Below are 144,179 nucleotides of genomic sequence, written 5' to 3'. Positions count from 1 at the left end.
AAACTGACACTTCTTACTGTTTATGCCTTGAACCGTTTCTGTGACATTAGTTATAGATTCCGATGCTTCACTTCAGGTTTACTGTATCCCTCTGAACTTCTTATTGACGATGAAACACAGGAATTGCATCGGAATTAAATACAAAAATCACAATGACGACTCAAGTACAAGGAGACTGGCTCTTGTTACTGTCTATGTTTTGAACCTTTCCTGTGGCACTAGTTATAGATTCCGATACTTCACTTCAGGTTTACTGTATCCCTTGGACAATCTTATTGACGATGAATCACAGAAATTGCATCGGAATTAAATACAAAAGGTACAATGCCGACTTAAGTACAAGAAGACTGACTCTTCTACTGTCTAAGTTTGAACCATTCCTGTGCCACTAGTTGTAGATTCCGATGCTTCACCTCATGTTTATTGTATCCCTTGGACCTTCTTATTGACGATGAAACACAGAAATTGCACGGAATTAAATACAAAAGGCACAATGCCGACTTAAGTACAAGAAGACCGACTCTTCTTACTATCTTAGTTTTGAAAAATTCCTGTGACACTAGTTATAGGTTGCGATGCTTTACTTCAGGTTTTCTGTATCCCTTGGACCTTCTTATTGACGATGAAACTCAGAAATTGCGTGGGAATTAAATACAAAAAGCACAATGCCGACTTAAGTACATGAAGAACGACACTTCTTACTGACTAGGTTTTGAACCATTCCTGTGACACTACTTATAGATTCCTATGCTTCACTTCAAGTTTTCTGCATCCTTGGACCTTCTTCTTAACGATGAAACACAGAAATTGCATTGGAATGAAATACAAAAGGCACAATGCCGACTTAAGTAAATGAAGACCGACACTCGTTACTGACTTTGTTTTGAACCATTCCTGCAACACTAGTTATAGATTCCGATGCTTCACTTCAGGTTTACTGTATCCCTTGGACCTTCTTATTGACGATGAAACACAGAAATTGCATCGGAATTATAAATAAAAAGCACAATGCGGACTTAAGGACATGATGACTGACTCATCCTACTGACCATTCCTGCGACACTAGTTATAGATTCCGATTCTTTCCACCAGGTTTTTTTGCATCTCTTGGACCTTCTTATTGACGATGAAACACAGAAATTGCATCGGAATTAAATACAAAAGGCACAATGCCGACTTAAGTACAAGATGACTGACTCTTCCTACTGTCTAAGATTTGAACCATTCCTCTGACACTAGTTATAGACTCCGATGATTCACTTCAGGTTTACTGTATCCCTTGGACCTTCTTATTGACGATGAAACACAGAAATTGCATCGGAATTAAATACAAAAGGCACAATGCCGACTTAAGTACGTGAAGACCGACACTTCTTACTGACCATGTTTTGACCCATTCCTGTGACACTAGTTATAGATTTCCATGCTTTACTCCAGGTTTACTGTGTCCCTTGGACCTTCTTATTGACGATGAAACACAGAAATTGCATCGGAATTAAATACAAAAGGCACAATGCAGACTTAAGGACAAGAAGACTGACTCTTCATACTGACCATTCCTGCGATACTAGTTATAGATTCCGATTCTTCAAACCAGGTTTACTGCATCTCTTGGACCTTCTTATTGACGATGAAACACAGAAATTGCATCGGAATTAAATACAAATGGCACAATGCCAACTTAAGTACAAGAAGACTGACTCTTCCTACTGACCATTCCTGTGACACTAGGTATAGATTCTGCTGCTTCACTTCAGGTTTACTGTATCCCTTGGACCTTCTTATTGACGATGGAACACAGAAATTGCATCGGAATTAAATACAAAAGGCACAATGACGACTTAAGTGCATGAAGAAGGACACTTCTTACTGACTATGTCTTGAACCATTCCTGTAACACTAGTTATGGATTCCGATGCTTCTCTTCAGGTTTACTGTATCCCTTGGACCTTCTTATTGACGATGAAACACAGAAATTGCATCCTAATTAAATACAAAAGGCATAATGCCGACTTAAGGACAAGAAGACTGACTCTTCCTACTGACCATTCCTGTGACACTAGTTATAGATTCCGATGCTTCACTTCAGGTTCACTGTATCCCTTGGACCTTCATAATTACGATGAAACACAGAAATTGCATCGGAATTAAATACAAAAGGCACAATGCCGACGTAAGTACATGAAGACCGACACTTCTTACTGACTATGTTTTGAACCATTCCTGTGACACTTGTTATAGATTCCGATGCTTCACTCCAGGTTTACTGTATCCCTTGGACCTTCTTATTGACGATGACACACAGAAATTGCATCGGAATTAAATACAAAAGGCACAATGCCGACTGAAGTACATGAAGACCGACACTTCTAACTGACTATGTTCTGAACCATTCCTGCAACACTAGTTATAGATTCCGATGCATCACTTCAGGTTTACTGTATCCCTTGGACCTTCTTATTGACGATGAAACACAGAAATTGCATCGGAATTAAATACAAAAGGCACAATGCCGTTTTAAGGACAAGAAGACTGACTCTTCCTACTGACCATTCCTGTGACACTAGTTATAGATTCCAATGCTTCACTTCAGGTTTACTGTATCCCTTGGACCTTCTTATTGACGATGAAACACAGAAATTGCATCGTAATTAAATACAAAAGGCACAATGCCGACTTAAGTACATGAAGTTAGACACTTCTTACTGACTATGTCTTGAACCATTCCTGTGACACTAGCTATAGATTCCGATGCTTCACTTCAGGGTTACTGTATAACTTGGACCTACTCATTGACGATGAAGCACAGAAAATGCATCAGAATTAAATACAAAAGGCACAATGCCGACTTAAGGACAAGAAGACTGACTCTTCCTACTGACCATTCCTGTGACACTAGTTGTAGATTCCGATGCTTCACTTCAGGTTTACTGTATCCCTTGGAACTTCTTATTGACAATGAAACACATAAATAGCATGGGAATTAAAAACAAATGTCACAATGCCGACTTATGTACATGAAGACCGACACTTCTTACTGACTATGTTTTGAACCATTCCTGTGACACTAGTTATAGATTCCGATGCTTCACTCTAGGTTTACTGTATCCCTTGGACCTTCTTATTGACGATGAAGCACAGAAATTACATCGGAATTAAATACAAAAGGTACAATGCCGACTTAAGTACATGAAGACCGACACTTCTCACTGACTATGTTTTGAACAATTCCTGCAACACTTGTTATAGATTCCGATACTTCACTTCAGGTTTACTGTATCCCTTGGACCTTCGTATTGACGATGAAACACAGAAATTGCATCGGAATTAAAAACAAAAGGCACAATGCCGTTTTAAGGACAAGAAGACTGACTCTTCCCACTGACCATTCCTGTGACACTAGTTATAGATTCCGATGCTTCACTTCAGGTTTACCGTATCCCTTGGACCTTCTTATTGACGATGAAACACAGAAATTGCATCGGAATTGAATATAAAAGGCACAATGCCGACTTAAGTACATGAAGACTGACACTTCTTACTGACTATGTTTTGAACCATTCCTGTGACACTAGTTATAGATTCCGAAGCTTCACTTCACGTTTACTGTATCCCTTGGACCTTCTTATTGACAATGAAACATAGAAATTGCATCGGAATTAAATACAAAAGGCACAATGCCGAATTAAGGACAAGAAGACTGACTCTTCCTACTGACCATTCCTGTGACAGTAGTTATAGATTCCGATGCTTCACTCCAGGTTTACTGTATCCCTTGGACCTTCTTATTGACGATGAAACACAGAAATTGCTTCGGAATTAAATATAAAAGGCACAATGCCGACTTAAGTACATGAAGACCGACACTTCTTACTGACTATGTTTTGAACCATTCCTGTGACACTAGTTATAGATTCCGAAGCTTCACTTCACGTTTACTGTATCCCTTGGACCTTCTTATTGACAATGATACACAGAAATTGCATCAGAATTAAATACAAAAGGCAAAATGCCGACTTAAGGACAAGAAGACTGACTCTTCCTACTGACCATTCCTGTGACAGTAGTTATAGATTCCGATGCTTCACTTCAGGTTTACTGTATCACTCGGACCTTCTTATTGACGATGAAACACAGAAATTGCATCGGTATTAAATACAAAGAGCACAATGCCGACTTAAGTACAAGAGGACTGACTCTTCTTACTGTCTATGTTTTGAACCATTCCTGTGACAGTAGTTATAGATTACGATGCTTCACTTCTGGTCTACTGTATCCCTCTGACTTTCTCATTGACGATGAAACACAGAAATTGCATCGGTATTAAATATGAAAGGCACAATGCCGACGTAAGTACAAGAAAACTGGCTCTCCTTACTGTCTATGATTTGAACCATTCCTGTGACACTAGTTATAGATTCCGATGCTTCTTTTCAGGTTTACTGTATCCCTCTGACTTTCTTATTGACGATGAAACACAGAAATTGCATCGGAATTAAATACAAAAGGCACAATACCGACTTAATTATAAGAAAACTGACACTTCTTACTGTTTATGCATTGAACCATTCCTGTGACATTAGTTATAGAAACCGATGCTTCACTTCAGGTTTACTGTATCCCTCTGACCTTCTTATTGACGATGAAACACTGGAATTGCATCGGAATTAAATACAAAAGGCACAATGACGACTCAAGTACAAGGAGACTGGCTCTTCTTACTGTCTATGTTTTGCACCTTTCCTGTGGCACTAGTTATAGATTCCGATACTTCACTCCAGGTTTACTGTGTCCCTTGGACCTTCTTATTGACGATGAAACACAGAAATTGCATCGGAATTAAATACAAAAGACACAATGCCAACTTAAGTACAAGAAGACTGACTCTTCCTACTGACCATTCCTGTGACACTAGTTATAGATTCCGCTGCTTCACTTCAGGTTTACTGTATCCCTTGGACCTTCTTATTGCCGATGAAACACAGAAATTGCATCGGAATTAAATGCAAAAGGCACAATGCCAACTTAAGTACATGAAGAAGGACACTTCTTACTGACTATGTCTTGAACCATTCCTGTAACACTAGTTATAGATTCCGATGCTTCACTTCAGGTTTACTGTATCCCTTAGACCTTCTTATTGACGATGAAACACAGAAATTGCGTCGGAATTAAATACAAAAGGCACAATGCCGACTTCAGGACAAGAAGACTGACTCTTCCTACTGACCATTCCTGTGACACTAGTTATAGATTCCGATGCTTCACTTCAGGTTTACTGTATCCCTTGGACCATCTTATTGACGATGAAACACAGAAATTGCATCGTAATTAAATACAAAATGCACAATGCCGACTTAAGTACATGAAGACCGACACTTCTTACTGACTATGTTTTGAACCATTCCTGTGACACTAGTTATAGATTCCGATGCTTCACTTCAGGTTTACTATATCCCTTGGACCTTCTCATTGACGATGAAACACAGAAGTTGCATCGGAATTAAATACAAAAGGCACCATGCCGACTTAAGTACATGAAGACCGACACTTCTTACTGACTATGTTTTGAACCATTCCTGTAACACTAGTTATAGGTTCCGATGCTTCACTTCAGGATCACTGTATCCCTTGGACCTTCTTATTGACGATGAAACACAGAAATTGCATTGGAATTAAATACAAAACTCACAATGCCGACTCAGGGACAAGAATACTGATTGTTCCTACTGACCATTCCTGTGACACTAGTTATAGATTGCGATGCTTCACTTCAGGTTCACTGTATCCCTTGGACCTTCATATTGACGATGAAACACAGAAATTGCATCCGAATTAAATACAAAAGGCACAATGCCGACTTAAGTACATGAAGACCGACACTTCTTACTGACTATGTTTTGAACCATTCCTGTGACACTAGTTATAGATTCCGATGCTCTACTCCAGGTTTACTGTATGCATGGACCTTCTTATTGACGATGAAACACAGAAATTGCATCGGAATTAAATACAAAAGGCACAATGCCGACTGAAGTACATGAAGACCGACACTTCTAACTGACTATGTTCAGAACCATTCCTGCAACACTAGTTATAGATTCCGATGCTTCACTTCAGGTTTACTGTATCTCTTGGACCTTCTTATTGACGATGAAACACAGAAATTGCATCGGAATTAAATACAAAAGGCACAATGCCGTTTTAAGGACAAGAAGACTGACTCTTCCTACTGACCTTTCCTGTGACACTAGTTATAGATTCCGATGCTTCACTTCAGGTTCACTGTATCCCTTGGACCTTCTTATTGACGATGAAACACAGAAATTGCATCGCAATTAAATACAAAAGGCACAATGCGGACTTAAGTACATGAAGTTAGACACTTCTTACTGACTATGTCTTGAACCATTCCTGTGACACTAGTCATAGATTCCGATGCTTCACTTCAGGGTTACTGTATAACTTGGACCTACTTATTGACGATGAAGCACAGAAAATGCATCGGAATTAAATACAAAAGGCACAATGCCGACTTAAGGACAAGAAGACTGACTCTTCCTACTGACCATTCCTGTGACACTAGTTATAGATTCCGATGCTTCACTTCAGGTTTACTGTATCCCTTGGAACTTCTTATTGACGATGAAACACATAAATTGCATCGGAATTAAAAACAAAAGTCACAATGCCGACTTATGTACATGAAGACCGACACTTCTTACTGACTATGTTTTGAACCATTCCTGTGACACTAGTTATAGATTCCGATGCCTCACTCCAGGTTTACTGTATCCCTTGGACCTTCTTATTGACGATGAAACACAGATATTACATCGGAATTAAATACTAAAGGCACAATCCCGACTTAAGTACATGAAGACCGACACTTCTCAGTGACTATGTTTTGAACCATTCCTGCAACACTAGTTATAGATTCCGATGCTTCACTTCAGGCTTACTGTATCCCTTGGACCTTCTTATTGACGATGAAACACAGAAATTGCATCGGAATTAAAAACAAAAGGCACAATGCCGTTTTAAGGACAAGAAGACTGACTCTTCCTACTGACCATTCCTGTGACACTAGTTATAGATTCCGATGCTTCACTTCAGGTTTACCGTATCCCTTGGACCTTCTTATTGACGATGAAACACAGAAATTGCATCGGAATTGAATACAAAAGGCACAATGCCGACTTAAGTACATGAAGACAGACACTTCTTACTGACTATGTTTTGAACCATTCCTGTGCCACTAGTTATAGATTCCGAAGCTTCACTTCACGTTTACTGTATCCCTTGGACCTTCTTATTGACAATGAAACACAGAAATTGCATCGGAATTAAATACAAAAAGCACAATGCCGACTTAAGGACAAGAAGACTGACTCTTCCTACTGACCATTCCTGTGACAGTAGTTATATATTCCGATGCTTCACTTCAGGTTTACTGTATCCCTCGGACCTTCTTATTGACGATGAAACACAGAAATTGCATCGCTATTAAATACAAAGAGCGCAATGCCGACTTAAGTAAAAGAGAACTGAGTCTTCTTACTGTCTATGTTTTGAACCGTTCCTGTGACAGTAGTTATAGATTACGATGCTTCACTTCTGGTCTACTGTATCCCTCTGACTTTCTCATTAACGATGAAACACAGAAATTGCATCGGTATTAAATATGAAAGGCACAATGCCGACGTAAGTACAAGAAAACTGGCTCTCCTTACTGTCTATGATTTGAACCATTCCTGTAACACTAGTTATAGATTCCGATGCTTCTTTTCAGGTTTACTGTATCCCTCTGACTTTCTTATTGACGATGAAACACAGAAATTGCATCGGAATTAAATACAAAAGGCACAATGCCGACTTAATTATAAGAAAACTGACACTTCTTACTGTTTATGCTTTGAACCGTTTCTGTGACATTAGTTATAGATTCCGATGCTTCACTTCAGGTTTACTGTATCCCTCTGAACTTCTTATTGACGATGAAACACAGGAATTGCATCGGAATTAAATACAAAAATCACAATGACGACTCAAGTACAAGGAGACTGGCTCTTGTTACTGTCTATGTTTTGAACCTTTCCTGTGGCACTAGTTATAGATTCCGATACTTCACTTCAGGTTTACTGTATCCCTTGGACAATCTTATTGACGATGAATCACAGAAATTGCATCGGAATTAAATACAAAAGGTACAATGCCGACTTTAGTACAAGAAGACTGACTCTTCTACTGTCTAAGTTTGAACCATTCCTGTGACACTAGTTGTAGATTCCGATGCTTCACCTCATGTTTATTGTATCCCTTGGACCTTCTTATTGAAGATGAAACTCAGAAATTGCGTCGGAATTAAATACAAAAAGCACAATGCCGACTTAAGTACATGAAGAACGACACTTCTTACTGACTAGGTTTTGAACCATTCCTGTGACACTACTTATAGATTCCTATGCTTCACTTCAAGTTTTCTGCATCCTTGGACCTTCTTCTTAACGATGAAACACAGAAATTGCATTGGAATGAAATACAAAAGGCACAATGCCGACTTAAGTAAATGAAGACCGACACTCCTTACTGACTTTGTTTTGAACCATTCCTGCAACACTAGTTATAGATTCCGATGCATCACTTCAGGTTTACTGTATCCCTTGGACCTTCTTATTGACGATGAAACACAGAAATTGCATCGGAATTATAAATAAAAAGCACAATGCGGACTTAAGGACATGATGACTGACTCATCCTACTGACCATTCCTGCGACACTAGTAATAGATTCCGATTCTTCACACCAGGTTTACTGCATCTCTTGGACCTTCTTATTGACGATGAAACACAGAAATTGCATCGGAATTAAATACAAAAGGCACAATGCCGACTTAAGTACAAGATGACTGACTCTTCCTACTGTCTAAGATTTGAACCATTCCTCTGACACTAGTTATAGATTCCGATGATTCACTTCAGGTTTACTGTATCCCTTGGACCTTCTTATTGACGATTAAACACAGAAATTGCATCGGAATTAAATACAAAAGGCACAATGCCGACTTAAGTACGTGAAGACCGACACTTCTTACTGACCATGTTTTGACCCATTCCTGTGACACTAGTTATAGATTTCCATGCTTCACTCCAGGTTTACTGTGTCCCTTGGACCTTCTTATTGACGATGAAACACAGAAATTGCATCGGAATTAAATACAAAAGGCACAATGCAGACTTAAGGACAAGAAGACTGACTCTTCATACTGACCATTCCTGCGATACTAGTTATAGATTCCGATTCTTCAAACCAGGTTTACTGCATCTCTTGGACCTTCTTATTGACGATGAAACACAGAAATTGCATCGGAATTAAATACAAATGGCACAATGCCAACTTAAGTACAAGAAGACTGACTCTTCCTACTGACCATTCCTGTGACACTAGGTATAGATTCTGCTGCTTCACTTCAGGTTTACTGTATCCCTTGGACCTTCTTATTGACGATGAAACACAGAAATTGCATCGGAATTAAATACAAAAGGCACAATGCCGACTTAGGTACTTGAAGAAGGACACTTCTTACTGACTATGTCTTGAACCATTCCTGTAACACTAGTTATGGATTCCGATGCTTCTCTTCAGGTTTGCTGTATCCCTTGGACCTTCTTATTGACGATGAAACACAGAAATTGCATCCTAATTAAATACAAAAGGCATAATGCCGACTTAAGGACAAGAAGACTGACTCTTCCTACTGACCATTCCTGTGACACTAGTTATAGATTCCGATGCTTCACTTCAGGTTCACTGTATCCCTTGGACCTTCATAATTACGATGAAACACAGAAATTGCATCGGAATTAAATACAAAAGGCACAATGCCGACGTAAGTACATGAAGACCGACACTTCTTACTGACTATGTTTTGAACCATTCCTGTGACACTAGTTATAGATTCCGATGCTTCACTCCAGGTTTACTGTATCCCTTGGACCTTCTTATTGACGATGACACACAGAAATTGCATCGGAATTAAATACAAAAGGCACAATGCCGACTGAAGTACATGAAGACCGACACTTCTAACTGACTATGTTCTGAACCATTCCTGCAACACTAGTTATAGATTCCGATGCATCACTTCAGCTTTACTGTATCCCTTGGACCTTCTTATTGACGATGAAACACAGAAATTGCATCGGAATTAAATACAAAAGGCACAATGTCGTTTTAAGGACAAGAAGACTGACTCTTCCTACTGACCATTCCTGTGACACTAGTTATAGATTCCAATGCTTCACTTCAGGTTTACTGTATCCCTTGGACCTTCTTATTGACGATGAAACACAGAAATTGCATCGTAATTAAATACAAAAGGCACAATGCCGACTTAATTACATGAAGTTAGACACTTCTTACTGACTATGTCTTGAACCATTCCTGTGACACTAGCTATAGATTCCGATGCTTCACTTCAGGGTTACTGTATAACTTGGACCTACTTATTGACGATGAAGCACAGAAAATGCATCAGAATTAAATACAAAAGGCACAATGCCGACTTAAGGACAAGAAGACTGACTCTTCCTACTGACCATTCCTGTGACACTAGTTGTAGATTCCGATGCTTCACTTCAGGTTTACTGTATCCCTTGGAACTTCTTATTGACAATGAAACACATAAATAGCATCGGAATTAAAAACAAAAGTCACAATGCCGACTTATGTACATGAAGACCGACACTTCTTACTGACTATGTTTTGAACCATTCCTGTGACACTAGTTATAGATTCCGATGCTTCACTCTAGGTTTACTGTATCCCTTGGACCTTCTTATTGACGATGAAACACAGAAATTACATCGGAATTAAATACAAAAGGTACAATGCCGACTTAAGTACATGAAGACCGACACTTCTCACTGACTATGTTTTGAACCATTCCTGCAACACTTGTTATAGATTCCGATGCTTCACTTCAGGTTTACTGTATCCCTTGGACCTTCGTATTGACGATGAAACACAGAAATTGCATCAGAATTAAATACAAAAGGCACAATGCCGAATTAAGGACAAGAAGACTGACTCTTCCTACTGACCATTCCTGTGACAGTAGTTATAGATTCCGATGCTTCACTCCAGGTTTACTGTATCCCTTGGACCTTCTTATTGACGATGAAACACAGAAATTGCTTCGGAATTAAATATAAAAGGCACAATGCCGACTTAAGTACATGAAGACCGACACTTCTTACTGACTATGTTTTGAACCATTCCTGTGACACTAGTTATAGATTCCGAAGCTTCACTTCACGTTTACTGTATCCCTTGGACCTTCTTATTGACAATGATACACAGAAATTGCATCAGAATTAAATACAAAAGGCAAAATGCCGACTTAAGGACAAGACGACTGACTCTTCCTACTGACCATTCCTGTGACAGTAGTTATAGATTCCGATGCTTCACTTCAGGTTTACTGTATCACTCGGACCTTCTTATTGACGATGAAACACAGAAATTGCATCGGTATTAAATACAAAGAGCACAATGCCGACTTAAGTACAAGAGGACTGACCCTTCTTACTGTCTATGTTTTGAACCATTCCTGTGACAGTAGTTGTAGATTACGATGCTTCGCTTCTGGTCTACTGTATCCCTCTGACTTTCTCATTGACGATGAAACACAGAAATTGCATCGGTATTAAATATGAAAGGCACAATGCCGACGTAAGTACAAGAAAACTGGCTCTCCTTACTGTCTATGATTTGAACCATTCCTGTGACACTAGTTATAGATTCCGATGCTTCTTTTCAGGTTTACTGTATCCCTCTGACTTTCTTATTGACGATGAAACACAGAAATTGCATCGGAATTAAATACAAAAGGCACAATACCGACTTAATTATAAGAAAACTGACACTTCTTACTGTTTATGCATTGAACCATTCCTGTGACATTAGTTATAGAAACCGATGCTTCACTTCAGGTTTACTGTATCCCTCTGACCTTCTTATTGACGATGAAACACTGGCATTGCATCGGAATTAAATACAAAAGGCACAATGACGACTCAAGTACAAGGAGACTGGCTCTTCTTACTGTCTATGTTTTGCACCTTTCCTGTGGCACTAGTTATAGATTCCGATACTTCACTCCAGGTTTACTGTGTCCCTTGGACCTTCTTATTGACGATGAAACACAGAAATTGCATCGGAATTAAATACAAAAGACACAATGCCAACTTAAGTACAAGAAGACTGACTCTTCCTACTGACCATTCCTGTGACACTAGTTATAGATTCCGCTGCTTGACTTCAGGTTTACTGTATCCCTTGGACCTTCTTATTGACGATGAAACACAGAAATTGCATCGGAATTAAATACAAAAGGCACAATGCCAACTTAAGTACATGAAGAAGGACACTTCTTACTGACTATGTCTTGAACCATTCCTGTAACACTAGTTATAGATTCCGATGCTTCACTTCAGGTTTACTGTATCCCTTGGACCTTCTTATTGACGATGAAACACAGAAATTGCATCCTAATTAAATACAAAAGGCATAATGCCGACTTAAGGACAAGAACACTGAAACTTCCTACTGACCATTCCTGTGACACTAGTTATAGATTCCGATGCTTCACTTCAGGTTCACTGTATCCCTTGGACCTTCATATTGACGATGAAACACAGAAATTGCATCGGAATTAAATACAAAAGGCACAATGCCGACTTAAGTACATGAAGACCGACACTTCTTACTGACTATGTTTTGAACCATTCCTGTGACACTAGTTATAGATTCCGATGCTTCACTCCAGGCTTACTGTATCCCTTGGACCTTCTTATTGACGATGAAACACAGAAATTGCATCGGAATTAAATACAAAAGGCACAATGCCGACTGAAGTACATGAAGACCGACACTTCTAACTGACTATGTTCTGAACCATTCCTGCAACACTAGTTATAGATTCCGATGCTTCACTTCAGGTTTACAGTATCCCTTAGCCCTTCTTATTGACGATGAAACACAGAAATTGCATCGGAATTAAATACAAAAGGCACAATGCCGTTTTAAGGACAAGAAGACTGACTCTTCCTACTGACCATTCCTGTGACACTAGTTATAGATTCCGATGCTTCACTTCAGGTTTACTGTATCCCTTGGACCTTCTTATTGACGATGAAACACAGAAATTGCATCGTAATTAAATACAAAAGCACAATGCCGACTTAAGTACATGAAGTTAGACACTTCTTACTGACTATGTTTTGAACCATTCCTGTGACACTAGTTATAGATTCCGATGCTTCACTTCAGGGTTACTGTATAACTTGGACCTACTTATTGACGATTAAGCACAGAAAATGCATCGGAATTAAATACAAAAGGCACAATGCCGACTTAAGGACAAGAAGTCTGACTCTTCCTACTGACCATTCCTGTGACACTAGTTATAGATTCCGATGCTTCACTTCAGGTTTACTGTATCCCTTGGAACTTCTTATTGACGATGAAACACATAAATAGCATCGGAATTAAAAACAAAAGTCACAATGCCGACTTATGTACATGAAGACCGACACTTCTTACTGACTATGTTTTGAACCATTCCTGTGACACTAGTTATAGATTCCGATGCTTCACTCCAGGTTTACTGTATCCCTTGGACCTTTTTATTGACGATGAAACACATAAATTACATCGGAATTAAATACAAAAGGCACATTGCCGACTTAAGTACATGAAGACCGACACTTCTCACTGACTATGTTTTGAACCATTCCTGCAACACTAGTTATAGATTCCGATGCTTCACTTCAGGTTTACTGTATCCCTTGGACCTTCGTATTGACGATGAAACACAGAAATTGCATCGGAATTAAAAACAAAAGGCACAATGCCGTTTTAAGGACAAGAAGACTGACTCTTCCAACTGACCATTCCTGTGACACTAGTTATAGATTCCGATGCTTCACTTCAGGTTTACCGTATCCCTTGGACCTTCTTATTGTCGATGAAACACAGAAATTGCATCGGAATTGAATACAAAAGGCACAATGCCGACTTAAGTACATGAAGACTGACACTTCTTACTGACTATGTTTTGAACCATTCCTGTGACACTAGTTATAGATTCCGAAGCTTCACTTCACGTTTACTGTATCCCTTGGACCTTCTTATTGACAATGAAACACAGAAATTGCATCGGAATTAAATACAAAAGGCACAATGCCGAATTAAGGACAAGAAGACTGACTCTTCCTACTGACCATTCCTGTGACAGTAGTTATAGATTCCGATGCTTCACTCCAGGTTTACTGTATCCCTTGGACCTTCTTATTGACGATGAAACACAGAAATTGCATCGGAATTAAATATAAAAGGCACAATGCCGACTTAAGTACATGAAGACCGACACTTCTTACTGACTATGTTTTGAACCATTCCTGTGACACTAGTTATAGATTCCGAAGCTTCACTTCACGATTACTTTATCCGTTGGAGCTTCTTATTGACAATGAAACACAGAAATTGCATCGGAATTAAATACAAAAGGCACAATGCCGACTTAAGGACAAGAAGACTGACTCTTCCTACTGACCATTCCTGTGACAGTAGTTATAGATTCCGATGCTTCACTTCAGGTTTACTGTATCCCTCGGACCTTCTTATTGACGATGAAACACAGAAATTGCATCGGTATTAAATAAAAAGAGCACAATGCCGACTTAAGTACAAGAGAACTGACTCTTCTTACTGTTTATGCTTTGAACCATTCCTGTGACATTAGTTATAGAAACCGATGCTTCACTTCAGGTTTACTGTATCCCTCGGACCTTCTTATTGACGATGAAACACAGAATTTGCATCGGTATTAAATACAAAGAGCACAATGCCGACTTAAGTACAAGAGAACTGACTCTTCTTACTGTCTATGTTTTGAACCATTCCTGTGACAGTAGTTATAGATTACGATGCTTCACCTCATGTTTACTGTATCCCTTGGACCATCTTATTGACGATGAAACACAAAAAGTGCATCGGAATTAAATACAAAAGGCACAATGCCGACTTAAGTACAAGAAGACCGACTCTTCCTACAATCTTAGTTTTGAAAAATTCCTGTGACACTAGTTATAGATTCCAATGCTTCACTTCAGGTTTACTGTATACCTTGGACCTTCTTATTGACGATCAAACTCAGAAATTGCATCGGAATTAAATACAAAAAGCACAATGCCGACTTAAGTACATGAAGAACGACACTTCTTACTGACTATGTTTTGAACCATTCCTGTGACACTACTTATAGATTCCTATGCTTCACTTCAAGTTTTCTGTATCCTTGGACCTTCTTCTTAACGATGAAACACAGAAATTGCATTGGAATGAAATACAAAAGGCACAATGCCGACTTAAGTACATGAAGACCGACACTTCTTACTGACTATGTTTTGAACCATTCCTGCAACACTAGTTATAGATTCTGATGCTTCACTTCAGGTTTACTGTATCCCTTGGACCTTCTTATTGACGATGAAACACAGAAATTGCATCGGAATTAAAAAAAAAAGCACAATGCAGACTTAAGGACAAGAAGACTGAATCATCCTACTGACCATTCCTGCGACACTAGTTATGGATTCCGATTCTTCACACCAGGTTTACTGCATCTCTTGGACCTTCTTATTGACGATGAAACACAGAAATTGCATCGAAATTAAATACAAAAGGCACAATGCCGACTTAAGTACAAGATGACTGACTCTTCCTACTGTCTAAGATTTGAACCATTCCTCTGACACTGGTTATAGATTCCGATGATTCACTTCAGGTTTACTGTATCCCTTGGACCTTCTTATTGACGATGAAACACAGAAATTGCATCGGAATTAAATACAATAGCCACAATGCCGACTTAAGTACGTGAAGACCGACACATCTTACTGACAATGTTTTGACCCATTCCTGTGACACTAGTTATAGATTTCCATGCTTCACTCCAGGTTTACTGTGTCCCTTGGACCTTCTTATTGACGATGAAACACAGAAATTGCATCAGAATTAAATACAAAAGGCACAATGCAGATTTAAGGACAAGAAGACTGACTCTTAATACTGACCATTCCTGTGACACTAGTTATAGATTCCGATGCTTCACTTCAGGTTTACTGTATCCCTTGGACCTTCTTATTGACGATGAAACACTGAAACTGCATCGGAATTAAATTCAAAAGGCACAATGCCGACTTAAGTACATGAAGACCGACACTTCTTGCTAACTATGTTTTGATCCATTCCTGTGACACTAGTTATTGACTTCCAAGTTTCACTCCAGATTTACTGTATCCCTTGGACCTACTTATTGACGATGAAACACAGAAATGGCATCAGAATTAAATACAAAAGGCACAATGCCGACTTAAGTACATGAAGACCGACACCTCTTACTGACTATGTTTTGAACCATTCCTGTAGCACTAGTTATAGATTCCGATGCTTCACTTCAGGTTTACTGTATCCCTTGGACCTTCTTATTGACGATGAAACACAGAAATTGCATCTAAATTAAATACAAAAGGCACAATGCCGACTTAAGGGCAAGAAGACTGACTCTTCCTACTGATCATTCCTGTGACACTAGTTATAGATTCCGATGTTTCACTTCAGGTTTACTGTATCCCTTGGACCTTCTTATTGACGATGAAACACAGAAATTGCATCGGAATTAAATACATAATGCACAATGCCGACTTAAGTACATGAAGAGCGACACTTCTTACTGACTATGTTTTGAACCATTCCCGTGACACTAGTTATGTATTCCGATGCATCACTTCAGGTTTACTGTCTCCCTTGGACCTTCTTATGGACGATGAAACTCAGAAATTGCATCGGAAATAAATACAAAAGGCACAATGCCGACTTAAGGACATGAAGACTGACTGTTCTTACTGTCTATGTTTTGAACCACTCCTGTGACACTAGATATAGATTCCGATGCTTCACTTCAGGTTTACTGTATCCCTCTGACATTCTTATTGACGATGAAACACAGAAATTGCATCGGAATTAAATAGAAAAGGCACAATGCCGACTTATGTACAAGGAAACTGACTCTTCTTACTGTCTATGTTTTGAACCATTTCTGTGACACTAGTTATAGATTCCGATTCTTCACTTCAGGTTTACTGTATCCCTCGGACCTTCTTATTGACGATGAAACACAAAAATTGCATCGGTATTAAATACAAAGAGCACAATGCCGACTTCAGTACAAGAGAACTGACTCTTCTTACTGTCTATGTTTTGAACCATTCCTGTGACAGTAGTTATAGAATACGATGCTTCTTTTCAGATTTACTGTATCCCTCTGACTTTCTTATTGACGATGAAAGACAGAAAGCGCATCGGAATTAAATACAAAAGGCACAATGCCGACTTAATTATAAGAAAACTGACACTTCTTACTGTTTATGCTTTGAACCATTCCTGTGACATTAGTTATAGATTCCGATGCTTCACTTCAGGTTTACTGTATCCCTCTGACCTTCTTATTGACGATGAAACACAGGAATTGCATCGGAATTAAATACAAAAGGCACAATGACGACTCAAGTACAAGGAGACTGGCTCTTCTTACAGTCTATTTTTTGAACCTTTCCTGTGACACTAGTTATAGATTCCGATACTTCACTCCAGGTTTACTGTATCCCTTGGACAAGCTTATTGACGATGAAACACAGAAATTGCATCGGAATTAAATACAAAAGGTAGAATGCCGACTTAAGTACAAGAAAACTGATTCTTCCTACTGTCTAAGTTTGAACCATTCCTGTGACACTAGTTATAGATTCCGATGCTTCACCTCAGGTTTACTGTACCCCTTGGACCTTCCTATTGACGATGAAACACAGAAATTGCATCGGAATGAAATACAAAAGGCACAATGCCGACTTAAGTACGAGAAGACTGACTCTTCCTACTGTCTAATTTTTGAACCATTCCTCTGACACTAGTTATAGATTCCGATGCTTCACTTCAGGTTTACTGTATCCCTTGGACCTTCTTATTGACGATGAAACACAGAAATTGCATCGGAATAAAAAACAAAAGGCACAATGCCGTTTTAAGGACAAGAAGACTGACTCTTCCTACTGACCATTCCTGTGACACTAGTTATAGATTCCGATGCTTCACTTCAGGTTTACCGTATCCCTTGGACCTTCTTATTGTCGATGAAACACAGAAATTGCATCGGAATTGAATACAAAAGGCACAATGCCGACTTAAGTACATGAAGACTGACACTTCTTAATGACCATGTTTTGAACCATTCCTGTGACACTAGTTATAGATTCCGAAGCTTCACTTCACGTTTACTGTATCCCTTGGACCTTCTTATTGACAATGAAACACAGAAATTGCATCGGAATTAAATACAAAAGGCACAATGCCGACTTAAGGGCAAGAAGACTGACTCTTCCTACTGATCATTCCTGTGACACTAGTTATAGATTCCGATGCTTCACTTCTGGTTTACTGTATCCCTTGGACCTTCTTATTGACGATGAAACACAGAAATTGCATCGGAATTAAATACATAATGCACAATGCCGACTTAAGTACATGAAGAGCGACACTTCTTACTGACTATGTTTTGAACCATTCCTGTGACACTAGTTATGTATTCCGGTGCATCACTTCAGGTTTACTGTCTCCCCTGGACCTTCTTATGGACGATGAAACTCAGAAATTGCATCGGAAATAAATACAAAAGGCACAATGCCGACTTAAGGACAAGAAGACTGACTGTTCTTACTGTCTATGTTTCGAACCACTCCTGTGACACTAGATATAGATTCCGATGCTTCACTTCAGGTTTACTGTATCCCTCTGACATTCTTATTGACGATGAAACACAGAAATTGCATCGGAATTAAATAGAAAAGGCACAATGCCGACTTATGTACAAGGAAACTGACTCTTCTTACTGTCTATGTTTTGAACCATTTCTGTGACACTAGTTATAGATTCCGATTCTTCACTTCAGTTTTACTGTATCCCTCGGACCTTCTTATTGACGATGAAACACAAAAATTGCATCGGTATTAAATACAAAGAGCACAATGCCGACTTCAGTACAAGAGAACTGACTCTTCTTACTGTCTATGTTTTGAACCATTCCTGTGACAGTAGTTATAGATTACGATGCTTCACTTCTGGTCTACTGTATCCCTCTGACTTTCTCATTCACGATGAAACACAGAAATTGCTTCGGAATTAAATACGAAAAGCACAATGCCGACGTAAGTACAAGAAAACTGGCTCTCCTTACTGTCTATGATTTGAACCATTCCTGTGACACTAGTTATAGATTCCGATGCTTCTTTTCAGGTTTACTGTATCCCTCTGACTTTCTTATTGACGATGAAAGACAGAAAGTACATCGGAATTAAATACAAAAGGCACAATGCCGACTTAATTATAAGAAAACTGACACTTCTTACTGTTTACGCTTTGAACCATTCCTGTGACATTAGTTATAGATTCCGATGCTTCACTTCAGGTTTACTGTATCCCTCTGACCTTCTTATTGACGATGAAACACAGGAATTGCATCGGAATTAAATACAAAAGGCACAATGACGACTCAAGTACAAGGAGACTGGCTCTTCTTACAGTCTATTTTTTGAACCTTTCCCGTGACACTAGTCATAGATTCCGATACTTCACTTCAGGTTTACTGTATCCCTTGGACAAGCTTATTGACGATGAAACACAGAAATTGCATCGGAATTAAATACAAAAGGTACAATGCCGACTTAAGTACAAGAAGACTGACTCTTCCTACTGTCTAAGTTTGAACCATTCCTGTGACACTAGTTACAGATTCCGATGCTTCACCTCAGGTTTACTGTACCCCTTGGACCTTCCTATTGACGATGAAACACAGAAATTGCATCGGAATGAAATACAAAAGGCACAATGCCGACTTAAGTACAAGAAGACTGACTCTTCCTACTGTCTAAGTTTTGAACCATTCCTCTGACACTAGTTATAGATTCCGATGCTTCACTTCAGGTTTACTGTATCCCTTGGACCTTCTTATTGACGATGAAACACAGAAATTGCATCGGAATTAAAAACAAAAGGCACAATGCCGTTTTAAGGACAAGAAGACTGACTCTTCCTACTGACCATTCCTGTGACACTAGTTATAGATTCCGATGCTTCACTTCAGGTTTACCGTATCCATTGGACCTTCTTATTGTCGATGAAACACAGAAATTGCATCGGAATTGAATACAAAAGGCACAATGCCGACTTAAGTACATGAAGACTGACACTTCTTACTGACCATGTTTTGAACCATTCCTGTGACACTAGTTATAGATTCCGAAGCTTCACTTCACAATTACTTTATCCCTTGGAGCTTCTTATTGACAATGAAACACAGAAATTGCATCGGAATTAAATACAAAAGGCACAATGCCGACTTAAGCACATGAAGACCGACACTTCTTACTGACTATGTTTTGAACCCTTCCTGTGACACTAGTTATAGATTCCGAAGCTTCACTTCACAATTACTTTATCCCTTGGAGCTTCTTATTGACAATGAAACACAGAAATTGCATCGGAATTAAATACAAAAGGCACAATGCCGACTTAAGGACAAGAAGACTGAATCATCCTACTGACCATTCCTGCGACACTAGTTATCCGATTCTTCACACCAGGTTTACTGCATCTCTTGGACCTTCTTATTGACGATGAAACACAGAAATTGCATCGGAATTAAATACAAAAGGCACAATGCCGACTTAAGTACAAGATGACTGACTCTTCCTACTGTCTAAGATTTGAACCATTCCTCTGACACTAGTTATAGATTCCGATGATTCACTTCAGGTTTACTGTATCCCTTGGACCTTCTTATTGACGATGAAACACAGAAATTGCATCGGAATTAAATACAAAAGCCACAATGCCGACTTAAGTACGTGAAGACCGACACTTCTTACTGACAATGTTTTGACCCATTCCTGTGACACTAGTTATAGATTTCCATGCTTCACTCCAGGTTTTCTGTGTCCCTTGGACCTTCTTATTCACGATGAAACACAGAAATTGCATCAGAATTAAATACAAAAGGCACAATGCAGATTTAAGGACAAGAAGACTGACTCTTCCTACTGACTATTCCTGTGACACTAGTTATAGATTCCGCTGCTTCGCTTCAGGTTTACTGTATCCTTTGGACCTTCTTATTGACGATGAAACACAGAAATTGCATCGGAATGAAACACAAAAGGCACAATGCCGACTTAAGTACATGAAGAAGGACACTTCTTACTGACTATGCCTTGAACCATTCCTGTAACACTAGTTATAGATTCCGAAGCATCACTTCAGGTTTACTGTATCCCTTGGACCTTCTTATTGACGATGAAACACAGAAACTGCATAGGAATTAAATTCAAAAGGCACAATGCCGACTTAAGTACATGAAGACCGACACTTCTTGCTAACTATGCTTTGATCCATTCCTGTGACACAAGTTATTGATTTCCATGTTTCACTCCAGATTTACTGTATCCCTTGGACCTACTTATTGACGATGAAACACAGAAATGGCATCGGAATTAAATACAAAAGGCACAATGCCGACTTAAGTACATGAAGACCGACACTTCTTACTGACTATGTTTTGAACCATTCCTGTAGCACTAGTTATAGATTCCGATGCTTCACTTCAGGTTTACTGTATCCCTTGGACCTTCTTATTGACGATGAAACACAGAAATTGCATCGGAATTAAATACATAATGCACAATGCCGACTTAAGTACATGAAGAGCGACACTTCTTACTGACTATGTTTTGAACCATTCCTGTGACACTAGTTATGTATTCCGATGCATCACTTCAGGTTTACTGTCTCCCTTGGACCTTCTTATGGACGATGAAACTCAGAAATTGCATCGGAAATAAATACAAAAGGCACAATGCCGACTTAAGGACAAGAAGGCTGACTGTTCTTACTGTCTATGTTTCGAACCACTCCTGTGACACTAGATATAGATTCCGATGCTTCACTTCAGGTTTACTGTATCCCTCTGACATTCTTATTGACGATGAAACACAGAAATTGCATCGGAATTAAATAGAAAAGGCACAATGCCGACTTATGTACAAGGAAACTGACTCTTCTTACTGTCTATGTTTTGAACCATTTCTGTGACACTAGTTATAGATTCCGATTCTTCACTTCAGTTTTACTGTATCCCTCGGACCTTCTTATTGACGATGAAACACAAAAATTGCATCGGTATTAAATACAAAGAGCACAATGCCGACTTCAGTACAAGAGAACTGACTCTTCTTACTGTCTATGTTTTGAACCATTCCTGTGACAGTAGTTATAGATTACGATGCTTCACTTCTGGTCTACTGTATCCCTCTGACTTTCTCATTCACGATGAAACACAGAAATTGCATCGGAATTAAATACGAAAAGCACAATGCCGACGTAAGTACAAGAAAACTGGCTCTCCTTACTGTCTATGATTTGAACCATTCCTGTGACACTAGTTATAGATTCCGATGCTTATTTTCTGGTTTACTGTATCCCTCTGACTTTCTTATTGACGATGAAAGACAGAAAGTACATCGGAATTAAATACAAAAGGCACAATGCCGACTTAATTATAAGAAAACTGACACTTCTTACTGTTTACGCTTTGAACCATTCCTGTGACATTAGTTATAGATTCCGATGCTTCACTTCAGGTTTACTGTATCCCTCTGACCTTCTTATTGACGATGAAACACAGAAATTGCATCGGAATTAAATACAAAAGCCACAATGCCGACTTAAGTACGTGAAGACCGACACTACTTACTGACAATGTTTTGACCCATTCCTGTGACACTAGTTATAGATTTCCATGCTTCACTCCAGGTTTTCTGTGTCCCTTGGACCTTCTTATTGACGATGAAACACAGAAATTGCATCAGAATTAAATACAAAAATCACAATGCAGATTTAAGGACAAGAAGACTGACTCTTCCTACTGACCATTCCTGTGACACTAGTTATAGATTCCGTTGCTTCGCTTCAGGTTTACTGTATCCTTTGGACCTTCTTATTGACGATGAAACACAGAAATTGCATCGGAATTAAACACAAAAGGCACAATGCCGACTTAAGTACATGAAGAAGGACACTTCTTACTGACTATGCCTTGAACCATTCCTGTAACACTAGTTATAGATTCCGATGCATCACTTCAGGTTTACTGTATCCCTTGGACCTTCTTATTGACGATGAAACACAGAAACTGCATCGGAATTAAATTCAAAAGGCACAATGCCGACTTAAGTACATGAAGACCGACACTTCTTGCTAACTATGTTTTGATCCATTCCTGTGACACAAGTTATTGATTTCCATGTTTCACTCCAGATTTACTGTATCCCTTGTACCTACTTATTGACGATGAAACACAGAAATGGCATCGGAATTAAATACAAAAGGCACAATGCCGACTTAAGTACATGAAGACCGACACTTCTTACTGACTATGTTTTGAACCATTCCTGTAGCACTAGTTATAGATTCCGATGCTTCACTTCAGGTTTACTGTATCCCTTGGACCTTCTTATTGACGATGAAACACAGAAATTGCATCGGAATTAAATACATAATGCACAATGCCGACTTAAGTACATGAAGAGCGACACTTCTTACTGACTATGTTTTGAACCATTCCTGTGACACTAGTTATGTATTCCGATGCATCACTTCAGGTTTACTGTCTCCCTTGGACCTTCTTATGGACGATGAAACTCAGAAATTGCATCGGAAATAAATACAAAAGGCACAATGCCGACTTAAGGACAAGAAGGCTGACTGTTCTTACTGTCTATGTTTCGAACCACTCCTGTGACACTAGATATAGATTCCGATGCTTCACTTCAGGTTTACTGTATCCCTCTGACATTCTTATTGACGATGAAACACAGAAATTGCATCGGAATTAAATAGAAAAGGCACAATGCCGACTTATGTACAAGGAAACTGACTCTTCTTACTGTCTATGTTTTGAACCATTTCTGTGACACTAGTTATAGATTCCGATTCTTCACTTCAGTTTTACTGTATCCCTCGGACCTTCTTATTGACGATGAAACACAAAAATTGCATCGGTATTAAATACAAAGAGCACAATGCCGACTTCAGTACAAGAGAACTGACTCTTCTTACTGTCTATGTTTTGAACCATTCCTGTGACAGTAGTTATAGATTACGATGCTTCACTTCTGGTCTACTGTGTCCCTCTGACTTTCTCATTCACGATGAAACACAGAAATTGCATCGGAATTAAATACGAAAAGCACAATGCCGACGTAAGTACAAGAAAACTGGCTCTCCTTACTGTCTATGATTTGAACCATTCCTGTGACACTAGTTATAGATTCCGATGCTTCTTTTCTGGTTTACTGTATCCCTCTGACTTTCTTATTGACGATGAAAGACAGAAAGTACATCGGAATTAAATACAAAAGGCACAATGCCGACTTAATTATAAGAAAACTGACACTTCTTACTGTTTACGCTTTGAACCATTCCTGTGACATTAGTTATAGATTCCGATGCTTCACTTCAGGTTTACTGTATCCCTCTGACCTTCTTATTGACGATGAAACACAGGAATTGCATCGGAATTAAATACAAAAGGCACAATGACGACTCAAGTACAAGGAGACTGGCTCTTCTTACAGTCTATTTTTTGAACCTTTCCTGTGACACTAGTTATAGATTCCGATACTTCACTTCAGGTTTACTGTAACCCTTGGACAAGCTTATTGACGATGAAACACAGAAATTGCATCGGAATTAAATACAAAAGGTACAATGCCGACTTAAGTACAAGAAGACTGACTCTTCCTACTGTCTAAGTTTGAACCATTCCTGTGACACTAGTTATAGATTCCGATGCTTCACCTCAGGTTTACTGTACCCCTTGGACCTTCCTATTGACGATGAAACACAGAAATTGCATCGGAATGAAATACAAAAGGCACAATGCCGACTTAAGTACAAGAAGACTGACTCTTCCTACTGTCTAAGTTTTGAACCATTCCTCTGACACTAGTTATAGATTCCGATGTTTCACTTCAGGTTTACTGTATCCCTTGGACCTTCTTATTGACGATGAAACACAGAAATTGCATCGGAATTAAAAACAAAAGGCACAATGCCGTTTTAAGGACAAGAAGACTGACTCTTCCTACTGACCATTCCTGTGACACTAGTTATACATTCAGATGCTTCACTTCAGGTTTACCGTATCCATTGGACCTTCTTATTGTCGATGAAACACGGAAATTGCATCGGAATTGAATACAAAAGGCACAATGCCGACTTAAGTACATGAAGACTGACACTTCTTACTGACCATGTTTTGAACCATTCCTGTGACACTAGTTATAGATTCCGAAGCTTCACTTCACGTTTACTGTATCCCTTGGACCTTCTTATTGACAATGAAACACAGAAATTGCATCGGAATTAAATACAAAAGGCACAATGCCGAATTAAGGACAAGAAGACTGACTCTTCCTACTGACCATTCCTGTGACAGTAGTTATAGATTCCGATGCTTCACTCCAGGTTTACTGTATCCCTTGGACCTTCTTATTGACGATGAAACACAGAAATTGCACCGGAATTAAATATAAAAGGCACAATGCCGACTTAAGTACAAGATGACTGACTCTTCCTACTGTCTAAGATTTGAACCATTCCTCTGACACTAGTTATAGATTCCGATGATTCACTTCAGGTTTACTGTATCCCTTGGACCTTCTTATTGACGATGAAACACAGAAATTGCATCGGAATTAAATACAAAAGCCACAATGCCGACTTAAGTACGTGAAGACCGACACTTCTTACTGACAATGTTTTGACCCATTCCTGTGACACTAGTTATAGATTTCCATGCTTCACTCCAGGTTTTCTGTGTCCCTTGGACCTTCTTATTGACGATGAAACACAGAAATTGCATCAGAATTAAATACAAAAGGCACAATGCAGATTTAAGGACAAGAAGACTGACTCTTCCTACTGACCATTCCTGTGACACTAGTTATAGATTCCGCTGCTTCACTTCAGGTTTACTGTATCCCTTGGACCTTCTTATTGACGATGAAACACAGAAATTGCATCGGAATTAAACACAAAAGCACAATGCCGACTTAAGTACATGAAGAAGGACACTTCTTACTGACTATGCCTTGAACCATTCCTGTAACACTAGTTATAGATTCCGATGCATCACTTCAGGTTTACTGTATCCCTTGGACCTTCTTATTGACGATGAAACACAGAAACTGCATCGGAATTAAATTCAAAAGGCACAATGCCGACTTAAGTACATGAAGACCGACACTTCTTGCTAACTATGTTTTGATCCATTCCTGTGACACAAGTTATTGATTTCCATGTTTCACTCCAGATTTACTGTATCCCTTGGACCTACTTATTGACGATGAAACACAGAAATGGCATCGGAATTAAATACAAAAGGCACAATGCCGACTTAAGTACATGAAGACCGACACTTCTTACTGACTATGTTTTGAACCATTCCTGTAGCACTAGTTATTGATTCCGATGCTTCACTTCAGGTTTACTGTATCCCTTGGACCTTCTTATTGACGATGAAACACAGAAATTGCATCTAAATTAAATACAAAAGGCACAATGCCGACTTAAGGGCAAGAAGACTGACTCTTCCTACTGATCATTCCTGTGACACTAGTTATAGATTCCGATGCTTCACTTCAGGTTTACTGTATCCCTTGGACCTTCTTATTGACGATGAAACACAGAAATTGCATCGGAATTAAATACATAATGCACAATGCCGACTTAAGTACATGAAGAGCGACACTTCTTACTGACTATGTTTTGAACCATTCCTGTGACACTAGTTATGTATTCCGATGCATCACTTCAGGTTTACTGTCTCCCTTGGACCTTCTTATGGACGATGAAACTCAGAAGTTGCATCGGAAATAAATACAAAAGGCACAATGCCGACTTAAGGACAAGAAGACTGACTGTTCTTACTGTCTATGTTTTGAACCACTCCTGTGACACTAGATATAGATTCCGATGCTTCACTTCAGGTTTACTGTATCCCTCGGACATTCTTATTGACGATGAAACACAGAAATTGCATCGGAATTAAATAGAAAAGGCACAATGCCGACTTATGTACAAGGAAACTGACTCTTCTTACTGTCTATGTTTTGAACCATTTCTGTGACACTAGTTATAGATTCCGATTCTTCACTTCAGGTTTACTGTATCCCTCGGACCTTCTTATTGACGATGAAACACAAAAATTGCATCGGTATTAAATACAAAGAGCACAATGCCGACTTCAGTACAAGAGAACTGACTCTTCTTACTGTCTATGTTTTGAACCATTCCTGTGACAGTAGTTATAGATTACGATGCTTCACTTCTGGTCTACTGTATCCCTCTGACTTTCTCATTGACGATGAAACACAGAAATTGCATCGGAATTAAATACGAAAAGCACAATGCCGACGTAAGTACAAGAAAACTGGCTCTCCTTACTGTCTATGATTTGAACCATTCCTGTGACACTAGTTATAGATTCCGATGCTTCTTTTCAGGTTTACTGTATCCCTCTGACTTTCTTATTGACGATGAAAGACAGAAAGTGCATCGGAATTAAATACAAAATGCACAATGCCGACTTAATTATAAGAAAACTGACACTTCTTACTGTTTATGCTTTGAACCATTCCTGTGACATTAGTTATTGATTCCGATGCTCCACTTCAGGTTTACTGTATCCCTCTGACCTTGTTATTGACGATGGAACACAGGAATTGCATCGGAATTAAATACAAAATACACAATGACGACTGAAGTACAAGGAGACTGGCTCTTCTTACAGTCTATTTTTTGAACCTTTCCTGTGACACTAGTTATAGATTCCGATACTTCACTCCAGGTTTACTGTATCCCTTGGACAAGCTTATTGACGATGAAACACAGAAATTGCATCGGAATTAAATACAAAAGGTACAATGCGGACTTAAGTACAAGAAGACTGACTCTTCCTACTGTCTAAGTTTGAACCATTCCTGTGACACTAGTTATAGATTCCGATGCTTCACCTCAGGTTTACTGTACCCCTTGGACCTTCCTATTGACGATGAAACACAGAAATTGCATCGGAATGAAATACAAAAGGCACAATGCCGACTTAAGTACAAGAAGACTGACTCTTCCTACTGTCTAAGTTTTGAACCATTCCTCTGACACTAGTTATAGATTCCGATGCTTCACTTCAGGTTTACTGTATCCCTTGGACCTTCTTATTGACGATGAAACACAGAAATTGCATCGGAATTAAAAACAAAAGGCACAATGCCGTTTTGAGGACAAGAAGACTGACTCTTCCTACTGACCATTCCTGTGACAGTAGTTATAGATTCCGATGCTTCACTCCAGGTTTACTGTATCCCTTGGACCTTCTTATTGACGATGAAACACAGAAATTGCATCGGTATTATATACAAAGAGCACAATGCCGACTTCAGTACAAGAGAACTGACTCTTCTTACTGTCTATGTTTTGAACCATTCCTGTGACAGTAGTTATAGATTACGATGCTTCACTTCTGGTCTACTGTATCCCTCTGACTTTCTCATTGACGATGAAACACAGAAATTGCATCGGAATTAAATACGAAAAGCACAATGCCGACTTAATTATAAGAAAACTGACACTTCTTACTGTTTATGCTTTGAACCATTCCTGTGACATTAGTTATAGATTCCGATGCTTCACTTCAGGTTTACTGTATCCCTCTGACCTTCTTATTGACGATGAAACACAGGAATTGCATCGGAAATAAATACAAAAGGCACAATGACGACTCAAGTACAAGGAGACTGGCTCTTCTTACAGTCTATTTTTTGAACCTTTCCTGTGACACTAGTTATAGATTCCGATACTTAACTTCAGGTTTACTGTATCCCTTGGACAAGCTTATTGACGATGAAACACAGAAATTGCATCGGAATTAAATACAAAAGGTACAATGCCGACTTAAGTACAAGAAGACTGACTCTTCCTACTGTCTAAGTTTGAACCATTCCTGTGACACTAGTTATAGATTCCGATGCTTCACCTCAGGTTTACTGTACCCCTTGGACCTTCCTATTGACGATGAAACACAGAAATTGCATCGGAATGAAATACAAAATGCACAATGCCGACTTAAGTACAAGAAGACTGACTCTTCCTACTGTCTAAGTTTTGAACCATTCCTGTGACACTAGTTATAGATTCCGATGCTTCACTTCAGGTTTACTGTATCCCTTGGACCTTCTTATTGACGATGAAACACAGAAATTGCATCGGAATTAAAAACAAAAGGCACAATGCCGTTTTAAGGACAAGAAGACTGACTCTTCCTACTGACCATTCTTGTGACACTAGTTATAGATTCCGATGCTTCACTTCAGGTTTACCGTATCCCTTGGACCTTCTTATTGACGATGAAACACAGAAATTGCAACGGAATTAAATATAAAAGGCACAATGCCGACTTAAGTACATGAAGACCGACACTTCTTACTGACTATGTTTTGAACCCTTCCTGTGACACTAGTTATAGATTCCGAAGCTTCACTTCACGATTACTTTATCCCTTGGAGCTTCTTATTGACAATGAAACACAGAAATTGCATCGGAATCAAATACAAAAGGCACAATGCCGACTTAAGGACAAGAAGACTGACTCTTCCTACTGACCATTCCTGTGACAGTAGTTATAGATTCCGATGCTTCACTTCAGGTTTACTGTATCCCTCGGACCTTCTTATTGACGATGAAACACAGATATTGCATCGGTATTAAATACAAAGAGCACAATGCCGACTTAAGTACAAGAGAACTGACTCTTCTTACTGTCTATGTTTTGAACCATTCCTGTGACAGTAGTTATAGATTACGATGCTTCACTTCTGGTCTACTGTATCCCTCTGACTTTCTCATTGACGATGAAACACAGAAATTGCATCGGTATTAAATATGAAAGGCACAATGCCGACGTAAGTACAATAAAACTGGCTTTCCTTACTGTCCATGATTTGAACCATTCCTGTGACACTAGTTATAGATTCCGATGCTTCTTTTCAGGTTTACTGTATCCCTCTGACTTTCTTATTGACGATGAAACACAGAAATTGCATCGGAATTAAATACAAAATGCACAATGCTTACTTAATTATAAGAAAACTGACACTTCTTACTGTTTATGCTTTGAACCATTCCTGTGACATTAGTTATAGACTCCGATGCTTCACTTCAGGTTTACTGTATCCCTCTGACCTTCTTATTGACGATGAAACACAGGAATTGCATCGGAATTAAATACAAAAGGCACAATGACGACTCAAGTACAAGGAGACTGGCTCTTCTTACAGTCTATTTTTTGAACCTTTCCTGTGACACTAGTTATAGATTCCGATACTTCACTTCAGGTTTACTGTATCCCTTGGACAAGCTTATTGACGATGAAACACAGAAATTGCATCGGAATTAAATACAAAAGGCACAATGCCGACTTAAGGACAAGAAGACTGACTCTTCCTACTGACCATTCCTGTGACAGTAGTTATAGATTCCGATGCTTCACTTCAGGTTTACTGTATCCCTCGGACCTTCTTATTGACGATGAAACACAGAAATTGCATCGGTATTAAATACAAAGGGCACAATGCCGACTTAAGTACAAGAGAACTGACTCTTCTTACTGTCTATGTTTTGAACCATTCCTGTGACAGTAGTTATAGATTACGATGCTTCACTTCTGGTCTACTGTATCCCTCTGACTTTCTCATTGACGATGAAACACAGAAATTGCATTGGTATTAAATATGAAAGGCACAATGCCGACGTAAGTACAAGAAAACTGGCTTTCCTTACTGTCCATGATTTGAACCATTCCTGTGACACTAGTTATAGATTCCGATGCTTCTTTTCAGGTTTACTGTATCCCTCTGACTTTCTTATTGACGATGAAACACAGAAATTGCATCGGAATTAAATACAAAAGGCACAATGCCGACTTAATTATAAGAAAACTGACACTTCTTACTGTTTATGCTTTGAACCATTCCTGTGACATTAGTTATAGATTCCGATGCTTCACTTCAGGTTTACTGTATCCCTCTGACCTTCTTATTGACGATGAAACACAGGAATTGCATCGGAATTAAATACAAAAGGCACAATGATGACTCAAGTACAAGGAGACTGGCTCTTCTTACAGTCTATTTTTTGAACCTTTCCTGTGACACTAGTTATAGATTCCGATACTTCACTTCAGGTTTACTGTATCCCTTGGACAAGCTTATTGACGATGAAACACAGAAATTGAATCGGATTTAAATACAAAAGGTACAATGCCGACTTAAGTACAAGAAGACTGACTCTTCCTACTGTCTAAGTTTGAACCATTCCTGTGACACTAGTTATAGATTCCGATGCTTCACCTCATTGTTACTGTACCCCTTGGACCTTCCTATTGACGATGAAACACAGAAATTGCATCAGAATGAAATACAAAAGGCACAATGCCGACTTAAGTACAAGAAGACTGACTCTTCCTACTGTCTAAGTTTTGAACCATTCCTCTGACACTAGTTATAGATTCCGATGCTTCACTTCAGGTTTACTGTATCCCTTGGACCTTCTTATTGACGGTGAAACACAGAAATTGCATCGGAATTAAAAACAAAAGGCACAATGCCGTTTTAAGGACAAGAAGACTGACTCTTCCTACTGACCATTCCTGTGACACTAGTTATAGATTCCGATGCTTCACTTCAGGTTTACCGTATCCCTTGGACCTTCTTATTGTCGATGAAACACAGAAATTGCATCGGAATTGAATACAAAATCACAATGCCGACTTAAGTACATGAAGACTGACCCTTCTTACTGACCATGTTTTGAACCATTCCTGTGACACTAGTTATAGATTCCGAAGCTTCACTTCACGTTTACTGTATCCCTTGGACCTTCTTATTGACAATGAAACACAGAAATTGCATCGGAATTAAATACAAAAGGCACAATGCCGAATTAAGGTCAAGAAGACTGACTCTTCCTACTGACCATTCCTGTGACAGTAGTTATAGATTCCGATGCTTCATTCCAGGTTTACTGTATCCCTTGGACCTTCTTATTGACGATGAAACACAGAAATTGCATCGGTATTAAATACAAAGAGGACAATGCCGACTTCAGTACAAGAGAACTGACTCTTCTTACTGTCTATGTTTTGAACCATTCCTGTGACAGTAGTTATAGATTACGATGCTTCACTTCTGGTCTACTGTATCCCTCTGACTTTCTCATTGACGATGAACACAGAAATTGCATCGGAATTAAATACGAAAAGCACAATGCCGACGTAAGTACAAGAAAACTGGCTCTCCTTACTGTCTATGATTTGAACCATTCCTGTGACACTAGTTATAGATTCCGATGCTTCTTTTCAGGTTTACTGTATCCCTCTGACTTTCTTATTGACGATGAAAGACAGAAAGTGCATCGGAATTAAATACAAAAGGCACAATGCCGACTTAATTATAAGAAAACTGACACTTCTTACTGTTTATGCTTTGAACCATTCCTGTGATATTAGTTATTGATTCCGATGCTTCACTTCAGGTTTACTGTATCCCTCTGACCTTCTTATTGACGATGAAACACAGGAATTGCATCGGAATTAAATACAAAAGGCACAATGACGACTCAAGTACAAGGAGACTGGCTCTTCTTACAGTCTAATTTTTGAACCTTTCCTGTGACACTAGTTATAGATTCCGATACTTCACTTCAGGTTTACTGTATCCCTTGGACAAGCTTATTGACGATGAAACACAGAAATTGCATCGGAATTAAATACAAAAGGTACAATGCCGACTTAAGTACAAGAAGACTGACTCTTCCTACTGTCTAAGTTTGAACCATTCCTGTGACACTAGTTATAGATTCCGATGCTTCACCTCAGGTTTACTGTACCCCTTGGACCTACCTATTGACGATGAAACACAGAAATTGCATCGGAATGAAATACAAAAGGCACAATGCGGACTTAAGTACAAGAAGACTGACTCTTCCTACTGTCTAAGTTTTGAACCATTCCTCTGACACTAGTTATAGATTCCGATGCTTCACTTCAGGTTTACTGTATCCCTTGGACCTTCTTATTGACGATGAAACACAGAAATTGCATCGGAATTAAAAACAAAAGGCACAATGCCGTTTTAAGGACAAGAAGACTGACTCTTCCTACTGACCATTCCTGTGACACTAGTTATAGATTCCGATGCTTCACTTCAGGTTTACCGTATCTATTGGACCTTCTTATTGACGATGAAACACAGAAATTGCATCGGAATTAAATATAAAAGGCACAATGCCGACTTAAGTACATGAAGACCGACACTTCTTACTGACTATGTTTTGAACCCTTCCAGTGACACTAGTTATAGATTCCGAAGCTTCACTTCACGATTACTTTATCCCTTGGAGCTTCTTATTGACAATGAAACACAGAAATTGCATCGGAATTAAATACAAAAGGCACAATGCCGACTTAAGGACAAGAAGACTGACTCTTCCTACAGACCATTCCTGTGACAGTAGTTATAGATTCCGATGCTTCACTTCAGGTTTACTGTATCCCTCGGACCTTCTTATTGACGATGAAACACAGAAATTGCATCGGTATTAAATACAAAGAGCACAATGCCGACTTAAGTACAAGAGAACTGACTCTTCTTACTGTCTATGTTTTGAACCATTCCTGTGACAGTAGTTATAGATTACGATGCTTCACTTCTGGTCTACTGTATCCCTCTGACTTTCTCATTGACGATGAAACACAGAAATTGCATCGGTATTAAATATGAAAGGCACAATGCCGACGTAAGTACAAGAAAACTGGCTTTCCTTACTGTCCATGATTTGAACCATTCCTGTGACACTAGTTATAGATTCCGATGCTTCTTTTCAGGTTTACTGTATCCCTCTGACTTTCTTATTGACGATGAAACACAGAAATTGCATCGGAATTAAATACAAAAGGCACAATGCCGACTTAATTATAAGAAAACTGACACTTCTTACTGTTTATGCTTTGAACCATTCCTGTGACATTAGTTATAGAAACCGATGCTTCACTTCAGGTTTACTGTATCCCTCGGACCTTCTTATTGACGATGAAACACAGAATTTGCATCGGTATTAAATACAAAGAGCACAATGCCGACTTAAGTACAAGAGAACTGACTCTTCTTACTGTCTATGTTTTGAACCATACCTGTGACAGTAGTTATAGATTACGATGCTTCACTTCTGGTCTACTGTATCCCTCTGACTTTCTCATTGACGATGAAACACAGAAATTTCATCGGTATTAAATATGAAAGGCACAATGCCGACGTAAGTACAAGAAAACTGGCTTTCCTTACTGTCTATGATTTGAACCTTTCCTGTTGCACTAGTTATAGATTCCGATACTTCACTTCAGGTTTACTGTATCCCTTGGACAATCTTATTCACGATGAAATACAGAAATTGCATCGGAATTAAATACAAAAGGTACAATGCCGACTTAAGTACAAGAAGACTGACTCTTCTACTGTCTAAGTTTGAAGCATTCCTGTGACACTACTTATAGATTCCGATGCTTCACCTCATGTTTACTGTATCCCTTGGACTTTCTTATTGACTATGAAACACTGAAATTGCATCGGAATTAAATACAAAAGGCACAATGCCGACTGAAGTACAAGAAGACCGACTCTTCCTACTATCTTAGTTTTGAAAAATTCCTGTGACACTAGTTATAGATTCCGATGCTTCACTTCAGGTTTACTGTATCCCTTGGACCTTCTTATTGACGATCAAACTCAGAAATTGCATCGGAATTCAATACAAAAAGCACAATGCCGACTTAAGTACATGAAGAACGACACTTCTTACTGACTATGTTTTGAACCATTCCTGTGACACTACTTATAGATTCCTATGCTTCACTTCAAGTTTTCTGTATCCTTGGACCTTCTTCTTAACGATGAAACACAGAAATTGCATTGGAATGAAATACAAAAGGCACAATGCCGACTTAAGTACATGAAGACCGACTCTTCTTACTGACTATGCTTTGAACCATTCCTGCAACACTAGTTATAGATTCCGATGCTTCACTTCAGGTTTACTGTATCCCTTGGACCTTCTTATTGACGATGAAACACAGAAATTGCATCGGAATTAAATACAAAAGGCACAATGCCGACTTAAGTACATGAAGAAGGACACTTCTTACTGACTATGTCTTGAACCATTCCTGTAACACTAGTTATAGATTCCGATGCTTCACTTCAGGTTTACTGTATCCCTTGGACCTTCTTATTGACGATGAAACACAGAAACTGCATCGGAATTAAATTCAAAAGGCACAATGCCGACTTAAGTACATGAAGACCGACACTTCTTGCTAACTATGTTTTGATCCATTCCTGTGACACTAGTTATTGATTTCCATGTTTCACTCCAGATTTACTGTATCCCTTGGACCTACGTATTGACGATGAAACACAGAAATGGCATCGGAATTAAATACAAAAGGCACAATGCCGACTTAGGTACATGAAGACCGACACTTCTTACTGACTATGTTTTGAACCATTCCTGTAGCACTAGTTATGGATTCCGATGCTTCACTTCAGGTTTACTGTATCCCTTGGACCTTCTTATTGACGATGAAACACAGAAATTGCATCGGAATTAAATACAAAAGGCACAATGCCGACTTAAGTACATAAAGACCGACACTTCTTACTGACTATGTTTGAACCATTCCTGTAACACTTGTTATAGATTCCGATGCTTCACTTCAGGTTTACTGTATCCCTTGGACCTTCTTATTGACGATGAAACACAGAAATTGCATCGGAATTAAATACAAAAGGCACAATGCCGATTTAAGTACATAAAGTCCGACACTTCTTACTGACTATGTTTTGAACCATTCCTGTAACACTTGTTATAGATTCCGATGCTTCACTTCAGGTTTACTGTATCCCTTGGACCTTCTTATTGACGATGAAACACAGAAATTGCTTCGGAATTAAATGCAAAAGCACAATGCCGACTAAAGCACATGAAGACAGACTCTTCTTACTGACTATGTTTTGAACCATTCATGTGACACTAGTTATAGATTCCGAAGCATCACTTCACGTTTACTGAATCCCTTGGACCTTCTTGTTGACAATGAAACACAGAATTTGCATCGGAATTAAATACAAAAGGCACAATGCCGACTTAGGGACAAGAAGACTGTCTCTTCCTACTGACCATTCCTGTGACAGTAGTTATAGATTCCGATGCTTCACTCCAGGTTTACTGTATCCCTTGGACCTTCTTATTGACGATGAAACACAGAAATTGCATCGGAATTAAATACAAAATGCACAATGCCGACTTAAGTACATGAAGAGCGACACTTCTTACTGACTGTGTTTTGAACCATTCCTGTGACACTAGTTATGTATTCCGATGCATCACTTCAGGTTTACTGTCTCCCTTGGACCTTCTTATTGACGATGAAACTCAGAAACTGCATCGGAAATAAATACAAAAGGCACAATGCTGACTTAAGGACAAGAAGACTGACTGTTCTTACTGTCTATGTTTTGAACCACTCCTGTGACACTAGATATAGATTCCGATGCTTCACTTCAGGTTTACTGTATCCCCCTGACATTCTTATTGACGATGAAACACAGAAATTGCATCGGAATTAAATAGAAAAGGCACAATGCCGACTTATGTACAAGAAAACTGACTCTTCTTACTGTCTATGTTTTGAACCATTCCTGTGACAGTAGTTATAGATTACGATGCTTCACTTCTGGTCTACTGTATCCCTCTGACTTTCTCATTGACGATGAAACACAGAAATTGCATCGGTATTATATATGAAAGGTACAATGCCGACGTAAGTACAAGAAAACTGGCTTTCCTTACTGTCTATGATTTGAACCTTTCCTGTGGCACTAGTTATAGATTCCGATACTTCACTTCAGGTTTACTGTATCCCTTGGACAACCTTATTCACGATGAAATACAGAAATTGCATCGGAATTAAATACAAAACATACAATGCCGACTTAAGTACAAGAAGACTGACTCTTCTACTGCCTAAGTTTTAACCATTCCTGTGACACTAGTTATAGATTCCGATGCTTCACCTCATGTTTACTGTATCCCTTGGACCTTCTTATTGACGATGAAACACAGAAATTGCATCGGAATTAAATACAAAAGGCACAATGGCGACTTAAGTACATAAAGACCGACACTTCTTACTGACTATGTTTTGAACCATTCCTGTAACACTTGTTATAGATTCATATGCTTCACTTCAAGTTTTCTGTATCCTTGGACCTTATTCTTAACGATGAAACACAGAAATTGCATTGGAATGAAATACAAAAGGCACAATGCCGACTTAAGTACATGAAGACCGACACTTCTTACTGACTATGTTTTGAACCATTCCTGCAACACTAGTTATAGATTCCGATGCTTCACTTCAGGTTTACTGTATCCCTCGGACCTTCTTATTGACGATGAAACACAGAAATTGCATCGGAATTAAAAAAAAAAGCACAATGCAGACTTAAGGACAAGGAGACTGACTCATCCTACTGACCATTCCTGCGACACTAGTTATGGATTCCGATTCTTCACACCAGGTTTGCTGCATCTCTTGGACCTTCTTATTGGCGATGAAACACAGAAATTGCATCGGAATTAAATACAAAAGGCACAATGCCGACTTAATTATAAGAAAACTGACACTTCTTACTGTTTATGCTTTGAACCATTCCTGTGACATTAGTTATAGAAACCGATGCTTCACTTCAGGTTTACTGTATCCCTCGGACCTTCTTATTGACGATGAAACACAGAATTTGCATCGGTATTAAATACAAAGAGCACAATGCCGACTTAAGTACAAGAGAACTGACTCTTCTTACTGTCTATGTTTTGAACCATTCCTGTGACAGTAGTTATAGATTACGATGCTTCACTTCTGGTCTACTGTATCCCTCTGACTTTCTCATTGACGATGAAACACAGAAATTGCATCGGTATTAAATATGAAAGGCACAATGCCGACGTAAGTACAAGAAAACTGGCTTTCCTTACTGTCCATGATTTGAACCATTCCTGTGACACTAGTTATAGATTCCGATGCTTCTTTTCAGGTTTACTGTATCCCTCTGACTTTCTTATTGACGATGAAACACAGAAATTGCATCGGAATTAAATACAAAAGGCACAATGCCGACTTAATTATAAGAAAACTGACACTTCTTACTGTTTATGCTTTGAACCATTCCTGTGACATTAGTTATAGAAACCGATGCTTCACTTCAGGTTTACTGTATCCCTCGGACCTTCTTATTGACGATGAAACACAGAATTTGCATCGGTATTAAATACAAAGAGCACAATGCCGACTTAAGTACAAGAGAACTGACTCTTCTTACTGTCTATGTTTTGAACCATACCTGTGACAGTAGTTATAGATTACGATGCTTCACTTCTGGTCTACTGTATCCCTCTGACTTTCTCATTGACGATGAAACACAGAAATTGCATCGGTATTAAATATGAAAGGCACAATGCCGACGTAAGTACAAGAAAACTGGCTTTCCTTACTGTCTATGATTTGAACCTTTCCTGTTGCACTAGTTATAGATTCCGATACTTCACTTCAGGTTTACTGTATCCCTTGGACAATCTTATTCACGATGAAATACAGAAATTGCATCGGAATTAAATACAAAAGGTACAATGCCGACTTAAGTACAAGAAGACTGACTCTTCTACTGTCTAAGTTTGAAGCATTCCTGTGACACTAGTTATAGATTCCGATGCTTCACCTCATGTTTACTGTATCCCTTGGACTTTCTTATTGACTATGAAACACTGAAATTGCATCGGAATTAAATACAAAAGGCACAATGCCGACTGAAGTACAAGAAGACCGACTCTTCCTACTATCTTAGTTTTGAAAAATTCCTGTGACACTAGTTATAGATTCCGATGCTTCACTTCAGGTTTACTGTATCCCTTGGACCTTCTTATTGACGATCAAACTCAGAAATTGCATCGGAATTCAATACAAAAAGCACAATGCCGACTTAAGTACATGAAGAACGACACTTCTTACTGACTATGTTTTGAACCATTCCTGTGACACTACTTATAGATTCCTATGCTTCACTTCAAGTTTTCTGTATCCTTGGACCTTCTTCTTAACGATGAAACACAGAAATTGCATTGGAATGAAATACAAAAGGCACAATGCCGACTTAAGTACATGAAGACCGACACTTCTTACTGACTATGTTTTGAACCATTCCTGCAACACTAGTTATAGATTCCGATGCTTCACTTCAGGTTTACTGTATCCCTTGGACCTTCTTATTGACGATGAAACACAGAAATTGCATCGGAATTAAATACAAAAGGCACAATGCCGACTTAAGTACATGAAGAAGGACACTTCTTACTGACTATGTCTTGAACCATTCCTGTAACACTAGTTATAGATTCCGATGCTTCACTTCAGGTTTACTGTATCCCTTGGACCTTCTTATTGACGATGAAACACAGAAACTGCATCGGAATTAAATTCAAAAGGCACAATGCCGACTTAAGTACATGAAGACCGACACTTCTTGCTAACTATGTTTTGATCCATTCCTGTGACACTAGTTATTGATTTCCATGTTTCACTCCAGATTTACTGTATCCCTTGGACCTACTTATTGACGATGAAACACAGAAATGGCATCGGAATTAAATACAAAAGGCACAATGCCGACTTAAGTACATGAAGACCGACACTTCTTACTGACTATGTTTTGAACCATTCCTGTAGCACTAGTTATGGATTCCGATGCTTCACTTCAGGTTTACTGTATCCCTTGGACCTTCTTATTGCCGATGAAACACAGAAATTGCATCTAAATTAAATACAAAAGGCACAATGCCGACTTAAGGGCAAGAAGACTGACTCATCCTACTGATCATTCCTGTGACACTAGTTATAGATTCCGATGCTTCACTTCAGGTTTACTGTATCCCTTGGACCTACATATTGACGATGAAACGCAGTAATTGCATCGGAATTAAATACAAAAGGCACAATGCCGACTTAAGTACATGAAGAACGACACTTCTTACTGACTATGTTTTGAACCATTCCTGTGACACTAGCTATAGATTCCGATGCTTCACTTCAGGTTTACTGTATCCCTTGGACCTTCTTATTGACGATGAAACACAGAAATTGCATCGGAATTAAATACAAAAGGCACAATGCCGACTTAAGTACATAAAGACCGACACTTCTTACTGACTATGTTTTGAACCATTCCTGTAACACTTGTTATAGATTCCGATGCTTCACTTCAGGTTTACTGTATCCCTTGGACCTTCTTATTGACGATGAAACACAGAAATTGCATCGGAATTAAATACAAAAGGCACAATGCCGATTTAAGTACATAAAGACCGACACTTCTTACTGACTATGTTTTGAACCATTCCTGTAACACTTGTTATAGATTCCGATGCTTCACTTCAGGTTTACTGTATCCCTTGGACCTTCTTATTGACGATGACACACAGAAATTGCTTCGGAATTAAATGCAAAAGCACAATGCCGACTTAAGCACATGAAGACAGACTCTTCTTACTGACTATGTTTTGAACCATTCATGTGACACTAGTTATAGATTCCGAAGCTTCACTTCACGTTTACTGAATCCCTTGGACCTTCTTATTGACAATGAAACACAGAATTTGCATCGGAATTAAATACAAAAGGCACAATGCCGACTTAGGGACAAGAAGACTGTCTCTTCCTACTGACCATTCCTGTGACAGTAGTTATAGATTCCGATGCTTCACTCCAGGTTTACTGTATCCCTTGGACCTTCTTATTGACGATGAAACACAGAAATTGCATCGGAATTAAATACAAAATGCACAATGCCGGCTTAAGTACATGAAGAGCGACACTTCTTACTGACTGTGTTTTGAACCATTCCTGTGACACTAGTTATGTATTCCGATGCATCACTTCAGGTTTACTGTCTCCCTTGGACCTTCTTATTGACGATGAAACGCAGAAACTGCATCGGAAATAAATACAAAAGGCACAATGCTGACTTAAGGACAAGAAGACTGACTGTTCTTACTGTCTATGTTTTGAACCACTCCTGTGACACTAGATATAGATTCCGATGCTTCACTTCAGGTTTACTGTATCCCTCTGACAATCTTACTGGCCATGAAACACAGAAATTGCATCGGAATTAAATAGAAAAGGCACAATGCCGACTTATGTACAAGAAAACTGACTCTTCTTACTGTCTATGTTTTGAACCATTCCTGTGACAGTAGTTATAGATTACGATGCTTCACTTCTGGTCTACTGTATCCCTCTGACTTTCTCATTGACGATGAAACACAGAAATTGCATCGGTATTAAATATGAAAGGTACAATGCCGACGTAAGTACAAGAAAACTGGCTTTCCTTACTGTCTATGATTTGAACCTTTCCTGTGGCACTAGTTATAGATTCCGATACTTCACTTCAGGTTTACTGTATCCCTTGGACAACCTTATTCACGATGAAATACAGAAATTGCATCGGAATTAAATACAAAACATACAATGCCGACTTAAGTACAAGAAGACTGACTCTTCTACTGCCTAAGTTTTAACCATTCCTGTGACACTAGTTATAGATTCCGATGCTTCACCTCATGTTTACTGTATCCCTTGGACCTTCTTATTGACGATGAAACACAGAAATTGCATCGGAATTAAATACAAAAGGCACAATGGCGACTTAAGTACATAAAGACCGACACTTCTTACTGACTATGTTTTGAACCATTCCTGTAACACTTGTTATAGATTCCTATGCTTCACTTCAAGTTTTCTGTATCCTTGGACCTTATTCTTAACGATGAAACACAGAAATTGCATTGGAATGAAATACAAAAGGCACAATGCCGACTTAAGTACATGAAGACCGACACTTCTTACTGACTATGTTTTGAACCATTCCTGCAACACTAGTTATAGATTCCGATGCTTCACTTCAGGTTTACTGTATCCCTTGGACCTTCTTATTGACGATGAAACACAGAAATTGCATCGGAATTAAAAAAAAAAGCACAATGCAGACTTAAGGACAAGGAGACTGACTCATCCTACTGACCATTCCTGCGACACTAGTTATGGATTCCGATTCTTCACACCAGGTTTGCTGCATCTCTTGGACCTTCTTATTGGCGATGAAACACAGAAATTGCATCGGAATTAAATACAAAAGACACAATGACGACTTAAGTACAAGATGACTGACTCTTCCTACTGTCTAAGATTTGAACCATTCCTCTGACACTAGTTATAGATTCCGATGATTCACTTCAGGTTTACTGTATCCCTTGGACCTTCTTATTGACGGTGAAACACAGAAATTGCATCGGAATTAAATACAAAAGGCACAATGCCGACATAAGTACGTGAAGACCGACACTTCTTACTGACAACGTTTTGACTCATTCCTGTGACACTAGTTATAGATTTCCATGCTTCACTCCAGGTTTACTGTGTCCCTTGGACCTTCTTATTGACGATGAAACACAGAAATTGCATCGGAATTAAATACAAAAGGCACAATGCCGACTTAAGTACATAAAGACCGACACTTCTTACTGACTATGTTTTGAACCATTCCTGCAACACTTGTTATAGATTCCGATGCTTCACTTCAGGTTTACTGTATCCCTTGGACCTTCTTATTGACGATGAAACACAGAAATTGCTTCGGAATTAAATGCAAAAGCACAATGCCGACTTAAGTACATGAAGACAGACTCTTCTTACTGACTATGTTTTGAACCATTCATGTGACACTAGTTATAGATTCCGAAGCTTCACTTCACGTTTACTGTATCCCTTGGACCTTCTTATTGACAGTGAAACACAGAAATTGCATCGGAATTAAATACAAAAGGCACAATGCCGACTTAGAGACAAGAAGACTGTCTCTTCCTACTGACCATTCCTGTGACAGTAGTTATAGATTCCGATGCTTCACTCCAGGTTTACTGTATCCCTTGGACCTTCTTATTGACGATGAAACACAGAAATTGCATCGGAATTAGATACAAAATGCACAATGCCGACTTAAGTACATGAAGAGCGACACTTCTTACTGACTATGTTTTGAACCATTCCTGTGACACTAGTTATGTATTCCGATGCATCACTTCAGGTTTACTGTCTCCCTTGGACCTTCTTATTGACGATGAAACTCAGAAATTACATCGGAAATAAATACAAAAGGCACAATCCCGACTTAAGGACAAGAAGACTGACTGTTCTTACTGTCTATGTTTTGAACCACTCCTGTGACACTAGATATAGATTCCGATGCTTCACTTCAGTTTTACTGTATCCCTCTGACATTCTTATTGACGATGAAACACAGAAATTGCATCGGAATTAAATAGAAAAGGCACAATGCCGACTTATGTACAAGAAAACTGACTCTTCTTACTGTCTATTTTATGAACCATTACTGTGACACTAGTTATAGATTCCGATTCTTCACTTCAGGTTTACTGTATCCCTCGGACCTTCTTATTGACGATGAAACACAAAAATTGCATCGGTATTAAATACAAAGAGCACAATGCCGACTTCAGTACAAGAGAACTGACTCTTCTTACTGTCTATGTTTTGAACCATTCCTGTGACAGTAGTTATAGATTACGATGCTTCACTTCTGGTCTACTGTATCCCTCTGACTTTCTCATTGACGATGAAACACAGAAATTGCATCGGAATTAAATACGAAAAGCACAATGCCGACGTAAGTACAAGAAAACTGGCTCTCCTTACTGTCTATGATTTGAACCATTCCTGTGACACTAGTTATAGATTCCGATGCTTCTTTTCAGGTTTACTGTATCCCTCTGACTTTCTTATTGACGATGAAAGACAGAAAGTGCATCGGAATTAAATACAAAAGGCACAATGCCGACTTAATTATAAGAAAACTGACACTTCTTACTGTTTATGCTTTGAACCATTCCTGTGACATTAGTTATAGATTCCGATGCTTCCCTTCAGGTTTACCGTATCCCTCTGACCTTCTTATTGACGATGAAACACGGGAATTGCATCGGAATTAAATGCAAAAGGCACAATGACGACTCAAGTACAAGGAGACTGGCTCTTCTTACAGTCTATGTTTTGAACCTTTCCTGTGACACTAGTTATAGATTCCGATACTTCACTTCAGGTTTACTGTATCCCTTGGACAATCTTATTGACGACGAAACACAGAAATTGCATCGGAATTAAATACAAAAGGTACAATGCCGACTTAAGTACAAGAAGACTGCCTCTTCCTACTGTCTAAGTTTGAACCATTCCTGTGACACTAGTTATAGATTCGCATGATTCACTTCAGGTTTACTTTATCCCTTGGACCTTCTTATTGACGATGAAACTCAGAAATTGCATCGGAATTAAATACAAAAGGCACAATGCCGACTCAAGTACATGAAGACCGACACTTCTTACTGACCATGTTTTGACCCATTCCTGTGACACTAGTTATAGATTTCCATGCTTCCCTCCAGGTTTACTGTGTCCCTTGGACCTTCTTATTGACGATGAAACACAGAAATTGCATCGGAATTAAATACAAAAGGCACAATTCCGACTTAAGTACATGAAGACCGATACTTCTCACTGACTATGTTTTGAACCATTCCTGTAACACTAGTTATAGATTCCGTGCTTCACTTCAGGTTCACTGTATCCCTTGGACCTTCTTATTGACGATGAAACACAGAAATTGCATCGGAATTATATACAAAAGGCACAATGCAGACTTAAGGAGAAGAAGACTGACTCTTCCTACTGACCATTCCTGCGACACTAGTTATAGATTCGGATGATTCACTTCAGGTTTACTGTATCCCTTGGACCTTCCTATTGACGATGAAACACAGAAATTGCATCGGAATTAAATACAAATGGCACAATGCCAACTTAAGTACGAGAAGACTGACTCTTCCTACTGACCATTCCTGTGACACTAGTTATAGATTCCGATGCTTCACTTCAGGTTTACTGTATCCCTTGGACCTTCTTATTGACGATGAAACACAGAAATTGCATCGGAATTAAATACAAAAGGCACAATGCCGACTTAAGTACATGAAGAAGGACACTTCTTACTGACTATGTCTTGAACCATTCCTGTAACACTTGTTATGGATTCCGATGCTTCACTTCAGGTTTACTGTATCCCTTGGACCTTCTTATTGACGATGAAACAGAGAAACTGCATCGGAATTAAATAAAAAAGGCACAATGCCGACTTAAGTACATGAAGACCGACACTTCTCACTAACTATGTTTTTATCCATTCCTGTGACACTAGTTATTGATTTCCATGTTTCACTCCAGGTTTACTGTATCCCTTGGACCTACTTATTGACGATGGAACACAGAAATGGCGTCGGAATTAAATACAAAAGGCACAATGCCGACTTAAGTACATGAAGACCGACACTTCTTACTGACTATGTTTTGAACCATTCCTGTAACACTAGTTATAGATTCCGATGCTTCACTTCAGGTTTACTGTATCCCTTGGCCCTTCTTATTGACGAAGAAACACAGAAATTGCATCGAAATTAAATACAAAAGGCACAATGCCGATTTAAGGGCGAGAAGACTGACTCTTCCTACTGATCATTCCTGTGACACTAGTTATAGATTCCGATGCTTCACTTCAGGTTTACTGCATCCCTTGGACCTTCTTATTGACGATGAAACACAGTAATTGCATCGGAATTAAATACAAAAGGCACAATGCCGACTTAAGTACATGAAGAACGACACTTCTTACTGACTATGTTTTGAACCATTCCTGTGACACTAGTTATAGATTCTGATGCTTCACTTCAGGTTTACTGTATCCCTTGGACCTTTTTATTGACGATGAAACACAGAAATTGCATCGGAATGAAGTGCAAAAGGCACAATGCCGACTTAAGTACATGAAGACACACACTTCTTACTGACTATGTTTTGAACCATTCCTGTGACACTAGTTATAGATTCCGAAGCTTCACTTCGCGTTTACTGTATCCCTTGGACCTTCTTATTGACAATGAAACACAGAAATTTGCATCGGAATTAAATACAAAAGGCACAATGCCGACTTATGGACAAGAAGACTGACTCTTCCTACTGACCATTCCTGTGACAGTAGTTATAGATTCCGATGCTTCACTCCAGGTTTACTGTATCCCTTGGACCTTCTTATTGACGATGAAACAGAGAAATTGCATCGGAATTAAATACAAAAGGCACAATGCCGACATAAGTACGTGAAGACCGACACTTCTTACTGACAATGTTTTGACTCATTCCTGTGACACTAGTTATAGATTTCCATGCTTCACTCCAGGTTTACTGTGTCCCTTGGACCTTCTTATTGACGATGAAACACAGAAATTGCATCGGAATTAAATACAAAAGGCACAATGCCGACTTAAGTACATAAAGACCGACACTTCTTACTGACTATGTTTTGAACCATTCCTGTAACACTTGTTATAGATTCCGATTCTTCACTTCAGGTTTACTGTATCCCTTGGACCTTCTTATTGACGATGAAACACAGAAATTGCTTCGGAATTAAATGCAAAAGCACAATGCCGACTTAAGTACATGAAGACAGACTCTTCTTACTGACTATGTTTTGAACCATTCATGTGACACTAGTTATAGATTCCGAAGCTTCACTTCACGTTTACTGTATCCCTTGGACCTTCTTATTGACAGTGAAACACAGAAATTGCATCGGAATTAAATACAAAAGGCACAATGCCGACTTAAGGACAAGAAGGCTGTCTCTTCCTACTGACCATTCCTGTGACAGTAGTTATAGATTCCGATGCTTCACTCCAGGTTTACTGTATCCCTTGGACCCTCTTATTGACGATGAAACACAGAAATTGCATCGGAATTAAATACAAAATGCACAATGCCGACTTAAGTACATGAAGAGCGACACTTCTTACTGACTATGTTTTGAACCATTCCTGTGACACTAGTTATGTATTCCGATGCATCACTTCAGGTTTACTGTCTCCCTTGGACCTTCTTATTGACGAAGAAACTCAGAAATTGCATCGGAAATAAATACAAAAGGCACAACCGCGACTTAAGGACAAGAAGACTGACTGTTCTTACTGTCTATGTTTTGAACCACTCCTGTGACACTAGATATAGATTCCGATGCTTCACTTCAGTTTTACTGTATCCCTCTGACATTCTTATTGACGATGAAACACAGAAATTGCATCGGAATTAAATAGAAAAGGCACAATGCCGACTTATGTACAAGAAAACTGACTCTTCTTACTGTCTATTTTTTGAACCATTACTGTGACACTAGTTATAGATTCCGATTCTTCACTTCAGGTTTACTGTATCCCTCGGACCTTCTTATTGACGATGAAACACAAAAATTGCATCGGTATTAAATACAAAGAGCACAATGCCGACTTCAGTACAAGAGAACTGACTCTTCTTACTGTCTATGTTTTGAACCATTCCTGTGACAGTAGTTATAGATTACGATGCTTCACTTCTGGTCTACTGTATCCCTCTGACTTTCTCATTGACGATGAAACACAGAAATTGCATCGGAATTAAATACGAAAAGCACAATGCCGACGTAAGTACAAGAAAACTGGCTCTCCTTACTGTCTATGATTTGAACCATTCCTGTGACACTAGTTATAGATTCCGATGCTTCTTTTCAGGTTTACTGTATCCCTCTGACTTTCTTATTGACGATGAAAGACAGAAAGTGCATCGGAATTAAATACAAAAGGCACAATGCCGACTTAATTATAAGAAAACTGACACTTCTTACTGTTTATGCTTTGAACCATTCCTGTGACATTAGTTATAGATTCCGATGCTTCCCTTCAGGTTTACCGTATCCCTCTGACCTTCTTATTGACGATGAAACACAGGAATTGCATCGGAATTAAATACAAAAGGCACAATGACGACTCAAGTACAAGGAGACTGGCTCTTCTTACAGTCTATGTTTTGAACCTTTCCTGTGACACTAGTTATAGATTCCGATACTTCACTTCAGGTTTACTGTATCCCTTGGACAATCTTATTGACGACGAAACACAGAAATTGCATCGGAATTAAATACAAAAGGTACAATGCCGACTTAAGTACAAGAAGACTGCCTCTTCCTACTGTCTAAGTTTGAACCATTCCTGTGACACTAGTTATAGATTCGCATGATTCACTTCAGGTTTACTTTATCCCTTGGACCTTCTTATTGACGATGAAACTCAGAAATTGCATCGGAATTAAATACAAAAGGCACAATGCCGACTCAAGTACATGAAGACCGACACTTCTTACTGACCATGTTTTGACCCATTCCTGTGACACTAGTTATAGATTTCCATGCTTCCCTCCAGGTTTACTGTGTCCCTTGGACCTTCTTATTGACGATGAAACACAGAAATTGCATCGGAATTAAATACAAAAGGCACAATTCCGACTTAAGTACATGAAGACCGATACTTCTCACTGACTATGTTTTGAACCATTCCTGTAACACTAGTTATAGATTCCGATGCTTCACTTCAGGTTCACTGTATCCCTTGGACCTTCTTATTGACGATGAAACACAGAAATTGCATCGGAATTATATACAAAAGGCACAATGCAGACTTAAGGAGAAGAAGACTGACTCTTCCTACTGACCATTCCTGCGACACTAGTTATAGATTCGGATGATTCACTTCAGGTTTACTGTATCCCTTGGACCTTCCTATTGACGATGAAACACAGAAATTGCATCGGAATTAAATACAAATGGCACAATGCCAACTTAAGTGCGAGAAGACTGACTCTTCCTACTGACCATTCCTGTGACACTAGTTATAGATTCCGATGCTTCACTTCAGGTTTACTGTATCCCTTGGACCTTCTTATTGACGATGAAACACAGAAATTGCATCGGAATTAAATACAAAAGGCACAATGCCGACTTAAGTACATGAAGAAGGACACTTCTTACTGACTATGTCTTGAACCATTCCTGTAACACTTGTTATGGATTCCGATGCTTCACTTCAGGTTTACTGTATCCCTTGGACCTTCTTATTGACGATGAAACAGAGAAACTGCATCGGAATTAAATAAAAAAGGCACAATGCCGACTTAAGTACATGAAGACCGACACTTCTCACTAACTATGTTTTTATCCATTCCTGTGACACTAGTTATTGATTTCCATGTTTCACTCCAGGTTTACTGTATCCCTTGGACCTACTTATTGACGATGAAACACAGAAATGGCGTCGGAATTAAATACAAAAGGCACAATGCCGACATAAGTACATGAAGACCGACACTTCTTACTGACTATGTTTTGAACCATTCCTGTAACACTAGTTATAGATTCCGATGCTTCACTTCAGGTTTACTGTATCCCTTGGACCTTCTTATTGACGATGAAACACAGAAATTGCATCGAAATTAAATACAAAAGGCACAATGCCGACTTAAGGGCGAGAAGACTGACTCTCCCTACTGATCATTCCTGTGACACTAGTTATAGATTCCGATGCTTCACTTCAGGTTTACTGCATCCCTTGGACCTTCTTATTGACGATGAAACACAGTAATTGCATCGGAATTAAATACAAAAGGCACAATGCCGACTTAAGTACATGAAGAACGGCACTTCTTACTGACTATGTTTTGAACCATTCCTGTGACACTAGTTATAGATTCCGATGCTTCACTTCAGGTTTACTGTATCCCTTGGACCTTTTTATTGACGATGAAACACAGAAATTGCATCGGAATTAAGTGCAAAAGGCACAATGCCGACTTAAGTACATGAAGACACACACTTCTTACTGACTATGTTTTGAACCATTCCTGTGACACTAGTTATAGATTCCGAAGCTTCACTTCGCGTTTACTGTATCCCTTGGACCTTCTTATTGACAATGAAACACAGAAATTGCATCGGAATTAAATACAAAAGGCACAATGGAGACTTATGGACAAGAAGACTGACTCTTCCTACTGACCATTCCTGTGACAGTAGTTATAGATTCCGATGCTTCACTCCAGGTTTACTGTATCCTATGGACCTTCTTATTGACGATGAAACAGAGAAATTGCATCGGAATTAAATACAAAAGGCACAATGCCGACTTAAGTACATGAAGACCGACACTTCTTACTGACTATGTTTTGAACCATTCCTGTGACACTAGTTATGTATTCGGTTGCATCACTTCAGGTTTACTGTCTCCCTTGGACCTTCTTATTGACGATGAAACTCAGAAATTGCATCGGAATTAAATACAAAAGGCACAATGCCGACTTATGGACAGGAAGACTGACTGTTCTTACTGTCTATGTTTTGAACCACTCCTGTGACACTAGATATAGATTCCGATGCTTCACTTCAGGTTTACTGTATCCCTCTGAATTCTTAATGACGATGAAACACAGAAATTGCATCGGAATTAAATAGAAAAGGCACAATGCCGACTTATGTACAAGAAAACTGACTCTTCTTACTGTCTATGTTTTGAACCATTCCTGTGACACTAGTTATAGATTCCGATTCTTCCCTTCAGGTTCACTGTGTCCCTCGGACCTACTTATTGACGATGAAACACAAAAATTGCATCGGTATTAAATACAAAGAGCACAATGCCGACTGAAGTACAAGAGAACTGACTCTTCTTACTGTCTATGTTTTGAACCATTCCTCTGACACTAGTTATAGATTCGGATGATTCACTTCAGGTTTACTGTATCCCTTGGACCTTCTTATTGACGATTAAACTCAGAAATTGCATCGGAATTAAATACAAAAGGCACAATTCCGACTCACGTAAATGAAGACCGACACTTCTTACTGACCATATTTTGACCCATTCCAGTGACACTAGTTATAGATTTCCATGCTTCACTCCAGGTTTACTGTGTCCCTTGGACCTTCTTATTGACGATGAAACACAGAAATTGCATCGGAATTAAATACAAAAGGCACAATTCCGACTTAAGTACATGGAGACCGATACTTCTCACTGACTATGTTTTGGACCATTCCTGTAACACTAGTTATAGATTCCGATGCTTCACTTCAGGTTTACTGTATCCCTTGGACCTTCTTATTGTCGATGAAACACAGAAATTGCATCGGAATTATATACAAAAGGCACAATGCAGACTTAAGTACATGAAGAACGGCACTTCTTACTGACTATGTTTTGAACCATTCCTGTGACACTAGTTATAGATTCCGATGCTTCACTTCAGGTTTACTGTATCCCTTGGACCTTTTTATTGACGATGAAACACAGAAATTGCATCGGAATTAAGTGCAAAAGGCACAATGCCGACTTAAGTACATGAAGACACACACTTCTTACTGACTATGTTTTGAACCATTCCTGTGACACTAGTTATAGATTCCGAAGCTTCACTTCGCGTTTACTGTATCCCTTGGACCTTCTTATTGACAATGAAACACAGAAATTGCATCGGAATTAAATACAAAAGGCACAATGGAGACTTATGGACAAGAAGACTGACTCTTCCTACTGACCATTCCTGTGACAGTAGTTATAGATTCCGATGCTTCACTCCAGGTTTACTGTATCCTATGGACCTTCTTATTGACGATGAAACAGAGAAATTGCATCGGAATTAAATACAAAAGGCACAATGCCGACTTAAGTACATGAAGACCGACACTTCTTACTGACTATGTTTTGAACCATTCCTGTGACACTAGTTATGTATTCGGTTGCATCACTTCAGGTTTACTGTCTCCCTTGGACCTTCTTATTGACGATGAAACTCAGAAATTGCATCGGAATTAAATACAAAAGGCACAATGCCGACTTATGGACAGGAAGACTGACTGTTCTTACTGTCTATGTTTTGAACCACTCCTGTGACACTAGATATAGATTCCGATGCTTCACTTCAGGTTTACTGTATCCCTCTGAATTCTTAATGACGATGAAACACAGAAATTGCATCGGAATTAAATAGAAAAGGCACAATGCCGACTTATGTACAAGAAAACTGACTCTTCTTACTGTCTATGTTTTGAACCATTCCTGTGACACTAGTTATAGATTCCGATTCTTCCCTTCAGGTTCACTGTGTCCCTCGGACCTACTTATTGACGATGAAACACAAAAATTGCATCGGTATTAAATACAAAGAGCACAATGCCGACTGAAGTACAAGAGAACTGACTCTTCTTACTGTCTATGTTTTGAACCATTCCTCTGACACTAGTTATAGATTCGGATGATTCACTTCAGGTTTACTGTATCCCTTGGACCTTCTTATTGACGATTAAACTCAGAAATTGCATCGGAATTAAATACAAAAGGCACAATTCCGACTCACGTAAATGAAGACCGACACTTCTTACTGACCATATTTTGACCCATTCCAGTGACACTAGTTATAGATTTCCATGCTTCACTCCAGGTTTACTGTGTCCCTTGGACCTTCTTATTGACGATGAAACACAGAAATTGCATCGGAATTAAATACAAAAGGCACAATTCCGACTTAAGTACATGGAGACCGATACTTCTCACTGACTATGTTTTGGACCATTCCTGTAACACTAGTTATAGATTCCGATGCTTCACTTCAGGTTTACTGTATCCCTTGGACCTTCTTATTGTCGATGAAACACAGAAATTGCATCGGAATTATATACAAAAGGCACAATGCAGACTTAAGGACAAGAAGACTGACTCTTCCTACTGACCATTCCTGCGACACTAGTTATAGATTCCGATTCTTCACTTCAGGTTTACTGTATCCCTTGGACCTTCCTATTGACGATGAAACACAGAAATTGCATCGGAATTAAATACAAATGGCACAATGCCAACTTAAGTACAAGAAGACTGACTCTTCCTACTGACCATTCCTGTGACACTAGTTATAGATTCCGTTGCTTCACTTCAGGTTTACTGTATCCCTTGGACCTTCATATTGACGATAAAACACAGAAATTGCATCGGAATTAAATACAAAAGGCACAATGCCGACGTAAGTACATGAAGAAGGACACTTCTTACTGACTATGTCTTGAACCATTCCTGTAACACTAGTTATGGATTCCGATGCTTCACTTCAGGTTTACTGTATCCCTTGGACCTTCTTATTGACGATGAAACACAGAAACTGCATCGGAATTAAATACAAAAGGTACAATGCCGACATAAGTACATGAAGACCGACACTTCTTACTAACTATGTTTTGATCCATTCCTGTGACACTAGTTATTGATTTCCATGTTTCACTCCAGGTTTACTGTATCCCTTGGACCTACTTATTGACGATGAAACACAGAAATGGCAGCGGAATTAAATACAAAAGGCACAATGCCGACTTAAGGGCAAGAAGACTGACTCTTCCTACTGATCATTCCTGTGACACTAGTTATAGATTCCGATGCTTCACTTCAGGTTTACTGCATCCCTTGGACCTTCTTATTGACAATGAAACACAGAAATTGCATCGAAATTAAATACAAAAGGCACAATGCCGACTTAAGGACAAGAAGACTGACTCTTCCTACTGACCATTCCTGTGACAGTAGTTATAGATTCCGATGCTTCACTCCAGGTTTACTGTATCCCTTGGACCTTCTTATTGACGATGAAACAGAGAAATTGCATCGGAATTAAATACTAAAGACACAATGCCGACTTAAGTACATGAAGACCGACACTTTTTACTGACTAAATTTTGAACCATTCCTGTGACACTAGTTATGTATTCCGATGCCTCACTTCAGGTTTACTGTCTCCCTTGGACCTTCTTATTGACGATGAAACTCAGAAATTTCATCGGAATTAAATACAAAAGGCACAATCCCGACTTATGGACAAGAAGACTGACTGTTCTTACTGTCTACGTTTTGAACCATTCCTGTGACACTAGTTATAGATTCCGATTCTTCACTTCAGGTTTACTGTGTCCCTCGGACCTAATTATTGACGATGAAACACAAACATTGCATCGGTATTAAATACAAAGAGCACAATGCCGACTTAAGTACAAGAGAACTGACTCTTCTTACTGTCTATGTTTTGAACCATTCCTGTGACAGTAGTTATGGATTACGATGCTTCACTTCTGGTCTACTGTATCCCTCTGACTTTCTCATTGACGATGAAACACAGAAATTACATCGGTATTAAATACGAAAAGCACAATGCCGACGTAAGTACAAGAAAACTGGCTCTCCTTACTGTCTATGATTTGAACCATTCCTGTGACACTATTTATAGATTCCGATGCTTCTTTTCAGGTTTACTGTATCCCTCTGACTTTCTTATTGGCGATGAAACACAGAAAGTGCATCGGAATTAAATACAAAAGGCACAATGCCGACTTAATTATAAGAAAACTGACACTTCTTACTGTTTATGCTTTGAACCATTCCTGTGACATTAGTTATAGATTCCGATGCTTCACTTCAGGTTTACTGTATCCCTCTGACCTTCTTATTGACGATGAAACACAGGAATTGCATCGGAATTAAATACAAAAGGCACAATGACTACTCAACTACAAGGAGATTGGCTCTTCTTACAGTCTATGTTTTGAACCTCTCCTGTGACACTAGTTATAGATTCCGATACTTCACTTCAGGTTTACTGTATCCCTTGGACAATCTTATTGACGATGAAACACAGAAATTGCATCGGAATTAAATACAAAAGGTACAATGCCGACTTAAGTACAAGAAGACTTACTCTTCCTACTGTCTAAGTTTGAACCATTCCTGTGACACTAGTTATAGATTCCGATGCTTCACCTCAGGTTTACTGTATCCCTTGGACCTTCTTATTGACGATGAAACACAGAAATTGCATCGGAATTAAATACAAAAGGCACAATGCCTCCTTAAGTAAAGAAGACCGACTCTTCCTACTATCTTAGTTTTGAACCATTCCTGTGACACTAGTTATAGATTCCGATGCTTCACTTCAGGTTTACTCTATCCCTTGGACCTTCTTAATGACGATGAAACACAGAAATTGCTCGTAATTAAATACAGAAGGAACAATGCCGACTTAAGGGCAAGAAGACTGACTCTTCCTACTGACCATTCCTGTGACACTAGTTATAGATTCCGATGCTTCACTTCAGGTTTACTGTATCCCTTGGACCTTCTTATTGACGATGAAACTCAGAAATTGCATCGGAATTAAATACAAAAAGCACAATGCCGACTTAAGTACATGATAAACGACACTTCATACTGACTATGTTTTGAACCAATCCTGTGACACTACTTATAGACTCCGATGCTTCACTACAGGTTTTCTGTATCCTTGGACCTTCTTCTTCACGCTGAAACACAGAAATTGCATCGGAATTAAATACAAAAGGCATAATGCCGACTTAAGTACACGAAGACCGACACTTCTTACTGACTATGTTTTGAACCATTCCTAAGACACTAGTTATAGATTCCGATGCATCACTCCAGGTTTACTGTATCCCTTGGACCTTCTTATTGACGATGAAACACAGAAATTGCATCGGAATTAAACACAAAAGTCACAATGCCGACTTAAGTACATGAAGACCGACACTTCTTACTAACTATGTTTTGAACCATTCCTGTAACACTAGTTATACATTCCGATGCTTCACTTCAGGTTTACTGTATCCCTTGGACCTTCTTATTGACGATGAAACACAGAAATTGCATCGGAATTAAATGCAAAAGGCACAATGCCGACGTAAGTACATGAAGACCGACACTTCTTATTGACTATGATTTGAACTATTCCTGTGCCACTAGTTACAGATTCCGATGCTTCACTAGAGGTTTACTGTATCCCTTGGACCTTCTTATTGACGATGAAACACAGAAATTGCATCGGAATTAAATACAAAAGGCACAATGCCAACTTAAGTACATGAAGACCGACACTTCTTACTGACTATGTTTTGAACCATTCCTGTAACACTAGTTATAGATTCCGATGCTTCACTTTAGGTTTACTGTATCCCTTGGACCTTCTTATTGATGATTAAACAGAGAATTTGCATGGGAATTAAATACAAAAGGCACTATGCCGACCTAAGGACAAGAAGACTGACTCTTCCTACTGACCACTCCAGTGACACTAGTTATAGGTTCCGATGCTTCACTTCATTTTTAATGTATCCCATGGACCTTCTTATTGACGATGAAACACAGAAATTGCATCGGAATTAAACACAAAAGGCACAATGCCGACTTAAGTACATGAAGACCGACACTTCTTACTGACTATGTTTTGAACCATTCCTGCAACACTAGTTATGGATTCCGTTGCTTCACTTCAGGTTTACTGTATCCCTTGGACCTTCTTATTGACGATGAAACACAGAAATTGCATCGGAATTAAATACAAAAGGCACAATGCCGACATAAGGACAAGAACACTGACTCTTCCTACTGACCATTCCTGTGACACTAGTTATAGATTCCGATGCTTCACTCCAGGTTTACTGTATCCCTTGGACCTTCTTATTGACGATGAAACACAGAAATTGCATCGGAATTAAATACAAAAGGCACAATGCCGACTTAAGGACAAGAAGAATGACTCTTCCTACTGACCATTCCTGTGACACTAGTTATAGATTCCGATTCTTCACACCAGGTTTACTGTATACCTTGGACCTTCTTATTGACGATGAAACACAGAAATTGCATCGGAATTAAATACAAAAGGCACAATGCCGACTTGAGGGCAAGAAGACTGACTCTTCCTACTGGCCATTCCTGTGACACTAGTTATAGATTCCGATGCTTCACTTCAGGTTTACTGTATCCCTTTGACCTTCTTAATGACGATGAAACACAGAAATTGCATCGGAATTAAATACAAAAGGCACAATGCCGATTTAAGGACAAGAAGACTGATTCTTCCTACTTTCCATTCCTGTGACACTAGTTATAGATTCCTATGCTTCACTTCAGGTTTACTGTATACCTCGGACCTTCTTATTGACGATGAAACACAGAAATTGCATCGGAATTAAATACAAAAGGCACAATGCCGACTTCAGTACATGAAGAAGGACACTTCTGACTGACTATGTTTTGAACCATTCCTGTGACACTAGTTATAGATTCCGATGCTTCACTTCAGGATTACTGTATTCCTTGCACCTTCTTATTGACGATGAAACACAGAAATTGCATCGGAATTAAATACAAAAGGCACAATGCCGACTTAAGTACATGAAGACCGACACTTCTTACTGACTATGTTTTGACCCATTCCTGTGACACTAGTTATAGATTTCCATGCTTCACTCCAGGTTTACCGTATCCCTTTGACCTACTTATTGACGATGAAACACAGAAATTGCATCGGAATTAAATACAAAAATCACAATGCCGACTTAAGTACATGAAGACCAACACTTCTTACTGACTATGTTTTGAACCATTCCTGCAACACTAGTTATGGATTCCGATGCTTCACTTCAGGTTTACTGAATCCCTTGGACCTTCTTATTGACGATGAAACACAGAAAATGCATCGGAATTAAATACAAAAGGCACAATACCGATTTAGGGACAAGAAGGCTGACTCTTCCTACTGACCATTCCTGTGACACTAGTTATAGATTCCGATGCTTCACTTCAGGTTTATTGTATCCCTTAAACCTCCTTATTGACGATGAAACACAGAAAATGCATGGGAATTAAATACAAAAGGCACAATGCCGACTTAAGGACAAGAACACTGACTCTTCCTACTGACCATTCCTGTGACACTAGTTATAGATTCCGATGCTTCACTCCAGGTTTACTGTATCCCTTGGACCTTCTTATTGACGAATTAACACAGAAATTGCATCGGAATTAAATACAAAAGGCACAATGCCGACTTAAGGACAAGAAGACCGACTCTTAATAATGCCTAAGTTTTGAACCATTCCTGTGACACTAGTTATAGATTCCGATGCTTCACTTCAGGTTTACTGTTTCCCTTGGACCTTCTTATTGACGATGAAACACAGAAATTGCATCGGAATTAAATACAAAAGGCACAATGATGACTTAAGGGCAAGAAGACTGACTCTTCCTACTGACCATTCCTGTGACCTTAGTTATAGATTCCGATTCTTCACACCAGGTTTGCTGTATCCCTTGGACCTTCTTATTGACGATGAAACACAGAATTTGCATCGGAACTAAATACAGAAGGCACAATGCCGACTTAAGGACAAGAAGACTGTCTCTTCCTACTTTCCATTCCTGTGACATTAGTTATAGATTCCTATGCTTCACTTCAGGTTTACTGTATACCTAGGACCTTCTTATTGACGATGAAACACAGAAATGGCATCAGAATTAAATACAAAAGGCACAATGCTGACATAAGTACATGAAGACCGACACTTCTTACTGACTATGCTTTGAGCAATTCCTGCAACACTAGTTATGGATTCCGATGCTACACTTCAGGTTTACTGAATCCCTTGGACCTTCTTATTGACGATGAAACACAGAAAATGCATCGGAATTAAATACAAAAATCTCAATGCCGACTTAAGGACAAGAAGACTGACTCTTCCCACTGACCATTCCTGTGACACTGGTTAAAGATTCCGATGCTTCACTTCAGGTTTACTGTATCCCTTGGACCTTCGTATTGACGATGAAACACAGAAATTGCATCGGAATTAAATACAAAAGGCACAATGCCGACTTAAGTACAGAAGACCGACACTTCTTACTGACTATGTTTTGAACCATTCCTGTGACACTAGTTATAGATTCCGATGCTTCACTTCAGGGTTACTGTATAACTTGGACCTTCTTATTGACGATGGAACACAGAAATTGCATCGGAATTAAATACAAAAGGCACAATGCCGACTTAAGTACATGAAGACAGACACTTCCTTCTGAAAATGTTTTGAACCATTCCTGTGACACTAGTTATAGATTCCGATGCTTCACTTCAGGTTTACTGTATCCTTTGGACCCTCTTATTGACGATGAAACACAGAAATTGCATCGGAATTAAATACAAAAGGCACAATGCCGACTTGTGGACAAGAAGAATGACTCTTCCTACTGACCATTCCTGTGACACTAGTTATAGATTCCGATGCTTCACTTCAGGTTTACTGTATCCCTTGGACCTTCTTATTGACGATGAAACACAGAAATTGCATCTGAATTAAATACAAAAGCACAATGCCGACTTAAGGACAAGAACACTGACTCTTCCTACTGACCATTCCTGTGACACTAGTTATAGATTCCGATGCTTCACTCCAGGTTTACTGTATCCCTTGGACCTTCTTATTGACGATGAAAGACAGAAATTGCATCGGAATTAAATACAAAAGGCACAATGCCGACTTAAGTACATGAAAACCGACACTTCTTACTGACTATGTTTTGAACCATTCCTGCAACACTAGTTATGGATTTCGATGCTTCACTTCAGGTTTACTGTATCCCTTAGACCTTCTTATTGACGATGAAACACAGAAAATGCATCGGAATTAAATACAAAAGGCACAATACCGACTTAGGGACAAGAAGACTGACTCTTCCTACTGACCATTCCTGTGACCCTAGTTATAGATTCCGATGCTTCACTCCAGGTTTACTGTATCCCTTGGACCTTCTTATTGACGACGAAACACAGAAATTGCATCGGAATTAAATACAAAAGGCACAATGCCGCCTTAAGAACAAGAAGACTGACTCTTCCAACTGACCATTCCTGTGACACTAGTTATAGATTCCGATGCTTCACTTCAGGTTTACTGTATAACTTGGACCTTCTTATTGACGATGAAACACAGAAATTGCATCGGAATTAAATACAAAAGGCACAATGCCGACTTAAGTACATGAAGACCGACACTTCTTTCTGACTATGATTTGAAAAATTCCTGTGACACTAGTTATAGATTCCGATGCTTCACTTCAGGTTTACTGTATCCCTTGGACCTTCATATTGACGATGAAACACAGAAATTGCATCGGAATTAAATACAAAAGGCACAATGCCGACTTAAGGACAAGAAGAATGACTCTTCCTACTGACCATTCCTGTGACACTAGTTATAGATTCCGATGATTCACTTCAGGTTTACTGTATCCCTTGGACCTTCTTATTGACGATGAAACACAGAAATTGCATCTGAATTAAATACAAATGCACAATGCCGACTTAAGGACAAGTACACTGACTCTTCCTACTGACCATTCCTGTAACACTAGTTATAGATTCCGATGCTTCACTCCAGGTTTACTGTATCCCTTGGACCTTCTTATTGACGATGAAACACAGAAATTGCATCGGAATTGAATACAAAAGGCACAATGCCGACTTAAGTACATGAAGACCGACACTTCTTACTGACTATGTTTTGACCCATTCCAGTGACACTAGTTATAGATTTCCATGCTTCACTCCAGGTTTACTGTATCCCTTGGACCTTCTTATTGACGATGAAACACACAAATGGCATCGGAATTAAATACAAAAAGCACAATGCCGACGTAAGGGCAAGAAGACTGACTCTTCCTACTTTCCATTCCTGTGACAGTAGTTATAGATTCCTATGCTTCACTTCAGGTTTACTGTATCTCTAGGACCTTCTTATTGACGACGAAACACAGAAATTGCATCGGAATTAAATACAAAGGGCACAATGCCGACTTAAGTACATGAGGACTGACACTTCCTACTGACTATGTTTTGAACCATTCCTGTAACACTAGTTATAGATTCCGATGCTTCACTTCAGGTTTACTGTATCCCTTGGACCTTCTTATTGTCGATGAAACAAAGAAATTGCATCGAAATTAAATACAAAAGGCACAATGGCGACTTAAGGGCAAGAAGACTGACTCTTCCTACTGATCATTCCTGTGACACTAGTTATAGATTCCGATGCTTCACTTCAGGTTTACTGTATCCCTTGGACCTTCTTATTGACGATGAAACACAGAAATTGCATCGGAATTAAATACAAAAGGCACAATGCCCACTTATGTACAAGGAGACCGACACTTCTTACTGACTATGTTTTGAACCATTCCTGAGACACTAGTTATGGATTCCGATGCGTCACTCAAGGTTTACTGTATCCCTTGGACCTTCTTATTGACGATGAAACACAGAAATTGCATCGGACTTAAATACAAAAGGCACAATGCCGACTTAAGTACAAGAAGCCTGACTCTTAATACTGACCATTCCTGTCACACTAGTTATAGATTCGGATTTTTTACACCAGGTTTACTGTATCCCTTGGACCTTCTTATTGACGATGAAACACAGAAATTGCGTCTGAATTAAATACAAAAGGCACAATGTCGACTGATGTACATGAAGACCGACACTTCTTACTGACTATGTTTTGACCCATTCCTGTGAAACCAGTTATAGATTTCCATGCTTCACTCCAGGTTTACTGTATACCTTGGACCTACATATTGACGATGAAACCCAGAAATGGCATCAGAATTAAATACAAAAGGCACAATGCCGACTTAAGTACGTGAAGACCGTCACTTCTTACTGACTATGTTTTGAACCATTCCTGTAACACTAGTTATAGATTCCGATGCTTCACTTCAGGTTTACTGTATCCCTTGGACCTTCTTATTGTCGATGAAACAAAGAAATTGCATCGAAATTAAATACAAAAGGCACAATGGCGACTTAAGGGCAAGAAGACTGACTCTTCCTACTGATCATTCCTGTGACACTAGTTATAGATTCCGATGCTTCACTTCAGGTTTACTGTATCCCTTGGACCTTCTTATTGACGATGAAACACAGAAATTGCATCGGAATTAAATACAAAAGGCACAATGCCCACTTATGTACAAGAAGACCGACACTTCTTACTGACTATGTTTTGAACCATTCCTGAGACACTAGTTATGGATTCCGATGCTTCACTCAAGGTTTACTGTATCCCTTGGACCTTCTTATTGACGATGAAACACAGAAATTGCATCGGACTTAAATACAAAAGGCACAATGCCGACTTAAGTACAAGAAGCCTGACTCTTCCTACTGACCATTCCTGTCACACTAGTTATAGATTCGGATTTTTTACACCAGGTTTACTGTATCCCTTGGACCTTCTTATTGACGACGATACACAGAAATTGCATCGGAATTAAATACAAAAGACACAATGCCGACATAAGTACATGAAGACCGACACTTCTTACTGACTATGTTTTGTCCCATTCCTGTGACACTAGTTATAGATTTCCATGCTTCACTCCAGGTTTACTGTATCCCTTGGACCTTCTTATTGACGATGAAACACAGAAATGGCATCGGAATTAAATAAAAATTCACAATGCCGACTTCAGTACATGAAGACCGACACTTCTTACTGACTATGTTTTGACCCATTCCTGTGACACTAGTTACAGATTTCTATGCTTCACTCCAGGTTTACTGTATCCCTTGGACCTTCTTATTGACGATGAAACACAGAAATGGCATCGGAATTAAATACAAAATTCACAATGCCGACTTAAGTAAATGAAGAACGACACTTCTTACTGACTATGTTTTGAACCATTACTGTAACACTAGTTATAGATTCCGATGCTTCACTTCACGTTTACTGTATCCCTTGGACCTTCTTATTGACGATGAAACACATAAATTGCATCGGAATTAAATACAAAATGCACAATGTCGACTTAAGGGCAAGAAGACTGACTCTTCCTACTGACCATTCCTGTGACACTAGTTATAGAATTCCATGCTTCACTCCAGGTTTACTGTATACCTTGGACCTACATATTGACGATGAAACACAGAAATGGCATCAGAATTAAATACAAAAGGCACAATGCCGACTTAAGTACGTGAAGACCGTCACTTCTTACTGACTATATTTTGAACCATTCCTGTAACACTAGTTATAGATTCCGATGCTTCACTTCAGGTGTACTGTATCCCTTGGACCCTCTTATTGACGATGAAACACAGAAATTGCATCGAAATTAAATACAAAAGGCACAATGCCGACTTAAGGGCAAGAAGACTGACTCTTCCTACTGATCATTCCTGTGACACTAGTTATAGATTCCGATGCTTCACTTCAGGTTTACTGTATCCCTTGGACCTTCTTATTGACGATGAAACACAGAAATTGCATCGGAATTAAATACAAAAGGCACAATGCCGACTTACGTACATGAAGAACGACACTTCTTACTGACTATGACTTGAACCATTCGTGTGACACTAGTTATAGATTCCGATGCTTCACTTCAGGTTTACTGTATCCCTTGGACCTTCTTATTGACGATGAAACACAGAAATTGCATCGGACTTAAATACAAAAGGCACAATGCCGACTTAAGTACAAGAAGACTGACTCTTCCTACTGACCATTCCTGTGACACTAGTTATAGATTCCGATATTTTACACCAGGTTTACTGTATCCCTTGGACCTTCCTATTGACGACGAAACACAGAAATTGCATCGGAAATTAATACAAAAGGCACAATGCCGACTTAAGTACAAGAAGACTGACTCTTCCTACTGTCTAAGTTTTGAACCATTCCTCTGACACTAGTTATAGATTCCGAAGCTTCACTTCAGGTTTACTGTATCCCTTATACCTTCTTATTGACGATTAAACACAGAAATTGCATCGGAATTAAATACAAAAGGCACAATGCCGACATAAGTACATGAAGACCGACACTTCTTACTGACTATGTTTTAACCCATTCCTGTGACACTAGTTATAGATTTCCATGCTTCACTCCAGGTTTACTGTATACCTTGGACCTACTTATTGACGATGAAACACAGAAATGGCATCGGAATTAAATACAAAAGACACAATGCCGACTTAAGTACATGAAGACCGACACTTCTTACTGACTATGGTTTGACCCATTCCTGTGACACTAGTTATAGATTTCCATGCTTCACTCCAAGTTTACTGTATCCCTTGGACCTTCTTATTGACGATGAAACACAGGAATGGCATCGGAATTAAATACAAAATTCACAATGCCGACTTAAGTACATGAAGAACGACACTTCTTACTGACTATGTTTTGAACCATTACTGTAACACTAGTTATAGATTCCGATGCTTCACTTCAGGTTTACTGTATCCCTTGGACCTTCTTATTGACGATGAAACACATAAATTGCATCGGAATTAAATACAAAAGGCACAATGCCGACTTAAGGGCAAGAAGACTGACTCTTCCTACTGACCATTCCTGTGACACTAGTTATAGATTCCGATGCTTCACTTCAGGTTTACTGTATCTCTTGGACCTTCTTATTGACGATGAAACACAGAAATTTCTTCGGAATTAAATACAAAAGGCACAATGCCGACTTAAGTACAAGAAGACTGACTCTTCCTACTGTCTAAGTTTTGAACCATTCCTCTGAGACTAGTTATACATTCCGATGCTTCACTTCAGGTTTTCTGTATCCCTTGGACCTTCTTATTGATAATGAAACACAGAAATTGCATCGGAAGTAAATACAAAAGGCACAATGCCGACTTAAGTACATGAAGACCGACACTTCCTACTGACTATGTTTTGAACCATTCCTGTGACACTAGTTATAGATTCCGATGCTTCACTTCAGGTTTACTGTGTCCCTTGGACCTTCTTATTGACGATGAAACACAGAAATTGCATCGGAATTAAATACAAAAGGCACAATGCCCACTTAAGTACATGAAGACCGACACTTCTTACTGACTATGTTTTGAACCATTCCTGAGACACTAGTTATGGATTCCGATGCTTCACTCAAGGTTTACTGTATCCCTTGGACCTTCTTATTGACGATGAAACACAGAAATTGCATCGGACTTAAATACAAAAGGCACAATGCCGACTTAAGTACAAGAAGACTGACTCTTCCTACTGACCATTCCTGTGACACTAGTTATAGATTCGGATTTTTTACACCAGGTTTACTGTATCCCTTGGACCTTCTTATTGACGACGAAACACAGAAATTGCATCGGAATTAAATACAAAAGACACAATGCCGACTTAAGTACATGAAGACCGACACTTCTTACTGACTATGTTTTGACCCATTCCGGTGACACTAGTTATAGATTTCGATGCTTCACTCCAGGTTTACTGTATCCCTTGGACCTTCTTATTGACGATGAAACACAGAAATGGCATCGGAATTAAATACAAAATTTACAATGCCGACTTAAGTACATGAAGAACGACACTTCTTACTGACCATTCCTGTGACACTAGTTATAGATTCCGATGCTTCACTCCAGGTTTACTGTATCCGTTGGACCTTCTTATTGACGATGAAACACAGAAATTGCATCGGAATTAAATACAAAAGGCACAATGCCGACATAAGTACATGAAGACCGACACTTCTTACTGACTATGTTTTGAACCATTCCTGCAACACTAGTTATGGATTTCGATGCTTCACTTCAGGTTTACTGTATCCCTTAGACCTTCTTATTGACGATGAAACACAGAAAATGCATCGGAATTAAATACAAAAGGCACAATACCGACTTAGGGACAAGAAGACTGACTCTTCCTACTGACCATTCCTGTGACACTAGTTATAGATTCCGATGCTTCACTCCAGGTTTACTGTATCCCTTGGACGTTCTTATTGACGATGAAACACAGAAATTGCATCGGAATTAAATACAAAAGGCACAATGCCGCCTTAAGAACAAGAAGACTGACTCTTCCAACTGACCATTCCTGTGACACTAGTTATAGATTCCGATGCTTCACTTCAGGTTTACTGTATAACTTGGACCTTCGTATTGACGATGAAACACAGAAATTGCATCGGAATCAAATACAAAAGGCACAATGCCGACTTAAGTACATGAAGACCGACACTTCCTTCTGACTATGATTTGAAAAATTCCTGTGACACTAGTTATAGATTCCGATGCTTCACTTCAGGTTTACTGTATCCCTTGGACCTTCTTATTGACGATGAAACACAGAAATTGCATCGGAATTAAATACAAAAGGCACAATGCCGACTTAAGGACAAGAAGAATGACTCTTCCTACTGACCATTCCTGTGACACTAGTTATAGATTCCGATGCTTCACTTCAGGTTTACTGTATCCCTTGGACCTTCTTATTGACGATGAAACACAGAAATTGCATCTGAATTAAATACAAAAGCACAATGACGACTTAAGGACAAGAACACTGACTCTTCCTACTGACCATTCCTGTAAACCTAGTTATAAATTCCGATGCTTCACTCCAGGTTTACTGTATCCCTTGGACCTTCTTATTGACGATGAAACACAGAAATTGCATCGGAATTAAATACAAAACGCACAATGCCGTGTTAAGTACAAGAACACTGACTCTTCCAACTATCTAAGTTTTGAACCATTCCTGTGACACTAGTTATAGATTCCGATGCTTCACTCCAGGTTTACTGTATCCCTTGGACCTTCTTTTTGACGATGAAACACAGAAATTGCATCGGAATTAAATACAAAAGGCACAATGCCGACTTAAGGACAAGAATACTGACTCTTCCTAATGTCTAAGTTTCGAACCATTCCTGTGACACTAGTAATAGATTCCGATTCTTCACTTCAGGTTTACTGTATCCCTTGGACTTTCTTATTGACGATGAAACACAGAAATTGCATCGGAATTAAATGCAAAAGGCACAATGCCGACTTAAGTATATGAAGACCGACACTTCTTACTCACTATGTTTTGAACCATTCCTGTAACACTAGTTATAGATTCCGATGCTTCACTTCAGGTTTACTGTATCCCTTGGACCTTCTTATTGGTGATGAAGCACAGAAATTCCATCGGAATTAAATACAAATGGCACAATGCCGACTTAAGTGCAAGAAGACTGACTCTTCCTACTGACCATTCCTGTGACACTAGTTATAGTTTCCGATTCTTCACACCAGGTTTACTGTATCCCGTCGACCTACTTATTGACGATGACACACAGAAATTGCATCGGAATTAAATACAAAAGGCACAATGCCGACTTAAGTACAAGAAGACTGACTCTTTCTACTGTCTAGGTTTTGAACCATTCCTGTGACACTAGATATAGATTACGATGCTTCATTCAGGTTTACTGTATCCCTTGGACCTTCATATTGACGATGAAACACAGAAATTGCATCGGAATTGAATACAAAAGGCACAATGCCGACTTAAGTACATGAAGACCGACACTTCTTACTGACTATGCTTTGACCCATTCCAGTGACACTAGTTATAGATTTCCATGCTTCACTCCAGGTTTACTGTATCCCTTGGACCTTCTTATTGACGATGAAACACACAAATGGCATCGGAATTAAATACACAAGGCACAATGCCGACATAAGTACATGAAGACCGACACTTCTTACTGACTATGTTTTGAACCATTACTGTAACACTAGTTATAGATTCCGATGCTTCACTTCAGGTTTACTGTATCTCTTGGACCTTCTTATTGACGATGAAAGACAGAAATTGCATCGGAATTAAATACAAAAAGCACAATGCCGACGTAAGGGCAAGAAGACTGACTCTTCCTACTTTCCATTCCTGAGACAGTAGTTATAGATTCCTATGCTTCACTTCAGGTTTACTGTATCTCTAGGACCTTCTTATTGACGACGAAACACAGAAATTGCATCGGAATTAAATACAAAGGGCACAATGCCGACTTAAGTACATGAAGACCGACACTTCTTACTGACTATGTTTTGAACCATTCCTGTAACACTAGTTATAGATTCCGATGCTTCACTTCAGGTTTACTGTATCCCTTGGACCTTCTTATTGACGATGAAACACAGAAATTGCATCGGAATTAAATACAAAAGGCACAATGCCGACTTAAGTACAAGAAGACTGACTCTACCTACTGACCATTCCTGTCACACTAGTTATAGATTCGGATTTTTTACACCAGGTTTACTGTATCCCTTGGACCTTCTTATTGACGACGAAACACAGAAATTGCATCGGAATTAAATACAAAAGACACAATGCCGACATAAGGACATGAAGACCTACACTTCTTACTGACTATGTTTTGTCCCATTCCTGTGACACTAGTTATAGATTTCCATGCTTCACTCCAGGTTTACTGTATCCCTTGGACCTTCTTATTGACGATGAAACACAGAAATGGCATCGGAATTAAATACAAAATTCACAATGCCGACTTCAGTACATGAAGACCGACACTTCTTACTGACTATGTTTTGACCCATTCCTGTGACACTAGTTATAGATTTCCATGCTTCACTCCAGGTTTACTGTATCCCTTAGACCTTCTTATTGACGATGAAACACAGAAATGGCATCGGAATTAAATACAAAATTCACAATGCCGACTTAAGTACATGAAGAACGACACTTCTTACTGACTATGTTTTGAACCATTACTGTAACACTAGTTATAGATTCCGATGCTTCACTTCAGGTTTACTGTATCCCTTGGACCTTCTTATTGACGATGAAACACATAAATTGCATCGGAATTAAATACAAAATGCACAATGCCGACTTAAGGGCAAGAAGACTGACTCTTCCTACTGACCATTCCTGTGACACTAGTTATAGAATTCCATGCTTCACTCCAGGTTTACTGTATACCTTGGACCTACATATTGACGATGAAACACAGAAATGGCATCAGAATTAAATACAAAAGGCACAATGCCGACTTAAGTACGTGAAGACCGTCACTTCTTACTGACTATATTTTGAACCATTCCTGTAACACTAGTTATAGATTCCGATGCTTCACTTCAGGTGTACTGTATCCCTTGGACCCTCTTATTGACGATGAAACACAGAAATTGCATCGAAATTAAATACAAAATTCACAATGCCGACTTCAGTACATGAAGACCGACACTTCTTACTGACTATGTTTTGACCCATTCCTGTGACACTAGTTATAGATTTCCATGCTTCACTCCAGGTTTACTGTATCCCTTAGACCTTCTTATTGACGATGAAACACAGAAATGGCATCGGAATTAAATACAAAATTCACAATGCCGACTTAAGTACATGAAGAACGACACTTCATACTGACTATGCTTTGAACCATTACTGTAACACTAGTTATAGATTCCGATGCTTCACTTCAGGTTTACTGTATCCCTTGGACCTTCTTATTGACGATGAAACACATAAATTGCATCGGAATTAAATACAAAATGCACAATGCCGACTTAAGGGCAAGAAGACTGACTCTTCCTACTGATCATTCCTGTGACACTAGTTATATATTCCGATGCTTCACTTCAGGTTTACTGTATCCCTTGGACCTTCTTATTGACGATGAAACACAGAAATTGCATCGGAATTAAATACAAAAGGCACAATGCCGACTTACGTACATGAAGAACGACACTTCTTACTGACTATGATTTGAACCATTCGTGTGACACTAGTTATAGATTCCGATGCTTCACTTCAGGTTTACTGTATCCCTTGGACCTTCTTATGGACGATGAAACACAGAAATTGCATCGGAATTAAATACAAAAGGCACAATGCCCACTTAAGTACTTGAAGACCGACACTTCTTACTAACTATGTTTTGTACCATTCCTGAGACACTAGTTATGGATTCCGATGCTTCACTCAAGGTTTACTGTATCCCTTGGACCTTCTTATTGACGATGAAACACAGAAATTGCATCGGACTTAAATACAAAAGGCACAATGCCGACTTAAGTACAAGAAGACTGACTCTTCCTACTGACCATTCCTGTGACACTAGTTATAGATTCCGATTTTTTACACCAGGTTTACTGTATCCTTTGGACCTTCCTATTGACGACGAAACACAGAAATTGCATCGGAAATTAATACAAAAGGCACAATGCCGACTTAAGTACAAGAAGACTGACTCTTCCTACTGTCTAAGTTCTGAACCATTCCTCTGACACTAGTTATAGATTCCGATGCTTCACTTCAGGTTTACTGTATCCCTTGGACCTTCTTATTGACGATTAAACACAGAAATTGCATCGGAATTAAATACAAAAGGCACAATGCCGACATAAGTACATGAAGACCGACACTTCTTACTGACTATGATTTAACCCATTCCTGTGACACTAGTTATAGATTTCCATGCTTCACTCCAGGTTTACTGTATACCTTGGACCTACTTATTGACGATGAAACAGAGAAATGGCATCGGAATTAAATAAAAAAGACACAATGCCGACTTAAGTACATGAAGACCGACACTTCTTACTGACTATGTTTTGACCCATTCCTGTGACACTAGTTATAGATTTCCATGCTTCACTCCAGGTTTACTGTATCCCTTAGACCTCCTTATTGACGATGAAACACAGGAATGGCATCGGAATTAAATACAAAATTCACAATGCCGCCTTAAGTACATGAAGAACGACACTTCTTACTGACTATGTTTTGAACCATTACTGTAACACTAGTTATAGATTCCGATGCTTCACTTCAGGTTTACTGTATCCCTTGGACCTTCTTATTGAAGATGAAACACATAAATTGCATCGAAATTAAATACAAAAGGCACAATGGCGACTTAAGGGCAAGATGACTGACTCTTGCTACTGATCATTCCTGTGACACTAGTTATAGATTCCGATGCTTCACTTCAGGTTCACTGTATCCCTTGGACCTTCTTATTGACGATGAAACACAGAAATTGCATCGGAATTAAATACAAAAGGCACAATGCCCACTTAAGTACAAGAAGACCGACACTTCTTACTGACTATGTTTTGAACCATTCCTGAGACACTAGTTATGGATTCCGATGCTTCACTCAAGGTTTACTGTATCCCTTGGACCTTCTTATTGACGATGAAACACAGAAATTGCATTGGACTTAAGTACAAAAGGCACAATGCCGACTTAAGTACAAGAAGACTGACTCTTCCTACTGACCATTCCTGTCACACTAGTTATAGATTCGGATTTTTTACACCAGGTTTACTGTATCCCTTGGACCTTCTTATTGACGACGATACACAGAAATTGCATCGGAATTAAATACAAAAGACACAATGCCGACATAAGTACATGAAGACCGACACTTCTTACTGACTATGTTTTGTCCCATTCCTGTGACACTAGTTATAGATGTCCATGCTTCACTCCAGGTTTACTGTATCCCTTGGACCTTCTTATTGACGATGAAACACAGAAATGGCATCGGAATTAAATACAAAATTCACAATGCCGACTTCAGTACATGAAGACCGACACTTCTTACTGACTATGTTTTGACCCATTCCTGTGACACTAGTTATAGATTTCCATGCTTCACTCCAGGTTTACTGTATCCCTTGGACCTTCTTATTGACGATGAAACACAGAAATGGCATCGGAATTAAATACAAAATTCACAATGCCGACTTAAGTACATGAAGAACGACACTTCTTACTGACTATGTTTTGAACCATTACTGTAACACTAGTTATAGATTCCGATGCTTCACTTCACGTTTACTGTATCCCTTGGACCTTCTTATTGACGATGAAACACATAAATTGCATCGGAATTAAATACAAAATGCACAATGCCGACTTAAGGGCAAGAAGACTGACTCTTCCTACTGACCATTCCTGTGACACTAGTTATAGAATTCCATGCTTCACTCCAGGTTTACTGTATACCTTGGACCTACATATTGACGATGAAACACAGAAATGGCATCAGAATTAAATACAAAAGGCACAATGCCGACTTAAGTACGTGAAGACCGTCACTTCTTACTGACTATATTTTGAACCATTCCTGTAACACTAGTTATAGATTCCGATGCTTCACTTCAGGTGTACTGTATCCCTTGGACCCTCTTATTGACGATGAAACACAGAAATTGCATCGAAATTAAATACAAAAGGCACAATGCCGACTTAAGGGCAAGAAGACTGACTCTTCCTACTGATCATTCCTGTGACACTAGTTATAGATTCCGATGCTTCACTTCAGGTTTACTGTATCCCTTGGACCTTCTTATTGACGATGAAACACAGAAATTGCATCGGAATTAAATACAAAAGGCACAATGCCGACTTACGTACATGAAGAACGACACTTCTTACTGACTATGACTTGAACCATTCGTGTGACACTAGTTATAGATTCCGATGCTTCACTTCAGGTTTACTGTATCCCTTGGACCTTCTTATTGATAATGAAACACAGAAATTGCATCGGAATTAAATACAAAAGGCACAATGCCGACTTAAGTACATGAAGACCGACACTTCCTACTGACTATGTTTTGAACCATTCCTGTGACACTAGTTATAGATTCCGATGCTTCACTTCAGGTTTACTGTATCCCTTGGACCTTCTTATTGACGATGAAACACAGAAATTGCATCGGAATTAAATACAAAAGGCACAATGCCCACTTAAGTACATGAAGACCGACACTTCTTACTGACTATGTTTTGAACCATTCCTGAGACACTAGTTATGGATTCCGATGCTTCACTCAAGGTTTACTGTATCCCTTGGACCTTCTTATTGACGATGAAACACAGAAATTGCATCGGACTTAAATACAAAAGGCACAATGCCGACTTAAGTACAAGAAGACTGACTCTTCCTACTGACCATTCCTGTGACACTAGTTATAGATTCGGATCTTTTACACCAGGTTTACTGTATCCCTTGGACCTTCTTATTGACGACGAAACACAGAAATTGCATCGGAATTAAATACAAAAGACACAATGCCGACTTAAGTACATGAAGACCGACACTTCTTACTGACTATGTTTTGACCCATTCCGGTGACACTAGTTATAGATTTCGATGCTTCACTCCAGGTTTACTGTATCCCTTGGACCTTCTTATTGACGATGAAACACAGAAATGGCATCGGAATTAAATACAAAATTTACAATGCCGAGTTAAGTACATGAAGAACGACACTTCTTACTGACCATTCCTGTGACACTAGTTATAGATTCCGATGCTTCACTCCAGGTTTACTGTATCCCTTGGACGTTCTTATTGACGATGAAACACAGAAATTGCATCGGAATTAAATACAAAAGGCACAATGCCGCCTTAAGAACAAGAAGACTGACTCTTCCAACTGACCATTCCTGTGACACTAGTTATAGATTGCGATGCTTCACTTCAGGTTTACTGTATAACTTGGACCTTCTTATTGACGATGAAACACAGAAATTGCATCGGAATTAAATACAAAAGGCACAATGCCGACTTAAGTACATGAAGACCGACACTTTCTTCTGACTATGATTTGAAAAATTCCTGTGACACTAGTTATAGATTCCGATGCTTCACTTCAGGTTTACTGTATCCCTTGGACCTTCTTATTGACGATGAAACACAGAAATTGCATCGGAATTAAATACAAAAGGCACAATGCCGACTTAAGGACAAGAAGAATGACTCTTCCTACTGACCATTCCTGTGACACTAGTTATAGATTCCGATGCTTCACTTCAGGTTTACTGTATCCCTTGGACCTTCTTATTGACGATGAAACACAGAAATTGCATCTGAATTAAATACAAAAGCACAATGCCGACTTAAGGACAAGAACACTGACTCTTCCTACTGACCATTCCTGTAACACTAGTTATAGATTATGATGCTTCACTCCAGGTTTACTGTATCCCTTGGACCTTCTTATTGACGATGAAACACAGAAATTGCATCGGAATTAAATACAAAACGCACAATGCCGTGTTAAGTACAAGAACACTGACTCTTCCAACTATCTAAGTTTTGAACCATTCCTGTGACACTAGTTATAGATTCCGATGCTTCACTCCAGGTTTACTGTATCCCTTGGACCTTCTTTTTGACGATGAAACACAGAAATTGCATCGGAATTAAATACAAAAGGCACAATGCCGACTTAAGGACAAGAATACTGACTCTTCCTAATGTCTAAGTTTCGAACCATTCCCGTGACACTAGTAATAGATTCCGATTCTTCACTTCAGGTTTACTGTATCCCTTGGACTTTCTTATTGACGATGAAACACAGAAATTGCATCGGAATTAAATGCAAAAGGTACAATGCCGACTTAAGTATATGAAGACCGACACTTCTTACTCACTATGTTTTGAACCATTCCTGTAACACTAGTTATAGATTCCGATGCTTCACTTCAGGTTTACTGTATCCCTTGGACCTTCTTATTGGCGATGAACCACAGAAATTCCATCGGAATTAAATACAAATGGCACAATGCCGACTTAAGTGCAAGAAGACTGACTCTTCCTACTGACCATTCCTGTGACACTAGTTATAGTTTCCGATTCTTCACACCAGGTGTACTGTATCCCTTGGACCTACTTATTGACGATGACACACAGAAATTGCATCGGAATTAAATACAAAAGGCACAATGCCGACTTAAGTACAAGAAGACTGACTCTTTCTACTGTCTAGGTTTTGAACCATTCCTGTGACACTAGATATAGATTACGATGCTTCATTCAGGTTTACTGTATCCCTTGGACCTTCATATTGACGATGAAACACAGAAATTGCATCGGAATTGAATACAAAAGGCACAATGCCGAATTAAGTACATGAAGACCGACACTTCTTACTGACTATGTTTTGACCCATTCCAGTGACACTAGTTATAGATTTCCATGCTTCACTTCAGGTTTACTGTATCCCTTGGACCTTCTTATTGACGATGAAACACAGAAATTGCATCGGAATTAAATACAAAAGGCACAATGCCCACTTAAGTACATGAAGACCGACACTTCTTACTGACTATGTTTTGAACCATTCCTGAGACACTAGTTATGGATTCCGATGCTTCACTCAAGGTTTACTGTATCCCTTGGACCTTCTTATTGACGATGAAACACAGAAATTGCATCGGACTTAAATACAAAAGGCACAATGCCGACTTAAGTACAAGAAGACTGACTCTTCCTACTGACCATTCCTGTGACACTAGTTATAGATTCGGATCTTTTACACCAGGTTTACTGTATCCCTTGGACCTTCTTATTGACGACGAAACACAGAAATTGCATCGGAATTAAATACAAAAGACACAATGCCGACTTAAGTACATGAAGACCGACACTTCTTACTGACTATGTTTTGACCCATTCCGGTGACACTAGTTATAGATTTCGATGCTTCACTCCAGGTTTACTGTATCCCTTGGACCTTCTTATTGACGATGAAACACAGAAATGGCATCGGAATTAAATACAAAATTTACAATGCCGACTTAAGTACATGAAGAACGACACTTCTTACTGACCATTCCTGTGACACTAGTTATAGATTCCGATGCTTCACTCCAGGTTTACTGTATCCCTTGGACGTTCTTATTGACGATGAAACACAGAAATTGCATCGGAATTAAATACAAAAGGCACAATGCCGCCTTAAGAACAAGAAGACTGACTCTTCCAACTGACCATTCCTGTGACACTAGTTATAGATTGCGATGCTTCACTTCAGGTTTACTGTATAACTTGGACCTTCTTATTGACGATGAAACACAGAAATTGCATCGGAATTAAATACAAAAGGCACAATGCCGACTTAAGTACATGAAGACCGACACTTCCTTCTGACTATGATTTGAAAAATTCCTGTGACACTAGTTATAGATTCCGATGCTTCACTTCGGGTTTACTGTATCCCTTGGACCTTCTTATTGACGATGAAACACAGAAATTGCATCGGAATTAAATACAAAAGGCACAATGCCGACTTAAGGACAAGAAGAATGACTCTTCCTACTGACCATTCCTGTGACACTAGTTATAGATTCCGATGCTTCACTTCAGGTTTACTGTATCCCTTGGACCTTCTTATTGACGATGAAACACAGAAATTGCATCTGAATTAAATACAAAAGCACAATGCCGACTTAAGGACAAGAACACTGACTCTTCCTACTGACCATTCCTGTAACACTAGTTATAGATTATGATGCTTCACTCCAGGTTTACTGTATCCCTTGGACCTTCTTATTGACGATGAAACACAGAAATTGCATCGGAATTAAATACAAAACGCACAATGCCGTGTTAAGTACAAGAACACTGACTCTTCCAACTATCTAAGTTTTGAACCATTCCTGTGACACTAGTTATAGATTCCGATGCTTCACTCCAGGTTTACTGTATCCCTTGGACCTTCTTTTTGACGATGAAACACAGAAATTGCATCGGAATTAAATACAAAAGGCACAATGCCGACTTAAGGACAAGAATACTGACTCTTCCTAATGTCTAAGTTTCGAACCATTCCTGTGACACTAGTAATAGATTCCGATTCTTCACTTCAGGTTTACTGTATCCCTTGGACTTTCTTATTGACGATGAAACACAGAAATTGCATCGGAATTAAATGCAAAAGGTACAATGCCGACTTAAGTATATGAAGACCGACACTTCTTACTCACTATGTTTTGAACCATTCCTGTAACACTAGTTATAGATTCCGATGCTTCACTTCAGGTTTACTGTATCCCTTGGACCTTCTTATTGGCGATGAAGCACAGAAATTCCATCGGAATTAAATACAAATGGCACAATGCCGACTTAAGTGCAAGAAGACTGACTCTTCCTACTGACCATTCCTGTGACACTAGTTATAGTTTCCGATTCTTCACACCAGGTGTACTGTATCCCTTGGACCTACTTATTGACGATGACACACAGAAATTGCATCGGAATTAAATACAAAAGGCACAATGCCGACTTAAGTACAAGAAGACTGACTCTTTCTACTGTCTAGGTTTTGAACCATTCCTGTGACACTAGATGTAGATTACGATGCTTCATTCAGGTTTACTGTATCCCTTGGACCTTCATATTGACGATGAAACACAGAAATTGCATCGGAATTGAATACAAAAGGCACAATGCCGAATTAAGTACATGAAGACCGACACTTCTTACTGACTATGTTTTGACCCATTCCAGTGACACTAGTTATAGATTTCCATGCTTCACTCCAGGTTTACTGTATCCCTTGGACCTTCTTATTGACGATGAATCACACAAATGGCATCGGAATTAAATACACAAGGCACAATGCCGACATAAGTACATGAAGACCGACACTTCCTACTGACTATGTTTTGAACCATTACTGTAACACTAGTTATAGATTCCGATGCTTCACTTCAGGTTTACTGTATCCCTTGGACCTTCTTATTGACGATGAAAGACAGAAATTGCATCGGAATTAAATACAAAAAGCACAATGCCGACGTAAGGGCAAGAAGACTGACTCTTCCTACTTTCCATTCCTGTGACAGTAGTTATAGATTCCTATGCTTCACTTCAGGTTTACTGTATCTCTAGGACCTTCTTATTGACGACGAAACACAGAAATTGCATCGGAATTAAATACAAAGGGCACAATGCCGACTTAAGTACATGAAGACCGACACTTCTTACTGACTATGTTTTGAACCATTCCTGTAACACTAGTTATAGATTCCGATGCTTCACTTCAGGTTTACTGTATCCCTTGGACCTTCTTATTGACGATGAAACACAGAAATTGCATCGGAATTAAATACAAAAGGCACAATGCCGACTTAAGGACAAGAAGACTGACTCTTCCTACTGTCTAAGTTTTGAACCATTCCTCTGACACTAGTTATAGATTCCGATGCTTCCCTTCAGCTTTACTGTATCCCTTGGACCTTCTTATTGACGATAAAACACAGAAATTGCATCGGAATTAAATACAAAAGGCACAATGCCGACTTAAGTACATGAAGAAGGACAGTTCTTACTGACTATGTTTTGAACCATTCCTGTGACACTAGTTATAGATTCCGATGCTTCACTTCAGGTTTACTGTATCCCTTGGACCTACTTATTGACGATGAAACACAGAAATTGCATCTGAATTAAATACAAAAGGCACAATGTCGACTGATGTACATGAAGACCGACACTTCTTACTGACTATGTTTTGACCCATTCCTGTGACACTAGTTATAGATTTCCATGCTTCACTCCAGGTTTACTGTATACCTTGGACCTACATATTGACGATGAAACCCAGAAATGGCATCAGAATTAAATACAAAAGGCACAATGCCGACTTAAGTACGTGAAGACCGTCACTTCTAACTGACTATGTTTTGAACCATTCCTGTAACACTAGTTGTAGATTCCGATGCTTCACTTCAGGTTTACTGTATCCCTTGGACCTTCTTATTGTCGATGAAACAAAGAAATTGCATCGAAATTAAATACAAAAGGCACAATGGCGACTTAAGGGCAAGAAGACTGAATCTTCCTACTGATCATTCCTGTGACACTAGTTATAGATTCCGATGCTTCACTTCAGGTTTAGTGTATCCCTTGGACCTTCTTATTGACGATGAAACACAGAAATTGCATCGGAATTAAATACAAAAGGCACAATGCCCACTTAAGTACAAGAAGACCGACACTTCTTACTGACTATGTTTTGAACCATTCCTGAGACACTGGTTATGGATTCCGATGCTTCACTCAAGGTTTACTGTATCCCTTGGACCTTCTTATTGACGATGAAACACAGAAATTGCATCGGACTTAAATACAAAAGGCACAATGCCGACTTAAGTACAAGAAGACTGACTCTTCCTACTGACCATTCCTGTCACACTAGTTATAGATTCGGATTTTTTACACCAGGTTTACTGTATCCCTTGGACCTTCTTATTGACGACGAAACACAGAAATTGAATCGGAATTAAATACAAAAGACACAATGCCGACATAAGGACATGAAGACCGACACTTCTTACTGACTATGTTTTGTCCCATTCCTGTGAAACTAGTTATAGATTTCCATGCTTCACTCCAGGTTTACTGTATCCCTTGGACCTTCTTATTGACGATGAAACACAGAAATGGCATCGGAATTAAATACAAAATTCACAATGCCGACTTCAGTACATGAAGACCGACACTTCTTACTGACTATGTTTTGACCCATTCCTGTGACACTAGTTATAGATTTCCATGCTTCACTCCAGGTTTACTGTATCCCTTGGACCTTCTTATTGACGATGAAACACAGAAATGGCATCGGAATTAAATACAAAATTCACAATGCCGACTTAAGTACATGAAGAACGACACTTCTTACTGACTATGTTTTGAACCATTACTGTAACACTAGTTATAGATTCCGATGCTTCACTTCACGTTTACTGTATCCCTTGGACCTTCTTATTGACGATGAAACACATAAATTGCATCGGAATTAAATACAAAATGCACAATGCCGACTTAAGGGCAAGAAGACTGACTCTTCCTACTGACCATTCCTGTGACACTAGTTATAGAATTCCATGCTTCACTCCAGGTTTACTGTATACCTTGGACCTACATATTGACGATGAAACACAGAAATGGCATCAGAATTAAATACAAAAGGCACAATGCCGACTTAAGTACGTGAAGACCGTCACTTCTTACTGACTATATTTTGAACCATTCCTGTAACACTAGTTATAGATTCCGATGCTTCACTTCAGGTGTACTGTATCCCTTGGACCCTCTTATTGACGATGAAACACAGAAATTGCATCGAAATTAAATACAAAAGGCACAATGCCGACTTAAGGGCAAGAAGACTGACTCTTCCTGCTGATCATTCCTGTGACACTAGTTATATATTCCGATGCTTCACTTCAGGTTTACTGTATCCCTTGGACCTTCTTATTGACGATGAAACACAGAAATTGCATCGGAATTAAATACAAAAGGCACAATGCCGACTTACGTACATGAAGAACGACACTTCTTACTGACTATGATTTGAACCATTCGTGTGACACTAGTTATAGATTCCGATGCTTCACTTCAGGTTTACTGTATCCCTTGGACCTTCTTATGGACGATGAAACACAGAAATTGCATCGGAATTAAATACAAAAGGCACAATGCCCACTTAAGTACATGAAGACCGACACTTCTTACTGACTACGTTTTGTACCATTCCTGAGACACTAGTTATGGATTCCGATGCTTCACTCAAGGTTTACTGTATCCCTTGGACCTTCTTATTGACGATGAAACACAGAAATTGCATCGGACTTAAATACAAAAGGCACAATGCCGACTTAAGTACAAGAAGACTGACTCTTCTTACTGACCATTCCTGTGACACTAGTTATAGGTTCCGATTTTTTACACCAGGTTTACTGTATCCTTTGGACCTTCCTATTGACGACGAAACACAGAAATTGCATCGGAAATTAATACAAAAGGCACAATGCCGACTTAAGTACAAGAAGACTGACTCTTCCTACTGTCTAAGTTTTGAACCATTCCTCTGACACTAGTTATAGATTCCGATGCTTCACTTCAGGTTTACTGTATCCCTTGGACCTTCTTATTGACGATTAAACACAGATATTGCATCGGAATTAAATACAAAAGGCACAATGCCGACATAAGTACATGAAGACCGACACTTCTTACTGACTATGTTTTAACCCATTCCTGTGACACTAGTTATAGATTTCCATGCTTCACTCCAGGTTTACTGTATACCTTGGACCTACTTATTGACGATGAAACAGAGAAATGGCATCGGAATTAAATAAAAAAGACACAATGCCGACTTAAGTACATGAAGACCGACACTTCTTACTGACTATGTTTTGACCCATTCCTGTGACACTAGTTATAGATTTCCATGCTTCACTCCAGGTTTACTGTATCCCTTGGACCATCTTATTGACGATGAAACACAGGAATGGCATCGGAATTAAATACAAAATTCACAATGCCGACTTAAGTACATGAAGAACGACACTTTTTACTGACTATGTTTTGAACCATTACTGTAACACTAGTTATAGATTCCGATGCTTCACTTCAGGTTTACTGTATCCCTTGGACCTTCTTATTGACGATGAAACACATAAATTGCATCGGAATTAAATACAAAAGGCACAATGCCGACTTAAGGGCAAGAAGACTGACTCTTCCTACTGACCATTCCTGTGACACTAGTTATAGATTCCTATGCTTCACTTCAGGTTTACTGTATCTCTTGGACCTTCTTATTGTCGATGAAACACAGAAATTTCATCGGAATTAAATACGAAAGGCACAATGCCGACTTAAGTACAAGAAGACTGACTCTTCCTACTGTCTAAGTTTTGAACCATTCCTCTGAGACTAGTTATACATTCCGATGCTTCACTTCAGGTTTACTGTATCCCTTGGACCTTCTTATTGACAATGAAACACAGAAATTGCATCGGAATTAAATACAAAAATCACAATGCTGACTTATGTACATGGAGACCGACACTTCCTACTGACTATGTTTTGAACCATTCCTGTGACACTAGTTATAGATTTCCATGCTTCACTCCAGGTTTACTGTATCCCTTGGACCTTCTTATTGACGATGAAACACAGAAATGGCATCGGAATTAAATACAAAATTCACAATGCCGACTTAAGTACATGAAGACCGACACTTCTTACTGACTATGTTTTGACCCATTCCTGTGACACTAGTTATAGATTTCCATGCTTCACTCCAGGTTTACTGTATCCCTTGAACCTTCTTATTGACGATGAAACACAGAAATGGCATCGGAATTAAATACAAAATTCACAATGCCGACTTAAGTACATGAAGACCGACACTTCTTACTGATTATGTTTTGACCCATTCCTGTGACACTAGTTATAGATTTCCATGCTTCACTCCAGGTTTACTATATCCCTTGAACCTTCTTATTGGCGATGAAACACAGAAATTGCATCGGAATTAAATACAAAAGGCACAATGCCGACGTATGTATATGAGGACCGACACTTCTTACTGACTATGTTTTGAACCATTCCTGTGACACTAGTTATAGATTCCGATGCTTCACTTCAGGTTTACTGTATTCCTTGGACCTTCTTATTGACGATGAAACACAGAAATTGCATCGGAGTTAAATACAAATGGCACAATGCCAACTTAAGTACAAGAAGACTGACTCTTCCTACTGACCATTCCTGTGACACTAGTTATAGATTCCGATGCTTCACTTCAGGTTTACTGTATCCCTTGGACCTTCATATTGACGATGACACACAGAAATTGCATGGGAGTTAAATACAAAAGGCACAATGCCGACTTAAGGACAAGAAGACTGACTCTTCCTACTGACCATTCCTGTGACACTAGTTATAGATTCCGATGCTTCACTTCAGGTTTACTGTATTCCTTGGACCTTCTTATTGACGAAGAAACACAGAAATTGCATCGGAATTAAATACAAAAGGCACAATGCGGACTTAAGGACAAGAAGACTGACTCTTCCCACTGACCATTCCTGTGACAGTAGTTATAGATTCCGATGCTTCACTCCAGGTTTACTGTATCCCTTGGACCTTCTTATTGACGATGAAACACAGAAATTGCATCGGAATTAAGTACAAAAGGCACAATGCCGACTTAAGTACATGAAGACCGACACTTCTTACTGACTATGCCTTTGAACCATTCCTGTGACACTAGTTATAGATTCTGAAGCTACACTTCACGTTTACTGTATCCCTTGGACCTTCTTATTGACGATGAAACACAGAAATTGCATCGGAATTAAATACAAAAGGCACAATGCCGACTTAAGTACATGAAGACGGACCCTTCTTATTGACTATGTTTTGAACCATTCCTGCAACACTAGTTATAGATTCCGATGCTTCACTTCAAGTTTACTGTATCCCTTGGACGTTCGTATTGACGATGAAACACAGAAATTGCATCGGAATTAAATACAAAAGGCACAATGCCGACTTAAGAACAAGAAGACTGACTCTTCCAACTGACCATTCCTGTGACAGTAGTTATAGATTCCGATGCTTCACTTCAGGTTTACTGTATCCCTTGGACCTTCTTATTGATGATGAAACACAGAAATTGCATCGGAATTAAATACAAAAGGCACAATGCCCACTTAAGTACATGAAGACCGACACTTCTTACTGACTATGCTTTGAACCATTCCTGAGACACTAGTTATGGATTCCGATGCTTCACTCAAGGTTTACTGTATCCCTTGGACCTTCTTATTGACGATGAAACACAGAAATTGCATCGGTCTTAAATACAAAAGGCACAATGCCGACTCAAGTACGGGAAGACTGACTCTTCCTACTGACCATTCCTGTGAAACTAGTTATAGATTCGGATTTTTTACACCAGGTTTACTGTATCCCTTGGACCTTCTTATTGACGACGAAACACAGAAATTGCATCGGAATTAAATACAAAAGACACAATGCCGACTTAAGTACATGAAGACCGACACTTCTTACTGACTATGTTTTGACCCATTCCTGTGACACTAGTTATAGAGTTCCATGCTTCACTCCAGGTTTACTGTATCCCTTGGACCTTCTTATTGACGATGAAACACAGAAATGGCATCGGAATTAAATACAAAATTCACAATGCCGACTTAAGTACATGAAGAACGACACATCTTACTGACTATGTTTTGACCCATTCCTGTGACACTAGTTATAGATTTCCATGCTTCACTCCAGGTTTACTGTATCCCTTGAACCTTCTTATTGACGATGAAACACAGAAATTGCATCGGAATTAAGTACAAAAGGCACAATGCCGACTTAAGTACATGAAGATCGACACTTCTTATTGACTATGTTTTGAACCATTCCTGCAACACTAGTTATGGATTCCGATGCTTCACTTCAGGTTTACTGTATCCCTTGAGCCTTCTTATTAACGATGAAACACAGAAATTGCATCGGAATTAAATACAAAAGGCACAATGCCGACGTATGTATATGAGGACCGACACTTCTTACTGACTATGTTTTGAACCATTCCTGTGACACTAGTTATAGATTCCGATGCTTCACTTCAGGTTTACTGTATCCCTTGGACCTTCTTATTGACGATGAAACACAGAAATTGCATCGGAATTAAGTACAAAAGGCACAATGCCGACTTAAGTACATGAAGATCGACACTTCTTATTGACTATGTTTTGAACCATTCCTGCAACACTAGTTATGGATTCCGATGCTTCACTTCAGGTTTACTGTATCCCTTGAGCCTTCTTATTAACGATGAAACACAGAAATTGCATCGGAATTAAGTACAAAAGGCACAATGCCGACTTAAGTACATGAAGACCGTCACTTCTTACTGACTATGTTTTGAACCATTCCTGTAACACTAGTTATAGATTCCGATGCTTCACTTCAGGTTTACTGTATCCCTTGGACCTTCTTATTGACGATGAAACACAGAAATTGCATCGGAATTAAATACAAAATTCACAATGCCGACTTAAGTACATGAAGACCGACACTTCTTACTGACTATGCTTTTGAACCATTCCTGTGACACTAGTTATAGATTCCGAAGCTACACTTCACGTTTACCGTATCCCTTGGACCTTCTTATTGACGATGAAACACAGAAATTGCATCGGAATTAAATACAAAAGGCACAATGCCGACTTAAGTACATGAAGACCGTCACTTCTTACTGACTATGTTTTGAACCATTCCTGTAACACTAGTTATAGATTCCGATGCTTCACTTCAGGTTTACTGTATCCCTTGGACCTTCTTATTGACGATGAAACACAGAAATTGCATCTTAATTAAATACAAAAGGCACAATGCCGACTTAAGTACATGAAGAACGACACGTCTTACTGACTATGATTTGAACCATTCCTGTGACACTAGTTATAGTTTACGATGCTTCACTGCAGGTTTACTGTATCCCTTGGACCTTCTTATTGACGATGAAACACAGAAATTGCATCGGAATTAAATACAAAAGGCACAATGCCGACTTAAGTACATGAAGACCGACACTACTTACTGACTATGTTTTGACCCATTCCTGTGACACTAGTTATAGATTTCCATGCTTCACTCCAGGTTTACTGTATACCTTGGACCTACATATTGACGATGAAACACAGAAATGGCATCAGAATTAAATACAAAAGGCACAATGCCGACTAAAGTACGTGAAGACCGTCACTTCTTACTGACTATGTTTCGAACCATTCCTGTAACACTACTTATAGATTCCGATGCTTCAATTCAGGTTTACTGTATCCCTTGGACCTTCTTATTGACGATGAAACACAGAAATTGCATCGGAATTAAATACAAAAGGCACAATGCCGACTTAAGTACATGAAGAACGACACGTCTTACTGACTCTGATTTGAACCATTCCTGAGACACTAGTTATGGATTCCGATGCTTCACTCAAGGTTTACTGTATCCCTTGGACCTTCTAATCGACGATGAAACATAGTAATGGCATCGGAATTAAATACAAAATTCACAATGCCGACTTAAGTACATGAAGACCGACACTTCTTACTGACTATGTTTTGACCCATTCCTGTGACACTAGTTATAGATTTCCATGCTTCACTCCAGGTTTACTGTATCACTTGGACCTTCTTATCGACGATGAAACACAGAAATGGCATCGGAATTAAATACAAAATTCACAATGCCGACTTAAGTACATGAAGAACGACACTTCTTACTGACTATGTTTTGAACCATTACTGTAACACTAGTTATAGATTCCGATGCTGCACTTCAGGTTTACTGTATCCCTTGGACCTTCTTATTGACGATGAAACACATAAATAGCATCGGAATTAAATACAAAAGGCACAATGCCGACTTAAGGGCAAGAAGACTGACTCTTCCTACTGCCCATTCCTGTGACACTAGTTATATATTTCCATGCTTCACTCCAGGTTTACTGTATACCTTGGACCTACATATTGACGATGAAACACAGAAATGGCATCAGAATTAAATACAAACGGCTCAATGCCGACTTAAGTACATGAAGACGGACCCTTCTTATTGACTATGTTTTGAACCATTCCTGCAACACTAGTTATAGATTCCGATGCTTCACTTCAAGTTTACTGTATCCCTTGGACGTTCGTATTGACGATGAAACACAGAAATTGCATCGGAATTAAATACAAAAGGCACAATGCCGACTTAAGAACAAGAAGACTGACTCTTCCAACTGACCATTCCTGTGACAGTAGTTATAGATTCCGATGCTTCACTTCAGGTTTACTGTATCCCTTGGACCTTCTTATTGATGATGAAACACAGGAATTGCATCGGAATTAAATACAAAAGGCACAATGCCCACTTAAGTACATGAAGACCGACACTTCTTACTGACTATGCTTTGAACCATTCCTGAGACACTAGTTATGGATTCCGATGCTTCACTCAAGGTTTACTGTATCCCTTGGACCTTCTTATTGACGATGAAACACAGAAATTGCATCGGTCTTAAATACAAAAGGCACAATGCCGACTCAAGTACAGGAAGACTGACTCTTCCTACTGACCATTCCTGTGAAACTAGTTATAGATTCGGATTTTTTACACCAGGTTTACTGTATCCCTTGAACCTTCTTATTGACGACGAAACACAGAAATTGCATCGGAATTAAATACAAAAGACACAATGCCGACTTAAGTACATGAAGACCGACACTTCTTACTGACTATGTTTTGACCCATTCCTGTGACACTAGTTATAGAGTTCCATGCTTCACTCCAGGTTTACTGTACCCCTTGGACCTTCTTATTGACGATGAAACACAGAAATGGCATCGGAATTAAATACAAAATTCACAATGCCGACTTAAGTACATGAAGACCGACACTTCTTTCTGACTATGTTTTGACCCATTCCTGTGACACTAGTTATAGATTTCCATGCTTCACTCCAGGTTTACTGTATCCCTTGAACCTTCTTATTGACGATGAAACACAGAAATGGCATCGGATCTAAATACAAAATTCACAATGCCGACTTAAGTACATGAAGACCGACACTTCTTACTGACTATGTTTTGACCCATTCCTGTGACACTAGTTATAGATTTCCATGCTTCACTCCAGGTTTACTATATCCCTTGGACCTTCTTATTGGCGATGAAACACAGAAATTGCATCGGAATTAAATACAAAAGGCACAATGCCGACGTATGTATATGAGGACCGACACTTCTTACTGACTATGTTTTGAACCATTCCTGTGACACTAGTTATAGATTCCGATGCTTCACTTCAGGTTTACTGTATCCCTTGGACCTTCTTATTGACGATGAAACACAGAAATTGCATCGGAATTAAGTACAAAAGGCACAATGCCGACTTAAGTACATGAAGATCGACACTTCTTATTGACTATGTTTTGAACCATTCCTGCAACACTAGTTATGGATTCCGATGCTTCACTTCAGGTTTACTGTATCCCTTGAGCCTTCTTATTGACGATGAAACACAGAAATTGCATCGGAATTAAGTACAAAAGGCACAATGCCGACTTAAGTACATGAAGACCGACACTTCTTACTGACTATGTTTTGAACCATTCCTGTAACACTAGTTATAGATTCCGATGCTTCACTTCAGGTTTACTGTATCCCTTGGACCTTCTTATTGACGATGAAACACAGAAATTGCATCTTAATTAAATACAAAAGGCACAATGCCGACTTAAGTACATGAAGAACGACACGTCTTACTGACTATGATTTGAACCATTCCTGTGACACTAGTTATAGATTACGATGCTTCACTGCAGGTTTACTGTATCCCTTGGACCTTCTTATTGACGATGAAACACAGAAATTGCATCGGAATTAAATACAAAAGGCACAATGCCGACTTAAGTACATGAAGACCGACACTTCTTACTGACTATGTTTTGACCCATTCCTGTGACACTAGTTATAGATTTCCATGCTTCACTCCAGGTTTACTGTATACCTTGGACCTACATATTGACGATGAAACACAGAAATGGCATCAGAATTAAATACAAAAGGCACAATGCCGACTAAAGTACGTGAAGACCGTCACTTCTTACTGACTATGTTTCGAACCATTCCTGTAACACTAGTTATAGATTCCGATGCTTCACTTCAGGTTTACTGTATCCCTTGGACCTTCTTATTGACGATGAAACACAGAAATTGCATCGGAATTAAATACAAAAGGCACAATGCCGACTTAAGTACATGAAGAACGACACGTCTTACTGACTCTGATTTGAACCATTCCTGTGACACTAGTTATAGATTCCGATGCTTCACTTCAGGTTTACTGTATCCCTTGGACCTTCTTATTGACGATGAAACACAGAAATTGCATCGGAATTAAGTACAAAAGGCACAATGCCGACTTAAGTACATGAAGATCGACACTTCTTATTGACTATGTTTTGAACCATTCCTGCAACACTAGTTATGGATTCCGATGCTTCACTTCAGGTTTACTGTATCCCTTGAGCCTTCTTATTGACGATGAAACACAGAAATTGCAGCGGAATTAAATACAAAAGGCACAATGCCGACTTAAGTACATGAAGACCGACACTACTTACTGACTATGTTTTGAACCATTCCTGAGACACTAGTTATGGATTCCGATGCTTCACTCAAGGTTTACTGTATCCCTTGGACCTTCTAATTGACGATGAAACATAGTAATGGCATCGGAATTAAATACAAAATTCACAATGCCGACTTAAGTACATGAAGACCGACACTTCTTACTGACTATGTTTTGACCCATTCCTGTGACACTAGTTATATATTTCCATGCTTCACTCCAGGTTTACTGTATCACTTGGACCTTCTTATCGACGATGAAACACAGAAACGGCATCGGAATTAAATACAAAATTCACAATGCCGACTTAAGTACATGAAGAACGACACTTCTTACTGACTATGTTTTGAACCATTACTGTAACACTAGTTATAGATTCCGATGCTGCACTTCAGGTTTACTGTATCCCTTGGACCTTCTTATTGACGATGAAACACATAAATAGCATCGGAATTAAATACAAAAGGCACAATGCCGACTTAAGGGCAAGAAGACTGACTCTTCCTACTGACCATTCCTGTGACACTAGTTATAGATTTCCATGCTTCACTCCAGGTTTACTGTATACCTTGGACCTACATATTGACGATGAAACACAGAAATGGCATCAGAATTAAATACAAAAGGCACAATGCCGACTTAAGTACGTGAAGACCGTCACTTCTTACTGACTATGTTTTGAACCATTCCTGTGACACTAGTTATGGATTCCGATGCTTCACTTTAGGTTTACTGTATCCCTTGGACCTTCTTATTGACGATGAAACACAGAAATTGCATCGGAATTAAGTACAAAAGGCACAATGCCGACTTAAGTACATGAAGACCGACACTTCTTACTGACTATGCTTTTGAACCATTCCTGTGACACTAGTTATAGATTCGGAAGCTACACTTCACGTTTACTGTATCCCTTGGACCTTCTTATTGACGATGAAACACAGAAATTGCATCGGAATTAAATACAAAAGGCACAATGCCGACTTAAGTACATGAAGACCGACACTTCTTATTGACTATGTTTTGAACCATTCCTGCAACACTAGTTATAGATTCCGATGCTTCAATTCAAGATTACTGTATTCCTTGGACGTTCTTATTGACGATGAAACACAGAAATTGCATCGGAATTAAATACAAAAGGCACAATGCCGACTTAAGGACAATAAGACTGACTCTTCCTACAGACCATTCGTGTGACACTAGTTACAGATTCCGATGCTTCACTTCAGGTTTACTGTATCCCTTATACCTTCTTATTGACGAAGAAACACAGAAATTGCATCGGAATTAAATACAAAAGGCACAATGCGGACTTAAGGACAAGAAGACTGACTCATCCCACTGACCATTCCTGTGACAGTAGTTATAGATTCCGATGCTTCACTCCAGGTTTACTGTATCCGTTGGACCTTCTTATTGACGATGAAACACAGAAATTGCATCGGAATTAAGTACAAAAGGCACAATACCGACTTAAGTACATGAAGACCGACACTTCTTACTGACTATGCTTTTGAACCATTCCTGTAACACTAGTTATAGATTCCGAAGCTACACTTCACGTTTACTGTATCCCTTGGATTTTCTTATTGACAATGAAACACAGAAATTGCATCGGAATTAAATACAAAAGGCACAATGCCGACTTAAGTACATGAAGACCGACACTTCTTATTGACTATGTTCTGAACCATTCCTGCAACACTAGTTATAGATTCCGATGCTTCACTTCAAGTTTACTGTATCCCTTGGACGTTCTTATTGACGATGAAACACAGAAATTGCATCGGAATTAAATACAAAAGGCACAATGCCGACTTAAGGACAAGAAGACTGACTCTTCCAACTGACCATTCCTGTGACAGTAGTTATAGATTCCGATGCTTCACTCCAGGTTTACTGTATCCCATGGACCTTCTTATTGACGATGAAACACAGAAATTGCATCGGAATTAAATACAAAAGGCACAATGCCGACTTAAGTACATAAAGACCGACACTTCTAACTGACTATGTTTTGACCCATTCCTGTGACACTAGTTATAGATTTCCATGCTTCACTCCAGGTTTACTGTATACCTTGGACCTACATATTGACGATGAAACACAGAAATGGCATCAGAATTAAATACAAAAGGCACAATGCCGACTAAAGTACGTGAAGAGCGTCACTTCTTACTGACTATGTTTTGAACCATTCCTGTAACACTAGTTATAGATTCCGATGCTTCACTTCAGGTTTACTGTATCCCTTGGACCTTCTTATTGACGATGAAACACAGAAATTGCAGCGGAATTAAATACAAAAGCCACAATGCCGACTTAAGTACATGAAGAACGACACTACTTACTGACTATGTTTTGACCCATTCCTGTGACACTAGTTATAGATTTCCATGCTTCACTCCAGGTTTACTGTATACCTTGGACCTACATATTGACGATGAAACACAGAAATGGCATCAGAATTAAATAGAAAAGGCACAATGCCGACTAAAGTCCGTGAAGACCGTCACTTCTTACTGACTATGTTTTGAACCATTCCTGTAACACTAGTTATAGATTCCGATGCTTCACTTCAGGTTTACTGTATCCCTTGAACCTTCTTATTGACGATGAAACACAGAAATTGCATCGGAATTAAATACAAAAGGCACAATGCCGACTTAAGTACATGAAGAACGACACGTCTTACTGACTATGATTTGAACAATTCCTGTGACACTAGTTATAGATTCCGATGCTTCACTTCAGGTTTACTGTATCCCTTGGACCTTCTTATTGACGATGAAACACAGATATTGCATCGGAATTAAATACAAAAGGCACAATGCCGACTTAAGTACATGAAGACCGACACTACTTACTGACTATGTTTTGAACCATTCCTGAGACACTATTTATGGATTCCGATGCTTCACTCAAGGTTTACTGTATCCCTTGGACCTTCTTATTGACGATGAAACACAGAAATGGCATCGGAATTAAATACAAAATTCACAATGCCGACTTAAGTACATGAAGACCGACACTTCTTACTGACTATGTTTTGACCCATTCCTGTGACACTAGTTATAGATTTCCATGCTTCACTCCAGGTTTACTGTATCCCTTGGACCTTCTTATTGACGATGAAACACAGAAATGGCATCGGAATTAAATACAAAATTCACAATGCCGACTTAAGTACATGAAGAACGACACTTCTTACTGACTATGTTTTGAACCATTACTGTAACACTAGTTATAGATTCCGATGCTTCACTTCAGGTTTACTGTATCCCTTGGACCTACTTATTGACGATGAAACACATAAATTGCATCGGAATTAAATACAAAATGCACAATGCCGACTTAAGGGCAAGAAGACTGACTCTTCCTACTGACCATTCCTGTGACACTAGTTATAGATTTCCATGCTTCACTCCAGGTTTACTGTATACCTTGGACCTACATATTGACGATGAAACACAGAAATGGCATCAGAATTAAATACAAAAGGCACAATGCCGACTTAAGTACGTGAAGACCGTCACTTCTTACTATGTTTTGAACCATTCCTGTAACACTAGTTATACATTCCGGTGCTTCACTTCAGGTTTATTGTATCCCTTGGACCTTCTTATTGACGATGAAACACAGAAATTGCATCGGAATTAAATACAAAAGGCACAATGCCCACTTAAGTACATGAAGACCGACACTTCTTACTGACTATGTTTTGAACCATTCCTGAGACACTAGTTGTGGATTCCGATGCTTCACTCAAGGTTTACTGTATCCCTTGGACCTTCTTATTGACGATGAAACACAGAATTTGCATCTGACTTAAATACAAAAGGCACAATGCCGACTTAAGTACATGAAGAATGACACTTCTTACTGACTATGATTTGAACCATTCGTGTGACACTAGTTATAGATTCCGATGCTTCACTTCAGGTTTACTGTATCCCTTGGTCCTTCTTATTGACGATGAAACACAGAAATTGCATCGGAATTAAATACAAAAGGCACAATGCCCACTTAAGTACATGAAGACCGACACTTCTTACTGACTATGTTTGTACCATTCCTGAGACACTAGTTATGGATTCCGATGCTTCACTCAAGGTTTACTGTATCCCTTGGACCTTCTTATTGACGATGAAAAACAGAAATTGCATCGGACTTAAATACAAAAGGCACAATCCCGACTTAAGTACAAGAAGACTGACTCTTCCTACTGACCATTCCTGTGACACTAGTTATAGATTCCGATTTTTTACACCAGGTTTTCTGTATCCCTTGGACCTTCTTATTGACGACGAAACACAGAAATTGCATCGGAAATTAATACAAAAGGCACAATGCCGACTTAAGTGCAAGAAGACTGACTCTTCCTACTGTCTAAGTTTTGAACCATTCCTCTGACACTAGTTACAGATTCCGATGCTTCACTTCAGGTTTACTGTATCCCTTGGACCTTCTTATTGATGATTAAACACAGAAATTGCATCGGAATTAAATACAAAAGGCACAATGCCGACATAAGTACATGGAGACCGACACTTCTTACTGACTATGTTTTAACCCATTCCTGTGACACTAGTTATAGATTTCCATGCTTCACTCCAGGTTTACTGTTTACCTTGGACCTACTTATTGATGATGAAACACAGAAATGGCATCGGAATTAAATACAAAAGACACAATGCCGACTTAAGTACATGAAGACCGACACTTCTTACTGACTATGTTTTGACCCATTCCTGTGACACTAGTTATAGATTTCCATGCTTCACTCCAGGTTTACTGTATCCCTTGGACCTTCTTATTGACGATGAAACACAGAAATTGCATCAGAATTAAATACAAAAGGCACAATGCCGACTTAAGGGCAAGAAGACTGACCCTTCCTACTGACCATTCCTGTGACACTAGTTATACATTCCAAAGCTTCATTTCAGGTTTACTGTATCTCTTGGACCTTCTTATTGACGATGAAACACAGAAATTTCATCGGAATTAAATACAAAAGGCACAATGCCGACTTAAGTACAAGAAGACTGACTCTTCCTACTGTCTAAGTTTTGAACCATTCCTCTGAGACTAGTTATAGATTCCGATGCTTCACTTCAGGTTTACTGTATCCCTTGGACCTTCTTATTGGCGATGAAACACTGAAATTGCATCAAAATTAAATACAAAAGGCACTATGCCAACGTATGTATATGAAGACCGAGACTTCTTACTGACTATGTTTTGAACCATTCCTGTGACACTAGTTATAGATTCCGATGCTTCACTTCAGGTTTACTGTATCCCTTGGACCTTCGTTTTGACGATGAAACACAGAAATTGCATCGGAATTAAGTACAATAGGCACAATGCCGACTTAAGTACATGAAGACCGACACCTCTTACTGACTATGCATTTGAACCATTCCTGTGACACTAGTTATAGATTCCGAAGCTACACTTCACGTTTACTGTATCCCTTGGACGTTCTTATTGACGAAGAAACACAGAAATTGCATCGGAATTAATTACAAAAGGTACAATGCGGACTTAAGGACAAGAAGACTGACTCTTCCCACTGACCATTCCTGTGACAGTAGTTATAGATTCCGATGCTTCACTCCAGGTTTACTGTATCCCTTGGACCTTCTTATTGACGATGAAACACAGAAATTGCATCGGAATTAAATACAAAAGTCACAATGCCGACTTAAGTACATGAAGACCGACAATTCTTACTGACTATGTCTTGACCCATTCCTGTGACACTAGTTATAGATTTCCATGCTTCACTCCAGGTTTACTGTATACCTTGGACCTACATATTGACGATGAAACACAGAAATGGCATCAGAATTAAATACAAAAGGCACAATGCCGACTAAAGTACGTGAAGACCGTCACTTCTTACTGTCTATGTTTTGAACCATTCCTGTAACACTAGTTATAGATTCCGATGCTTCACTTCATGTTTACTGTATCCCTTGGACCTTCTTATTGACGATGAAACACAGAAATTGCATCGGAATTAAATACAAAAGGCACAATGCCGACTTAAGTACATGAAGAACGACACGTCTTAATGACTATGATTTGAACCATTCCTGTGACAGTAGTTATAGATTCCGATGCTTCACTTCAGGTTTACTGTATCCCTTGGACCTTCTTATTGACGATGAAACACAGAAATTGCATCGGAATTAAATACAAAAGGCACATTGCCGACTTAAGTACATGAAGACCGACACTACTTACTGACTATATTTTGAACCATTCCTGAGACACTAGTTATGGATTCCGATGCTTCACTCAAGGTTTACTGTATCCCTTGGACCTTCTTATTGACGATGAAACACAGAAATTGCATCGGACTTAAATACAAAAGGCACAATGCCGACTTAAGTACAAAAAGACTGACTCTTCCTACTGACCATTCCTGTGATACTAGTTATAGATTCCGATTCTTTACACCAGGTTTACTGTATCCCTTGGACCTTCTTATTGACGGCGAAACACAGAAATTGCATCGGAAATTAATACAAAAGGCACAATGCCGACTTAAGTACAAGAAGACTGATTCTTCCTACTGTCTAAGTTTTGAACCATTCCTCTGACACTAGTTATAGATTCCGATGCTTCACTTCAGGTTTACTGTATCCCTTGGACCTTCTTAATGACGATGAAACACAGAAATTGCATCGGAAGTAAAATCAAAAGGCACAATGCCGACATAAATACATGAAGACCGACACATCTTACTGACTACGTTTAACCCATTCCTGTGGCACTAGTTATTGGTTTCCATGCTTCACTCCAGGTTTACTGTATACCTTAGACCTACTTATTGACGATGAAACACAGAAATTTCATCGGAATTAAATATAAAAGACACAATGCCGACTTAAGTACATGAAGACCGACACTTGTTACTGACTATGTTTTGACCCATTCTTGTGACACTAGTTATAGATTTCCATGCTCCACTCCAGGTTTACTGTATTCCTTGGACCTTCTTATTGACGATGAAACACAGAAATTGCGTCGGAATTAAATACAAATGGCACAATGCCAACATAAGTACAAGAAGACTGACTCTTCCTACTGACCATTCCTGTGACACTAGTTACAGATTCCGATGCTTCACTTCAGGTTTACTGTATTCCTTGGACCTTCTTATTGACGATGAAACACAGAAATTGCGTCGGAATTAAATACAAATGGCACAATGCCAACTTAAGTACAAGAAGACTGACTCTTCCTACTGACCATTCCTGTGACACTAGTTACAGATTCCGATGCTTCACTTCAGGTTTACTGTATCCCTTGGACCTTCTTATTGACGATGAAACACAGAAATTGCATCGGAATTAAATACAAAAGGCACAATGCCGACTTAAGGACAAGAAGACTGACTCTTCCTACTGACAATTCCTGTGACACTAGTTATAGATTCCGATGCTTCACTTCAGGTTTACTGTATTCCTTGGACCTTCTTATTGACGATGAAACACAGAAATTGCGTCGGAATTAAATACAAATGGCACAATGCCAACTTAAGTACAAGAAGACTGACTCTTCCTACTGACCATTCCTGTGACACTAGTTATAGATTCCGATTTTTTACACCAGGTTTTCTGTATAGCTTGGACCTTCTTATTGACGACGAAACACAGAAATTGCATCGGAAATTAATACAAAAGGCATAATGCCGACTTAAGTACAAGAAGACTGACTCTTCCTACTGTCTAAGTTTTGAACCATTCCTCTGACACTAGTTACAGATTCCGATGCTTCACTTCAGGTTTACTGTATCCCTTGGACCTTCTTATTGATGATTAAACACAGAAATTGCATCGGAATTAAATACAAAAGGCACAATGCCGACATAAGTAAATGAAGACCGACACTTCTTACTGACTATGGTTTAACCCATTCCTGTGACACTAGTTATAGATTTCCATGCTTCACTCCAGGTTTACTGTTTACCTTGGACCTACTTATTGACGATGAAACACAGAAATGGCATCGGAATTAAATACAAAAGACACAATGCCGACTTAAGTACATGAAGACCGACACTTCTTACGGACTATGTTTTGACCCATTCCTGTGACACTAGTTATAGATTTCCATGCATCACTCCAGGTTTACTGTATCCCTTGGACCTTCTTATTGACGATGAAACACAGAAATGGCGTCGGAATTAAATACAAAATTCACAATGCCGACTTAAGTACATGAAGAACGACACTTCTTACTGACTATGTTTTGAACCATTACTGTAACACTAGTTATAGATTCCGATGCTTCACTTCAGGTTTACTGTATCCCTTGGACCTTCTTATTGACGATGAAACACATAAATTGCATCAGAATTAAATACAAAAGGCAAAATGCCGACTTAAGGGCAAGAAGACTGACTCTTCCTACTGACCATTCCTGTGACACTAGTTATAGATTCCGATGCTTCACTTCAGGTTTACTGTACCTCTTGGACCTTCTTATTGACGATGAAACACAGAAATTTCATCGGAATTAAATACAAAAGGCACAATGATGACTTAAGTACAAGAAGACTGACTCTTCCTACTGTCTAAGTTTTGAACCATTCCTCTGAGACTAGTTATAGATTCCGATGCTTTACTTCAGGTTTACTGTATCCCTTGGACCTTCTTATTGGCGATGAAACACTGAAATTGCATCAAAATTAAATACAAAAGGCACAATGCCGACGTATGTACATGAAGACCGACACTTCTTACTGACTATGTTTGAACCATTCCTGTGACACTAGTTATAGATTCCGATGCTTCACTTCAGGTTTACTGTATCCCTTGGACCTTCTTTTTGACGATGAAACACAGAAATTGCATCGGAATTAAGTACAAAAGGCACAATGCCGACTTAAGTACATGAAGACCGACACTACTTACTGACTATGTTTTGAACCATTCCTGAGACACTAGTTATGGATTCCGATGCTTCACTCAAGGTTTACTGTATCCCTTGGACCTTCTTATTGACGATGAAACACAGAAATTGCATCGGACTTAAATACAAAAGGCACAATGCCGACTTAAGTACAAAAAGACTGACTCTTCCTACTGACCATTCCTGTGACACTAGTCATAGATTCCGATTCTTTACACCAGGTTTACTGTATCCCTTGGACCTTCTTATTGACGACGAAACACAGAAATTGCATCGGAAATTAATACAAAAGGCACAATGCCGACTTAAGTACAAGAAGACTGATTCTTCCTACTGTCTAAGTTTTGAACCATTCCTCTGACACTAGTTATAGATTCCGATGCTTCACTTCAGGTTTACTGTATCCCTTGGACCTTCTTAATGACGATGAAACACAGAAATTGCATCGGAAGTAAATTCAAAAGGCACAATGCCGACATAAATACATGAAGACCGACACATCTTACTGACTACGTTTATCCCATTCCTGTGGCACTAGTTATTGGTTTCCATGCTTCACTCCAGGTTTACTGTATACCTTAGACCTACTTATTGACGATGAAACACAGAAATTTCATCGGAATTAAATATAAAAGACACAATGCCGACTTAAGTACATGAAGACCGACACTTCTTACTGACTATGTTTTGACCCATTCTTGTGACACTAGTTATAGATTTCCATGCTCCACTCCAGGTTTACTGTATCCCTTTGACCTTCTTATTGACGATGAAACACAAAAATGGCATCGGAATTAAATACAAAATTCACAATGCCGACTTAAGTACATGAAGACCGACACTTCTTACTGACTATGATTTGAACCATTACTGTAACACTAGTTATAGATTCCGATGCTTCACTTCAGGTTTACTGTATTCCTTGGACCTTCTTATTGACGATGAAACACAGAAATTGCGTCGGAATTAAATACAAATGGCACAATGCCAACTTAAGTACAAGAAGACTGACTATTCCTACTGACCATTCCTGTGACACTACTTACAGATTCCGATGCTTCACTTCAGGTTTACTGTATCCCTTGGACCTTCTTATTGACGATGAAACACAGAAATTGCATCGGAATTAAATACAAAAGGCACAATGCCGACTTAAGGACAAGAAGACTGACTCTTCCTACTGACAATTCCTGTGACACTAGTTATAGATTCCGATGCTTCACTTCAGGTTTGCTGTATTCCTTGGACCTTCTTATTGACGATGAAACACAGAAATTGCGTCGGAATTAAATACAAATGGCACAATGCCAACTTAAGTACAAGAAGACTGACTCTTCCTACTGACCATTCCTGTGACACTAGTTATAGATTCCGATTTTTTACACCAGGTTTTCTGTATCCCTTGGACCTTCTTATTGACGACGAAACACAGAAATTGCATCGGAAATTAATACAAAAGGCATAATGCCGACTTAAGTACAAGAAGACTGACTCTTCCTACTGTCTAAGTTTTGAACCATTCCTCTGACACTAGTTACATATTCCGATGCTTCACTTCAGGTTTACTGTATCCCTTGGACCTTCTTATTGATGATTAAACACAGAAATTGCATCGGAATTAAATACAAAAGGCACAATGCCGACATAAGTACATGAAGACCGACACTTCTTACTGACTATGGTTTAACCCATTCCTGTGACACTAGTTATAGATTTCCATGCATCACTCCAGGTTTACTGTATCCCTTGGACCTTCTTATTGACGATGAAACACAGAAATGGCGTCGGAATTAAATACAAAATTCACAATGCCGACTTAAGTACATGAAGAACGACACTTCTTACTGACTATGTTTTGAACCATTACTGTAACACTAGTTATAGATTCCGATGCTTCACTTCAGGTTTACTGTATCCCTTGGACCTTCTTATTGACGATGAAACACATAAATTGCATCAGAATTAAATACAAAAGGCACAATGCCGACTTAAGGGCAAGAAGACTGACTCTTCCTACTGACCATTCCTGTGACACTAGTTGTAGATTCCGATGCTTCACTTCAGGTTTACTGTACCTCTTGGACCTTCTTATTGACGATGAAACACAGAAATTTCATCGGAATTAAATACAAAAGGCACAATGCCGACTTAAGTACAAGAAGACTGACTCTTCCTACTGTCTAAGTTTTGAACCATTCCTCTGAGACTAGTTATAGATTCCGATGCTTTACTTCAGGTTTACTGTATCCCTTGGACCTTCTTATTGGCGATGAAACACTGAAATTGCATCAAAATTAAATACAAAAGGCACAATGCCGACGTATGTACATGAAGACCGACACTTCTTACTGACTATGTTTTGAACCATTCCTGTGACACTAGTTATAGATTCCGATGCTTCACTTCAGGTTTACTGTATCCTTTGGACCTTCTTTTTGACGATGAAACACAGAAATTGCATCGGAATTAAGTACAAAAGGCACAATGCCGACTTAAGTACATGAAGACCGACACTTCTTACTGACTATGCTTTTGAACCATTCCTGTGACACTAGTTATAGATTCCGAAGCTACACTTCACGTTTACTGTATCCCTTGGACGTTCTTATTGACGAAGAAACACAGAAATTGCATCGGAATTAATTACAAAAGGCACAATGCGGACTTAAGGACAAGAAGACTGACTCTTCCCACTGACCATTCCTGTGACAGTAGTTATCGATTCCGATGCTTCACTCCAGGTTTACTGTATCCCTTGGACCTTCTTATTGACGATGAAACACAGAAATTGCATCGGAATTAAATACAAAAGTCACAATGCCGACTTAAGTACATGAAGACCGACGCTTCTTACTGACTATGTTTTGACCCATTCCTGTGACACTAGTTATAGATTCCGAAGCTACACTTCACGTTTACTGTATCTCTTGGATCTTCTTATTGACGATGAAACACAGAAATTGTATCGGAATTAAATACAAAATTGACAATGCCGACTTAAGTACATGAAGAACGACACGTCTTAATGACTATGATTTGAACCATTCCTGTGACACTAGTTATAGATTCCGATGCTTCACTTCAGGTTTACTGTATCCCTTGGACCTTCTTATTGACGATGAAACACAGAAATTGCATCGGAATTAAATACAAAAGGCACAATGCCGACTTAAGTACATGAAGACCGACACTACTTACTGACTATGTTTTGAACCATTCCTGAGACACTAGTTATGGATTCCGATGCTTCACTCAAGGTTTACTGTATCCCTTGGACCTTCTTATTGACGATGAAACACAGAAATTGCATCGGACTTAAATACAAAAGGCACAATGCCGACTTAAGTACAAAAAGACTGACTCTTCCTACTGACCATTCCTGTGACACTAGTTATATATTCCGATTCTTTACACCAGGTTTACTGTATCCCTTGGACCTTCTTATTGACGATGAAACACAGAAATTGCATCGGAATTAAATACAAAAGCACAATGCCGACGTATGTACATGAAGACCGACACTTCTTACTGACTATGTTTTGAACCATTCCTGTGACACTAGTTGTAGATTCCGATGCTTCACTTCAGGTTTACTGTATCCCTTGGACCTTCTTATTGTCGATGAAACACAGAAATTGCATCGGAATTAAATACAAAAGGCACAATGCCGACTTAAGTACATGAAGACCGACACTTCTTATTGACTATGTTTTGAACCATTCCTGCAACACTAGTTATAGATTCCGATGCTTCACTTCAGGTTTACTGTATCCCTTGGACGTTCTTATTGACGATGAAACACAGAAATTGCATCGGAATTAAATACAAAAGGCACAATGCCGACTTAAGTACAATAAGACTTACTCTTCCTACTGACCATTCCTGTGACACTAGTTATAGATTCCGATGCTACACTTCAGGTTTACTGTATCCCTTGGACCTTCTTATTGACGAAGAAACACAGAAATTGCATCGGAATTAAATACAAAAGGCACAATGCCGACTTAAGGACAAGAAGACTGACTCTTCCCACTGACCATTCCAGTGACAGTGGTTATAGATTCCGATGCTTCACTCCAGGTTTACTGTATCCCCTGGACCTTCTTATTGACGATGAAACACAGAAATTGCATCGGAATTAAATACAAAAGGCACAATGCTGACTTAAGTACATGAAGACCGACACTTCTTACTGACTATGTTTTGAACCATTCCTGTGACACTAGTTATAGATTCCGATGCATAACTTCAGGTTTACTGTCTCCCTTGGACCTTCGTATCGACGATGAAACACGGAAATTGCATCGGAATTAAATACAAAAGGCACAATGCCGACTTAAGGACAAGAAGACTGACAGTTCTTACTGTCTATGTTTAGAACCACTCCTGTGACACTAGATATAGATTCCGATGCTTCACTTCAGGTTTACTGTATCTCTTTGACATTCTTATTGTCGATGAAACACAGAAATTGCATCGGAATTAAATAGAAAAGGCACAATGCCGACTTAAGTACATGAAGACCGACTCTTCCTACTATCTAAGTTTTGAACCATTCCTGTGGCACTAGTTATAGATTCTGATGCTTCACTTCAGGTTTACTGTATCCCTTGGACCTTTTTATTGACGATGAAACACAGAAATTGCATCGGAATTAAATACAAGAGCACAATGCTGACTTAAGTACAAGGGGACTGACTCTTCCTAATGTCTAAGTTTGAACCATTCCACTGACACTAGTTATAGATTCCGATGCATCACTCCAGGTTTACTGTATCCCTTGGACCTTCTTATTGACGATGAAACACAGATATTGCATCGGAATTAAATACAAAAGGCACAATGCCGACGAATGTACATGAAGACCGACACTTCTTACTGACTATGTTTTGAACCATTCCTGTGACACTAGTTATAGATTCCGATGCTTCACTTCAGGTTTACTGTATCCCTTGGACCTTCTTATTGACGATGAAACACAGAAATTGCATCGGAATTAAATACAAGAACACAATGCTGACTTAAGTACAAGGGGACTGACTCTTCCTAATGTCTAAGTTTGAACCATTCCTGTGACACTAGTTATAGATTCCGATGCATCACTCCAGGTTTACTGTATCCGTTGGACCTTCTTATTGACGATGAAACACAGAAATTGCATCGGAATTAAATACAGAAGGCACAATGCCGACTTATGTACATGAAGACCGACACTTCTTATTGACTATGTTTTGAACCATTCCTGCAACACTAGTTATAGATTCCGATGCTTCACTTCAAGTTTACTGTATCCCTTGGACCTTCTTATTGACGATGAAACACAGAAATTGCATCGGAATTAAATACAAGAGGCACAATTCCGACTTAAGGACAATAAGACTGACTCTTCCTACTGACCATTCCTGTGACACTAGTTATAGATTCCGATGCTTCACTTCAGGCTTACTGTATCTCTTGGACCTTCTTATTGACGAAGAAACACAGAAATTGCATCGGAATTAAATACAAAAGGCACAATGCCGACTTAAGGACAAGAAGACTGACTCTTCCCACTGACCATTCCTGTGACAGTAGTTATAGATTCCGATGCTTCACTCCAGGTTTACTGTATCCCTTGGACCTTCTTATTGACGATGAAACACAGAAATTGCATCGGAATTAAATACAAAGGCACAATGCCGACTTAAGTACATGAAGACCGACACTTCTTACTGACTATGTTTTGAACCATTCCTGTGACACTAGTTATAGATTCCGATGCATCACTTTAGGTTTACTGTCTCCCTTGGACCTTCTTATCGACGATGAAACACAGAAATTGCATCGGAATTAAATACAAAAGGCACAATGCCGACTTAAGGACAAGAAGACTGACAGTTCCTACTGTCTATGTTTTGAACCACTCCTGTGACACTAGATATAGATTCCGATGCTTCATTTCAGGTTTACTGTATCCCTCTGACATTCTTAATGACGATGAAACACAGAAATTGCATCGGAATTAAATAGAAAAGGCACAATGCCGACTTAAGTACATGAAGACCGACTCTTCCTACTATCTGAGTTTTGAACCATTCCTGTGTCACTAGTTATAGATTCTGATGCATCGCTTCTGGTGTACTGTACTCCTTGGACCTTCTTATTGACGATGAAACACAGAAACTGCATCCGATTAAATTCAAAATGCACATTGCCGACTTAAGTACAAGAAGACTGACTCTTCCTAATGTCTAAGTTTTGAACCATTCCTGTGACACTAGTTATAGATTCCGATGCTTCACTTCAGGTTTACTGTATCGCTTGGACGTTCTTACTGACGATGAAACACAAAAATTGCATCGGAATTAAATACAAAAGGCTCAATGCCGACTTATGTACATGAAGACCGACACTTCTTACTGACTATGTTTTGAACCATTCCTGTAACACTAGTTATAGATTCCGATGCTTCACTTCAGGTTTACTGTATCCCATGGACCTTCTTATTGACGATGAAACACAGAAATTGCATAGGAATTAAATACAAAAGGCACAATGCCGAGTTAAGGACAAGAAGACTGATTCTCCCTACTGACCATTTTTGTGACACTGGTTATAGATTCCGATTCTTCACACTAGGTTTACTGTATCCCTTGGATCTTCTTATTGACGATGAAACACAGAAATTGCATCGGAATTAAATACAAAAGGCACAGTGCCTACTTATGTACAAGAAGACTGACTCTTCCTACTGTCTAAGTTTTGAACCATTCCTCTGCCATTAGTTATAGTTTCCGATGCTTCACTTCAGGTTTACTGTATCCCTAAGACCTTCTTATTGACGATGAAACACAGGAATTGCATCGGAATTAAATGCAAAAGGCACAATGACGACTCAAGTACAAGGAGACTGGCTCTTCTTACTGTCTATGTTTTGAACCTTTCCTGTGACACTAGTTATAGATTCCGATACTTCACTTCAGGTTTACCGTATCCCTTGGACCTTCTTATTGACGATGAAACACAGAAATTGCATCGGAATTTAATACAAAAGGCACAATGCGGACTTAAGTACAAGAGGACCGACTCTTCCTACTGTCTAAGTTTGAACCATTCCTGTGACACTAGTTATAGATTCCGATGCATCACTCCAGGTTTACTGTATCCCTTGGACCTTCTTATTGACGATGAAACACAGAAATTGCATCGGAATTAAACACAAAAGGCTCGATGCCGACTTAAGTACATGAAGACCGACACTTCTTACTTACTATGTTTTGAACCATTCCTGTAACACTAGTTATAGATTCCGATGCTTCACTTCAGGTTTACTGTATCCATTCGACCTTCTTATTGACGATGAAACACAGAAATTGCATCGGAAATAAATACAAAAGGCTCGATGCCGACTTAAGTACATGAAGACCGACACTTCTTACTGACTATGTTTTGAACCATTCCCGTGACACTAGTTATAGTTTCCGATGCTTCACTTCAGGTTTACTGTATCCCTTGGACCTTCTTACTGACGATGAAACAGAGAAATTGCATCGGAATTAAATTCAAAAGGCACAATGCCGGCTTAAGTACAAGAAGACTGACTCTTCCTACTGTCTAAGTTTTGATCCATTTCTCTGACACTAGTTGTAGTTTCCAATGCTTCACTTCAGGTTTAATGTATCCCTTGGACCTTCTTATTGACGTTGAAACACAGAAATTGCATCGGAATTAAATACAAAAGGCACAATGCCGACCTAAGGACAAGAAGACTGACTCTTCCTACTGACCATTCCTGTGACACTAGTTATAGATTCCGATGCTTCACTTCAGGTTTACTGTATCCCTTGGACCTTCTTATTGACGTTGAAACACAGAAATTGCATCGGAATTACATACAAAAGGCACAATGCCGACTTAAGTACATGAAGACCGACACTTCTTTTTGACTTTGTTCTCAACCATTCCTGTGACACCAGTTATAGATTCCGATGCTTCAATTCAGGTTTACTGTATCCCTTGGACTTTCTTATTGACAACGAAACACAGAAATTGCATCGGAATTAAATACAAAAGGCACAATGCCGACTTAAGTACAAGAAGACTGACTCTTCCTACAGTCTATGTTTTGAACCATTCCTGTGACACTAGTTATAGATACCGATGCTTCACTTCAGGTTTACTGTATCCCTTGGACCTTCTTATTGACGATGAAACACAGAAATTGCATCAGAAATAAATACAAAGGGCACAATGACGACTTAAGTACATGAAGACCGACACTTCTTACTGACTATGATTTGAACCATTCCTGTGACACTAGTTATAGATTCCGATGCTTCACTCCAGGTTCGCTGCATCCGTTGTACCTTCTTATTGACGATGAAACACAGAAATTGCATCGGAATTAAATACAAAAGGCACAATGCCGGCTTAAGGACAAGAAGACTGACTCTTCCTACTGACCATTCCTGTGACACTAGTTATAGATTCCGATTCTTCACACCAGGTTTACTGTATCACTTGGACCTTGTTATTGACGATGAAACACAGAAATTGCATCGGAATTAAATACAAAAGGCACAATTCCGACTTAAGTACAAGAAGACTGACTTTTCCTACCGTCTAAGATTTGAACCATTCCTCTGACACTAGTTATAGATTCGGATGCTTCACTCCAGGTTTACTGTATCCCTTGGACCTTCTTATTGACGATGAAACACAGAAATTGCATCGGAATTATATACAAAAGGCACAATTCCGACTTAAGTACATGAAGACCGACACTTCTTACTGACTATGTTTTGAACCATTCCTGTGACACTAGTTATAGATTCCGATGCTTCACTTCAGGTTTACTGTATCCCTCTGACATTCTTAATGACGATGAAACACAGAAATTGCATCGGAATTAAATAGAAAAGGCACAATGCCGACTTAAGTACATGAAGACCGACTCTTCCTACTATCTAAGTTTTGAACCATTCCTGTGTCACTAGTTATAGATTCTGATGCATCGCTTCTGGTTTACTGTATTCCTTGGACCTTCTTATTGACGATGAAACACAGAAATTGCATCGGAATTAAATACAAAATGCACAATGCCGACTTAAGTACAAGAAGACTGACTCTTCCTACTGTCTAAGTTTTGAACCATTACTGTGACACTAGTTATAGATTCTGATGCTTCACTCAGGGTTACTGTATCCCTTGGACCTTCTTATTGACGATGAAACACAGAAATTGCATCCGAATTAAATAAAAATGCACATTGCCGACTTAAGTACAAGAAGACTGACTCTTCCTAATGTCTAAGTTTTGAACAATTCCTGTGACACTAGTTATGGATTCCGATGCTTCACTTCAGGTTTACTGTATCGCTTGGACCTTCTTACTGACGATGAAACACAAAAATTGCATCGAAATTAAATACAAAAGGCTCAATGCCGACTTAAGTACATGAAGACCGACACTTCTTACTGACTATGTTTTGAACCATTCCTGTAACACTAGATATAGATTCCGATGCTTCACTTCAGGTTTACTGTATCCCATGGACCTTCTTATTGACGATGAAACACAGATATTGCATAGGAATTAAATACAAAAGGCACAATGCCGAGTTAAGGACAAGAAGACTGATTCTCCCTACTGACCATTTTTGTGACACTAGTTATAGATTCCGATTCTTCACACTAGGTTTACTGTATCCCTTGGACCTTCTTATTGACGATGAAACACAGAAATTGCATCGGAATTAAATACAAAAGGCACAATGCAAACTTATGTACAAGAAGACTGACTCTTCCTACTGTCTAAGTTTTGAACCATTCCTCTGCCACTAGTTATAGTTTCCGATGCTTCACTTAAGGTTTACTGTATCCCTAAGACCTTCTTATTGACGATGAAACACAGGAATTGCATCGGAATTAAATGCAAAAGGCACAATGACGACCCAAGTACAAGGAGACTGGCTCTTCTTACTGTCTATGTTTTGAACCTTTCCTGTGACACTAGTTATAGATTCCGATACTTCACTTCAGGTTTACTGTATCCCTTGGACCTTCTTATTGACGATGAAACACAGAAATTGCATCGGAATTTAATACAAAAGGCACAATGCGGACTTAAGTACAAGAAGACTGACTCTTCCTACTGCCTAAGTTTGAACCATTCCTGTGACACTAATTATAGATTCCGATGCATCACTCCAGGTTTACTGTATCCCTTGGACCTTCTTATTGTCGATGAAACACAGAAATTGCATCGGAATTAAACACAAAAGGCTCGATGCCGACTTAAGTACATGAAGACCGACACTTCTTACTGACTATGTTTTGAACCATTCCTGTAACACTAGTTATAGATTCCGATGCTTCACTTCAGGTTTACTGTATCCATTCGACCTTCCTATTGACGATGAAACACAGAAGTTGCATCGGAATTAAATACAAAAGGCTCGATGCCGACTTAAGTACATGAAGACCGACACTTCTTACTGACTATGATTTGAACCATTCCTGTGACACTAGTTATAGTTTCCGATGCTTCACTTCAGGTTTACTGTATCCCTTGGACCTTCTTACTGACGATGAAACAGAGAAATTGCATCGGAATTAAATTCAAAAGGCACAATTCCGGCTTAAGTACAAGAAGACTGACTCTTCCTACTGTCTAAGTTTTGATCCAATTCTCTGACACTAGTTGTAGATTCCGATGGTTCACTACAGGTTTAATGTATCCCTTGGACCTTCTTATTGACGAAGAAACACAGAAATTGCATCGGAATTAAATACAAAAGGCACAATGCCGACCTAAGGACAAGAAGACTGACTCTTCCTACTGACCATTCCTGTGACACTAGTTATAGATTCCGATGCTTCACTTCAGGTTTACTGTATCCCTTGGACCTTCTTATTGACGTTGAAACACAGAAATTGCATCGGAATTACATACAAAAGGCACAATGCCGACTTAAGTACATGAAGACCGACACTTCTTACTGACTTTGTTTTGAACCATACCTGTGACACCAGTTATAGATTCCGATGCTTCACTTCAGGTTTACTGTATCCCTCGGACTTTCTTATTGACGATGAAGCACAGAAATTGCATCGGAATTAAATACAAAAGGCACAATGCCGACTTAAGTACAAGAAGACTGACTCTTCCTACAGTCTATGTTTTGAACCATTCCTGTGACACTAGTTATAGATACCGATGCTTCACTTCAGGTTTACTGTATCCCTTGGACCTTCTTATTGACGATGAAACACAGAAATTGCATCGGAAATAAATACAAAAGGCACAATGACGACTTAAGTACATGAAGACCGACACTTCTTACTGACTATGATTTGAACCATTCCTGTGACACTAGTTATAGATTCCGATGCTTCACTCCAGGTTCGCTGCATCCGTTGTACCTTCTTATTGACGATGAAACACAGAAATTGCATCGGAATTAAATACAAAAGGCACAATGCCGGCTTAAGGACAAGAAGACTGACTCTTCCTACTGACCATTCCTGTGACACTAGTGATAGATTCCGATTCTTCACACCAGGTTTACTGTATCACTTGGACCTTGTTATTGACGATGAAACACAGAAATTGCATCGGAATTAAATACAAAAGGCACAATTCCGACTTAAGTACAAGAAGACTGACTTTTCCTACCGTCAAAGATTTGAACCATTCCTCTGACACTAGTTATAAATTCCGATGCTTCACTCCAGGTTTACTGTATCACTTGGACCTTCTTATTGACGATGAAACACAGAAATTGCATCGGAATTATATACAAAAGGCACAATGCCGACTTAAGTACATGAAGACCGACACTTCTTACTGACTATGTTTCGAACCATTCCTCTGACACTAGTTATAGATTCCGATGCTTCACTTCAGGTTTACTGTATTCCTTGGACCTTCTTATTGACGATGAAACACAGAAATTGCATCGGAATTAAATACAAAATACACAATGCCGACTTAAGTACAAGAAGACTGACTCTTCCTACTGTCTAAGTTTTGAACCATTCCTGTGACACTAGTTATAGATTCTGATGCTTCACTCAGGTTTACTGTATCCCTTGGACCTTCTTATTGACGATGAAACACAGAAATTGCATCCGAATTAAATAAAAATGCACATTGCCGACTTAAGTACAAGAAGACTGACTCTTCCTAATGTCTAAGTTTTGAACCATTCCTGTGACACTAGTTATAGATTCCGATGCTTCACTTCAGGTTTACTGTATCGCTTGGACCTTCTTACTGACGATGAAACACAAAAATTGCATCGGAATTAAATACAAAAGGCTCAATGCCGACTTAAGTACATGTAGACCGACACTTCTTACTGACTATGTTTTGAACCATTCCTGTAACACTGGTTATAGATTCCGATGCTTCACTTCAGGTTTACTGTATCCCATGGACCTTCTTATTGACGATGAAACACAGAAATTGCATAGGAATTAAATACAAAAGGCACAATGCGTAGTTAAGGACAAGAAGACTGATTCTCCCTACTGACCATTTTTGTGACACTAGTTATAGATTCCGATTCTTCACATTAGGTTTACTGTATCCCTTGGACCTTCTTATTGACGATGAAACACAGAAATTGCATCGGAATTAAATACAAAATGCACAATGCCTACTTATGTACAAGAAGACTGACTCTTCCTACTGTCTAAGTTTTGAACCATTCCTCTGCCACTAGTTATAGTTTCCGATGCTTCACTTAAGGTTTACTGTATCCCTAAGACCTTCTTATTGACGATGAAACACAGGAATTGCATCGGAATTAAATGCAAAAGGCACAATGACGACTCAAGTACAAGGAGACTGGCTCTTCTTACTGTCTATATTTTGAACCTTTCCTGTGACACTAGTTATAGATTCCGATACTTCACTTCAGGTTTACTGTATCCCTTGGACCTTCTTATTGACGATGAAACACAGAAATTGCATCGGAATTTAATACAAAAGGCACAATGTGGACTTAAGTACAAGAAGACTGACTCTTCCTACTGTCTAAGTTTGGACCATTCCTGTGACACTAGTTATAGATTCCGATGCATCACTCCAGGTTTACTGTATCCCTTGGACCTTCTTATTGTCGATGAAACACAGAAATTGCATCGGAATTAAACACAAAAGGCTCGATGCCGACTTAAGTACATGAAGACCGACACTTCTTACTGACTATGTTTTGAACCATTCCTGTAACACTAGTTATAGATTCCGATGCTTCACTTCAGGTTTATTGTATCCATTCGACCTTCTTATTGACGATGAAACACAGAAATTGCATCGGAATTAAATACAAAAGGCTCGATGCCGACTTAAGTACATGAAGACCGACACTTCTTACTGACTATGTTTTGAACCATTCCTGTGACACTAGTTATAGTTTCCGATGCTTCACTTCAGGTTTACTGTATCCCTTGGACCTTCTTACTGACGATGAAACAGAGAAATTGCATCGGAATTAAATTGAAAAGGCACAATGCCGGCTTAAGTACAAGAAGACTGACTCTTCCTACTGTCTAAGTTTGATCCATTTCTCTGACACTAGTTGTAGATTCCGATGCTTCACTTCAGGTTTAATGTATCCCTTGGACCTTCTTAATGACGATGAAACACAGAAATTGCATCGGAATTAAATACAAAATGCACAATGCCGACCTAAGGACCAGAAGACTGACTCTTCCTACTGACCATTCCTGTGACACTAGTTATAGATTCCGATTCTTCACACCAGGTTTACTGTATCGCTTGGACCTTGTTATTGACGATGAAACACAGAAATTGCATCGGAATTATATACAAAAGGCACAATGCCGACTTAAGTACATAAAGACCGACACTTCTTACTGACTATGTTTTGAACCATTCCTGTGACACTAGTTATAGATTCCGATGCATCACTTCAGGTTTACTGTCTCCCTTGGACCTTCTTATCGACGATGAAACACAGAAATTGCATCGGAATTAAATACAAAAGGCACAATGCCGACTTAAGGACAAGAAGACTGACAGTTCTTACTGTCTATGTTTTGAACCACTCCTGTGACACTAGATATAGATTCCAATGCTTCACTTCAGGTTTACTGTATCCCTCTGACATTCTTAATGACGATGAAACACAGAAATTGCATCGGAATTAAATAGAAAAGGCACAATGCCGACTTAAGTACATGAAGACCGACTCTTCCTACTATCTAAGATTTGAACCATTCCTGTGTCACTAGTTATAGATTCTGATGCATCGCTTCTGGTTTACTGTATTCCTTGGACCTTCTTATTGACGATGAAACACAGAAATTGCATCGGAATTAAATACAAAATGCACAATGCCGACTTAAGTGCAAGAAGACTGACTCTTCCTACTGTCTAAGTTTTGAACCATTCCTGTGACACTAGTTATAGATTCTGATGCTTCACTCAGGTTTACTGTATCCCTTGGACCTTCTTATTGACGATGAAACACAGAAATTGCATCCGAATTAAATACAAAATGCACATTGCCGACTTAAGTACAAGAAGACTGACTCTTCCTAATGTCTAAGTTTTGAACCATTCCTGTGACACTAGTTATAGATTCCGATGCTTCACTTCAGGTTTACTGTATCGCTTGGACCTTCTTACTGGCGATGAAACACAAATATTGCATCGGAATTAAATACAAAAGGCTCAATGCCGACTTAAGTACATGAAGACCGACACTTCTTACTGACTATGTTTTGAACCATTCCTGTAACACTAGTTATAGATTCCGATGCTTCACTTCAGGTTTACTGTATCCCATGGACCTTCTTATTGACGATGAAACACAGAAATTGCATAGGAATTAAATACAAAAGGCACAATGCCGAGTTAAGGACAAGAAGACTGATTCTCCCTACTGACCATTTTTGTGACACTAGTTATAGATTCCGATTCTTCACACTAGGTTTACTGTATCCCTTGCACCTTCTTATTGACGATGAAACACAGAAATTGCATCGGAATTAGATACAAAAGGCACAATGCCTACTTATGTACAAGAAGACTGACTCTTCCTACTGTCTAAGTTTTGAACCATTCCTCTGCCACTAGTTATAGTTTCCGATGCTTCACTTCAGGTTTACTGTATCCCTAAGACCTTCTTATTGACGATGAAACACAGGAATTGCATCGGAATTAAATGCAAAAGGCACAATGACGACTCAAGTACAAGGAGACTGGCTCTGCTTACTGTCTATGTTTTGAACCTTTCCTGTGACACTAGTTATAGATTCCGATACTTCACTTCAGGTTTACTGTATCCCTTGGACCTTCTTATTGACGATGAAACACAGAAATTGCATCGGAATTTAATACAAAAGGCACAATGCGGACTTAAGTACAAGAAGACTGACTCTTCCTACTGTCTAAGTTTGAACCATTCCTGTGACACTAGTTATAGATTACGATGCATCACTCCAGGTTTACTGTATCCCTTGGACCTTCTTATTGACGATGAAACACAGAAATTGCATCGGAATTAAACACAAAAGGCTCGATGCCGACTTAAGTACATGAAGACCGATACTTCTTACTGACTATGTTTTGAACCATTCCTGTGACACTAGTTATAGTTTCCGATGCTTCACTTCAGGTTTAGTGTATCCCTTGGACCTTCTTACTGACGATGAAACAGAGAAATTGCATCGGATTTAAATTCAAAAGGCACAATGCCGGCTTAAGTACAAGAAGACTGACTCTTCCTACTGTCTAAGTTTTGATCCATTTCTCTGACACTAGTTGTAGATTCCGATGCTTCACTTCAGGTTTAATGTATCCCTTGGACCTTCTTATTGACGATGAAACACAGAAATTGCATCGGAATTAAATACAAAAGGCACAATGCCGACCTAAGGACAAGAAGACTGACTCTTCCTACTGACCATTCCTGTGACACTAGTTATAGATTCCGATGCTTCACTTCAGGTTTACTGTAGCCCTTGGACCTTCTTATTGACGTTGAAACACAGAAATTGCATCGGAATTACATACAAAAGGCACAATGCCGACTTAAGTACATGAAGACCGACACTTCTTACTGACTATGTTTTGAACCATTCCTGTAACACTAGTTATAGATTCCGATGCTTCACTTCTGGTTTACTGTATCCCATGGACCTTCTTATTGACGATGAAACACAGAAATTGCATAGGAATTAAATACAAAAGGCACAATGCCGAGTTAAGGACAAGAAGACTGATTCTCCCTAGTGACCATTTTTGTGACACTAGTTATAGATTCCGATTCTTCACACTAGGTTTACTGTATCCCTTGGACCTTCTTATTGACGATGAAACACAGAAATTGCATCGGAATTAGATACAAAAGGCACAATGCCTACTTATGTACAAGAAGACTGACTCTTCCTACTGTCTAAGTTTTGAACCATTCCTCTGCCACTAGTTATAGTTTCCGATGCTTCACTTCAGGTTTACTGTATACCTTGGACCTTCTTATTGACGATGAAACACAGAAATTGCATCGGAATTAAATACAAAAGGCACAATGCCGACTTAAGTACAAGAAGACTGACTCTTCCTACTGACCATTCCTGTGACACTAGTTATAGATTATGATGCTTCACTTCAGGTTTACTGTATCCCTTGGACCTTCTTATTGACGATGAAACACAGAAATTGCATCGGAATTGAATACAAAAGGCACAATGCCGACTTAAGTACATGAAGACCGACACTTCTTACTGACTATGTTTGGAACCATTCCGGTAACACTCTTATAGATTCCGATGCTTCACTTCAGGTTTACTGTATCCCTTGGACCTTCTTATTGACGATGAAACACAGAAATTGCATCGGAATGAAACACAAAAATCTCGATGCTGACTTAAGTACATGAAGACCGACACTTCTTACTGACTATGTTTTGAACCATTCCTGTAACACTAGTTATAGATTCCGATGCTTCACTTCAGGTTTACTGTATCCATTCGACCTTCTTATTGACGATGAAACACAGAAATTGCATCGGAATTAAATACAGAAGTCTCGATGCCGACTTAATTACATGAAGACCGACACTTCTTACTGACTATGTTTAGAACCATTCCTGTGACACTAGTTATAGTTTCCGATGCTTCACTTCAGGTTTACTGTATCCCTTGGACCTTCTTACTGACGATGAAAAAGAGAAATTGCATCGGAATTAAATTCAAAAGGCACAATGCCGGCTTAAGTACAAGAAGACTGACTCTTCCTACTGTCTAAGTTTTGATCCATTTCTCTGACACTAGTTGTAGATTCCGATGCTTCACTTCAGGTTTAATGTATCCCTTGGACCATCTTATTGACGATGAAACACAGAAATTGCATCGGAATTAAATACAAAAGGCACAATGCCGACCTAAGGACAAGAAGACTGACTCTTCCTACTGACCATTCCTGTGACACTAGTTATAGATTCCGATGCTTCACTTCCGGTTTACTGTATCCCGTGGACCTTCTTATTGACGTTGAAACACAGAAATTGCATCGGAATTACATACAAAAGGCACAATGCCGACTTAAGTACATGAAGACCGACACTTCTCACTGACTTTGTTTTGAACCATTCCTTTGACACCAGTTATAGATTCCGATGCTTCACTTCAGGTTTACTGTATACCTTGGACTTTCTTATTGACGATGAAACACAGAAATTGCATCGGAATTAAATACAAAAGGCACAATGCCGACTTAAGTACAAGAAGACTGACTCTTCCTACAGTCTATGTTTTGAACCATTCCTGTGACACTAGTTATAGATACCGATGCTTCACTTCAGGTTTACTGTATCCCTTGGACCTCCTTATTTAAGATGAAACACAGAAATTGCATCGGAAATAAATACAAAAGGCACAATGTCGACTTAAGTACATGAAGACCGACACTTCTTACTCACTATGATTTGAACCATTCTTGTGACACTAGTTATAGATTCCGATGCATCACTCCAGGTTCGCTGCATCCGTTGTACCTTCTTATCGACGATGAAACACAGAAATTGCATCGGAATTAAATACAAAAGGCACAATGCCGGCTTAAGGACAAGAAGACTGACTCTTCCTACTGACCATTCCTGTGACACTAGTTATAGATTCCGATTCTTCACACCAGGTTTACTGTATCCCTTGGACTTTCTTATTGACGATGAAACACAGAAATTGCATCGGAATTAAACACAAAAGGCTCGATGCTGACTTAAGTACATGAAGACCGACACTTCTTACTGACTATGTTTTGAACCATTCCTGTAACACTAGTTATAGATTCCGATGCTTCACTTCAGGTTTACTGTATCCATTCGACCTTCTTATTGACGATGAAACACAGAAATTGCATCGGAATTAAATACAGAAGTCTCGATGCCGACTTAATTACATGAAGACCGACACTTCTTACTGACTATGTTTAGAACCATTCCTGTGACACTAGTTATAGTTTCCGATGCTTCACTTCAGGTTTACTGTATCCCTTGGACCTTCTTACTGACGATGAAACAGAGAAATTGCATCGGAATTAAATTCAAAAGGCACAATGCCGGCTTAAGTACAAGAAGACTGACTCTTCCTACTGTCTAAGTTTTGATCCATTTCTCTGACACTAGTTGTAGATTCCGATGCTTCACTTCAGGTTTAATGTATCCCTTGGACCATCTTATTGACGATGAAACACAGAAATTGCATCGGAATTAAATACAAAATGCACAATGCCGACCTAAGGACAAGAAGACTGACTCTTCCTACTGACCATTCCTGTGACACTAGTTATAGATTCCGATGCTTCACTTCCGGTTTACTGTATCCCGTGGACCTTCTTATTGACGTTGAAACACAGAAATTGCATCGGAATTACATACAAAAGGCACAATGCCGACTTAAGTACATGAAGACCGACACTTCTCACTGACTTTGTTTTGAACCATTCCTTTGACACCAGTTATAGATTCCGATGCTTCACTTCAGGTTTACTGTATACCTTGGACTTTCTTATTGACGATGAAACACAGAAATTGCATCGGAAATAAATACAAAAGGCACAATGTCGACTTAAGTACATGAAGACCGACACTTCTTACTCACTATGATTTGAACCATTCTTGTGACACTAGTTATAGATTCCGATGCTTCACACCAGGTTCGCTGCATCCGTTGTACCTTCTTATCGACGATGAAACACAGAAATTGCATCGGAATTAAATACAAAAGGCACAATGCCGGCTTAAGGACAAGAAGACTGACTCTTCCTACTGACCATTCCTGTGACACTAGTTATAGATTCCGATTCTTCACACCAGGTTTACTGTCTCCCTTGGACTTTCTTATTGACGATGAAACACAGAAATTGCATCGGAATTAAATACAAAAGGCACAATTCCGACTTAAGTACAAGAAGACTGACTTTTCCTACCGTCTAAGATTTGAACCATTCCTCTGACACTAGTTATAGATTCCGATGCTTCACTCCAGGTTTACTGTATCCCTTGGACCTTCTTATTGACGATGAAACACAGAAATTGCATCGGAATTATATACAAAAGGCACAATGCCGACTTAAGTACATGAAGACCGACACTTCTTACTGACTATGTTTTGAACCATTCCTGTGACACTAGTTATAGATTCCGATGCATCACTTCAGGTTTACTGTCTCCCTTGGACCTTCTTATCGACGATGAAACACAGAAATTGCATCGGAATTAAATACAAAAGGCACAATGCCGACTTAAGGACAAGAAGACTTACAGTTCTTACTGTCTATGTTTAAACCACTCCTGTGACACTAGATATAGATTCCGATGCTTCACTTCAGGTTTACTGAATCCCTCTGACATTCTTATTGACGATGAAATAACACAAATTGCACCGGAATTAAATAGAAGAGGCACAATGCCGACTTATGTACAAGATAACTGACTCTTCTTACTGTCTATGTTTTGAACCATTCCTGTGACACTAGTTATAGATTCCGATGCTTCACTTCAGGTTTACTGTATCCCTCGGATCTTCTTATTGACGATGAAACACAGAAATTGCACCGGTATTAAATACGAAAGGCACAATGCCGACTTAAGTACCAGAAAACTGACTCTCCTTACAGTCTATGATTTGAACCATTCCTGTGACACTAGGTATAGATTCCGAAGCTTCACTTCTGGTTTACTGTATCCCTTGGACCTTCTTATTGACGATGAAACACAGAAATTGCATCGGAATTAAATACAAAAGACACAATGCCGACTTAAGTACAAGAAGACTGACTCTTCCTACTGTCTAAGATTTGAACCATTCCTGTGACACTAGTTATAGATTCCGATGCTTCACTCCGGGTTTACTATATCCCTTCGACCTTCTTATTGACGATGAAACACAGATATTGCATCGGAATTAAATACAAAATTTACAATGCCGAATTAAGTACAAGGGTACTGACTCTTCCTAATGTCTAAGCTTTGAACCATTCCTGTGACACTAGGTATAGATTCCGAAGCTTCACTTCTGGTTTACTGTATCCCTTGGACCTTCTTATTGACGATGAAACACAGAAATTGCATCGTAATTAAATACAAAAGGCACAATGCCGACTTACGTACAAGAAGACTGACTCTTCCTACTGTCTAAGTTTTGAACCGTTCCTGTGACACTAGTTATAGATTCAGATGCTTCACTGCAGGTTAACTGTATCCCTTGGGCCTTCTTATTGACGACGAAACACAGAAATTGCATCGGAATTAAATACAAAAGGCACAATGCCGACTGAGGTTCAAGAAGACCGACTCTTCCTACTGTCTAAGCTATGAACCATTCCTGTGACACTAGTTATAGATTCCGATGCTTCACTTCAGGTTTACTGTATCCCTTGCACCTTCTTATTGACGATGAAACACAGAAATTGCATCGGAATTAAATACAAAATGCACAATACCGACTTAAGTACAAGAAGACTGACTCTTCCTACTGTCTAAGCTTTGAACCATTCCTGTGACACTAGTTATAGATTCCGATGCTGCACTTCAGGTTTACTGTATCCCTGCGACTTTCTTATTGACGATGAAACGCAGATATTGCATCGGAATTAAATACAAAAGGCTCAATGCCGACTTAAGTACAAGAAGACTGACTCTTCCTACTGTCTAAGTTTTAAACCATTCCTGTGACACTAGTTATAGATTCCGATGCTTCTTTCCGGGTTTACTGTATCCCTTGGACCATCTTATTGACGATGAAACACAGAAATTGCATCGGAATTAAATACAAAATGCACAATGCCGAATTAAGTACAAGGGGACTGACGCTTCCTAATGTCCAAGTTTTGAACCATTCCTGTGACACTAGTTATAGATTCCGAAGCTTCACTTCAGGTTTACTGTATCCCTTGGACCTTCTTATTGACGATGAAACACAGAAATTGCATCGGAATTAAATACAAAAGGCACAATGCAGACTTAAGTACAAGAAGACTGACTCTTCCTACTGTCTAAGTTTTGAACCATTCCTGTGACACTAGTTATAGATTCAGATGCTTCACTTCAGGTTAACTGTATCCCTTGGACCTTCTTATTGACGATGAAACACAGAAATTGCATCGGAATTAAATACAAAAGGCACAATGCCGACTTATGTACATGAAGACTGACTCTTCCTACTGTCTGAGTTTGAACCATTCCTGTGACACTAGTTATCAATTCCGATGCATCACTCTGGGTTTACTGTATCCCATGGACCTTCTTATTGACGATGAAACACAAAAATTGCATCGGAATTAAATACAAAAGGCTCGATGCCGACTTAAGTACGTGAAGACCGACACTTCTTACTGACTATGTTTTGAACCATTCCTGTGACACTAGTTATAGATTCCGATGCTTCACTTCTGGTTTAATGTATCCCTTGGACCTTCTTATTGACGATGAAACACAGAAATTGCATCCGAATTAAATACACAAGGCACAATGCCGACTTAAGGACAAGAGGAATGACTCTTCCTACTGACCATTCCTGTGACCCTAGTTATAGATTCCGATTCTTCCCACCAGGTTTACTGTATCCCTTGGACCTTCTTATTGACGATGAAACACAGAAATTGCATCGGAATTAAATACAAAAAGCACAATGCCGACTTAAGTACAAGAAGACTGACTCTTCCTACTGACCATTCCTGTGACACTAGTTATAGATTCCGATGCTTCACTTCAGGTTTACTGTATCCCTTGGACCTTCTTATTGACGATGAAACACAGAAATTGCATCGGAATTAAATACAAAAGGCACAATGCCGGCTTAAGTACATGAAGACCGACACTTCTTACTGACTATGTTTTGAACCATTCCTGAGACACTAGTTATAGATTCCGATGCTTCACTCCTGGTTTACTGTATCCCTTAGACCTTCTTGTTGACGATGAAACACAGAAATTGCATCGGAATTAAATACAAAAGGCACAATGCCGACTTAAGTACAAGAAGACTGACTCTTCCTACTGTCTAAGATTTGAACCATTCCTGTGACACTAGTTATAGATTCCGATGCTTCACTCCAGGTTTACTGTATCCCTTGGACCTTCTTATTGACGATGAAACACAGAAATTGCATCGGAATTAAATACAAAAGGCACAATGCCGGCCTAAGTACATGAAGACCGACACTTCTTACTGACTATGTTTTGAACCATTCCTGTAACACTCTTATAGATTCCGATGCTTCACTTCAGGTTTACTGTATCCCTTGGACCTTCTTATTGACGATGAAACACAGAAATTGCATGCGAATTAAATACACAAGGCGCAATGCCGACTTAAGGACAAGACCACTGACTCTTCCTACTGACCATTCCTGTGACCCTAGTTATGGATTCCGATTCTTCCCACCAGGTTTACTGTATCCCTTGGACCTTCTTATTGACGATGAAACACAGAAATTGCATCGGAATTAAATACAAAAGGCACAATGCCGACTTAAGTACAAGAAGACTGACTCTTCCTACTGTCTAAGTTTTGAACCATTCCTCTGACACTAGTTATAGATTCCGATGCTTCTCTTCAGGTTTACTGTATCCCTTGGACCTTCTTATTGACGATGAGTCACAGAAATTGCATCGGAATTAAATACAAAAGGCACAATGCCGACTTAAGTACATGAAGACCGACACTTCCTACTGACTATGTTTTGAACCATTCCTGTGACACTAGTTATAGATTCCGATGCTTCACTTCAGGTTTACTGTATCCCTTGGACCTTCTTATTGACGATGAAACACAGAAATTTCATCGGAATTAAATACAAAAGGCACAATGCCGACTTAAGTACAAGAAGACTGACTCTCCCTACTGACCATTCCTGTGACACTAGTTATAGATTCCGATGCTTCACTTCAGGTTTACTGTATCCCTTGGACCTTCTTATTGTCGATGAAACACAGAAATTGCATCGGAATTAAATACAAAAGGCACAATGCCGACTTAAGTACATGAAGACCGACACTTCTTACAGACTATGTTTGGAACCATTCCTGTAACACTCTTATAGATTCCGATGCTTCACTTCAGGTTTACTGCATCCCTTGGACCTTCTTATTGACGATGAATCACAGAAATTGCATCGGAATTAAATACAAAAGGCACAATGCCGGCTTCAGGACAAGAAGACTAACTCTTCCTACTGACGATTCCTGTGACACTAGTTATAGATTCCGATGCTTCACTTCAGGTTTACTGTATCCTTTGGAACTTCTTATTGACGATGAAACACAGAAATTGCATCGCATTTAAATGCAAAAGGCACAATGCCGACTTAAGTACATGAAGACCGACACTTCTTACTGACTATGTTTTGAACCATTCCTGTGACACTAGTTATAGATTCCGATGCCTCACTCCAGGTTTACTGTATCCCTTGGACCTTCTTAATGACGATGAAACACAGAAATTGCATCGGAATTAAATACAAAAGGCACAATGCCGACTTAAGTACATGAAGACCGACACTTCTTACTGACTATGTTTTGAACCATTCCTGTATCACAAGTTATAGATTCCGATGCTTCACTTCAGGTTTACTGTATCCCTTGAACCTTCTTATTGACGATGGAACACAGAAATTGCATGGGAATTAAATACAAAAGGCACAATGCCGACTTAAGAACAAGAAGACTGACTCTTCCAACTGATTATTCCTGTGACACTAGTTATAGATTCCGAAGCTTTACTTTAGGTTTACTGTATCCCTTGGACCTTCTTATTGACGATGAAACACAGAAATTGCATCGGAATTAAATACAAAAGGCACAATGCCGACTTAAGGTCAAGAAGACTGACTCTTCCTACTGACCATTCCTGTGACACTAGATATAGATTCCGATGCTTCACTTCAGGTTTACTGTATCCCTTGGATCTTCTTATTGACGATGAAACACAGAAATTGCATCGGAATTAAATACAAAAGGCACAATGCCGACTTAAGTACATGAAGACCGACACTTCTTATTGACTATGATTTGAACCATTCCTGTGACACTAGTTATAGATTCCGATGCTTCACTTCAGATTTACTGTATTCCTTGGACCTTCTTATTGCCGAAGAACCACAGAAATTGCATCGGAATTAAATACAAAAGGCACAATGCCGACTTAAGGACATGAAGACTGACTCTTCCTACTGAAAATTCCTGTGACACTAGTTATAGATTCCGATGCTTCACTTCAGGTTTACTGTATCCCTTGGACTATCTTATTGACGATGAAACAGAGAAATTGCATCGGAATTAAATACAAAAGGCACAATGCCGACTTAAGTACATGAAGACCGACACTTCTTACTGACTATGTTTTGAACCATTCCTGTGACAATAGTTATAGATTCCGATGCTTCACTTCAGGTTTACTGTATACCTTGGACCTTCTTATTGTCGATGAGACACAGAAATTGCATCGGAATTAAATACAAAACTCACAATGCCGACTTAAGTACAAGAAGACTGACTCTTCCTACTGTCTAAGTTTTGAACCATTCCTCTGACACTAGTTATAGATTCCGATGCTTCTCTTCAGGTTTACTGTATCCCTTGGACCTTCTTATTGACGATGAGTCACAGAAATTGCATCGGAATTAAATACAAAAGGCACAATGCCGACTTAAGTACATGAAGACCGACACTTCTTACTGACTATGATCTGAACCATTCCTGTGACACTAGTTATAGATTCCGATGCTTCACTTCAGATTTACTGTATTCCTTGGACCTTCTTATTGACGAAGAAACACAGAAATTGCATCGGAATTAAATACAAAAGGCACAATGCCGACTTAAGGACATGAAGACTGACTCTTCCTAGTGAAAATTCCTGTGACACTAGTTATAGATTCCGATGCTTCACTTCAGGTTTACTGTATCCCTTGGACCTTCTTATTGACGATGAAACAGAGAAATTGCATCGGAATTAAATACAAAAGGCACAATGCCGACTTAAGTACATGAAGACCGACACTTCTCACTGACTATGTTTTGAACCATTCCTGTGACAATAGTTATAGATTCCGATGCTTCACTCCGGGTTTACTGTATCCCTTGGACCTTCTTATTGACGATGAAACAGAGATATTGCATCGGAATTAAATACAAAATTTACAATGCCGAATTAAGTACAAGGGTACTGACTCTTCCTAATGTCTAAGTTTTGAACCATTCCTGTGACACTAGGTATAGATTCCGATGCTTCACTCCAGGTTTACTGTATCCCTTGGAACTTCTTATTGACGATGAAACACAGAAATTGCTTCGGGATTAAATACAAAAGCACAATGCCGACTTAAGTACAAGAAGACTGACTCTTCCTACTGTCTAAGCTTTGAACCATTCCTGTGACACTAGTTATAGATTCAGATGCTTCACTGCAGGTTAACTGTATCCCTTGGACCTTCTTATTGACGACGAAACACAGAAATTGCATCGGAATTAAATACAAAAGGCACAATGCCGACTTAGGTTCAAGAAGACCGACTCTTCCTACTGTCTAAGCTATGAACCATTCCTGTGACACTAGTTATAGATTTCGATGCTTCACTTCAGGTTTACTGTATCCCTTGCACTTTCTTATTGACGATGAAACACAGAAATTGCATCGGAATTAAATACAAAATGCACAATACCGACTTAAGTACAAGAAGACTGACTCTTCCTACTGTCTAAGCTTTGAACCATTCCTGTGACACTAGTTATAGATTCCGATGCTTCACTCCAGGTTTACTGTATCCCTTGGAACTTCTTATTGACGATGAAACACAGAAATTGCTTCGGGATTAAATACAAAAGCACAATGCCGACTTAAGTACAAGGGGTCTGACTCTCCTTACTGTCTATGATTTGAACCATTCCTGTTACAGTAGTTATAGATTCTGATGCTTCTTTTCAGGTTTAATGTATCCCTCTGACTTTCTTATTGACGATGAAACACATAAATTGCATCGGAATTGAATACAAAAGGCACAATGCCGACTTAAGTACAAAAAGACTGACTCTTCTTACTGACTGCTTTGAACCATTCCTGTGACACTAGTTATAGATTCCGATGCTGCACTTCAGGTTTACTGTATCCCTGCGACTTTCTTATTGACGATGAAACACAGATATTGCATCGGAATTAAATACAAAAGGCTCAATGCCGACTTAAGTACAAGAAGACTGACTCTTCCTACTGTCTAAGTTTTAAACCATTCCTGTGACACTAGTTATAGATTCCGATGCTTCACTCCGGGTTAACTGTATCCCTTGGACCATCTTATTGACGATGAAACACAGAAATTGCATCGGAATTAAATACAAAATGCACAATGCCGAATTAAGTACAAGGGGACTGACTCTTCCTAATGTTTAAGTTTTGAACCATTCCTGTGACACAAGTTATAGATTCCGAAGCTTCACTTCAGGTTTACTGTATCCCTTGGACCTTCTTATTGACGATGAAACACAGAAATTGCATCGGAATTAAATACAAAAGGCACAATGCCGACTTAAGTACAAGAAGACTGACTCTTCCTACTGTCTAAGTTTTGAACCATTCCTGTGACACTAGTTATAGATTCAGATGCTTCACTTCAGGTTAACTGTATCCCTTGGACCTTCTTATTGACGATGAAACACAGAAATTGCATCGGAATTAAATACAAAAGGCACAATGCCGACTTATGTACATGAAGACTGACTCTTCCTACTGTCTAAGTTTTGAACCATTCCTGTGACACTAGTTATCAATTCCGATGCATCACTCTGGGTTTACTGTATCCCATGGACCTTCTTATTGACGATGAAACACAAAAATTGCATCGGAATTAAATACAAAAGGCTCGATGCCGACTTAAATACATGAAGACCGACACTTCTTACTGACTATGTTTTGAACCATTCCTGTGACACTAGTTATAGATTCCGATGCTTCACTTCTGGTTTAATGTATACCTTGGACCTTCTTATTGACGATGAAACACAGAAATTGCATCGGAATTAAATACAAAAGGCACAATGCCGACGTAAGTACAAGAAGACCGACTCTTCCTACTGTCTAAGCTTTAAACCATTCCTGTGACACTAGTTATAGATTCCGATGCTTCACTCCAGGTTTACTGTATCCCTTGGACCTTCTTATTGACGATGAAACACAGAAATTGCATCCGAATTAAATACACAAGGCACAATGCCGACTTAAGGACAAGAGGACTGACTCTTCCTACTGACCATTCCTGTGACCCTAGTTATAGATTCCGATTCTTCCCACCAGGTTCACTGTATCCCTTGGACCTTCGTATTGACGATGAAACACAGAAATTGCATCGGAATTAAATACAAAAGGCACAATGCCGACGTAAGTACATGAAGACCGACACTTCTTACTGACTATGTTTTGAACCATTCCTGAGATACTAGTTATAGATTCCGATGCTTCACTCCTGGTTTACTGTATCCCTTAGACCTTCTTGTTGACGATGAAACACAGAAATTGCATCGGAATTAAATACAAAAGGCACAATCCCGACTTAAGTACATGAAGACCGACACTTCTTACTGACTATTTTTGGAACCATTCCTGTAACACTCTTATAGATTCCGATGCTTCACTTCAGGTTTACTGTATCCCTTGGACCTTCTTATTGACGATGAAACACAGAAATTGCATCGGAATTAAATACAAAAGGCACAATGCCAACTTAAGTACAAGAAGACTGACTCTTCCTACTGTCTAAGATTTGAACCATTCCTGTGACACAAGTTATAGATTCCGATGCTTCTCTCCAGGTTTACTGTATCCCTTGGACCTTCTTATTGACGATGAAACACAGAAATTGCATCGGAATTAAATACAAAAACACAATGCCGACTTAAGTACAAGAAGACTGACTCTTCCTAATGTCTAAGTTTTGAACCATTCCTGTGACACTAGTTATAGATTCCGATGCTTCACTTCAGGTTTACTGTATCCCTTGGACTTACTTATTGACGATGAAACACAGAAATTGCATCGGAATTAAATACAAAAGGCACAATGCCGGCCTAAGTACATGAAGACCGACACTTCTTACTGACTATGTTTTGAACCATTCCTGTGACAATAGTTATAGATTCCGATGCTTCACTTCAGATTTACTGTATTCCTTGGACCTTCTTATTGACGAAGAAACACAGAAATTGCATCGGAATTAAATACAAAAGGCACAATGCCGACTTAAGGACATGAAGACTGACTCTTCCTACTGAAAATTCCTGTGACACTAGTTATAGATTCCGATGCTTCACTTCAGGTTTACTGTATCCTTTGGAACTTCTTATTGACGATGAAACACAGAAATTGCATCGCAATTAAATGCAAAAGGCACAATGCCGACTTAAGTACATGAAGACCGACACTTCTTACTGACTATGTTTTGAACCATTGCTGTGACACTAGTTATAGATTCCGATGCCTCACTCCAGGTTTACTGTATCCCTTGGACCTTCTTAATGACGATGAAACAGAGAAATTGCATCGGAATTAAATACAAAAGGCACAATGCCGACTTAAGTACATGAAGCCGACACTTCTTACTGACTATGCTTTGAACCATTCCTGTGACAATAGTTATAGATTCCGATGCTTCACTCCGGGTTTACTGTATCCCTTGGACCTTCTTATTGACGATGAAGCAGAGATATTGCATCGGAATTAAATACAAAATTTACAATGCCGAATTAAGTACAAGGGTACTGACTCTTCCTAATGTCTAAGTTTTGAACCATTCCTGTGACACTAGGTATAGATTCCGAAGCTTCACTTCTGGTTAACTGTATCCCTTGGACCTTCTTATGGACGATGAAACACAGAAATTGCATCGTAATTAAATACAAAAGGCACAATGCCGACTTAAGTACAAGAAGACTGACTCTTCCTACTGTCTAAGTTTTGAACCGTTCCTGTGACACTAGTTATAGATTCAGATGCTTCACTGCAGGTTAACTGTATCCCTTGGACCTTCTTATTGACGACGAAACACAGAAATTGCATCGGAATTAAATACAAAAGGCACAATGCCGACTTAGGTTCAAGAAGACCGACTCTTCCTACTGTCTAAGCTATGAACCATTCCTGTGACACTAGTTATAGATTCCGATGCTTCACTTCAGGTTTACTGTATCCCTTGCACTTTCTTATTGACGATGAAACACAGAAATTGCATCGGAATTAAATACAAAATGCACAATACCGACTTAAGTACAAGAAGACTGACTCTTCCTACTGTCTAAGCTTTGAACCATTCCTGTGACACTAGTTATAGATTCCGATGCTTCACTCCAGGTTTACTGTCTCCCTTGGAACTCCTTATTGACGATGAAACACAGAAATTGCTTCGGGATTAAATACAAAAGCACAATGCCGACTTAAGTACAAGGGGTCTGACTCTCCTTACTGTCTATGATTTGAACCATTCCTGTTACACTAGTTATAGATTCTGATGCTTCTTTTCAGGTTTAATGTATCCCTCTGACTTTCTTATTGACGATGAAACACAGAAATTGCATCGGAATTGAATACAAAAGGCACAATGCCGACTTAAGTACAAGAAGACTGACTCTTCTTACTGACTGCTTTGAACCATTCCTGTGACACTAGTTATAGATTCCGTTGCTGCACTTCAGGTTTACTGTATCCCTGCGACTTTCTTATTGACGATGAAACACAGATATTGCATCGGAATTAAATACAAAAGGCTCAATGCCGACTTAAGTACAAGAAGACTGACTCTTCCTACTGTCTAAGTTTTGAACCATTCCTGTGACACTAGTTATAGATTCAGATGCTTCACTCCAGGTTTACTGTATCCCTTGGACCTTCTTATTGACGATGAAACACAGAAATTGCATCGGAATTAAATACAAAAGGCACAATGCCGACTTAAGTACAAGAAGACTGACTCTTCCTACTGTCTAAGTTTTGAACCATTCCTGTGACACTAGTTATAGATTCAGATGCTTCACTTCAGGTTAACTGTATCCCTTGGACCTTCTTATTGACGATGAAACACAGAAATTGCATCGGAATTAAATACAAAAGGCACAATGCCGACTTATGTACATGAAGACTGACTCTTCCTACTGTCTAAGTTTTGAACCATTCCTGTGACACTAGTTATCAATTCCGATGCATCACTCTGGGTTTACTGTATCCCATGGACCTTCTTATTGACGATGAAACACAAAAATTGCATCGGAATTAAATACAAAAGGCTCGATGCCGACTTAAGTACATGAAGACCGACACTTCTTACTGACTATGTTTGAACCATTCCTGTGACACTAGTTATAGATTCCGAAGCTTCACTTCAGGTTTACTGTATCCCTTGGACCTTCTTATTGACGATGAAACACAGAAATTGCATCGGAATTAAATACAAAAGGCACAATGCCGACTTAAGTACAAGAAGACTGACTCTTCCTACTGTCTAAGTTTTGAACCATTCCTGGGACACTAGTTATAGATTCAGATGCTTCACTTCAGGTTAACTGTATCCCTTGGACCTTCTTATTGACGATGAAACACAGAAATTGCATCGGAATTAAATACAAAAGGCACAATGCCGACTTATGTACATGAAGACTGACTCTTCCTACTGTCTAAGTTTTGAACCATTCCTGTGACACTAGTTATCAATTCCGATGCATCACTCTGGGTTTACTGTATCCCATGGACCTTCTTATTGACGATGAAACACAAAAATTGCATCGGAATTAAATACAAAAGGCTCGATGCCGACTTAAGTACATGAAGACCGACACTTCTTACTGACTATGTTTGAACCATTCCTGTGACACTAGTTATAGATTCCGATGCTTCACTTCTGGTTTAATGTATCCCTTGGACCTTCTTATTGACGATGAAACACAGAAATTGCATCGGAATTAAATACAAAAGGCACAATGCCGACGTAAGTACAAGAAGACCGACTCTTCCTACTGTCTAAGCTTTGAACCATTCCTGTGACACTAGTTATAGATTCCGATGCTTCACTCCAGGTTTACTGTATCCCTTGGACCTTCTTATTGACGATGAAACACAGAAATTGCATCCGAATTAAATACACAAGGCACAATGCCGACTTAAGGACAAGAGGACTGACTCTTCCTACTGACCATTCCTGTGACCCTAGTTATAGATTCCGATTCTTCCCACCAGGTTTACTGTATCCCTTGGACCTTCTTATTGACGATGAAACACAGAAATTGCATCGGAATTAAATACAAAAACACAATGCCGACTTAAGTACAAGAAGACTGATTCTTCCTAATGTCTAAGTTTTGAACCATTCCTGTGACACTAGTTATAGATTCCGATGCTTCACTACAGGTTTACTGTATCCCTTGGACCTTCTTATTGACGATGAAACACAGAAATTGCATCGGAATTAAATACAAAAGGCACAATGCCGGCCTAAGTACATGAAGACCGACACTTCTTACTGACTATGTTTTGAACCATTCCTGTAACACTCTTATAGATTCCGATGCTTCACTTCAGGTTTACTGTATCCCTTGGACCTTCTTATTGACGATGAAACACAGAAATTGCATGCGAATTAAATACACAAAGCACAATGCCGACTTAAGGGCAAGACCACTGACTCTTACTACTGACCATTCCTGTGACCCTAGTTATAGATTCCGATTCTTCTTACCAGGTTTACGGTATCCCTTGGACCTTCTTATTGACGATGAGTCACAGAAATTGCATCGGAATTAAATACAAAAGGCACAATGCCGACTTAAGTACATGAAGACCGACACTTCCTACTGACTATGTTTTGAACCATTCCTGTGACACTAGTTATAGATTCCGATGCTTCACTTCAGGTTTACTGTATCCCTTGGACCTTCTTATTGTCGATGAAACACAGAAATTGCAGCGGAATTAAATACAAAAGGCACAATGCCGACTTAAGTACATGAAGACCGACACTTCCTACTGACTATGTTTGGAACCATTCCTGTAACACTCTTATAGATTCCGATGCTTCACTTCAGGTTTACTGTATCCCTTGGACCTTCTTATTGACGATGAAACACAGAAATTGCATCGGAATTAAATACAAAAGGCACAATGCCGACTTCAGGACAAGAAGACTAACTCTTCCTACTGACGATTCCTGTGACACTAGTTATAGATTCCGATGCTTCACTTCAGGTTTACTGTATCCTTTGGAACTTCTTATTGACGATGAAACACAGATATTGCATCGCAATTAAATGCAAAAGGCACAATGCCGACTTAAGTACATGAAGACCGACACTTCTTACTGACTATGTTTTGAACCATTCCTGTGACACTAGTTATAGATTCCGATGCCTCACTCCAGGTTTACTGTATCAATTGGACCTTCTTAATGACGATGAAACACAGAAATTGCATCGGAATTAAATACAAAAGGCACAATGCCGACTTAAGTACATGAAGACCGACACTTCTTACTGACTATGTTTTGAACCATTCCTGTATCACAAGTTATAGATTCCGATGCTTCACTTCAGGTTTACTGTATTCCTTGAACCTTCTTATTGACGATGAAACACAGAAATTGCATGGGAATTAAATACAAGAGGCACAATGCCGACTTAAGAACAAGAAGACTGACTCTTCCTACTGATTATTCCTGTGACACTAGTTATAGATTCCGAAGCTTTACTTTAGGTTTACTGTATCCCTTGGACCTTCTTATTGACGATGAAACACAGAAATTGCATCGGAATTAAATACAAAAGGCACAATGCCGACTTAAGGTCAAGAAGACTGACTCTTCCTACTGACCATTCCTGTGACACTAGTTATAGATTCCGATGCTTCACTTCAGGTTTACTGTATCCCTTGGATCTTCTTATTGACGATGAAACACAGAAATTGCATCGGAATTAAATACAAAACTCACAATGCCGACTTAATTACATGAAGACCGACACTTCCTACTAACTATGTTTTGAACCATTCCTGTGACACTAGTTATAGATTCCGATGCGTCACTTCAGGTTTACTGTATCCCTTGGACCTTCTTATTGACGATGAAACACAGAAATTTCATCGGAATTAAATACAAAAGGCACAATGCCGACTTAAGTACAAGAAGACTGACTCTTCCTACTGACCATTCCTGTGACACTAGTTACAGATTCCGATGCTTCACTTCAGGTTTACTGTATCCCTTGAACCTTCTTATTGACGATGAAACACAGAAATTGCATGGGAATTAAATACAAAAGGCACAATGCCGACTTAAGAACAAGAAGACTGACTCTTCCTACTGATTATTCCTGTGACACTAGTTATAGATTCCGAAGCTTTACTTTAGGTTTACTGTATCCCATGGACCTTCTTATTGACGATGAAACACAGAAATTGCATCGGAATTAAATACAAAAAAGGCACAATGCCGACTTAAGGTCAAGAAGACTGACTCTTCCTACTGACCATTCCTGTGACACTAGTTATAGATTCCGATGCTTCACTTCAGGTTTACTGTATCCCTTGGATCTTCTTATTGACGATGAAACACAGAAATTGCATCGGAATTAAATACAAAAGGCACAATGCCGACTTAAGTACATGAAGACCGACACTTCTTACTGACAATGATTTGAACCATTCCTGTGACACTAGTTATAGATTCCGATGCTTCACTTCAGATTTACTGTATTTCTTGGACCTTCTTATTGACGAAGAAACACAGAAATTGCATCGGAATTAAATACAAAAGGCACAATGCCGACTTAAGGACATGAAGACTGACTCTTCCTACTGAAAATTCCTGTGACACTAGTTATAGATTCCGATGCTTCACTTCAGGTTTACTGTAGCCTTGGACCTTCTTATTGACGATGAAACAGAGAAATTGCATCGGAATTAAATACAAAAGGCACAATGCCGACTTAAGTACATGAAGACCGACACTTCTTACTGACTATGTTTTGAACCATTCCTGTGACAATAGTTATAGATTCCGATGCTTCACTTCAGGTTTACTGTATACCTTGGACCTTCTTATTGACGATGAAACACAGAAATTGCATCGGAATTAAATACAAAAGGCACAATGCCGACTTAAGTACAAGAAGACTGACTCTTCCTACTGACCATTCCTGTGACACTAGTTATAGATTCCGATGCTTCACGTCAGGTTTACTGTATCCCTTGGACCTTCTTATTGACGATGAAACACAGAAATTGCATCGGAATTGAATACAAAAGGCACAATGCCGACTTAAGTACATGAAGACCGACACTTCTTACTGACTATGTTTGGAACCATTCCGGTAACACTCTTATAGATTCCGATGCTTCACTTCAGGTTTACTGTATCCCTTGGACCTTCTTATTGACGATGAAACACAGAAATTGCATCGGAATTAAATACAAAAGGCACAATGCCGACATAAGGACAAGAAGACTAACTCTTCCTACTGACGATTCCTGTGACACTAGTTATAGATTCCGATGCTTCACTTCAGGTTTACTGTATCCTTTGGAACTTCGTATTGACGATGAAACACAGAAATTGCATCGCAATTAAATGCAAAAGGCACAATGCCGACTTAAGTACATGAAGACCGACACTTCTTACTGACTATGTTTTGAACCATTCCTGTGACACTAGTTATAGATTCCGATGCCTCACTCCAGGTTTACTGTATCCCTTGGACCTTCTTAATGACGATGAAACACAGAAATTGCATCGGAATTAAATACAAAAGGCACAATGCCGACTTAAGTACATGAAGACCGACACTTCTTACTGACTATGTTTTGAACCGTTCCTGTAACACAAGTTATAGATTACGGTGCTTCACTTCAGGTTTACTGTATCCCTTGAACCTTCTTATTGACGATAAAACACAGAAATTGCATGGGAATTAAATACAAAAGGCACAATGCCGACTTAAGGACAAGAAGACTGACACTTCCTACTGACCATTCCTGTGACACTAGTTATAGATTCCGAAGCTTTACTTCAGTTTTACTGTATCCCTTGGACCTTCTTATTGACGATGAAACACAGAAATTGCATCGGAATTAAATACAAAAGGCACAATGCCGACTTAAGGTCAAGAAGACTGACTCTTCCTACTGACCATTCCTGTGACACTAGTTATAGATTCCGATGCTTCACTTCAGGTTTACTGTATCCCTTGGATCTTCCTATTGACGATGAAACACAGAAATTGCATCGGAATTAAATACAAAAGGCACAATGCCGACATAAGTACATGAAGACCGACACTTCTTACTGACTATGTTTTGAACCATTCCTGTGACACTAGTTATAGATTCCGATGCTTCACTCCAGGTTTACTGTATCCCTTGGACCTTCTTATTGACGATGAAACACAGAAATTGCATCGGAATTAAACTCAAAAGGCACACCGCCGTATTAAGTAGATGAAGACCGACAGTTCTTACTGACTATGTTTTGAACCATTCCTGTGACACTAGTTTTAGATTCCGATGCTTCACTTCAGGTTTACTGTATCCCTTGGACCTTCTTTATGACGATGAAACACAGAAATTGCATCGGAATTACACATAAAAGTTACAATGCTGACTTAAAGACAAGAAAACTGACTCTTCCTACTGATCATTCCTGTGACACTAGTTATAGATTCCGATGCTTCACTTCAGGTTTACTGTATCCCTTGGACCTTCTTATTGACGATGAAACACAGATATTGCATCGGAATTAAATACAAAAGGCACAATGCCGACATAAGGACAAGAAGACGGACTCTTCCTACTGACCATTCCTGTGACACTAGTTATAGATTCCGATGCTTCACTTCAGGTTTGCCTTATCCCTTGGACCTTCTTATTGACGATGAAACACAGAAATTGCATCGGAATCAAATACAAAAGGCACAATGCCGACTTAAGTACATGAAGACCGACACTTCTTACTGACAATGTTTTGAACCATTCCTGTGACACTAGTTATAGATTCCGATGCTTCACTTCTGGTTTACTGTATCCCTTGGACTTTCTTATTGACGATGAAACACAGAAATTTCCTCGGAATTAAATACAAAAGGCACAATGCTGACTTAAGGACAAGAAGACTGACTCTTCCTACTGACCATTCCTGTGAGACTAGTTATAGATTCCGATGCTTCACTTCAGGTTTACTGTATTCGTTGGACCTTCTTATTGACGATGAAACACAGAAATTGCATCGGAATTAAATACAAAAGGCACAACGCAAACTTAAGTACATGCAGGCCGACACTTCTTACTGACTATGTTTCGAACCATTCCTGTAACACTAGTTATAGATTCCGATGCTTCACTTCTGGTTTACTGTATCCCTTGTACCTTCTTATTGACGATGAAACACAGAAATTGCATCGGAATTAAATACAAAAGGCACAATGCCGACTTAAGTACATGAAGACCGACACTTCCTACTGACTATGTTTTGAACCATTTCTGTGACTCTAGTTATAGATTCCGATGCTTCACTTCAGGTTTACTGTATCCCTTGGACCTTCTTATTGACGATGAAACACAGAAATTGCATCGGAATTAAATACAAAAGGCACAATGCCGACTTAAGGACAAGAAGACTGACTCTTCCTACTGACCATTCCTGTGACACTAGTTATAGATTCCGATTCTTCACACCAGTTTTCTGTATCACTTATACCTTCTTATTTACGATGAAACACAAATTTTGCATCGGAATTAAATACAAAAGGCACAATGCCGACTTAAGTACAAGAAGACTGACTCTTCCTACTGTCTAAGTTTTGAACCATTCCTCTGACACTAGTTATAGATTCCGATGCTTCACTTCAGGTTTACTGTATCCCTTGGACCTTCGTATTGACGATGAGTCACAGAAATTGCATCGGAATTAAATACAAAAGGCACAATGCCGACTTAAGTACATGAAGACAGACACTTCCTACTGACTATGTTTTGAACCATTTCTGTGACTCTAGTTATAGATTCCGATGCTTCACTTCAGGTTTACTGTATCCCTTGGACCTTTTTATTGACGATGAAACACAGAAATTGCATCGGAATTAAATACAAAAGGCACAATGCCGACTTAAGTTCAAGAAGACTGACTCTTCTTACTGACATTCCTGTGACACTAGTATAGATTCCGCTACTTCACTTCAGGTTTACTGTATCCCTTATACCTTCTTATTGACGATGAAACACAGAAATTGCATCGGAATTAAATACAAATGGCACAATGCCGACTTAAGAACATGAAGTAGGACACTTCTTACTGACTATGTTTTGAACCATTCCTGTGACACTAGTTATAGATTGCGATGCTTCACTTCAGGTTTTCTGTATCCCTTGGACCTTCTTATTGACGATGAAACACAGAAATTGCATCGGAATTGAATACAAAAGGCACAATGCCGACTTAAGTACATGAGGACCGACACTTCTTACTGACTATGTTTGAACCATTTCAGTGACACCAGTTATAGATTCCCATGCTTCACTCCAGGTTTACTGTATCCCTTGGACCTTCTTATTGACGATGAAACACAGAAATTACATCGGAATTAAATACAAAAGGCCAATGGAGACATAAGTACACGAAGACCGACACTTCTTACTGACTATGATTTGAACCATTCCTGTAACACTAGTTATAGATTCCGATGCTTCACTTCAGGTTTACTGTATCACTTGGACCTTCTTATTGACGATGAAACACAGAAATTGCATCGGAATTAAATACAAAAGGCACAATGCAGACTTAAGGGCAAGAAGACTGACTTTTCCTACTGACCATTCCCGTGACACTAGTTATAGATTCCGATGCTTCACTTCAGATTTACTGTATCCCTTGGAACTTCTTATTGACGATGAAACACAGAAATTGCATCGGAATTAAATGCAAAAGGCACAATGCCGGCTTAAGTACATGAAGACCGACTTTTCTTACTGACTATGTTTTGAACCATACCTGTGACACTAGTTATAGATTCCGATGCTTCACTCCAGGTTCACTGTATCCCTTGCACCTTCTTATTGACGATGAAACACAGAAATTGCATCGGAATTAAATACAAAAGGCACAACGCCGACTTAAGTACATGAAGACCGACACTTCTTACTGACTATGTTTTGAACCATTCCTGTAACACTACTTATAGATTCCGATGCTTCACTTCAAGTTTACTATATCCCTTGGACCTTCTTATTGACGATGAAACACAGAAATTTCATCGGAATTATATACAAAAGGCACAATGCCGACTTAAGGACAAGAAGATTGACTCTTCCTACTGACCATTCCTGTGACACTAGTTTTAGATTCCGATGCTTCACTTCAGGTTTTCTGTATCCCTTGGACCTTCTTATTGACGATGAAACACAGAAATTGCATCGGAATTAAATACAAAAGGCACAATGCCGACTTAAGTACATGAAGACCGACACTTCTTACTGACTATGTTTTGAACCATTCCTGTGACACTAGTTATAGATTCCGATGCTTGACTCAAGGTTTACTGTATCTCTTGGACCATCTTATTGACGATGAAACACAGAAATTGCATCGGAATTAAATACAAAAGGCACAATGCCGACTTAAGTACATGAAGACCGACACTTCTTACTGACTATGCTTTGAACCATTCCTGCAACACTAGTTACAGATTCCGATCCTTCACTTCAGGTTTTCTGTATCCCTTGGACCTCCTTATTGACGATGAAACACAGAAATTGCATCGGAATTAAATACAAAAGGCACAATGCCGACTTAAGGACAAGATGACTGACTCTTCCTACTGACCATTCCTGTGACACTAGTTATAGATTCCGATGCTTCACTTCAGGTTTACTGTATCCCTTGGACCTTCTTATTGACGATGAAACACAGAAATTGCATCGGAATTAAATACAAATGGCACAATGCCGACTTAAGTACATGAAGACCGGCACTTCTTACTGACTATGTTTTGGACCATTCCTGTGACACTAGTTATAGATTCCGATGCTTCACTCAAGGTTTACTGTATCCCTTGGACCTTCTTATTGACGATGAAACACAGAAATTGCATCGGAATTAAATACAAAAGGCACAATGCCGACTTAAGTACATGAAGACCGACACTTCTTGCTGACTATGCTTTGAACCATTCCTGCAACACTAGTTATAGATTCCGATCCTTCAGTTCAGGTTTACTGTATCCCTTGGACCTTCTTATTGACGATGAAACACAGAAATTGCATCGGAATTAAATACAAAAGGCACAATGCCGACTTAAGTACAAGAAGACTGACTCTTCCTACTGACCATTCCTGTGACACTAGTTATATATTCCGATGCTTCACTTCAGGTTTACTGTATCCCTTGGACCTTCTTATTGACGATGAAACACAGAAATTGCATCGGAATTAAATACAAAAGGCACAATGCCGACTTAAGTACATGAAGACCGACACTTCTTACTGACTATGTTTTGATGCATTCCTGTGACAATAGTTATAGATTCCGATGCTTCACATCAGGTTTACTGTATACCTTGGACCTTCTTATTGACGATGAAACACAGAAATTGCATCGGAATTAAATACAAAAGGCACAATGCCGACTTAAGGACAAGAAGACTGACTCTTCCTACTGACCATTCCTGTGACACTAGTTATAGATTCCGATGCTTCACTTCAGGTTTACTGTATCCCTTGGACCTTCTTATTGACGATGAAACGCAGAAATTGCATCGTAATTAAATACAAAAGGCACAATGCCGACTTAAGTACATGAAGACCGACACTTCTTACTGACAATGTTTTCAACCAATCCTGTGATACTAGTTATAGATTCCGATGCTTCACTCCAGGTTTACTGTATCCCTTGGACCTTCTTATTGACGATGAAACACAGAAATTGCATCGCAATTAAATGCAAAAGGCACAATGCCGACTTAAGTACATGAACACCGACACTTCTTACTGACTATGTTTTGAACCATTGCTGTGACACTAGTTATAGATTCCGATGCCTCACTCCAGGTTTACTGTATCCCTTGGACCTTCTTAATGACGATGAAACAGAGAAATTGCATCGGAATTAAATACAAAAGGCACAATGCCGACTTAAGTACATGAAGCCGACACTTCTTACTGACTATGCTTTGAACCATTCCTGTGACAATAGTTATAGATTCCGATGCTTCACTCCGGGTTTACTGTATCCCTTGGACCTTCTTATTGACGATGAAGCAGAGATATTGCATCGGAATTAAATACAAAATTTACAATGCCGAATTAAGTACAAGGGTACTGACTCTTCCTAATGTCTAAGTTTTGAACCATTCCTGTGACACTAGGTATAGATTCCGAAGCTTCACTTCTGGTTAACTGTATCCCTTGGACCTTCTTATGGACGATGAAACACAGAAATTGCATCGTAATTAAATACAAAAGGCACAATGCCGACTTAAGTACAAGAAGACTGACTCTTCCTACTGTCTAAGTTTTGAACCGTTCCTGTGACACTAGTTATAGATTCAGATGCTTCACTGCAGGTTAACTGTATCCCTTGGACCTTCTTATTGACGACGAAACACAGAAATTGCATCGGAATTAAACACAAAAGGCACAATGCCGACTTAGGTTCAAGAAGACCGACTCTTCCTACTGTCTAAGCTATGAACCATTCCTGTGACACTAGTTATAGATTCCGATGCTTCACTTCAGGTTTACTGTATCCCTTGCACTTTCTTATTGACGATGAAACACAGAAATTGCATCGGAATTAAATACAAAATGCACAATACCGACTTAAGTACAAGAAGACTGACTCTTCCTACTGTCTAAGCTTTGAACCATTCCTGTGACACTAGTTATAGATTCCGATGCTTCACTCCAGGTTTACTGTCTCCCTTGGAACTCCTTATTGACGATGAAACACAGAAATTGCTTCGGGATTAAATACAAAAGCACAATGCCGACTTAAGTACAAGGGGTCTGACTCTCCTTACTGTCTATGATTTGAACCATTCCTGTTACACTAGTTATAGATTCTGATGCTTCTTTTCAGGTTTAATGTATCCCTCTGACTTTCTTATTGACGATGAAACACAGAAATTGCATCGGAATTGAATACAAAAGGCACAATGCCGACTTAAGTACAAGAAGACTGACTCTTCTTACTGACTGCTTTGAACCATTCCTGTGACACTAGTTATAGATTCCGTTGCTGCACTTCAGGTTTACTGTATCCCTGCGACTTTCTTATTGACGATGAAACACAGATATTGCATCGGAATTAAATACAAAAGGCTCAATGCCGACTTAAGTACAAGAAGACTGACTCTTCCTACTGTCTAAGTTTTGAACCATTCCTGTGACACTAGTTATAGATTCAGATGCTTCACTCCAGGTTTACTGTATCCCTTGGACCTTCTTATTGACGATGAAACACAGAAATTGCATCGGAATTAAATACAAAAGGCACAATGCCGACTTAAGTACAAGAAGACTGACTCTTCCTACTGTCTAAGTTTTGAACCATTCCTGTGACACTAGTTATAGATTCAGATGCTTCACTTCAGGTTAACTGTATCCCTTGGACCTTCTTATTGACGATGAAACACAGAAATTGCATCGGAATTAAATACAAAAGGCACAATGCCGACTTATGTACATGAAGACTGACTCTTCCTACTGTCTAAGTTTTGAACCATTCCTGTGACACTAGTTATCAATTCCGATGCATCACTCTGGGTTTACTGTATCCCATGGACCTTCTTATTGACGATGAAACACAAAAATTGCATCGGAATTAAATACAAAAGGCTCGATGCCGACTTAAGTACATGAAGACCGACACTTCTTACTGACTATGTTTGAACCATTCCTGTGACACTAGTTATAGATTCCGAAGCTTCACTTCAGGTTTACTGTATCCCTTGGACCTTCTTATTGACGATGAAACACAGAAATTGCATCGGAATTAAATACAAAAGGCACAATGCCGACTTAAGTACAAGAAGACTGACTCTTCCTACTGTCTAAGTTTTGAACCATTCCTGGGACACTAGTTATAGATTCAGATGCTTCACTTCAGGTTAACTGTATCCCTTGGACCTTCTTATTGACGATGAAACACAGAAATTGCATCGGAATTAAATACAAAAGGCACAATGCCGACTTATGTACATGAAGACTGACTCTTCCTACTGTCTAAGTTTTGAACCATTCCTGTGACACTAGTTATCAATTCCGATGCATCACTCTGGGTTTACTGTATCCCATGGACCTTCTTATTGACGATGAAACACAAAAATTGCATCGGAATTAAATACAAAAGGCTCGATGCCGACTTAAGTACATGAAGACCGACACTTCTTACTGACTATGTTTGAACCATTCCTGTGACACTAGTTATAGATTCCGATGCTTCACTTCTGGTTTAATGTATCCCTTGGACCTTCTTATTGACGATGAAACACAGAAATTGCATCGGAATTAAATACAAAAGGCACAATGCCGACGTAAGTACAAGAAGACCGACTCTTCCTACTGTCTAAGCTTTGAACCATTCCTGTGACACTAGTTATAGATTCCGATGCTTCACTCCAGGTTTACTGTATCCCTTGGACCTTCTTATTGACGATGAAACACAGAAATTGCATCCGAATTAAATACACAAGGCACAATGCCGACTTAAGGACAAGAGGACTGACTCTTCCTACTGACCATTCCTGTGACCCTAGTTATAGATTCCGATTCTTCCCACCAGGTTTACTGTATCCCTTGGACCTTCTTATTGACGATGAAACACAGAAATTGCATCGGAATTAAATACAAAAACACAATGCCGACTTAAGTACAAGAAGACTGATTCTTCCTAATGTCTAAGGTTTGAACCATTCCTGTGACACTAGTTATAGATTCCGATGCTTCACTACAGGTTTACTGTATCCCTTGGACCTTCTTATTGACGATGAAACACAGAAATTGCATCGGAATTAAATACAAAAGGCACAATGCCGGCCTAAGTACATGAAGACCGACACTTCTTACTGACTATGTTTTGAACCATTCCTGTAACACTCTTATAGATTCCGATGCTTCACTTCAGGTTTACTGTATCCCTTGGACCTTCTTATTGACGATGAAACACAGAAATTGCATGCGAATTAAATACACAAAGCACAATGCCGACTTAAGGGCAAGACCACTGACTCTTACTACTGACCATTCCTGTGACCCTAGTTATAGATTCCGATTCTTCTTACCAAGGTTTACGGTATCCCTTGGACCTTCTTATTGACGATGAGTCACAGAAATTGCATCGGAATTAAATACAAAAGGCACAATGCCGACTTAAGTACATGAAGACCGACACTTCCTACTGACTATGTTTTGAACCATTCCTGTGACACTAGTTATAGATTCCGATGCTTCACTTCAGGTTTACTGTATCCCTTGGACCTTCTTATTGTCGATGAAACACAGAAATTGCAGCGGAATTAAATACAAAAGGCACAATGCCGACTTAAGTACATGAAGACCGACACTTCCTACTGACTATGTTTGGAACCATTCCTGTAACACTCTTATAGATTCCGATGCTTCACTTCAGGTTTACTGTATCCCTTGGACCTTCTTATTGACGATGAAACACAGAAATTGCATCGGAATTAAATACAAAAGGCACAATGCCGACTTCAGGACAAGAAGACTAACTCTTCCTACTGACGATTCCTGTGACACTAGTTATAGATTCCGATGCTTCACTTCAGGTTTACTGTATCCTTTGGAACTTCTTATTGACGATGAAACACAGATATTGCATCGCAATTAAATGCAAAAGGCACAATGCCGACTTAAGTACATGAAGACCGACACTTCTTACTGACTATGTTTTGAACCATTCCTGTGACACTAGTTATAGATTCCGATGCCTCACTCCAGGTTTACTGTATCCCTTGGACCTTCTTAATGACGATGAAACACAGAAATTGCATCGGAATTAAATACAAAAGGCACAATGCCGACTTAAGTACATGAAGACCGACACTTCTTACTGACTATGTTTTGAACCATTCCTGTATCACAAGTTATAGATTCCGATGCTTCACTTCAGGTTTACTGTATTCCTTGAACCTTCTTATTGACGATGAAACACAGAAATTGCATGGGAATTAAATACAAGAGGCACAATGCCGACTTAAGAACAAGAAGACTGACTCTTCCTACTGATTATTCCTGTGACACTAGTTATAGATTCCGAAGCTTTACTTTAGGTTTACTGTATCCCTTGGACCTTCTTATTGACGATGAAACACAGAAATTGCATCGGAATTAAATACAAAAGGCACAATGCCGACTTAAGGTCAAGAAGACTGACTCTTCCTACTGACCATTCCTGTGACACTAGTTATAGATTCCGATGCTTCACTTCAGGTTTACTGTATCCCTTGGATCTTCTTATTGACGATGAAACACAGAAATTGCATCGGAATTAAATACAAAACTCACAATGCCGACTTAATTACATGAAGACCGACACTTCCTACTAACTATGTTTTGAACCATTCCTGTGACACTAGTTATAGATTCCGATGCGTCACTTCAGGTTTACTGTATCCCTTGGACCTTCTTATTGACGATGAAACACAGAAATTTCATCGGAATTAAATACAAAAGGCACAATGCCGACTTAAGTACAAGAAGACTGACTCTTCCTACTGACCATTCCTGTGACACTAGTTACAGATTCCGATGCTTCACTTCAGGTTTACTGTATCCCTTGAACCTTCTTATTGACGATGAAACACAGAAATTGCATCGGAATTAAATACAAAAGGCACAGTGCCGACTTAAGTACAGGAAATCTGACTCTTCTTACTGTCTATGTTTTGAACCGTTCCTGTGACACTAGATATAGATTCCGATGCTTCACTTCAGGTTTACTATATCCCTCTGACCTTCGTATTGACGATGAAACGCAGAAATCGCATCGGAATTAAATACAAAAAGCACAATGCCGACTTTAGTACAAGAAAACTGACTCTTCTTACTGTCTATGCTTTTAACCATTCCTGTGACACTAGTTAAAGATTCCGATGCTTCACTTCAGGTTCCTGTATCCCTCTGACCTTCTTATTGACGATTAAACACAGAAATTGCATCGGAATTAAATACAAAAGGCACAATGACGACCGAAGTACAAGAAAACTCTTCCTACTGTCTATGTTTTGAACCATTCATGTGACACTAGTTATAGCTTCCGATGCTTCACTTCAGGTTTACTGTATCCATCAGATCTTCTTATTGACGATGAAACACAGAAATTGCATCGGAATTAAATACAAAAGGCACAATGCCGACTTAAGTACAAGATAACTGACTCTTCTTACTGTCTATGGTTTGAACCATTCCTGCGACACTAGTTATAGATTCCGATGCTTCACTTCAGATTTACTGTATCCCTCTGACCTTCTTATTGACGATGAAACACAGAAATTGCATCGGAATTAAATACAAAAGGCACAATGCCGACTTAAGTACAAGAAAACTGACTCTTCTTATTGTCTAAGTTTTGAGCCATTCCTGTGACACTAGTTATAGATTCCGATGCCTCACTTCAGCTTTACTGTATCCCTCTGACCTTCTTATTGACGATGAAACACAGAAATTGCATCGGAATTAAATACAAGAGGCACAACGCCGACATAAGTACAATGAAACTGACCCTTCTTACTGTCTATATTTTGAACCATTCCTGTGACACTAGTTATAGATTCCGATGCTTCAATT

This window comes from Schistocerca serialis, unplaced genomic scaffold (genome assembly GCF_023864345.2).
Source record: "Schistocerca serialis cubense isolate TAMUIC-IGC-003099 unplaced genomic scaffold, iqSchSeri2.2 HiC_scaffold_1362, whole genome shotgun sequence".
Lineage (NCBI taxonomy): Eukaryota > Metazoa > Arthropoda > Insecta > Orthoptera > Acrididae > Schistocerca > Schistocerca serialis.
This window is presented reverse-complemented; position numbering follows the sequence as displayed.